Genomic DNA, 138,111 nt, shown 5'->3' on the forward strand with positions numbered 1-138,111 from the left:
AGCATCACCAACTCAATGGATATGAATTTGAGCCAACTCCGGGAGATAGTGAAGGACAGGGGAGGCTGGCATGCTGCAGTCCATGGGGTTTCAAAGTCATACCTGACTTAGGGACTGAACAACAGTAACAGCAACAGCAATATAAACTCCAGACACTTAAGCTTCGTGAGCTTCCTTGGTTGCCAATGCTCTGCATATTGTCACATACTGATGTGCCAAGACGGAGAAGGCAATGGCACCCACTCCAGTACTCTTGCCTGGAAAATCCCATGGATGGAGGAGCCTGGTAGGCTCCAGTCCATGGGGTCACGAAGAGTCGGACACGACTGAGCAACTTCACTTTCACTTTTCACTTTCATGCACTGGAGAAGGAAATGGCAACCCACTCCAGTGTTCTTGCCTGGAGAATCCCAGGGACAGCGGGGCCTGGTGGGCTGCTGTCTATGGGGTTGCACAAAGTCGGACACGACTGAAGCGACTTAGCAGCAGCACAGCAGATGTGCCAAGAGGGTAACATGTCCCTGAGGATGTCAGAAGCTTCAAGTTTGGGACCACCCCACCACCAGACCTTGCTTGAGACTGGTTCAGATTTGTATCCTTTTGCTATCATTAAACCGTAATGGCAAGCACAGCACTTTTCTGAGAGTCACTCTAGTGAATTATTAAACCTGAGGGAGTAGGGGGAACCCCCAGGTTTGTAGCAAACTGGTAAAAAGTGAGTGTGGCCTGGGGACCCTCCAGACTTGGCGGCTGGTGGCTGAGTGAAGACAGTCTTTCAGAGGACAGAGCCCTTAACCTGTGAAGTTTGGCCCAACCCTGGGTAGTTGGTGCCTCCAGAGGAAAAGGGACGGGGAGGGGTGAGAGGCAGCTTCTTCATGAAGACTTGACTGGCTTTTCTGGGAAACAGGTGGGAGTGAAGGGGGTTGGGGACACAGTGGAGTCATTGTAAAGTGGGTGGGACACCAGAGAGGAACACCTCGTCTCCCACGGGGCTGGCTACTTGGCCGTGGGCTGGTGGCTCTGTCCTGGGGCTCCTGAAGTTTGGAGAGTGTTCAGGGGAGCTGGTGTGGTGGGCAGTCAGCCAGGAGGCAAAGGACTGGGACCATCTCCACCCCCGCTCCCCTACAGCCCCAGAGCTGGATCCAGAGTACGGATGGAATTGCAGAGTCTTGGTGGTTTTTTGAGGCTTTTTAAAAAATTTACTTTTTGTTGCACTGGGTCTTCATTGCTGCATGCAGGCTTTCTCTGGCTGCAGCCATCAGGGGCTACGGTTTATTCTGGCGCTCGTGCTTGGCCTTCTCATTGCGGTGGCTTCTCCTGTTGCAGAGCCCGGGCTCTAGGCATGAGGGCTCAGTAGTTGTGGCACACGGGCTCTAGAGCGCCTGCTCAGTACTTACGATGCACAGGCTTAGTTGCTCTGTGGCATATGGGATCTTCCCAGACCAGGGATCGAACCCATGTCCCCTGCATTGGGAGGTGGATTCTTTACCCCTGGACCACCAGGGCAGTCTAGAATTGGATTCTGGGGTTAAGGGGTGGGGGAACACCTCAAAACAATATGGCATGAGGCAAGAGTCAGCAAGAATATGTAACCAGGGGAGCCCTGTGGGAGAGAGTCTCTGTTGGTAGGCCCATGGGGCACCCCCTTGGGCACACCAAGTCTAAGGAGCACTGGTTCTCAGCCAGGGCATATTGGTAATGGCTGACACATTTTTGGTTGCATAACTTGGGGAGTGGTACAAGACTTAGGGCTGAACAACTGGCGTCCAATAGAGTGAGGCCAGGGATACTGCCAAACAATGCATAGGACAGAGCCCCACAACAAAGGATAATCCAGCCCTAAACATCAGTAGTGCTGAGGATGAGAAACCCTGCTCCAGAGAATGAGCTGGGTCAGCAGTAAAGACCCAGGACACAGGACAGCCACATCATTGCCCCCAGCCGGTGACCACAGGAAACACCTCTGTTTTCCACTTCTCTCCCCAGTGCCTCAAGTAAGCAGAGAGGAGGGTGGTGTGAGAGGTATGCTTGGTTCCTGCTTCAGTGCTGAAACCTCAGGCCTGTGCTTCGGCAAGGGTAATCTGAGACAAGCTTGACTTCATTTATTTTTTTGGCCATACCATGTGGCTTTTGGGATCTTAGTTCCCTGACCAGGGATAGTGGCCCCGGAAGTGAAAGTGAAGAGTCCTAACCACTGGACGCCCGGGAATTTCCGAGTTTGACTTTTATTTTTACTCTTTAATTTTTGTTGGAGTATAGTTGCTTTACAATGTTCTGTTAGTTTCTGCAGTACAGCAAAATGCATCAGCTCTAAGTATACGTATGTGTGTGCTCAGTCATTTGGTTGTGTCCCACTCTTTGCAACTCTAAGGACCGTAGCCTTCCAGGCTGCTCTGTCCATGGGATTCTCTAGGCAGGAATACTGGAGTAAGTTGCCATTTCCTACGTCAGGGGATCTTCCCGACCCGGCAATCGAACCACATCTCCTTTGTCTCCTGCATTGGCAGCGATTCTTCACCAATGAGCCACCTGGGAAGCTCATGTGTGCTAAGTCTCTTCCGTCCTGTCTGACTCTTTGCGACCATATGGACTGTAGCCCATGAAGCTCTTCTGTCCATGGGATTCTCCAGGCAAGAGTATTGGCGTGGATTGCCATGCCCTGCTCCAGGGGATCTTCCCGACCCAGGGACTGAGCCTGTGTGTCTTTTGTCTCCTGCATTGGCAGGTGGGTTGTTTACCACTAGCACCATCTGGGAAGCCCTGGGAAGCTCATACATATACATATATTCCCTCTTTTTTTAGATTTCTTTCAGGTCACCATCATGCATTAAGCAGAGTTCCCTGTGCTGGAAAGTAGGTTCGCCTTAGTTATGTTTTATAGCTAGTGTATACATATGTTGATCCCAAGCTCCCAGTTCATCTCCCCCTCCCTCACCTTGGTATCTGTAAGTTTGTTCTCTACATCTGAGTCCCAAGTTTAACTTTTTAAATGGACAAGCCTTAAACTCCCAAGTGGGGCTGCCTTAATAGCAACAACAAAAACAAAATGACTGGAGAAGTGAAATCAGATTGAGGTGCCTTAACAGGGAGCCTTACACCCAAGTGACCAAGGGGGTTTGGACAGAACACAGCTGGTGGTGGTGATTGGAAACAAGCAAGCAAGCAACCTTTTCCTAACAGGCACTTCAACAAGACAAGTCTTCATAATGGAACGGACTAAGTGCATGCATTGCTCAGCACAGTGTCTGGCGCAAAATGAGAGCGTGATGAATGTTAGCACTTGTATTAAGAAGGAAGTGGAAAATCAGCAGCTTCCAATGGAGAGAGAGGGCTTAAGGATGAATGCTGTCTGGCTGGGTAGCTGATTCCAGTTAAAGCACAGACACCCAAGGAAGCTCTGGGGCTTTGATCAACCAGGCACTGGGGTTTCCTGAAAATACATTTCAAGAAGTCTGTTCTTAAACTGAAAAACAGTTTCCTTCAGGGTGAAGCAGTTCCCTAAATTTGTCCCAGTTCCCACTTCCTGAGATAAGTAACTGAGTCCCTAAATATGGCCTCCATAGACCCCTCCTCCCCCACCGAGGTGGAGGGGCCCTGGCTCCCTTCCCTGGAATCTGCCCTGGCCTTAGTGACTTGCTTGAGCTGTAGAATGTGACAAAAGTGACCGCCTGGAACTTCCAAAGCCAGGGCATGAGACGCCGCACAGCTTCCACTGGGCGTCTTGGAATGATGCCCGTGAGACAGTCGCTCTGGGAACCCAGGCTCCCTGTCACCTGGAGGGACCACGGAAGAGCTCTGGCTGCCGGCCCCAGCTGAACTAGCTGATAGCCCCCCTCAAGGGTCCCACAGGAGGGACCCATCTCAGATGTTCAGACCATTGACATTGCAACCACATGAGTCCTTAAGTGAGAACCACCCAACTGAGTCTAGTCATCCCGCAGTTCACTTCACTTCAGTCGCTCAGTTGTGTCCAACTCTTTGCGGCCCCATGAATTGCAGCACGCCAGGCCTCCCTGTCCATCACCAACTCCCGGAGTTCACTCAAACTCACGTCCATCAAGTCGGTGATGCCATCCAGCCATCTCATCCTCTGTTGTCCCCTTCCCCTCCTGCCCTCAATCCCTCCCAGCATCAGAGTCTTTTCCAATGAGTCAATTCTTTGCATGAGGTGGCCAAAGTACTGGAGTTTCAGCTTTAGCATCAGTCCTTCCAAAGAACACCCAGGACTGATCTCCTTTAGGATGTACTGGTTGGATCTCCTTGCAGTCCAAGGGACTCTCAAGAGTCTTCTCCAACACCACAGTTCAAAAGCATCAATTCTTCGGCACTCAGCTTTCTTCACAGTCCAACTCTCACATCCATACCGCAGCTGCTGCTGCTGCTGCTGCTAAGTCACTTCAGTCGTGTCCGACTCTATGCGACCCCATAGACAGCAGCCCACCAGGCTCTCCTGTCCTGGGGATTCTCCAGGCAAGAACACTGGAGTGGGTTGCCATTTCATTCTCCAATGCATGAAAGTGAAAAGTGAATGTGAAGTCGCTCAGTCGTATCCGACTCTTAGCAACCCCATGGACTGAAGCCCACCAGGCTCCTCCATCCATGGGATTTTCCAGGCAAGAGTACTGGAGTGGGGTGCCATTTGCCTTCTCCGCCATACCGCAGAGGACCCAGCAAATTATTGCTTCAAGCCACTACGGCTTAGGGTGATTTATCACTTGGAAACAGGTAATTAGAACACTTCCCTAGGGAGTCAAGAACTCTCAGAAACATATGGTGCTTTCTTGGACGAAAAATTAATTGTCTTTCTAGTGACTGTCCAGGAAGGGTTTGCATAAGTGGCATATCCAGGCTGGTGGAAAGATATACGCCAAACACTCTTCCAATCCCAAGTTCTAGCTTAGGCACAGTATCAGCTCATAAGATGGGTAACATGAAAGCATTCCAGCCCCCCACCCCTTGTTCTCCCCTTCCTGCCCATTTCTTCCTGCTGTCAAGCCGTTCCCATTCTTCCGTAAATTTTAAACCACTCTTCCAAACAACCACTATAGGAACACGGTCAGGTTCTTAGAAATCTGACCCATATCATGAAGGTACAGTGTGTCTAGGTGGGAGGAGCAGGAACATCAGAGGTTAACCTCCCCTCCCTCGGCCCCAGTGAGAACCCTCAGGGGTGGGGGGGTTGGAGGAGTTGGGGAGAGTTAGGCAATTTTATCTTCCTTTCAGGGAAAACAGAATCCCACCAGTAATTAAATACCAATTCAATACTAAGAAGGAGCACAGGGAAATAAGGTTTAATTGAGTTTTCTTTTTTTAAGATATTCACAGGAGTGTCTGCTCGGGCGCCACCTAGTGGGAATGACTGTAATAACAGCAGAGCCTCCCTTCCCCACCCCGCCTGCCCCCACGCCCCACTTTCCTGGAGCCTGGGTGGCGGCCAGCTTTGTCACTGTTCCCACATTCCCACGCCGGCGTCGGGGAGGATGTGGGGAGAGGCCGTAAGAGTATGCGTCACTTGTGTACTACAGCTGACTCATTTCCAGAAGTGAAGTAGCCGCGGGGACCATGACAATTCATGATGCTCTTGAAGAAGATGGATTTTTATGGTAGTTACAGAATCTCTGGGAGGCTTTTGAGTCTGCCCACCTGCTTAGAAGGCAGGCTTCACATCCTCCTTGTAAGCTAAGTCAGTGGTTCCCAAATTTGTCCGTGTATTAGAATCACTAGAGGGCTTTGAAAAATTCTGAAGCCCAGACCAGTCAAATCACCATCTCTGCAGATGGAGCCCAGGCCTCTGTAGTCCTGAAGCCCTGCTGTGGGGGGTTGCCAAAGTGCTGCCCAGTTGACCCGGGAAAGCGATGGGGCCATCAGTTGATCCCATGGCTACTGCCAGCTGCCTCCTCCTGCTTTCCCTTGGGAGCAACTTGAGGCCAAACTCACAGCTCTGTCTTTACCATGTCTAAGCCATTTGGAAGATCCTTCACAAATAAACTTCCCTGGTGGCTCAGACGGTAAAGCGTCTGCCTACAATTCGGGAGACCCAGGTTCCATCCCTAGGTTGGGAAGATCTCCTGGAGAAGGAAATAGCAACCCACTCCACTATTCTTGCCTGGAAAATCCCATGGACAGAGGAGCCTGGTAGGCTACAGTCCATGGGGTCACAAAGAGTCGGACACGACTGAGTGACTTCACTCACAAATAAAAAGTGCTGGATTAAAATTTTTTCCATCTCTAATATATTTTTGCTTCGTTTAAATTTTAAGTATTTTTTTCCCCAATATAAAAATACACTGCATGAGTAGTTATTGTGGTTGGGGTGGGGAGGAGCTGGGAGGGAGCACCAGGGGTTTCTAGGATGTGTTCTTTTATTGATGCAGTGTGTTGGTTCGTAAATTCATAGTTTATAACGTGTGCTTTTCTGTACATATTTATACCTCAATAAAAATCCCACATAGCCAAGCAATTTAGTTATACAGATGTGTACATTCTTTAGAAAAAAAAAACCCAAGGGATTTCCCTGTTGGTCCAGTAGTTAAGACTCTGTGCTTCCGCTGCAGGGGGCACAAGTTTGATCCCTAGTCAGGGATCTCGCATGCTGCACGGCAGGGGTCCAAAAAACCCTAAAAACTAAAATAAATAAAAACCCCACACATACTTCATAACTATGTAGGGAAATACAGAGAAATGGGGAAAAAAAAAAGAACCAGTGAAAACCAAGGATTGCCCTTTAGGGCCTCCACAAGGTGACACAAATTTTGAGACAAGGTAAGTCCCTCCAAATAAAGCCACCAAAGTGCTGGTGGCCACCTCTCACCCCTGTGAGGAGAGGGAAGGAGCCCCTGGGAGGTCCCATGAAGTTGACGTACTGGACTCCAAATAATTCAGTGCCAAGGAGCAAGAGTCTCTCTTTGATCTAATCCGGCTCACCTGAGCCCTCCTTTTGACCAGGTCTCAAACCCTGGGCCCTTTTGTCCTTCCATGCAAAGTCCAGTTGTAACAAGAATCCTGATAAGTCAGTTTAGCCTGAACCCCCATCCTCCAGGTCTGGTCACCTTCAAAATGTTTGGCTTCCCCATTGTCCAGCATCCTCGGGTGATGTCTGAGCCTCCTGGCCTGCCTTCAGCAAGTTTTTTTTTTTTTTTTTTTTTGGCTGGGTCTTGGTTGAGGCATGTGGATTCTTTAGTTGTGGCATGCAGACTCTCAGTTGCGGTATGTGGGATCCAGTTCCTTAAAAGGGGATCAAACCCAGTCCCCCTGCACTGGGAGTGTGGCATTCCAGCCACTGGAAGTTCTGCCAGGCCGGGTTAGTGAGAATCTCCCCTGATCCCTGACGTTTCCTTTTAGTAATCTTCACCTACTGACCCCTACCCTACTCCTTGGCTTATATTCCCGCTTGTCTTTGTATGCACAGTTGAACTCAATCTCTGCTCCTTCCCACCCATCTGCAAGACCCCAAGGTACTGGTCCCTGCCCCTATCACAGAGGTTCTGAATATAGCCCACCTTACCCTTCTTTAACAAGTGCCTGGAATAAATGTTTTTCTTTAACAGCAGTCAAATCATAATTTAAACTGAATCATTAGAAATGGACTTTTTTGTGCATCACAGAAGAATGATCCTGAAAGGGACATTGCTGGTTCAAGTCCCTCATTAAAAAAAAAATAAAAAGGGAAGAAATGCATATAACAGGAAATAAACAAGTCAATTAGCATATTCACGTTGTGCAACAATGAGCTCTGCTGCTGCTGCTAAGTCGCTTCAGTCGTGTCTGACTCTGTGCGACCCCATAGATGGCAGCCCACCAGGCTCCGCCATCCCTGGGATCCTCCAGGCAAGAACACTGGAGTGGGTTGCCATTTCCTTCTCCAATGCATGAAAGTGAAAAGTGAAAGTGAAGTCGCTCAGTTGTGTCCGACTCTTCGTGACCCCATGGACTGCAGCTTTCCAGGCTCCTCCGTCCATGGGATTTTCCAGGCAAAAGTGCTGGAGTGGGGTGCCATTGCCTTCTCCGAGCTCTATCTGGTTTCAAAATAAAACCCACAATAAAACTATCACCCAAAATAAAATCATCCCAAATAAAACCCATGTCCATTAAGCATTGTCCTCCTGGCAACCACCAACCTGCTTTCTGTCTTGGTGAATTTATTTATTCTGGAGGTTTCATTTAAATGGAATCACACAATATATGGCCTTTTTGTCTGCCTTCTCTCACTTTTTTCACATGATGTTCTTGAAGTGCACTCACAGGGTAGCACAGATCAGGACTTCATTCCTTGTTACGGACAAACACTATTCCTTAATGTGGATAAGCCATGTTTTTTTTACCCGTTCATCTGCTGATGGACACTTGGGTTGTTTCTGCCTTTTGGGTATTGTGAACAGAGCTACTATGAGCATTTGTGTACAAGGTTTTATGTGGACACATGTTCTCAGTTCTCTTGGGTAAACACCTAGGAGTGAAATTATTGGGTCACATGGTAAATCTATGTCTAATTTTTTGAGGAACCTTGAGTTTCTCTCTCTTTTTTTTTTTTTTTGGCCACACTATGTGGCATGTGGGATCTTAGTTCCCTGAAACCCTGTCCCCTGCACTGGGAGTTCAGAATGTTAACCAATGAACTGCCAGGGAAGTCCCAGATCTCTCCTTTTTAAAAGAGATTTTTTGGGACTTCCCTTGTGGTCCAGTGATTAGGACTCCAGGCTTCCACTGCTGAGGGTCTGGGATCCCATAACCCACCCGGCATGGCCAAAGGGGGGAACAAAGATATTTTTCTTGGGGCAGGGTTGTTGTTGGTCAGTCGCTAAGTTATGACTGACTCTTGTGAATCCATGCACTGTAACCCGCCAGGCTCCTCTGTCCATGGGATTTCCCAGGGCAAGAATATTGGAGTGGGTTGCCGTTTCCTTCTCCAGAGGATCTTCCCAACCCAGGGATTGAACCCACATCTCCTATATTGGTAGGTGGGTTCTTTACCACTGAGCCACCAGGGAAGCCCTGGGGGCAGGGTGGGGAGGTTAAATCAGGAGCTTGGGATTAACAGATACACACCACTAGTACTATATATACACAAAATAAAAGAATCACAAGAACCTACTGTACAGCACAGGGAAATATAGTCAATGTATTATAATAACCTATAATGGAAAAGAATCTGAAAAAGAAAATATGTATATGTATAACTGAATCGCTTTGTTATACACCTGAAACTAACACAGTATTGTAAATCAACTATACTTCAATAAAAAAAATTTTAACATATATTTTCCTCAAGGGCTGGTGGGTACTCCAGATTCGTTTTCCACATCTATTTGTAGTAGTGGTGTTAGTTGCTCAGTTCTATCTGACTCTTTGCAACCCCATGGACTGTAGCCTGCCAGGCTCCTCTGTCCATGGAATTCTCCAGACCAGAGTACTGGAGCGGGTAGCCATTCCCTTCTCCAGGGTTTCTTCTTGACCCGGGGATTGAACTCAGGTCTCCTGCATTGCAGGCAGATTCTTTACCATCTGAGCTACAGGGAAGACCCTGTTCCACATCTGTTAGGACCAGTTTTTCATGGGTGACCAGCCTGTCTTTGTTAAGTACACATAACATCCAAGTCTCAGTTTAGAATTAAAACGATGCTGCTGTTCTTTCACGTAGCTCAATGATAAAGAATCCACCTGCCAATGCAGGAGACACAGGAGGCGCAGGCTCCATTCCTTGGTCAGGAAGATCCCCAGAGGAGGAAATCGCAACCCACTCCAGTTTTCTTGCCTGGAAAATTCCATAGACAGAGGAGCCTGGCGGGCTACTGTCCATGTGGTTGAAAAGAGCCAGATACAACTGAGTACAATGAAGCCTGAAGCCTGCGCTTCCACTTAGGGTCCTGCCAGAGACCTTAGTGTCCTAGGGTTTGCCTGACTCCTGGGGGCCAGCCAGCCTTCTCCCAGTCCGTGTGGTTCCTTCACCGCTAATGGCTGCAAATCGGGGTAACAGATCCACCCCCAAGGACTCAACACGCCTCTCCCCTTAGAAATAACACTTACTCCTGCCAAGAGATGCAGGTGGCAGATCTGATTCCATGCTAATCCTATTTTGTAGTTAGATTGTCTTCCCTTCTTAAGTGCTCCAAGTCCTCAATTTGAGAACCAAGTGGTCACAGATACTTGTCACGTGGCAACTGGAATTCAGCCTAAGATGATAGGATCTTTGCGCTTGTTGGCAAATGCCAAGTTGATGCTGTGGATTTTTCTAGGTCATGCCGAGTCCGGAAGATGGATATGTCCTTTAAACTCTGCATCAGAGCCGTCTGTCTGTCCCTCCCTCCCGGGCCCCATCAGCCTGCTGCACAGAGCCAGGAGGAGGTGGGGTGTTTGTGTCCTTCCTGGGCTCTCTGCATCGCTGGAACAGCCACCTGGCGCCCAGATGGGGCTCCCTCCCCTGGATCGTCTGCTGCGGTTGGGAGGGGTCAGCCCGCAGCCCTTCTCTCGAGGACTTCTGTGTACAGAACCATGCTCACGGCAGCTCTAGGAAGGAGACGGAAACAGAAAAGAAAGGATACTTTCTTCGTATATGCTTCCCATTATATGCTCCTCCCAAGCCCATTCCATCTTTTGTATTCTTTAAAATAACTTCACTCCTTAGTCTGTAAGCTTTGACAGGTAATCACTTGGCTCCCTCTTCTGTTTTGAGACAGGGAGTTTCAGAGGAGGCTGCTAGGATCATCTGATGGTGCCTTGAAGGAGAAATGACATCTCGACTCATTTTCAAGACGCTGGTCACGTTGCTGTGGTCAGCACTTTAGGGCAAGGAGCAAAAAGGACAACGAGCCGCTTTTGGAAGTGGCTCTCCTGTCGGATCGGCACAGCATCACTCCCTTGGCAGCACAAAGCTTCGGGGGCACACGTGTGGAATGAGGTTACCGTGTCCCTTGCCCTGGGGCCCCTCTCCTCAGCCCCAGCTGTCCAGCCCATCCTGTGTAATCATTACTTAAATGACCAGGGTTCTGTCTGGAAAGAATCGAACGGTTTGACCTTCAGGAGGCCAGCCTCCAGGGAAGGGGAATTTCTATTTTCGGGATGTGGATAATGAGTGTCAGGGGCAGGCAAGCCCCACTCCAGGCGCCCATCTTTTTTTGCAGCTTGGCAAAGTAGGGCGCTGGCTCCTCTTTGGCCTCCAGTGAATTGGCTTCTGTGAAGGAGGCCTGAGAGGCGAGAGGGATGCAACCCCAGGTGCCCACCAGGGGCCAGCAGGGTGCCTTGAAAGGGTGTTCCCCATCTCTGGAGGGGGTGAGAGAGGATGTCACCTCTGCTCTGTGGAAGTGGTCCATTCCCAGGTAGGAGGAAACCACCCCAGACCATTAGTGCCAAAGCGCTGCATCCAGCCTGTTTGCTTTGGGAACAACCCAAGGATGAGGCTTAGCTTTGGAGCGACGTTAAAATGGAAAACACTGCACAACAAAAAACACCCGGAAAACTGTGTACACACCCATCCCCTTGGCCTGGACGTGGGGACCAAATAAAAGTGGCTCAGCGTTCCTGCTGCCTGGCTGCAGAGTGGCCAGGTCTCTCTTCCTGCTTTCCAGAAGCTCTCCTTTTGGGAATCACCCAAAGCAGTTTGACACGGCTGCTGGCTGCTCTTCCCTTGAAGGAGACGATCAGTCGCACAGCGTCTCTCGGAACCAATATGTGAAGTGAAGTCACTTCAGTCGTGTCCCACTCTTTGTGATTCCATGGACTGTAGCCGACCAGGCTCCTCACTCCATGGAATTTTCCAGGCAAGAGTACTGGAGTGGGTTGTCATTTCCTCCTGCAGGGGACCTTCCCGACCCAGGGATTAAACCTGGGTCTCCCTCAATGCAGGCAGATGCTTTACCGTCTGAGCCACCAGGGAAGTCGAACCAGTATAAACCAGTATAAATGAGTAAGTGATTTCAAAACACAGTTGAGGGCTTCCTGGGTGGCTCAGTGGTAAAGAGTCTGTCTGCCAATGCAGGAGTCATGGGTTCAATCCCTGATCTGGAAAGACGCCAGATGCCGCAGGGCCCCTAAGCGCATGCACCACATCTATGGCGCCTGTGCTCTGGAGCCCGGGAGCTGTAGCAACTGAACCCACACGCCCAAACTACTGAAGCTAGTGTGTTCTAGAGTCTGTGCTGCACGAGAGAAGCCACGGCAATGAGAAGCCTGCACACGACTAGGAGTGGCAACTAGAGAAAGACGTCTATGCACAGGACTAAAGATCCAGCACATTCAAAAATAAATAAAATTATTTCTTTAAAAAGAAAAACACAGTTGGGTAGGGCAGGGGCTGGCTGCAGCCTCAGAAGGGGACCTTCTCTCCCCTCACGAGTGTTCAGGATGTGGGGCTGGGTGCTGGAGACAGGCCAGAGCCCGCTGTAGAGAGCCCAAACTGGAGCTGATGTCAGCAAGAACCTATGAAATATTCCTAGCCACCGCTCTCCATGTGGCTGGCCTGGTCCAGCCTCACCACAGAGTGTAAAAGTAGCTGGACTGTCAGGCTTCATGACAGGAGCTGTGAGGACCATGTCTTTTGTGTGGTACCCAGTGGGCTGGGCCGGTGGCAAGCCCTTCCTGCAGAGTGGGAAATTCTGCCAAACTGGAAATAGATGGGCAGGTCTGTGCCCCACCCTTTCCTCAGGTGAAAAGTTATTTGTAATCCTATAATTACTATGTTTAGTAAATATGCCAATTGCTTCTTCTCAATTTCTTTTTTCCCTCCTGTGCAGTTTTTAAAAATGGAAACCGGTGTTCTTTGCGGGGGCCTCTGTCTGATGAGTCAAAGACCACAAAGTCTACAGAATCACGTGTCAATGACCTCAGCAAGAATGTTTTCGGCCCCACCATGATGAATGCGAATTGAGGGAAACCAAGTTCCTGGTTTGTGTTCAGCTGGTACCACTGAGGAGATGAGGAATGCTAGAAAGAAGGTTCTGGCGCCAAGTAAGGACAGGATTCCCAGACATTCCCTGCCCCACTGTGGTTGGCAGAATAACAGCCCCCCAAAGAAGTCTGTGTCATAGTTCCATGCAACCCATGACTATGTTACCTTATATGGCAAAAGCGATTTTGCAGTTGTGACTAAATTAAATTAAGGCTTTTGGAAGGGGAGCTCAACCTGGGTTAGCCAGGTGGGGTCAATGTCATCACAGATGGGAGAACTTACAAGAGGGAGGCAGGAAGATTGGGGGGTTTCCCTGGTAGCTCAGCTGGTAGGGAATCTGCCTGCAATGCAGGAGACTCCAGTTCGATTCCTGGGTAAGGAAGTTCCCCTGGAGCAGGGATAGGCTACCCACTCCAGTATTCTAGCCTGGAGAATTCCATGGACAGAGGAGGCTGGAAGGCTACAGTCCTTAGGGTCGCAAAGAGTCAGACACAACTGAAATGACTTAGCACAGCACAGGAAGGTCAGAGTCAGAGAAGATGTGACAACAGAAGCAAAAGTCAGATGGAGACTTGGAGATGCTAGACTGCCAGCACGGAGGTGAAAGAAGGGATCCGCGGCCAAGGAATGCAGGTGCTTCTAGACGCTAGAATAGGAAGGCAGCTCAGCCCTGCCAATCCATTCTAAACTTGTGACCTCCAGAACTGCAAGATGAGAAATCGGTGCAGCAGTGAGAACCCAGGACACTAACACAAAACCCAGCTTTGTTCTTCTAAGGACTGTGGAAGAAACCCGTCTGCTCAGAAAACCAGAGATGCCATAAGCCGAGGTGCAGGGTAAGATCTGAAAGTCGGGGGAGCGGGGGTGGTGTGCAAGCCTGGGCAAGGTCCCCCAACAGTGGGAGGCGGGCAGGGCCAGTTCCCGTCCCTTTCCTGCGACACCCACAGGAGTCTGCACTGTTGTCCTCTCTGGAGACACCTAGGACTGTTCGATTTTTTTTAGTTTAAAAAGTGATACACCCATTCACACTAGAGTCCTCATAACTAACTGGGTTTTCCTCCCAGAGTAATTTGCATTCAAAAAAGAACAGGCCCGCAGAAGATAATGCAGACCCTGAAACAACAAATTTCAGCCAGGTCTTTCACCAGGGAAGAGGATCATGTGGTGGCCAAGGCAGAGTTGCGTGATGCATGCACAGGTTATGCGTGCATGCTCAGTCTTGTCCAGTGTGTGACCCCATGGTCTGTAGCCCGCCAGGCTCCTCTGTCCATGGGATTTCCCAGGCAAGAATCCTGGAGTGGGTTGGCATGCCCTCCTCCCAGGGATCTTCCAGACCCAGGGATGGAACCCACATCTCCTGGATTGACAGGTGGATTCTTTACCGCTGAGCCCCCTGGGAAGCCTGCACATACAGGTCAAGGAACACCTGTGGCCAGTCAACCACTAGCTAGGGGAGAAGCCTGGAACAAGACACTGCCTCACAGGCCTTGAAAGGAACCGACCCTGCTGACATCTTAATCTTGGATTTCTTAAGAACCGTGACACAGTAAATTTCTAAATCACCCAGTCTGTGGTACCTTGTTATGACAACTCAAGAAAACTAACACAGACACCTTCAGATCCCAGATCAGCAGCTGAAATGAGTGGCAGGGGTGAGGCCTTTTGGGGAGGCTGTGCTAGTGAACTTTCCTGAAAGGGATGTGTCCCTCTGAGCAGGCCTGCTCAGATGTGGGGTGTGTGGGAGGCAAAGTCCAGAGACCCAGAAGAGACGCTGGCTGGCAGCCTCGGCAAGGACACCTGTGAGGAGGAGGAGGCCACCTCCGAGATAAATCTAGGCTCACCCCACCACACCTGGAGCAGCTGAACCACCACAGAGACAGAAACTTAGAACATCGCCTGCAGGTCAGGAATCTCGTGTGACCAGTCTGGTCTCCTGCATGCCCATGCAGGACACACCTCTCCACCCACAGCCTGCCACCCTCAATGCGTGTCAGGGTCACTGGGATTTCAGAATGGAAAACCACATCTGGGTCCATCCCAGGAGACCAGTCTTAAAAACAGTCAGGCCGGACACTTCCCTTTCCCTGCCCTTGCAGCCTTCCAGGCAGAAAGCCCTTGAGGTCAAGGAAGGCCGCGGGGGTCCTGTAGTTCAGCCTGGGAGCTGGAACCTCAGGAACAGGTGAGATGGCAGGAATGAACAAATGAATGTTAGTTGCTGAGTTGTGTCCAACTCTCTGCGACCCCATGGGCTGTCGCCCGCCAGGCTCCTCTGCCCATGGAATTCACTAGGCAAGAATGAATACTGGAGTGGGTAGCCAAGGAGATGGCAGGAAACCTCTCCTAATAAAAGCAAGTCATTTGCCATCTGGCAGCCTTGGCTCCAAGTTTCCAGAGAGCTGGGCCAGGCCCAGTGCATGCCTGCTTGCTTTTTTTTTTTTTTTTTTTGAAAAAGAACAAAAAAGGATCAGGTGTGTCCTGGGGAGGCTACCCTCAAGGAGGAGGGAGAGTGACTGGGGGAATTGGAACAGCAGTCTCTTTCACCTCTGAGACAGGTGTACCTGGTGGTTGGTGACTGGGACAGATCAAGCCTCATGCCAGGCCTGTGGCCACAGCAGCTAGTTGCTTAATCAGAACCTGGAGGATGAAGCCTGGAGAGGGCTTCCAGATGCTTCCTCTTTCTCAGAGCGATTGAGCAGCGGGGTGGATGAGGCAGCTCTGTGGCAAGCAACACGTGGAGCGGATGGATACTCAAACGCCAGCTAGAAGCCTGGGGTCAGCTGGGCCTCCCGGGCTGGGGGCTGGGATCTGGGTTTGCCTCTCAGCTCTGTAGGGAGCTGGTTCAGTGGCTTAGCTAGGCAAGACCCTTCACCTCTCAGGGTTTCACTTCCCCCAATTATCAAAAGGGGAAAAGCATCTTCCTCTTGCCCAATCCGGTCTCCTGGGCCATGGGTACTGACGAGGATCTCTGGAGATGAAATAACCGTCTTTAGAGAGGGGCTGGGGGCGGGGCGGGCCCGGAGGGAGGGAGGCTGGAGGAAGGAGGTAACGGACGAGAATGAAGCGGGCAGAGCAGGGACCTTGGGGGTGGGGACGGGGGTTGGGGAGAGGCGGCCGGGAGGACAGAGGAGCCTTTGTGCGGACTGGAACCGGGGCCAGAGGGCTCTGCCCTTCACCTCCCTCCCACTGGGCTCCCGGAGGCCGGATAACAACCCAGCAGGCTGCCCCGCCTCCCTCGCCGCTGGGTTTCCAGTTAACCCCGCCCCCGCGCGGCCGCACGACCTCGGGGGCTCCAGCTAGGGAGGCGGAGGGACCCTGCGGCAGGTGGGCTTTCTCACTAGGCTCGTGCACGGCCACGTCCTCGCTTCCCGGGTCTGAGTCCCACCAGACTCCGAGGTTTAAGCAGCGGCTTCTCAGGACTGATGGAAGCGCTCGTGGGGAGAAGAGGGAGGCCGCCCCTCTCCAAGATCCGAGATCCCCGGGAGCATCACGCCGCGTCCCGCGTCTTCCAGGCGCCCAAAGCCCTGACTTTGACCGTCCTGGCTGGAGGAGCAGGCAGGCGAGGGAGGAGGAGAGGATAGCCGAGGGATCCAGCCCGGGTTCCCGCAAGGAGCCCCCTCCTCCCGCCGGCGCTGGCGTCCCCGCGTCTCGTGACCGCGGCACTGCGGCTGCAGCGCGGCGCTTGGCTCCTGGCGCCGGATTCCTGGGCGGGGGGTGGGGAGCCTGGAGGTTCAAGATCAGACCTCGGTGGACTCCGGTCGCGGCGCTGCTAGAGGGTGATGACGGCCCGCCCCGCTCCCCACTCGGGTTCCTAGTTTCGCAGAGTTTCTCGACCCGTGAAATCATCGCTGAGTCACCTTCCCGGAACGCGCTCGGGACGCTCACGACCCAGCCAGGGCTGCCCCCAGAGCTGCGCAGGGCGGAGGTGGACACCACCCGGCCGCGTGCCAGGCCAACAGCCCCGGGACCCACGCGTCCCAGCCTGAGCCTCTACCCTATGCCGGGCCCCGCCCCGCCAGGTGTTGGGGAACAGGGACGCTTGGGTCCTCTCACAAAGGGGTACCTCGGAGCCGTGCCGAGACCTGCCTCTTGTCGACTTTCAGGGGCGATGGGAAGCGAGACGTGTGAATGGGTGTCGGGTGGGGGCAGGTGTGGGCGCGTGAGCACCCTGCGGCCGGGGCCTGCACCAGCTAAGCCTCCTACAGCGGTTTGGTCTTTTCTAACTTTGGTTAGAGAGTTAGAAACTTGGTAACTTGACCTTGGCAACTTCCTCCTCTGAGTCGCCGCACACTACCCCACAGGGAGCTTACTTGAGCGGGTCGTGGACACTTTCAGGTCTGACACTTACTTGCCGGGGATGTGTTTATCACACTCCATTGACACCCGAGGCCCCCGGCCAGTTTGCAGCTCCGCGCTGAGCCAGCGAGGGCGACGGAGGACACGCCCCCAAGCTTGGCTCCCCAATCCGGTTGGGGTCGCCTAGGCCTGTTTACACCGCCAAGCTTCTTTCAGGTGGGTAAAGGGCGCGGGGCCTGGAGCGCCCGCTGGTTCAGGCGAGCCTCGATGTTGTCCTCTGGGAAAAGCACCCAACTTTTGAGGTTCTTAACAAGGCCCCCTCCTCCGGACCGCGTACCCCCCGCGCTGCTGGCCCTCCCTCCCGGGATGGCTCCTCTGGCTGTCTCAGGCTCGGTGGCCGTGCGGTCCAGGAAGCTAAAAATAACTCTGGGGGAGGATGGGAGCGGCTGCAGAGACACCCCAGCACGAAGTGAGGGGTACCTGGCAGGGCCTGGACCTCGAAATCCGGGTGGGATTGGGGGGCGCGGGCAGCGGGCAGGTTCCGCCAGGAGACTATCCAGTGACAGGCAAGGGTCTAACCAGAGCCCTGAGCCACGCGCGCCCGGAGCCCCACCCGGGAGCCGCTCAGATTTTGTGCGCGGCGGCCTGTGATGCGCGTTCACCCTCGCGCGCCCGGGACGCTGCGCTCGCGGCGCGCCGCTCGTAGCCGGGCCTGGGGCTCAGCGCCTCGCCAGCAGCCTCCACGTCTCCCGCCCGGCCGCGTCGCTCGCCTTCCTACTGGGTCCGAGAGTCCCCGGACCCAGCCAAAGGGCTGAGCGCTTGGCCGAGCCGTGGGCGCGGACCGGGCTGGGGCGGAGCGGCAAGGCCAGGGCCCCGCTGGCTTGCGCTGTGCGGGGCCCGGGTTCCACCCCCGCGAACGCCTGGGCCGCGGGGCGTGGCCAGGCCGGGAGGCTAGGCACGGCGCCCTCCCCGAAGTTGAGCGAAAAGTTTGAGGCTGGAGGCAGCGAGGCCGCGCAGTCAGCGTTTACTCGGCGCTCCGGTTGCTCCGCAGATGCGAGGCTGAGCCCGGGACCGGCTGTGTTCAGCCCTTGGCCACTGTGGGGAACGGAGGTAGCGCTTCCCCCAGGAAACTGGACCGACTGGGTAGGGCTGGCCGCCTGCCCTGCTCTCTCGCCCTTCTTGGCTTCCTGGGCGGCCGGGGGAGCTGCCGTGCAGCACATGGCCTCCGCGCCCACTCGGCTTTGGCTGAGGGAGGTGGTGGCTGGCGGCCCGGCTCCGGCTCAGCCTTCGCACGACTCCGGCGCCGCTTCCACGAGCGCTGCGCGCGGCGCCGCAGAGCCCGGCCCTTGGAAACGCGCGCGGCGATCCGGGCAGCTCCAGAGCTCGGGGTAGAGGACGCGGCGACCCGGCTGTTTCGGGCCGAGGATCACTCGCCCCGAACTTCGCGCGCGGCGATGGCCACTCACCTTCTGGGATTTTTTTACACAACTGGACTCCCCTCCCCCTGGCGGCCCCCGGGGAGGGGCTTGAAGACCCGATCCCATGGAGAGAGCCGGGGCTCTGACTCATCGTCGGGCCGGAACCCGAGGTCCTAGAAAAGACAGGCTCTCAGGAAAAGACCCTTTCCCCCTGGGGGTGGTGGTGGTGGGAGCTCAGTTCCAGGACCCGAGCACCCTTGGTGGCACTGGGCCTCGGCTTTCTGGACCTCTCGGAAAACTAGGAGATGCCGGTGCGCGCGGCTCCCGGAGCGTGGTCCCAGAAACTAACGGGGCGCCCCCCACCTCAGGGGGCCGCTCCAGACTCCACCAGCGCGGTTTCCTCTCCCTCAGATCCGGCAACCACAGGGAATGACGCGGGTGCCCCCACAGCCCCGGCAACGGGCGGGGAGGGCGAGCCCCAAAGCCGTCACCGAGAGGCCCGCCTGGGCAGCACCGATAAGGGGCTGAAGTCAGGAGCCGCTGCGGCGGACAGCGTCCGGACAGCGCCGGGGACCCCTCGGCAGCGGGGCGAGGTCATGGATGCAGGTTTGTGGGGGCCTGGCGGTGAAGACCTGTAGGGGGATTCCTTCTCTCCCTGGTGAGGAAAGTTGGCCGGAGTCAACTGAACAAGAGGGGCTGGGTACCCTGGAGAGGAGCCCTTTTCCCCATGAGACCAGAAGCTGGTGGGAGTCTGAGCCCAGCCAAACTGGCTGGAGTGCCCCGCTGGAGGCCGCTGCCTCTGGCCAGGCTCAGTTGGATCAATTACCCGTGGATTTCAGGCGCCGCGTTTCCACCCGGGTGCCCGCGTTGTGATCCTCAGCCCCTAGTGGCGTTTTCCGGTTTGTGTTTACAGCGGGCGGCTCCCGGAACCTGCTCCCAAGGCCCTGCCACGTGCTGGTGTTGTTAAATCCGCGCGGGGGCAAGGGCAAAGCCCTGCAGCTCTTCTGGAGCCACGTGCAGCCGTTGCTGGCCCAGGCCGACGTCTCCTTCACGCTGATGCTCACTGGTGAGTGTCTTCCCCGGAGCGGGCGTGGGGAGCATCCCCAGCCGGGAGACCCGCGACTCCAACCTCCCACGTTGATAGCCGCGGCCTCTGCACAGAGCGGCGGAACCACGCCCGGGAGCTGGTGCGCGCGGAGGACCTGAGACGCTGGGACGCGCTGGTGGTCATGTCCGGAGACGGGCTGATCCACGAGGTGAGGCCTTCCCAGGGGAGGCTGGGCCTGGGTCTGGGATGTAGGGGCGCCGGGGCAGGTGGGGGGAGCTTCCCAGGCTGAGGCCTCCTGTGCTCCAACAGGTGGTGAACGGGCTCATGGAGCGGCCTGACTGGGAGACCGCCATCCAGAAGCCCCTGTGTAGCCTCCCGGCCGGCTCTGGCAATGCAGTGGCCGCTTCTTTGAACTATTACGCCGGGTGAGAGCCAGGGTCCAAGCGGGCTTATTTTCCCTCAGGTCCTGCCAGGCTTTCTTTTATGAGTGCCTGCGAGCTACCACTCGTCTCTGGAGCCCTGAGCCTCTGTTCCAGGGTCCTCTCTTTCTCTCTCTCAGTGACTCCCGTTGGCTGTCACCCGCTGTCAACTCCCCCAGGGGCTCAAGGTTACGTTGGCCTGCCCCAGCTCCTCATCCGACTCCCTCCCCTGCAGGTACGAGCAGGTGACTAAGGAAGACCTCCTGACCAACTGCACGCAGCTGCTGTGCCAGCGGCTGCTGGCGCCCATGGACCTGCTATCCCTGCAGACCGCCTGTGGGCAGCGCCTCTTCTCTGTGCTCAGCCTGGCGTGGGGTTTCATCGCCGATGTGGATCTGGAGAGCGAGAAGTTTCGGCGCCTGGGCGAGATGCGCTTCACTCTAGGCACCTGCCTGCGCCTGATGGCCCTGCGCACCTACCGGGGCAGCCTGGCCTACCTGCCCGCAGAAACGCTGGCTTCCGGGAGGGGCCCCTCCTTGGCTCGGGCCCCGCAGGGCCCCGCGGACACCCATGTGGTGCCCCTGGAGCAGCCAGTGCCCCCTCACTGGACGGTGGTGCCGGAGCAGGACTTTGTGCTGGTGTTGGCACTCCTGCACTCCCACCTGGCCAGTGACCTTTTCACCGCCCCCATGGGCCGCTGTTCGGCCGGCGCCATGCATCTGTTCTACGTGCGTGCTGGCGTGTCCCGGGCCACGCTGCTGCGCCTCTTCCTGGCCATGGAGAAAGGCAGGCACATGGAGTGCCACTGCCCCCACCTGGTATATGTGCCTGTGGTTGCCTTCCGTCTGGAGCCCAAGGATGGGAAGGGTGTGTTTGCTGTGGATGGGGAACTGCTGATCACCGAGGCTGTCCAGGGCCAGGTTCTCCCCAACTACTTCTGGATGGTCAGTGGCTACAGGGAGCCCCCACCCTCTCTGAAACCGCAGCCCTCACCCCGCAGGAAGTCTCAGCAGACGCCGCCCCCATCAGAGTGCCCCTGACTCCGTGGGCCTTGCCCGTGCCTTTGTCTACTTGGTTCACTCTGTGCTCAGGCCCCGCCACCCCTCTCTCCCTCCTCCCCCAGGACTGGAGGGCCTGTCCGCAGACCACGTGGTGAGTTGGGAGGAGGAGGAGGAGAAGGAAGACTGGAGAAGGGTGGGAAGGACAGGCTCTGCCCACCAAAGGCCAGATGGAGTGTTGGGGTAGGAGCAGGGAAGCCACCTTTGAATCAGATCTGAATAAAGTGACATTCCCAGCCTGCTAGTCTTATCCTAGAGGGTGCGGAGAGTGGGGTCTTAATTCTGCCGGGGCTCTAGAATTTAACGTGATGATCAACCCAGTGGTCCCTCCTGGATGGGGCAGCATGTGGTACCGGCCCCTGGGAAGTCATTTTGGTAGTGGGCACAGGACCAGAGCTGGTCCAGGCTGCTTTTGCAGGGCTTGGGGCCCTGCCCCAGTGATGATTATACCCCATCTGGTCTGGAGCCAACTGCCTCTTGGCACAGGTAGGAAGACTGAGGTTTAGAGCAAGTATGTCTTACCTAGGGCCATACAGCCAGCACATCTCAGCCAAAAGGGAGACTGTCCCGGAGTTAGGGGCACTGGGGAAAACTGGCAAGGAGCAAGAGGTCAAAATGGCAGAGAGCTGTCCAGGGTGGGCTCTGGGGCTCCCCCGGCCTCCCCTGCCCTCCTCGTCTGTCTTTGTCGGGGAGCGGTGGGCTGGGGTTTAAAAGGAAGCAGCGGTGAGGAGAGGCAGATTCCAGCCATGCAGAGTGGCTTCGAGCCCAGGCCAGCCCCCCCCCAGCATCTGGAAGGAGCTGAACTGGTGGACCTGGTCAGAGGCCCCCGGGGAACAGAGCTGCTGCTGCTGCCCTGCTGAAAGGGGGCTCCAGGACCCAGGCCCTGCTCAGAGGCAAGAGCACCCACCCACTGAGCTTCTAGACCCTCACCTCCCGGCCCCTCCGAGTCCTTGACGGGAGATGGAGAGGCTTGGGAGCGGGCTGGGTGGGGAAGGGACTGCTGCCTTGAGACGCCCCCCCACCCCTGCCCCCAGCCACAGGGATCTTTCCTTCCCCTGGGGAGGGTGTGTGAGGTGCCCCCGAGGGAAAGAAAGGCGACAGAGCCCAGATGAATGGCAGAGGCAGGTTTAATGGTGCCACCTTGTCTGTTTTGTACATTGTAATGAGCCAAACCAAAAAAAAATGCAAGTAAAAAAAAAAAAAAGTTTAATCACACAGCACTTTATACAGATATCTTAAGCAACAGGCATTCACATCTCCACGTGAACAATGCACCGGGAAGCACAGCCCCGCCAGTCACTCGGGGTGATCCTCAAACAAGACCTTGACTCCGGCCTCCAATCGCCGCAGCCGTGGTCTGGCCCCGCCCCCCACGCTGCCACCGGCCGCGTGCTCACGGAGGCCCAGGTGTGGGGCCAGCATAAGGCGGACAGGACACGTCATGCTTTGGCTTCTTATCTTGTCTCTTTTTTTTTCCTAATAAGAGTTAATATTTTTTGATTTATTCTTTCAACCTTAAATATTACATTACATACACCAAAAATTACATAGCTGCAATGTGCTCAATGGCATCCCCTTCACCTGGAGCTTCACATTATCAAACGCTTAGAAAACTTGTAAACCTCTGGGCCCAGCTCTGTGAGGGAGAACCCTGCTGGCCGCCACTCTGCCACATCGAGCCTGCGGTTTTAAGCGCAGGGCTGACAGGCTGTGTTCTTGTCTGGGGTGGGGAGAGGGCTGGCCCACTCTGAATTCCATGAGCTGCGTGCCACCCCTGCCAGCGTGAGCATTAGACACAGGAGGGCAGAGGGCCCGAGTCCACGGGAGAGGCCCTCGTCTGTGCTGCTGCTCCCGCCTCCGGGGACCTCAAAGCCAGAGCTGTGGTCCCCCTCGCCCCGAGGGGCAGGAAGGGCAAGGCACCTATAGCCGTGTCTTCCCAGCAGTAGCTCCCTGTCCTCACCCTGTGGCAGCGTGCGAGGACCACCACCTCCCGAGCGTCGCCATGCACCCGGCCTGGTGCCCACCTTTCGGAGAGAGCAAGTTCAATAGGCCAGGGCCCGGCTGGGAGTCAGTGGCGGCGGCACCGCTCTGGGGAGGGTGGCGGAGCTGGGGGGGCGAGGGAAGACCTGGCAGGTGGTGGCGACGGGCGGGCCCGGGACACCAGGAAGCGTCAGCGGGACTCGAGAGGGCAGGCGGGACCGGGGCGACCACCACGGCAACCCACACTTCATGCAAGGCACGTCCACGTGGCCTGTGTTCTCCTGTGTCAGACCCCAGAGAGAGCCCACCCCTGCCCTGAGGGCGAGACGGCGCGGGAGGAAGCGCAGGGGCACTCTGCCTGGGACTACAAGGGGAAAATCAGCTGCGCGGTTCTGATTTCCTTTGCCACAGGGCACCCGCCTGTTGGAAGATTGCTTCGGAATACAAATGGCAGCATCTCAAGAAACTTCCTGCACGTCAGCAGCAAACTCACCTTGGGAAGGAGGGGGCAAAGGGCAGGGGGCGGGGGGCCTGCACTGGGGACAGAGGAGGAGAGGGAAGGGGGGCGGCCTCTCCCTGCGGCCACGTGTCTTCCTCCGGGGCTGCTGGCTACTTGTCCCCCGCGCTCTCGGGCATGCCCGCCTCCGTCAGGGCGGCCCGGAACTGCATCAGGACTCCCCGGATGCTCTTGACAAAGCCCTTGGAGAGCGGGAAGAGGGGGAAGCCGAGGTCAGGGTAGCCGCTCTTCTCGGGCAGGAAGCTCCGGTAGCTCTTTCTCCTCTTCTTTGGCTTGACGCTGGGCGGCACCGAGGCGTCGGGCGGGGCCTCTGAGGCCTGCTCCGTGTGGTCCCTGGGGGCTGAGGCCGGGCCCTCTGAGTCTGAGCCCTGGGAGGCCTCCCCCGGGGCCAGCCCCCCATCCTCAGGTTCCTCTCGGCCGAAGTCTGAGAGCTCGGCCACAGCCGGCGGCTCCGGCGAGCTGCTGTCCTTGGGGAGCCCGTTGGGCAGCGCCTGGGCCCTCTCCAGCAGGGCGTGGGTTTCCAGCCAGGACTCGATGCGGTTCACCAGCCGCCAGCCGCCGGTGCTGAAGTGCTGCCGGATCTCCTGCTCAAAGACCTCGGGTGGCCGCCGGACCAGCTGGGTCATGGACTGCACCACACGGATGAGGGCCATCTCGTTGTAGCAGCGGCTGTTCTCGTAGCCCTCTTGCAGGCCTCGGTCGCTGTCAAAGCCTGCCTCATTGTAGTACGGTTCGTTCACCAGGATTAGACCTGCAAGAGGGAAGGGGAAGTCCCTCAGGGCTGGCCTGACCTCCACCCCTAGACGGGAGGTCAAGGGGCGCCACAGCCAGAGTGACGGTGCCCTCCAGCCGCACCCCGCCTACCTTGGATGGAGATAAGCACCTGGAGAAGGCTGGATTTGCTCGTCCACCTCTCTGTCCCCTGCAGCACACACACACACGCACACGGTGCAAACTGATGAGCTGTGTCCCAGACACCTGCCCGGACGGGCCTGCCCCCACCCTCACCGCCAGCCAGCGCTGACCCACCTTTCCAATCCAGGTGCCCAGGAGGCTGACGCACACCTTCCCATTGTCATACAGGTTGGGGTTCAGGCGGCCACTGCACTGGGAGAGGTAGCAGAAGTGGGGGGGCACGGCCGGGTAGATATTGGGGAGCTGGATGTCGAACAGGTAGAGGCCATCCTCATAGGGGGTGCGAGTGGGGCCCTTGATCAGGGCCGAGAAGAGGTCCTAGAGGGGGGTACAGGGAGAGAGTGGGGAGGTTGATGCAGGCAGTGGGCACCTGCACATGGAGCCCACTTCCAGTCTTCCAGGGTGCCATGCGGCTGCAGCGGGAGCAGGAGCGGCCCCAGGATCCACACACCCGCTGACAGCGACAGAGAAGCTGAATGCAGACAACTCGGTAAGACCCACTTGGCACCTCTAACTCCTGGCATGAAAGGAATTTTCCAAACTGGTTTTTATCTTACCAGGTTTTTTTTTTTTTTTTTAAAATAAACTACTGCTTGTAATTTGCATTCCTCAAAACACCACTGTGACCTCCCCCCTGCACCCCCCACCACCCCATGAAGGCAACAACAACGACAACCAACAAGAGGAAAGATCATTCCAGGACGGCACGGCTGCACTGGCTTCGAGGGAACTAGAGGGGTGAGAGGATCTGAACGCGAGGACAATGCTCTGTCAGTCATTAAGGAGACTCTGCACACACATCAGAGACCCAGGCTGAGGGCCGGGACAGGGGCACCATCACCAGGGCAATGCCGCCAGCTGAGAGGCTGCCAGGGCTGAGCGGACCGGCAGAGTGCCGGCAGGCCCGTTCCCACAGCATCCCTCTTTGTGGTCCCTTTCCCATGGCCCCTTTCTCCAGGGCTGGGCCGGAGGTAAGCCTCCTAAAGTCACTGCCCCTGGGGCTGGGTCAAGGACCGGTCAAAGGATAATACAGCTTTTCTTGTAACATTCTAATTTTTCAAAAAAAAGAGAGAAGTCAAGTAACGTATTACATAATTTTAAACTAAGCTTTAAAAGGACGGCCGTCTGGTCTAGACACAGCTGTGGGAGATTTGTTGGAGCCTCTCCCGCCCTGTGAGGAGGGGCTGCAGGCGGGCGGCCTTGCGGGTGTCCCCCAGGCCTGCAGGCCCAGGGCCCGAGGCTGCAGCCTCCGGAATGCCCACCCGGACGCCTGTGCCTGCCCAAGCCCGCCTACTTGCCATTCTGTCCTCGAATGTCTTGACCATGATGCCATCAGGCAGCGAGGTGGCCAGCAGCGCCATCTCCTTCCGCACTGTGCTGAAGAACTTCTTGGCTTCTGGAGGCTGGAACTCAATTTTCTTAAAAGAGTGATTCGCTAGAGGGGGAAAGAGGGTGGTCAGTCCCTCAGGAGAGGCCTGGGAACACCAGCCGGAGGGGCAGCGGCGGCCGAACGTGCTCCCCAGACAGGTGGACAAAGCCCCCGCCTCCCCCGCCGCCCTCTCCTGGCACAGGGACTGGGGCCCACTCCAGGGACACGGCGCCCTGGCCCTGCAGTGAGGCCAGGCGAACTCACAGGGTGCGAACTCCAGCACCGAGAAGACCTCGCCCTTGGCGCTGGTGAATGTGACTCCAGGCTTGCCGCCGCACTGCTGGCAGAGCACCGGGGTCTCGCTGGGCCACTCGGCCTTCACCGGCGACTGCCCCTCAGGCTTGTCCTCCTTGCGCTCCGTCTCCGGCACCGCCTCCATCTTCTCTTCCTCGGCGATGGCCACATTGTCCAGGGTCTTCTTGAGGTTCTCCTGCAGCTTCTTGATGTCATCTAAGAACTTCTTCTCCCGCGTGGGTTTCTCAGGCTCTGCCGTGGGGGAGGTGGGCGAGCCTGTCAGCAGCTGCTCCACCGTCATGTTCTTGAGGCTCTCCAGGATCTTGATGGCTTCCTTCAGCTCCCGGAAGCTCTTTGGGGGCCCGTCCTTGCCCGCCTTCTCCATCAGCCCGGCCACGGGGGCAGCCATGGCCACGGCCCCCTGGATGGCGGCCGTGGCGGCCTCCTCGCTGATCACCACGCCCTTGTCCTCCTCTGGGGCTGCTGGCTGCTCGGCGGTGGGGATGGGGGGCTCCTCTGTCTTGGGATGCTCATCCTCCACCAGCCCATTGTCTGTCTCCCAGCTGTCACTGTCGTCTTCCCACTCGTCTGAGGACGCTCCACTGGTGCTGCCTTCCACCGAGTCGTAGTCCGACTCCTCGATCTCAGACTCGATGTTGTACAGGTGCTGAGGGGAGATGCGGCGTAGGCTGGTCAGAGGCCCTCTGCCAGGGACCCCGAGCCTCAGAGCTGACAATGACCGGGCGCCCTGAGGCCTCAGCGGCCCTGCCACCTTTCTCCCTTTCCTGCTCTGGCCTCGCGGTTGGGCCTCTGCGCTAGGTGGTCCCTAGGCCTCTGGGAGGCACCCCAGCCCAGCCCATGGGTCCAGCGTCCAGCAAATGCCAGTTCCAGCCTCCTCGTCACTGACTGCACTTGGTCCGCTGGACCGTGGCAGACTCTGTGACTCTGTTCCCGTTCCTGGAATGGCCTCCTAGACGAAGGGGGAGCCACCCCCTCGTCCATCCTGTACTGGCGCAGGGAGAGGGGAGGTGGGGTGTGAGCATCAGATCAAACGAGGGGCACAGAAATGAAGCTGCGAAAGCCCATCCATTCCCGCACCCCGATCTGTGACAGTTTCCTAGAAGTGCTGGGGGAAGGCTGCTTCTTACAGGGCGCAACCTGTGCATTCTCAGTGCAGTGAAATAGGGATCCAGGTAGATCTGTGAGAATCTAGACATGCCTGGCAACCAGGAGCCTGCCAGGTGGGGCGGGACGGTTGGGCCCACTGCGGGCAGCCTCTCCGCTCTCCCGACTCTCATCTGGGGCTCTGGGTGTAACACTGCCCTTCCTTTCCCAAAGACCCTGCTCCCCAAAAGAAGATTCCTTTGCCAGGAAGGCCCTGAGCCCTTGGCCTGGCTGCCACAGTCTGGAGCTGAGCCATAGGCTCCCGGGGGTCTCACCTGGGGCAGGATGATGGTCTTTGAGTTGTCAGCCCACACCACCTCCACTTTGCTGCTGACATCCACGCGGGCTACTTGGCCCACCGATGGCTGCAGGGGAAACAGGACGCGGTCAGGGGCAGCTGTCCGAGGGTGAGGGCAGAGGCAGGGCCGTGAGAATGGAAGCGGTGTGGGCGCCGGCCAGAGACCAACATGAGTACTTGAGAGCACAGCCCTCTGGCTGAAACACCGCCAATGCTCGCTGTCCACTGAGCCTGGTCTCTCTGGATGCTCCCTGGATGAGGCTCCAGCCTTGGGGCTCTGGTACCCCTTTCTCCTCTGCCCAGAATCTGCCTGACCTCATCACATGTCCCCACTTGTTCCCTGGGGCCCAGCTCAGAGTCACCTCCCCAGGCCTCTCCTGTGCTCCTACGGCACCTGCCACCACGCTCACAGGACTGAGGACATGGCTGGGCGCCCCTAAGAAACCACCCGTGGAGCCCGGGGAGCAGCTGTGCAGACCGGCAGGCGGGCCCTACAGGGGGCGGGGCGGGGCGGGGCGCCTCCTTCGCGGGGCGGGCGCCCCCTGGCGGCACCGACAGGTACTGCAGCGGCCGTGCAGGACGCCCTACCTCGTCCTCCTTGTGCGGGGCTCCGTCCTCAGTGTTCCCGATTCGGATGACGATGTCGGTCGTGCGGAACCGGAAGTCAGGGTGATCGGCGATGTCGTAGACGCTCACGTCTTCCTCCTCTCCGATCAGCTAGGGCGGGATGGGCGGTCGTGAGCCTGGGGGCTCTACGCCCAGCTCACCAGAGCCCACCCTGAAGGAGACACGGGGGCGGCCCCTGCTCACCTCCACGTCATCACCGCTCGGCCGCAGCTTGAACCACTTCACCATGCATGTGCGGCCCACGTGGTCCCCAGACTGCACCACGCCATAGACAGCGGGGTCCGGACAGGTCTGGACTGTGGACCCAGAGCAGGCGAGGAGTGAGCTAAGGCACCCCGCTGGGGCCACCGGCCGCCCCTACAACCGGCTGCAGGTAAAGCACAGGGGCCCAGGACCCACTGCTTCCCTGGCTTGGTCAGAGAAGGCCAGAAAGGCTGCCCCGTCCATAGCGGGAACCACCTCCCAGGGGAGGCCTGATGCCAGACCTCCTGACCCTTCCTCCTGAGCCACGCCCAGCACTACCTCGCTTGTCCACCACGAAGTCTCCAGGGCAGAACTCGTTGTTGTCCAGGTGGTGCACAGGGAAGAGGTCATTGGAGCGGATGTTGCACTCCACGGAGCCATCCTGCCACATCACGTCCGCCGAGGTCATCGTGGTCACCACCTCCACAGCCACCCTGCAGGCGGGCCAGTGAGCAAAGGCCAGGGATGCTCCCTCCCCACCTGCCCTCCCTGTGGGCTTGGCAACTTGGAACTCAGCTTCAGGCAGGAGGGAGGAAACAGCGCTGCTTCCCTGCAGTCTCCATGCCCAGCATCTTCCAGAGAATCCCTCAACCCTGGTCTCGCCCTCTCCCGTTCTCAGATCCTTCCATCCCACCTGGCCGACCCCAGGCACCCCTGAGCCTGCATGGGGCTTCATATCACATGTGCACCCATGAGCCCGCCTGCGTGCAGGTACCAGGGAACGGTCTTGGGCTAGACACCCAGCTGGGAAAGAGGGTGCCCCTGAGTCTACCTGTCCCCTGGCTTGAAGTCGCGTGTGATTTTATTCTTCTTCCTCTTGTGTTTCCTCTTTAAATTCTTTATTGACAAGGGGATGCTCTTCTTGCGACTCGTGCCGCTGCCGCTCTGGGAGGAGGTGGTGGAGCTGGCGGAGGAGGTCACCGAGCTGGTGTCGTCCGTGTCGTCGGCGGCCTCATCGTCAGCGTCCTGCTCGGCTGAGTGCAGCCTGTCGTCCCCACCCTCCTTCAGCAGGAAGGGGGGCAGCTGCTCGCCCGCCTCGTGGGCCTCCTCTGGGCCCTCGTCCTGCATCTCCACTGGGCTGGAGGACCCATCGGGCGTCTCCTCGGGGCTGGCGGAACCCGTTTCGCTCTTGGCTTTGGCCACCCCCTTCTTGCCTGCATCCTCCATGGAATGGTCCCTGGAGTACTGGACGTCCGGGGAACAAGATGTGATCCTCACAAGCTGTTTCTTCAGGAGGCGCTTCACCTGCCAGCAGAGCGGGAGGGCGGGCACCATGGAGAGCTGACTCCAGGCAGCTCGGTCGAGGGGTGACGGCTGTATATACCTAACTGGCCTGCAAGGGTCATCAGGGCTGCCCCCCAAGGCCTAAAGCACAGACCTTCCTGCTGTGGAAATGGCTCAAGGCCAGTTCCTCAAACGCCCGCCAAGCCCAAACCCCGAGGACATACCTTCTTGGCCATAGAGCCCTCCCCCTGGGCGCAGTGTTTTTCTGGACATTCACAGGCAATCTTGGCCGGCTCTACCTTGGCTGGGAAGACATACAGACAGCGCTCCCCAAGCTGCCGCTGAGCATGGTCAAAGCATCCGAGACGCTTCACCCTGGGAGGCGAGAGGGAGAGGGGAAAGGCAGACGCTGGGCAAGGGGGTCCTCAGCAACCCCCCGGCATCTGTGCCTGTGGCCCAGAGACTTGCTTGGGGACCACCTCTGGGGGTGCTGGAGCAGGGGGCGTGCTGGGGCCGCTCACCTGCCTAGGTTTTCCTGGGTGATGACAGAGGGTGGGGGGCTGACGCTGTCCGTGCCCCCTGGACAGAAGCTCTTGGTAATCCAGGTGACCTTCAGCTCTACAACCTGCACCTGGGAAGGTGGGCGGGACAGGGCCCCAGTCAGCAGACTAATGCCTCTTGCTTTTCACAGCTGTCCTCCAGAGCGGGAAGCAGGTCTTCGTCGTAGTTCAGACCCTCCCAGAGGTCACGGAGGCTTCCTCCCCTCCAGAAGGGCCCAGCGGACCTGCCACTGGCCACCTCCCTCCTTCGCTCAGCCCGGGCTCCCCGTCCTCAGAGCAGCCCCCTTCCAGGCGAGGCAGGCTGGGCAGGAGTGCCCGGGCCTCACTCCCCGCCACGCCTCCTCCTTACCTCTTCGACCACCACGCGGAACTTGCTCTTGGTGCTGAGCACCGGCTTGACGCCCGACAGCCACTGGACGCTGGAGAAGATCTTGGCAGGGCCAATGAGCACCTGGCCTGGGTAGAAGCCATAGGAATCATCGAAGAAGAGACCCTGCAGGATTGGGGGCCAGAGGAGGGTCCCTGTGAGTGCTGCCTCTTAGGGGGCGGGGGGGAGCAGTGTCCACACCTGCTGTCCACCCCAGGCCTCCATGCTCCACACCACCTAAGACTGCAGAGTAGCACCTCTCAGACCTCAGATGCACACAAACCGCCAGGGGTTTTACCCACTAAAAGGCACGGCTGGCCCTTATAACAAGCTCTCGGGCCACAACAATGCTGCTGGTCTGGGGGGACAAAGCTCTAAGAGCGGGGGTCCCCAAACCTGCTTGATCACACACACTCTCCTAGTATTATTTACAAACTGTCATTTACCACTGCTCTAAAATGTCACATCACAGTAAAATACTGTGTACACTCCAAGAAAAAGGGAGATTTTAAAAGGATGAGACAAAAAGTTAACAAAACGCAAAGAAAGTTCTACTGCTTCCTGCAAACATCCAAGCTTTTACACCTTCTGATACATACCCCCTCCTTCCAGGAAAGCACTGGCTGAGACCGCTGGTCGCCCCGGGCCAGCCCCCGGCTCTCTGCCGAGAAGCCCCTAAGCTCCCTCCTGCAGAGCCCAGGGCTGAGGAACAGGAGACGCGCCCCCCACCCCCCGGCCCCCAGGCTCCTGGGGTGGAGCCAACGTACAGAGTCGCTGACGTGCGGGCAGACGTCGTAGAGCTTGGCGCCATCCTCCGTGTTCATGGAGCACCTGCAATAGGGGGCGGGGGCTTGGTGGGCACCGGACCCAGTCCCTGAGTCTCAGGGGAGGCGAGGCAGCCAGGACCCTGGAAGGAGTTGGTCAGTGTGTACAGGACTTGTGCGGAGGCGTCAGTGCCTCCGCGGGCCTTAAAATGGGTAATTCACCCTCCGCCCACACGTCAGTCCCTGCCCTGGAACAAGGAACTCTCTAAAACAAACAGGACTCAGCCAGCAGATCTCAGCGTTCACCCCCTTAAAGTGCCTAAAGGAGAGCATCAGCCCCTCTTGGGGGTCCTATGTGACGACGAGGGTCTCCCCAAGCCAGGGTAGACAGAAGACCAGGAACTGAGCCAGAGAATCCAGCCAGGCTGACAAGGAGACCAGCCCGGGGTCGGGCCCTGTGACGCAAGGCTGCAGCCCCTGGCACGGCCCTCGGGGGACCTAGGACGCACCCCTGCCCCTTCCCCAGTGGCCCCGCCCTGCGAGGGCTCCTGCGTGGTGGGGAGACCGCACCTGGCACCGTTGGACAGTTTCAGGATGATCTGGTTCTTCAGGTCGTAGACCTTGCCCAGCCAGCAGTCGTAGGCGATGTAGTCCCCGTACATGAAGGGCTGCAGACCAGGGAGACAGGCGGTGAGAGACGACGGAGGACTCTGGTGTCCGGAACCCCCGTTCCTCTTGGCCCCACAGACAGGGCAGGAAGGATCCATGTGGGTTGGACCTAGTAACTGTGCAGCAAGCTTCCCCCAAGAGTCCCCAGCTGCTCGCCCCCACAGAGGCAGAGGCTGGACGGCCTTCTGAGGACACAGGACACGTGAGTGGGAGTGAGCTGGGGTGGGTGGTTACACAGTAAAGTGATTTAAATAAACAGATTAACTATACGGAGGATATCAAGAGCCAAGTCTCCCTGCTGGGGACAGCAGCCACTAACACAGGCAGGGGAAGAGAGCGGAGCTGGACTGGGGTCAGAGGGATCAAGATGGGCTCACACATCTGAATACGTACACAAGCTGGGCACAGGCGTATTTAGATGTGTGCGCGTATCCACCTACATACACACATAGACGTGTGCGCTTATCCACCTAGATACACATACATGGATTCCCTCGTACTGCCCTGAATGGGGCCCAGGAGCAATTAGCACACCCAGCTTGCACAGAGACCATGGCTTTTGAAAGAAAGTAGGGCTCGCTGAAGAAACGGCTGATTCTAGGCTGGATCAGAAATCAAATGATATGCAAACTGAAGTGTTTTTTAAAAAAATGGTGGAGACATGTCAAAAGAGCACAGATGCCAGCTTGAAGGGGTTCCTACCGGCCAAATCTGGGTGGGATCACTGAAGCAACAGAACAAGTAACGGATTACAACCAATGAATAAAACAGGAGTCTCTGCATCTGATGTAAAAAATGAGAAAATAAATGGGACAGAAAGTACAGCTCTTCCATATGACAGAATGCCAAACTCATAATAAAGCAGGCAGTGACAGTGTCAGGAAATCACCATTTAGCAGCCATCAGGCTGCCGGCTGGGTCAGGTGGGAATTGTTAATGGAGGCTACGGCTGGTGGATGGGGGTTGAGAAGCACCAGTTTATTGACACAATCCCGGAATATCTCCCCACAAAACCACTATGATCGCTGGCCAAGGGGTGAATTCTGAGTTTGTTGGGAGGCAGCTCAGCAGAGCTCAACACGACTGGGGAGCAAAGAGAACGTCCCCACACTGCGGCCGAGGCACGTTCCGGGGCCAGGGAAGAGCTGAGCAGTATTTCTGGGGCAGTTCTGCCAAAAGCGCGGGGCCCGAGGCTGTCACGGGCACTGTCGGATGGCCCCATGCTCGGGGTCACCCGGGACAGGGAGACAAAGCAGGGCTGGGAACCGCTCCAGCCTGGGGGAGATCAAAGAGCTGACGACTGAGTGTGCGCTCCTGATGGAGTCCGGGTCAGAAGGGGAAAACAGAGATTGCTGGGACAACTGAGTGGGGTCTGTGGATGGACAGTAACGGGTCAAGGTCCCAATCTGGGGGTTTGAATGGTGGTTAAATAGCAGAGTGTTTCTGTTTTGGGAAAATACACACTTAGTACTCAGGGGGCAGATAGAATCATATCTGTAGCTTGCTTTCAGAAGTTTCAGAAAAGCAGGGACTTCCCTGGCCGTGCAGTTAACACGCGGCCAATGCAGGGAGGGGGGTACGGGATCGTTCCCTAGTCAGGGAACTAAGATCCCACATGCTGCATGGTGTGGCCGAAAAAAAAAGGTTAAAAACAAAGTTTCTGAAAAGAGGAGAAAAGAGAGAGGCGGGGGGAGAGGGTGGGCAAGAGGGAGAGCAGGCAGGGGCCAGTGCTGACGCGATACCAGGTGGGGCTCCCTACGCTGCGGCAGACACGGCACCTACAACCTTCAGCAAGCTTGGAATCGGAAACGCATAAACTACTGGAAAAAACTGTTTCAAAAACGACGACAAAAAGTCTTAGAAGAGAAAGGAAACCAGCCTTGTCTGCTGGAGACATAAAGCGCCACCTGACCTCAAGTCCGGATGGCTGACACGTGAGAAGCGCCACAGGCTGCAAGGAGAGGCTGAGCACTGGGCTTGGCCGCTCGGCCTGGAAGATGCTGCAGAGAGAAGCAGAGCCCCGTGGGGGGAGGCCGGCAGGGGGCTCACCCAGATGTGCTGCAGGTCCTTGCTGTTGACAGGGTAGACAATGCAGTTGGTGCCGATGAGTTTGACGGCGCAGTCGATGTTCACGTCGATCACGGTGCCGCACTGGCTGTCCTGCGGGCGAGAAGGCATCCAGGCCCAGGGAAGGTGCCCTGGCGGCCGCCCCAGACCTGCCCCGACCTGCCCCAGGGCCATGCCCGCCGGGTGGGACGGGGACTCACAGTGGAGCGCATGTGCCGGACCACATCGCGGGGCACCACGGAGCGGTCCTCGAGCTTCAGCTGGAACAGAGAGCGGAGAGTGAGAGCTCGGCCTCCAGTCACGTGGGGTACGGCCTCCTCCCAGCTCCCAGCTCCTTGGTGCAGCAGCGCTTCACTACGTGCAGCCAAGCGCAAAAACCCTGAGTTCCCCCGGGCTTTCCCAAATCCCACACGCCCTTCCCCGGCACCTGGATCAGGGGACAGGACCGCACTCTGATCAGGGACAGACCAGAGGCAGCCTCCCCGGTCCAAGGTGAAAGCTGGGCTCACTGGAGGGAACTGATCACACCGGAAAGGGTGGCTAAGCGGCAGACCATGGAAAGCCTCACTTAAACGAGAGCAAAACATTCTGCTATGAGTGGAGTCCTGCCTCCGCCTCTGCCTGCCCTGCGCCCCTGCCGCTGAGTGCTGGGGGAGGAGCATGACGCAGGGCCGGAGGGCACCCCGAGGCGGCTATCAGCCACACCACCTTCTAATCTGGGCTATCCTGCCCAGCCAGCTGGAGCCTGCTCCTTATCGACAGTCCCGCGGAGCACTGTAGGCTGCTGAGTAACTCAGGACGCCAACCTCTGTGCACAGCAAGCGCTGACCCCTTCCCTCCACGACTGTCCCACCTGCCCCTGGGCACAGGATCCCCACAACAGCCCGACGGTTCTCCACTGAGCCAGCCCACCTTCTGCACTGGACCCCCAAGCCTGGGGAGGCTCCTCTGGGGTTCTTCACTGCATCCTGGGAACAGGGAGGCTCTGGGACTGCCCACCTCCCTAGCGCAGAACCTCCAAGACCCCAAACGAGGAGGGGGAGGAGCTGTTCCCACAGACACCCAGCTGAAGACCCTCAGGGTTACTCTCGCCACTGCAGAACCTGGGGCCTGGAAAGGCGACCTCCATGAGGTGGCCTGAGGTACTGAAAAGGGAGACACTCAAGGTCACCGAAACCCCTGCATCCGTGCAATGTGACTTATGAAACAAGGAAAGCGGAAGCAACGGGCCTGCCACCAACAGGCGACCGAGATGCTCCCACAGGGAAGGAGCCCCGGGTTAGGCACAGCGGACCTTCACCCGAGATGAGACGGTGCGGCAGCCCTCGGGGGTGCAGAAGGTTCACAAGGTGGTAAAAGCACAGACGGCCAGCGGGCGCCTGGCTCACGGTCAGCGCTCAGCCAGCGCCCACTGTGATGTCTCCGCCCGCCTCCGCTGCCCCCAGGTGCAGGCTGATGACCCCAGGTTTAGGCTCCGAGACCCCAGGAGGCTTCGAGGGGCCATGTGGAAATCTGCCAAGAAGGTACTGGAATGACGGTGCCGTTTTGCTAACTCAACCAGCCTCCTGTGCTCTAACCCTCTGGGTGCAAATCCCCGGGTAGGACACGGTATTTTCAGTGTCCTGTCCCGCTCTACCTCAAACCTCTGCTCCCGTTTTAGACTTCAAAAAGCCAACTACAGGCCTTTCCAAGTTGCCATGGAAACCAGGAGTTGCAGCGAGGGGAAGCCCTCTAGGAGAGGGGCTGTGCTGCGAGGGGTGGGAGGCGACCCTGCGTCTGGCGTGAGGCACAGCAGCCCCACCTCACGTTGGGGTCGGTCCCCGAGAGTGTCTTGGGGAAAGGATGGCAGCGGCCCGGGGCGGACCCTGAGTCGGTACAGTCCCGGCAGGGACACGGCCCAGCCCTGCTGCCCCCGTGGGCGGAGGGGATGCTGAGGCTGCTGCTCGGAGGCCCAAGCAAGAATGCCACAGCTCATGAAAGCTGGCATCGTGGCCAGGCCAGGGGTGGGCTTTCTCCTTCCTCCTCTTGCGGAAGTGCTGCCAGGATGTGGGGCAGGCAGGTCACAGAGTTCCCGGGGGGTGGAGGGCGGGTGCTGGGGAGCCAATGTGTCCACAGGCGGGGCTCTCCCGACCTGCACTCAGCCTCCTGCCAGAGCCAGACTCCCTTCCACCGTGAAGCCGGGTCTCCAGATTCTAATGCTGCAGGACAATGGCAATGACACAGTGCGTGCCGAGTGGGAGTGACAGGGACGGCAGGGAGGAGAGCGGGGCGCCGGGGCCACGGTTCTGTCCCTGTGCCCTCCCCTGGGAATCCCAGAAGAAGAGCACAAGACGTCCGGGAGGGCAGGATGACTCGCCAGGCTCTCCTCTCTGCTCCACAGCGTTGCCTCCTGGGCGCCCACGTGCCCCCACACCAGGCACAGCTCTCTGCACGTCTGCTGGGCGCCGCCCACGGACCAGGCCTTCCCCTCGCCCTCCTCACCTCTGCCTGCCCCAGGCATGAGCTCCCGGCATCTCACAGGCTCTGGAAGAAACCCCTGCTCTGGAGGCCTCGCCTCAGCGACAGCACACCTGGAGTGTGTCACACTCCACATGCACGCGGTCTTCAAGCAGTTCACGTGTTTCAACCTGAGAAATCCTCCACAACTGCGTGGAATCAGTACACCATCCTGGCCTTACAGAGAAGGAGACTGGGACAAAGCAGGATGAAGTCCCGCGGGCAGGGGCACACAGCTCCTAAGTGATGCAGCCTGGACTTGAACTCAGGCAGTCCAGCTCGAGTCCATTCTCTTAACCACAGAAAAAGCTCCTCCCTTCCCAGAGCTGTAGAGACAAGAACGGAGCAGACCGCATTTCTGGCAGCTCCATGCACTCTGCAAGACAGCAATCCTTGTCCTGGTTGTAAAAGCAGTAACTGCTCTGTTCATTTCTGGAGCACATGGCAGGCAGCTGTCGTGGCTTCAGCTGGCGGACGTCATGAGGGCCCCCGAGCACCCGCCAAGGCCAAGGCCGCAGGTGGGAGAAGCCTCCTGGTCTCTCTCAGCAGAGCGCCCTCTGCTCCTCCCGCCCTCCAGAGATCCAGTACCCAGAACACAGGTGCTGGACACGGGGCCGACACCAGGGGGGCACTGTGCCTGCTCCAGGAAACGGCCAGGTTTGCAGGGAGACTAAGCCAGACACAGTCTCATTCTTTGTTGGGTGCACTCTGATGTAGTTTTTATCATGATCAGCTTTAGAATTCTGAACAAGCTCTGAGGTGGTCAACTATGGTTTAACATTTCTGGAGGAGAGTTGTAGCTATCAGAGGTTTCTGAACAGAAAAAAAAAGACAACACAACACACCAAAATAACACAGTGTCTGAGTGAAGAGGGGCTACCGGTGGTTTCTAAAACGAACGTGCATTACTTTGGAAAGACTGAGGGGCAGAAGGAGAAGACAGCGACAGAGGATGAGACGGCTGGACGGCACCACCGATTCAATGGACATGAACTTGGGCAAACTCCAGGAGATGGTGGGGGCCGGGGAGGCCTGGCGCGCTGCAGTCTGTGGGGTTGCAAAGGATCGGCTACCACTTGGCGACTGAACAACCGCAACGGCAGCTGGTTTACAATCCTGTGTTAGTTTCCAGTGTATAGCGTGGAGATTTGTTTCTGTGAGTTTTTTTTCTTGGTGCATTTATTACAGGTTATTATAAGATCCTGGGTATAATAATTAATTCCCTGTGCTTAGACACTTTTGGGACATGTCTGAGGGATGTGCCTGGTGGAATCCAAGAATACATGTCCTTTGCCTCCACTGCCTCCTCTGGAAACGAGTAGCAAACAACATGCCCGCCACCCATGGGGAGCGGGGAATTCTGCACCTTTGGGGGTGGGGTAGCCAGGCTTCAGGAGAACAGGCACTGCTGAGACAGGTCCTGCTCTGACTCAGCTTCCATTCAGTGAAGCACAGGAACAGTCAGTTACTCGCGTGTGTGCATGTGCACACACACTCGCAGACACACACACACACACACACACACACACACAACCAGGTTGTGCCATAGGCCATACAGAAAATCAAGGCACTACCAGGCGATGTATGCGGGAGTGACTGGAAGTGGGAGGTGAGCAGGAGTGAGTTATTTTAAGTGGGTGATCAGGAAAGGCCATTCCAAGGTGACATGTGACCAGAGGTCTGAGTGTATTAAGGGAGGGAGCTTGCCAAACAGACAAGAGAGCTGCCCCAAAGACCCGGCGGCGTGTGCCTGGAGTGTTCAATGGCCAGCAGAGGCTGTGGCAGCAGCAGTGAGCAGGAGGCGAGGCCGGGGTCTCAGGCCTCAGAGAGAGCACCGGGGAAGGGCCCGAGAGTCCACCCTGATGAGGCGGAAGCTCCTGCAGCTCTCTGTGGCGGGGCATGCTGGGAGAATCACCTGGCGATTGGGCAGAGAAGATGCTGCAGGGCAGGCAGTGGGACCAGGCAGCCCAGAGTTCTCAACTGCGCAACTGCGCCCCCAGAGGACACATGCAATGTCTGGGGACACCTGGCTGTCAAGGCTGGGGGAAGGGGCTCCTGGTGGGTGGAGGCCAGGGATGCCGTTAAAACATCCAACAAACCATAGGACAGCCCACGGTGGAGAATGATCAGCCCAAAGCATCATCGGTGTGGAGGCTGAGGAGCCCCGAGGCTGCTCCCAGGGGAGCCCGGCGGTGTGGACACCAGGGGTGGGTTAAGGGATCGCCCTCCGGCTGCTTCCTGAGGTCAGAACTGACGGGAAGCTTCAAGCCGGAAAGCAGTGTAGCAGCACACGAGGGAGTGGGGACCCCGCGGGGGGATGGCCACCTGCAGGGAGGCTGCACACGACCATCCCGCCCCTTTCTGGGCTCCCGGGGGCTCTGCCCCTTGCCCCACGGCCGCCCAAGGCACACACAGCTCCCCTGCGCTGTGGCTCTGATGCTGCCCCTTGCCCCACGGCCGCCCAAGGCACACACAGCTCCCCTGCGCTGCGGCTCTGATGCTGGGCACTGATGGTACCGCAGCTCAGGGTCTAGACCCTCAATCAAAACACTGCTCCTGGCTGACCCGGGAGAGCCTAAATCACTGAATAAAAATGTTCTAAGGAGAGGAAAAGGCAAACTAAGGCTGATCAACTGGTTCAAAACACAAGGAAGCTGAAACAAGATGCTCCTTTCCAGTGGATCTGAACATCACATCCTGTAGGACTGGGCGGCCCTACGGGCTAGCATGCTCCGTGGGGGCCAAGCACATGCCCGAGGGATACAAGGGGCCTTTGTGCCTGGTCCCTAAGATCAGCACCCACTAACAGGGCCCCTAGCATGCGCGGGGAAGCAGTAGGAAGTTGGACAACAGGCAGAGGACGGCCCTGAAAGGAGCCTGAACGTCTGTGTTGAGGCTGGAAGCCACCCACCCACCACTGTCCTGTCAAACTCTGGAGGTCAAAACATGGGGGAGGAGAGGCCTGTGTCCTTCAGACGCAGAGCAAGAGAACCACGTGGGCTTCTCTGGGGGTTAGTGACGTGGACCGCACCAGATCCTCAACTGATAATGGGAGTAGCTTCCAACTCGGGGCTCAAGGACCAGCTGTCTGCCAGCCCCACAAGGCACCCTTGGCGAGTGAGTGAAGACGTGGAAGATGGTGTGTGTGTTGGGGGGGGGATGGGCCCTCTGTGACCCCGGTTGGGGTAGGGTGGTGTGGGGAAGTGGCAGGTCCAGCAGACACACTCAGGCGATGAGGCTGTTTACCTAGGCCAGGACTCAAAGAACGATTCCTCAAAGAAATATGATGAGGTCAGACCAGTGCTGGAAATTTCTAAAGGCCTGCTATTCCCAAGGGGTACAAACAATCGGAGAAACAGGATCCCTCCTGCCCCTCGAGCCAGCACAGTGATCACTGTGGGGTGGGGTGGGGTCGGGTGGGGGGACTTCGGGTCCCCTAACCAGCTCCCCTCGCTCCCTCAGCCGAGGTCACAGAGGCTGCAGTAGGTCCGTTCTGCTGCCCTTGAGTCCACTTGGCTGTGAGAACCCGGGCGCACTGCGGAGGCCACCCTGTGCACTGCAGAGCGAGACGGGGGCGGGGGCATGCGGGCCACTGGCTGAGAAGCCCAGCTCAGTTTGGGGGGTGAGACTAGAGGAAAACTATTCAATAGGAACTTTGCTAAAACCTAGGACTGAGGTAAGTGAAACTCTTTTTAGTGTTCCTACAGATTCAAGGCTTGATAAGATTACAAAATGCGAAACAAGGAATGTACACGGTCTTTTAAGGATGTAGAAGGATCTGGTGCAGAGATGGGTGGGGAAAGAAGAAGGGCAGGCCCAGGGATACTGACTACCTCCTTCCGATACAAATGCAATCTGGGGGCCAGAGAAGCTGTGCTGGCAGACTGGCAAGTTTACCCCTTGGTGCAGAATTCCGAAAAAGCCTTGGGAATCCTAGAATGGATGCTCCCTAGAGCAGAGACTTTTTTTTCTTTTGCCATGCAGTTTCGCCTGTGCGATCCCCATTCCTGAACCAGGCCCTCGGCAGTGAAAGTGGGGAGTCCTAACCACTGGACCGCCAGGGAATTCCTGAGCAACACTGTTTCCAACCGAGGGCTTGGACCTGTTAGTGGGTTATGAAATCAATTTAGTGGGTCATGGCCAACACTGGGCTTATCACATACAGGAAGGGTGAGTACTATCTCGAGAAAGCTTTTCCAGTTGCATAAGTAACATACATGAGTTCTGGGTCACGATGTAAAAGGTGTAGTCAATGGTGGGTCACTTTCAAGGTGTCTGAGAGCCTCCACCCCACCCAGCTGCTCCGCGGATCCTCTCTGGCTGGTCCTTTCTGGCTTGGGTTTCAGCCGGTTACATCAAGTGCAGGGAGACATCTCTTCTAGTCAGAAGCTCGTCTAGAGCCAGCACCAAGCAAACGATCAAAAATCCTAGGATCCAAACGTTTACACGTAGACACTGTGGGTGGGGTTGGGGAAACTCTTAACTCTTTCTGACCTTACTTAAAATGTCAGTATGCTGGCTTTCAGAACAGTCCCACTGGGCGAGGCAGGAAACGGTACTAACTATGGGCTGGAGCCGGGCTCCTCTGCCAGCTTTCAGTTCTGAATGGATCTGGGGACCTGACTGGCCAGTGAGCCTAGTGAATGCCAGAGTAATGACTTTCTCACAGCAGTTGACCATCATGTGACTGAAAGTCTCTAAAAATCCAGCCATCAGCAAGCTGCCCACCTGAGGACAGAAGGTTTCAGTAGCAAACACAAATGGCTGGAGGGCCTCACGTGCCTGCGGGAGAAGAGCTGGAAACGGCTGGGCAGTGGGAGAACAGACCAATGCTGGTGCCCCTCACTGGAAAATTCTGTCAATCCCATGCTACAGAAACCACTCAACAGAAGCTCCGCTGAATTCGAAGACTGAGGTCAATCAATTCAATAGTTTTTTAGTGTTTTCTATAGATTTCAGAACGAGATAAGAGTACAAATACGAAGGTATGTGTCCCGGCTTTACAAAACTTACATTTAGTTGGGGGGAGACAAAATGAAAATACCTGAAAACACTTACACGAGTAAATAACACAAAAACTTCTGTTGCCAAAGGGCAGGTGGGAAGGGCCAGGCTGCAGAGGAAACGTCCATCAAAGATGTAGGCAAGGGTTACCCCCCCCCTCCACACCCTTTCAGATGTAGGCAAGGGTTACCCACCCCCCACACACACACTTTCAGATGAAAGCTGTGCTGGCCAGGCGTCTACACCCTCACCCCCCAGGGTGGTGGCCCTGTCCCCAGGGCCCCCTTGCTCTGATGGCATGCCGCAGACCAGAAGCCTGCAATCAGGGCCAGGCAATACAGCATGACCGCATCACTGCCTGGAAACTGCAGCTGCGGCCTGCCAGCTTGCGGAGACGGCCCAAGGCTCAGCATGCCCAAGGGGACAGAAAGGGGACTGAGTCCAACCGCCTACTAAGTGGGAGGGAAGGACCGGGGAGCTGTGCCTGGCAGTGGACCAGCGGAAACCCAGGCGGCAGAGCTGGGTCTCTGCAGATGCTACAGCGTTCGGGGGGAGGGCAGTGCCCGCCTTCAAGAACTCAGCACTGCACCCAGTGTCTTGGCCCCAGCCTGATCAGCCTGGCTCCAAAAAGGACAAAAGAGCCCAGGATTCCTGGATTCGGAAGGAGGGTACGAGACGGGAAGCTTCAGAGTGAGAAGAACTCCCTCCTCAAGAGATAAAGGAGAAGTCAACAGCATGGTTTCAGGCCTGTCCTCATGGCTGGGCTGCTGGGCATCCCTGAGTAGGCAGAGAGCAGGCCCACAGAGGGCTCAGCGCTGCTCTCCAGACCCCTCCCTCACCCCCACGTGTCTGATGTCAGCTTAGCTCACAGAACGATGACCCAGGCTGGGAACCCCGCAGGCAGACCTTCACGGAGCTCACACTGTGCGGGAACAAGCCCTGCGTGGAGAGGTCGGAGGTACTGCTGTGGTCTCTCTCGCCCTGCAGAGCAGGCTGGAGGCTCAGAGAGGTGAGGGGCCTGCCCCAGACCACCGGCACCAGGACTCCAGGGCCCTGGATCTGCTATCTCCTTCCTCCTTTGGCGGGAGTGGCCCTCGTCATGGCCTGAGGCATCTTCCTGGATCTCACTGGAAATGCAGGCTCGGAGGCCCCCGCCAGCCAGGCCACCTTAGAGCCCACTGGGTAACAAGGTCTCCGGGTGACACATGGGCACGTCACCGTGTTCTCACTCAACAGCGGCTCAACAGAGGGGCCTCGGGGTGGAAGGAGGGACCCAGCCCAGGCTCCCTGCCCAGTCGGTCCCCCGGATGGTAATCTGAAAGCAGGCATTCTGAAGAGGCTCCTAATGCGATTGTGATATGTAGCCGCAAATCCTGGCTCTTCTGACTGGCATTTTAAAGGCAGCAGAGAGGAGGAGAAACAGCTAAAGGGGTCTGTGTCTGAGTCCAGTGGGGCGGCCAAGCCCACCCTCAAGCGTCAGGACCCCACGTGGAGGAAGCACAGCCTCCCGGGATGTACACCAACCTCCGTCTGTGCCTCAGATACCTGTCGTCACTATTTCAAGGCGTGGAAGGGATACCCACCCTAGGGCACTGGATGTCACTCAGGCACCAAGTGGCCTGATGACCCTGGCAGAGACTGAATGGCTCCTGGGGGCTGCTGTTAACCTCTTGGTTTGATTTTTAAGTCCTAAAACCCTGACTGACCTCAAAAGAGCAGACTCCCTGTAGCGGGGAGGAAGTGTCCCTCCAGCCTCGTTGGCACAGGGAGGCGAGGTTGCGGTTGGCCACGCTGAGAGCCAGGGCCGCAGAGGCCACAGCACCGCCACGCCCAGGCTGCGGGGCTGACTAAGTTCCGACACCCCCCTGGGCTGTCCCGGGACGGGCAGCCCCTTCCAGCTCCAGAGGTCGTCCCCTCAGCGCCTCCTGGAGCCCTGGGGTCTACCTGCCCAGCGCCTGCCCTTGCTGAGGGGCCAGGTGGGGAGTCCATTGGGAATGTACACCCCCAAAGCCCGCCCCCATCCCCCCGCCCCCGCCGGCCTGAGAAGCCTTGTGATGGGAGCGCCAGGGCAGAGCGTGGACTGCACCCCTGAAGGTTTCTCCCCAGGAACTCAACCTCAGCTGGAGGAAACAAATACATGAAACTAACATCTACAAAGACAGAAACAGAAGCAAAAATTAACATACAGGTGCATCTTGATTTAGAGGGCATTTCTAAAAAGTCTTGTATAAACTGAAAGGATCTCAGTATCAAGGAGCTCTTTCAAAGAAAATCCCAGGAAATCTTGGAGTCTGCCAGTCACCACCTTCTTGTTTATACGGTCACAATTCTCCTCCCCTTTTAATGAGAGCAGACACACCCACTTCCATGACCAAGAGTGAGGCGTATCATGAGACTCGGCCAAGAATGAATCAGAGCGCGCGGGAGATGGAGCGCTCAGCTGGTGGCACGGCGGCACTGAGGTGCCTACCCTGGGAGAGGTGTGATCCAGGGACCCAGTGAGGAGAAGACAGGACCAGGCCAGGGGTCAGCACGGGTGCTCTCAGGTCCAGGGGAGCGAGGTTGGGGGTGGGGGGAAAGGAGTCCTCACGGCCCACTCAGCAGCAAGGGCCTGGAGACGGCGTGCAGGGGGTGGTCCCAGAGTTGGCACTCATGGAGCGAGCCTCGCCCCCGGCCCCCACCAGGACCAGGAGCCTCGGAGCCTCACGGAGCCCTTGTGCTGTCGGAGGAGAAGGGGTGACCAGTGAGCAGACTCCAGCACACGAGACCCTGGCCTGATTTTCTTTTCTGTCTGACTAAGCACGAAACTTCTTTCCTCTGAGCTCCTCTAGGTCTCACACAGGAAGAAGGACGTCTCAGCCAGAATTCATATTATCACAGGTCTGAAGGAGGACATGATTCTGAGTGAGGGATTCAAAATGCATCTCAACCACTGGACACCCACCTGCAGACGCCAAGCCCTAAAATCAGCAACAGCAAGGCAGTGTTTTGGCTGAACACCCACCACTGTGTTTGATCTCTGAAGGGCAACTGGTGGAAACGAACCAATGGCCCCATAAAAACAGAGTGGAGAAGTCTAGATATATTTAACCTAGCCGTGCTGAAATAGCAAAAGATTATGAAGAAAAACGGACGACCCCTCAGCAGGTCCCTTGGGAGGAGGACTAAGGTTTAAAGCAACTATCAGAATCCTCAGGGCGCTTTCAAAAACACAGATTCTTATATATATATATATAAAATCCCAAACCTACTGAATGAATCTCTAGGTGAAACCAGCAATCTATTTCTTAATGTTCCCTGGGTGAGTCCGATTACCAGCCTGGTTAAAATAGCTCTACTTTCTTCTAAAACAAAAGAGGGCCCTGACTACTCAGGGACATTTGCTTTTAATTTTTTTTTTTTGGCCGCACACCATGGCCTGAGCAGGATCAAACCCTTGTCCCCTGTAGTTAACCCCTGGACCATCAGGGAGGTCCCTGTTATTAATTTAAAAAAATTTTTTAAAGATGAAAAACCTGGGGATCAAGATGCAAAAGTGAGGTGGATTACAATAACTAGCAAAGCAAGGCTGGGCTCACACCCGCCCCCCCCCCAAGTATACCTGACACACTCCAGCAGCTCAGCCCTTGAGCACACACAGGGACCAGGTTCTCTAAACGATGTGGCCCCAACTCTGACCTCTGTTCAGGTGGTCCAGACTCTGGCCTCCATCAGCTTCCAGAGAGACGCCAAGAACAAAGCCCCAGACCCTGGGGGCCAAGAGTCCTGGGACCTGACCCAGGCGGGCTGCTGCCTAGGTGGCAAAGAGCGGAACTTGCCAGCACGCGTCCCTGGACACCCGGGGGACTCGGTTTTCCCACGGTGGAGACCTCCAGGCAGGAAGGCAGCTCCGGGCCCCACACTGCGGCCACAAGAACCGCAGGGATTTTAGAGCTGGGTGGCCGGACGGGCAGGAGCTGGTGCATCGAACGCGGCTCTCCTTACGGGAAAGAACCCCAAGTCTGAGAAAGAACCACCCTGGCAGGAAGCCCAGTCTCTGCCTGGTCCAGTTCTCAGGGACGACCACCGGGACCTCAGCTCCCAAACGCTCCTGCTCCCTCCTCTTCACCTCCCCTCTTTCAAACCCGCAGAAAAGTGACATCACCTTCAAGATGACGTCATCGCTGGCCGGCAGAGCTGGGCCTGTTCCCGCAGTGGCAGGCTGGGGACGCCTCTCCCCAGGAGAGCCCACAGCTCCTGCGGTCCACACTCCCAAACGCTGAGAATTGCTGCTGATCAACAGCCACACTCCCTGCGAAATGCATCCTACCTTCCACAGCAGACTCAGACTGACAGGGATTCACTCAGCATTGCTATTTTTAAAAATGCAGATATGGGAGGAAAAGGCAGTAAAAATGCACACCAGAGCCCTGGTCCAAGGCCAAGTCTTTCCTCCAGGGCCAGGCTCTCACTGAGGTGGGTGGGGCGGGGGGGGCTGACCTCCTGGGCAGTTCTGTCTTCACCATCCGTGAGGGCTCTGTGCCCCCATCCCACCCACCCCGAGCTGCCCCGTGGGCCGGTAAGGGGGATCCACACCAGGGGGGCAGGAGCTTCCAGGACTCACCCCGGAATAACTGTGATCCTCTGCTTTCCTCAATTACAAAACTCCATCTTTCTAACACAAACTGGGTGGGGGGCTGCAAACATGTCCTCTCCCCACCCCCTGCCCAGGAAGCAAGAGCTTTGGCCAAGGCACAGACAGGAGAGGAGGAAGCGAGGTGAGCACCCCCGGGATGGAAAGCGAGCCAGGGCCTCACATCCCTGAGCAACGGTCCCACAGCCAGCTGCTCCCAAAGTGCTGATGGCCTTCTGAACCGGCCTGATGCCCTCGGTCCACGGCACAGTCACCTGGAGCCCCACAGACAGGCTGGCCCCGCGGGGAGCAGCTGACTGGCCTCACCGCTCACCAGCACCCACCTCGACAGTCACGTCTTCCTTTCTCAGCCACCCCATGTCACCAGAATTAGACCAGGGGAGGATCGGGTAGCTTGCCCTCTGAGCAAAGATTTCTAACAGAACGAAGCACAAATGCTTACTGAGCAGCTGGCTTCTAGGCTGAGTGTGTGGTAACTGGAGTGGCTGGGAACAAGGAACGGACTCGCCACCACCTACTGGAGAGAGGTGAGGAGAAAACACCTATAGGTACCAGAGACCCAGCTCGGTCCTGCAAGCTCACAACTCCTCCAAAGACAGAAAGGCCAGAGTCATCGTCATCTGAGCCCTCAAGGCACAGAAGGTGACTATTTTCTGTTCTCTAAAGGACCGTAGCAATCAGCATCGATGAAAATGCATTAACACATTTTGACGGACGCCCTGGAGCATCAGCACTCCTGCCTGAGAAGAGCTGGAGACGTACCAGGAACATGGTATATACCTTTTACGAGAAACATTTCAGCCTTGCTATCTCTCCAACCTGCACGCATGCTAAGTCGCTCAGGTGTGTCCAACTCTTTGCCCTCCCATGGACTGTACCCTGCCAGGCTCCTCTGTTCCATGGGATTTCCCAGGCAAGAATACCGGAGGAGGTTGCCATTTCCATCTCCAGAGGATCTTGCTGACCCAGGGATCGAACCCGCCATCTCCTGCATTGGCAGGATTCTTCATCACTGTGCCACCAGGAAAGCCCATCCCTCCGACCGGGGCTGGCCTTATTTCTCTTAATCCCTGGGCCCTCAGCACTGGCCAACAGGCTGCGGGACCGGAAGTGTGAAGAAGAACCAGAAGATGACCCCAGGCTGGCGTCTGAAGAATCCTCCCCACCTCCCGCAGGCGGCATCCAGGAGCCCCCATCAATCTAAGTGGAAGAAGATGGGACAAGCGCTCTGCCACGATCCTTTCAAGGTCCAACTGAGTCACATGAGGGTGATGGCAGGTGGCAGGTCTGTGATGGTTCTGAGATGGAAGTCCCCAGGACATGAGTGGCATGTGGCGAGTAATAGAAATGGAATTCTCTTGCCCACCCCTGCTTATGCTCTGCCAACGACTGGAGGGCTTACTTCACTGGTCAGTTTGAACTGCCCTGAAACGGGAGGTGAAGCACAGAGCTGTGCAGTGAACCACACAGGGAGAGGGTGCGACGGGGCACCCAGCATGAACCCCGCTTCCCTCGGGCCTGGGCTCCAGATCCGCCTCTCCTCTCCCAGCGGCCAGGTAGGGACAGAGCCTGCCCTGCAGAAGCCTGGGTTGGCTTCCCTTGACATCTGTCACAGGCTGCTCACGTGACCGTGGACCATCCATCCATCTACCAACACACTCACACGACAATCTGCACACCCACGAGGATGCCAGACGCTGCGTGTGCCTGGAGTTAATGAAACATCAGGCCGGGAGGAGCCGGGAGGAGGCGGGGGCACGGAAGTGCAATGAGCAGTCACACACCAGGCGCCACCACGGTGACAATCACGGCTTTTACATGTGCCCAGACAGCTGACTCCAGTCTTTGCTTGGGCGTCATCCCATCAGGAAGGCCTTCTCCGACCGCCCCGCTTCCTTCTCCCGCAGTACCTGCCCTGCCTGGAAGCAGATGGCTTTGGGGGAACCCGTGGGAACTGGGCTGGGGACAGAGGCAGTGGTCAGCAGAACCCCCACCAGAGAGCCACTGGCCCCCCCAGGAAGCAGGCAGTGGAGGGTGGCAGCTCCTTCAGGAACTAGGCTGGAAGGAGGGACCAGGGAGGGGACATCGGCTGGGGAAGGGCCTCTCTTTAAAGACTTCGAAGACAGGTCTGATGGGAGCTGCCCAGGGAGGCTCTCAAGAGTGCGGCCTGTAAGGTAACCAGGGCGGCGCCTCTGGTCTGGCCCCCTCTACGAGGCTGGCGTTCCACAGGCCAGCCGAGCCTTGTGCCGGCTCGGGCAGGCTGCAGGGCTTGGCTTCAGCCTCATAAATGTCATGCGTGGCCAGTGAGAGACCCTCTGATGGCTGCCACCTCTGAACATGTGAGTTGCTCCTCCAACTAGAACAGCCGCTGCTCAAGGGCAGGGTCCCGTCACATGTGGACTGCGGTCGTCGGCCCGGCCCAGGGGTCAGCCCTCCACCCCGCCCCCGGGGGGCCCTGTCTAACAGGACGGCTCTGGTCTTGTCCCTCTCTCTCCTGCAGATTCCAGCCCCTCTCCAATGCCTGCCTGGGTGGGATCTCATGGCCTGGATCCCAGGACACCCCCTGGTCTAGGTGCAGCACACCTCCCACCAGCTTCTGGAGGAAGGTCCACGGGAGCACGTGCCTCCAGTCCTCGCGGGCCGGGCAGAAACGCTTGCCAGGCGACTGGCTGGTTGTGATGCTCTCATAGAGCGTCGAGGGCTCTGCTCGTCCAAACTGAGGGCCTCTGGTGTTACTTGGCACTGCTGCTCCGATTATATTCACTGTGATCCGTGTGGATTTCCTTCCGTTACCTGTCTTTCTGTCTACCACACTTTTTCTTTCCTCTTTTTTTCCAGTGAAATGACCTAGTTTTTATAATTCTGAACATTCTCCCTCTATTGGCTTGAAGGCTTTCAATCCCGTTTCTACCGTGAACGTTTTAACGTGTCCGACTGACTCAGAAAGTCTAGAGGAAACCAGCTGCCCTCCCACTCTTCCCTAACAGTTCAAAGATCTTCATGTTCACTCCCATGACCCTCGCCCTCATCTCCACTGACGGCTTGTCAGCATTTTAGTTTCTAACCCTCCTCAAGTCACTAACGACCCCAGTTTTACACGCTGGCCACGATTCAGCTCGACCACAAGTTTCTGCTGTCTCTGACCTGGGTTTAGTTTCCTTTTTCCTGAAGTCCGTGAGAGTCTGTGAGTGAATGAACTTGGGTTTCTATTTCTGTGAAAATGCTTATATATTTTAAAAGTTAATTTATTTTTAACTGGAGGATAGCTGCTTTACAATGTTGTGTTGGTTTCTGCTGTACACCAGCACACATCGGCCGCAGGCATACACACGTCCCCTCTCTCCTGAACCTCGCTCGCACCCAATGCCTGTGCTCTGTTCTCGCGATACAATGATATGCTGGTCTTATCGTCCTGGTGAAGATTTTCTTCCACTGTGGTCTGACCTCCCTACTACTATGTAGACACTTGCTGGGCTTCACTGTTGAGCCTTGGGAGCGATCTCTGTTTTCCTCTCAAGCTGCTTTTAAGATGCGCCCAAGCCCTCTGGGAACTCCACCAGAGCCGGCCTGGGTCCTCCTCGCGCCCTCCCCTCTGCACCACCTCTCTGGATCTCTGTGCTAAGTCTACTTAACTTCTTCAGATCTCTTTTCTGGCTCATGCATAATTCTCTCCTGGGGTGTGTCTATTTTGCCGGTTAACATCTCTGTTGGGTTTTATATGCAACGGCTAGAATTTTTATTGTAGAGATTGTATGTGGTCCTTAAAAAAAAAAACAGCTTCTTTAAAATGTACTGTATCCTATTCTGTTCTTGATTTCTAATCTTTCTTTAACCCTCTGATCACCTTAAACATTATATTAAGATCTCTATCATCTGAAGTTGTAAAATGTTGGAAATCCTCCTGTTTTGTTGTGACACCTGACTCTTGCTTATGATTTCTATATGTTTAATAATTTATTGGCACGGGCTCGTAATTTGTAGAAATTGTAGGATTCCAGGTGGCCTGAGCTGTGCAAGGGTCGTTCTACAAACTTTTTGCTTTTCTTTCTGCAAGTGGCTCCAGGAGTATCACCAGCCTGGTGCTGGCTTGGGGATTCCTAAAACACATAGGGATTATAACACAGACCTCAAACTCAAGATGTTTTGATCGCTCACAGGAGACTTCCCCCAGCACCTGAGTGCAGGACAGTGATAAACCTCTTCATCATTTCTCTGGCTCCATGGGGGAGATTTTCTCATGTCTGTTTTTTCCCCTTTTACCAGTTAATAGCCCTTTAATGGGGATTTCTATTTCAATTCTATATGTTTTTAAAAGAATCCAAAGTTATAGTATTGTTGGGCCTGTATCAGAGCCCAGTAAACATCCCCGGGGCTTTCCTGATGGCTCAGTGGGTAAAGAATCTGCCTGCAATGCAGGACACACAGGAGATGAGGGTTCAATCTCTGGGTAAGGAAGGTCCCCTAGAGTAGGAATTGCCAATGAAGGTCCCTACAGTCAAAGCTATGGCTTTTCCAGTAGTCATGTACACATGTGAAAGTTGGATCATAAAGAAATCTCAGCACTGAAGATACTGATGCTTTTGAACTGTGGTACTGGAGAAGACTCTTGAGAGTCCCTTGGACAGGAAGGCAATCAAACAAGTCAATCCAGAAGGAAATCAACACTGAATATTCATTGGAAGGCCTGATGCTGAAGCTCCAATATTTTGGCCACCTGATGTGAAGAACTGAGTCACTGGAAAAGACCCTGATGCTGGGAAAGACTGAAAGCAGAAGGGGATGACAGAGGATGAGATGGTTGGATGGTGTCACCAATTTGATGGACATGAGTTTGAGCAAGTTGGGAGTTGGTGATGGACAGGGAAGCCTGGTGTGCTGCAGTCCATGGGGTCACAAAGAGTCAGTCAGACACTACTAAGCAACTGAACTGAACTGACTGAGGAAATGGCAACCCAACGCCAGTATCCTTGCCTGGAAAATTCCATGGACAGAGTAACCTGGCAGGCTATGGTCCATGGGGTCTCAAAGAGTCGGATGCGACTGAGCAACTAACACACACACCCCCCCCCAGAGCTGCCAGGACACTAGCAGCCTCCTCTGGTTTTAGGTTCCCTCTTTGATTCTGTGTCTTGTTATTTCATTTCTTTGTCATATGTTCAGTTATATTTAACATCTTTGTTATTTTTACACAGCACTTCTAAATGATTGCACTTAAGAGTGTTCTATTGTGCACTAGCTTAATCTACCACATCAGACTGGAAATCTACTCCATTGCCTTCTGGCTTCCCATGAAGTTGAGAATCCGATGCATCTTCATTCCCAGACTTGTTTAGTGACTGTTTGGTCGCTTTGGAAGCTTTATCCCCAGTGTTCTGGAATTATACAAATGTGCCAGTTAGGACTTTTCCCATTCACCACCCTGGAACCTTGTGATCATCAATTCTGGAAACATTTCTCGTTTCTTTGATACATTTCTGCCCTTTGTTTTCCCTCTCTTTACAGATTGCCTAGATGTCAGATAATCTATTTCCTGGGAGTCTTTGTCAACGCTTTTTTTCCTTCTAATGTTGTGTTTTTAATTTCTAAGAATTACTTCCTCTTCTGACTTTTAGAGCATCCTGTTTTATTTCATTGACAAAATACTGACTCTTATTTCTCTGAGGCTATTCGCTATGTGTTTTGAGGGTTTTTCTGTTTGCAGTTATCAGCTGTTTCCTCTGATATATCTTTGTCTTTGCTTGTTCTGGCCTCTACCCTTCATGTTGGGAACCTTTTGAAAACAGGTAGTGATCCTTGCTGTCCATCCCTATTTTTAAGTGAGTCATCAGGGAATTCTCTGTGATGACGGAACAGGCCTGTACTTTGACTGCTGTGGTGGTTACGTGAAGCTACGTACACAAGCACCTGGGACGTGTCAATTTCCTGGTTTTGTCCGTGGTTACATCGGTGTAACCGCTGGGGCAAACTGCGTGAAGGTGCAGGGGCCCTCTCTGGGCCATTTTTTGCAACTTCTTAGGAATCTACATTTATTTCAAAATAAAAAAACTGGAAAGCCGAGGCAATAAAATGATGATGGAAGCTTTGTGCACACAAGCAAGCCTCTGGACTCACACTGATCGTATTAGCTGAAGCATCCAGCTTCTGCTTTGAGGGCCTGCCAAACGCTAGCAACCACAGGTCTGTCTCTGACACCATTTCTTCTTCCAGAGGGGAGTCCTCCAACCCCGGGCCCTGCCTGGACTCAGGCTTTGGGATTTCCCCTCAACTGGACAGACTTCCCTGAATCCCCTCTCAGGGTTTGGCTGCCCACTTTGCTCCACCTGAGGTGCCCCATCCAGAGTGTCTGGTTTGAGGATTTCTCCAGAGCATCAGCCTCTGCTCTTGTGGGCAGAGGAGATAAGTATTCTCTGGTTGGTACAAGCAGACAGGTAACTCAGGGAATTTCATTTCCTCCCACAGAGAGTCTCAGCGAATCGCCCCATCTTCAGGCCCAGACGGAGTCCCGGCACTGAGGGACCCCAGGCTTCCATACCGCTCCCCCGGGCAGGTCACTGCGGCACCAACATTTCAGCTCCTGCTCTGCCGACTTCCACTGACCATGTTCCACAGCTTAAAGCCTCCTGTCTATTGTCTTCTCTCCTATTCTTGGTCCTCGTGGGTTTAGACATTTTAAAAATTCCTTTACTGTCATTTTAGAAGGGTTTCTGGAGGAAGTGGAAATAAATGAATGTGTTCAATCACCCGTGTTAACCCAAGCATACCATGTCAACCAGAGCTCCTTAACTTGAATTCTGCTAAGTATGTACACACAACCATAGCCCTAAAGGGCTTCCCTGGTGGTTCAGATGGGGGGAGATGCCTGCAATGGGGGAGACCCAGGGTTGATCCCTGGGCTGAGAAGATCTCCTGGAGAAGGGAATGGCTACTCACTCCAGTATTATTGCCTGGAGATTTTCATGGACAGAAGAGCCTGGCAAGCTACAGTCCATGGGGTCTCAAAGAGTCAGACACAACTGAGTGACTAACCCTTTCACTTTTACAGTCCTAAAGAAATGAACCCTGAATATTCACTGGAAGGACTGATGCTGAAGTTGAAGCTCCAATACTTTGGCCACCTGATGCAAAGAACTGACTCATTGGAAAGGAACCTGATGCTAGAAAAGATTGAGGGCAGGAGGAGAAGAGGGTGACAGAGGATGAGATGGTCAGATGGCATCACCGACTCAACGGACACGAGGTTGAGCAAACTCTGGGAGAGAGTGAAGGACAGGGAGACCCGGCGTGCTGCAGTTCATGGGGTCACAGGGTCGGGCACGCCTTAGCGACTGAACGACGACAACGGGACGTGTGTGCAGATGGAGAGATGCTAACGTGTCAGCAAAAACAAGAAACCACCAACTCAAGTGAGAAACCTTCGGTTTCGACACTCACCTACAAGTGCGTGCACACTACCTGCTAGACACCAGGCGTCTGATGGGCTCTTCCAGGAATGGCAGCTCCAAGATTCGAGATGGGGGACAGGAAGAGAAGCACAACTCCACTCCAAACCCCCTCGATGCTCTGAAAGGGCCACCTGTCTGCGCCTACAAATGGCTTTTGTTTCAAAGGTCAAAGAAACTTTAAATTCCATAGATGGCTGTGATTTCCAATCAGGACTGATCCAGGACAAAGCTGGGCTCTGGGAGGGAGGGACTTGCAGTCACTGTTAGGCAACAGGCACGGGGAAAAAACACTTCACACACTTACAAAATGAGACCAGACTCTTACATGCTAACCTCAAAACAACCACTGAGAAAGTCGCAGGGCATGAATAGCAGCACATGTGCCCCTCGGCAGCTGGCCATGCTGCTCGAGGAGGGTGGATCTGTGAAGTGGCGGCAGCCAAGACACACTCGGAAAGCCCAGGGCCTCCGCAGACAAAGCCCCGCGTCACACACAGGCATCCTCGCACTGTCTCAGCACGGCCACCTGCCAAACGGCTCCAGAAACGACGGTGACCAAAGCACATTCATGTCAAGCAACAAGCATTTCATCCCCACTGTTGTTATTGTTTATTCGCTCAGTTGTGTCCGACTCTTTGTGACCCCATGGACTGTAGCCCGCCAGGCTCCTCTGTCCATGGAATTCTCCAGGCAAGAAGACTGGAGTGAGCTGCCATTTCCTTCTCCAGGAGATCTTCCCAATGCAGGGATTAAACCTGCGTCTCCTGAATTGGCAGATGGATTCTTTACCCAGAGAACCCCATCTCAACACCTACCGCATAAAAAATATTACAATCTGTACTATGAGAGAGTCAAGGGGGAAAAAAGATGATACAGTCTATGCCTTTGAAAACCTTCAATTGTAAATGGCATACCATGCATATTTTAAGCAACTGGAACATATGTGCAAGGTTGCCCCGCTGTCCAAGAAGCCCCATTCAACAACCTCATTCTCATTCTAGAGTGACTGCAGCGTCAGAGGTACAACAATCAGAGCTTTGTTCTTAGAAAGATGTAGAACCTAAAAGATGTAGAACCTAAAGGTCTTTGAGACCCTTTAATAAGGGTCTCAAATCCCCTAAAGCTATTTAAACAGGAAAGGGACTTAGATCCCAGTGTAAAGCAAGACACCTCGCACAGACCCCAGGGACACAGACAGGGCACCTACCACAGGAGGGGGCCCACCTGCCAGGGTCTAAAGGATAGACAAGACTCAAATGCAGGGTCTCAGAGGCAAGTCAACACATCACCCGATCTAAAAAACGGGCAAAGGATGTATCTCAATAGACATGTCTCCCAAGAAAATACATATATGGCGATCAAGGAGATGAAAAGACACTCAGCATCATTAGTCATAATGCACATGGCATCATAATGTGATACCACTGCACACCCACCAGGATGGCTATCATCCAAAGACTGATAACAACAAGCCACCACAGAAGCCCACAGTGGATGACTACCTGGTTGTAAGTAGGAATGAAGCACTGCTCTGTGCTGTTTCCGGTGGCTCAGTGCTAAGGAATCCGCCTGCCAGTGCAGGAGACGTGGGTTTGATCCCTACGTCAGGAGACCCCCTGGAGAAGGAAATGGCAACCCACTCTTAGTATTCCTGCCTGGAGAATCCCACGGACAGAGAAGCCTGGCGGGCTGCAGCCCATGGGGTTGTCAAGAGTCAGACGTGACTGAGCACGCACACACTGTCATATGCTACAACACGAAGGGAATTCGGAAACAGGCTAAGGGAGAGAAGTCAGACACAGAGGGCCACACAGACATAGGAGGCTGACTCTTTATGTTCCCAACTATAGGAAATGTGCAGAACAAGCAAACCCATGATGACAGAAAGTGGTTATTCCCAGCGGTTGATAGGAGTGAGGGATGTGGTGTAACTGCTGATGGCTATAGGGTTTCTTTCTTGGGGGGTAATGAAAGTGTTTTAAATTTAGACCGTAATGGTGGGTGTACAAACCTCTGAATACACTAACAACCATTTGAACTGTCTTCCTTAAAAGAGTGAATTTTATGGTATGTGAGCTAAGCCGCTTGCTTCATCATATCCAACTCCCTGCAACCCCATGGACTGCAGCCCGCCAGGCTCCTCTGTCCATGGGATTCTCCAGGCAAGGATACTAGAGTGGGTTGCCATGCGCTCCTCCAGGGGATCTTCCCAACCCAGAGATCAAACCCACATCTCTTATGTCTCCTGCATTGGCAGGCGGGTTCTTTACCACTAGTGCCCCCTGGGCATATGAGTTATATTTCAATAAAGCTGGTGGCTGTTGCTGTTTTTTCCCCCCCAAGCTCAGGTTAAGCTGCCTGGTTGTATGTTCTTGAGTAGAAAGTTTTCTTGGAATATATCTCGAGTCATGGTGTAAATCCCCTAAATCCTCTGTACTATAGATTTTATTTTCCAAGTCAAAAACAAGAAACTGTCTCCACTACAATTAAAATCACCAGAAAACTAAAATGAACGCCACTGACCCCCTCGACTTCTACTCAGAATTAGACGGGCGCCTCCCGTGGACTCCTCTGTCCTAAGGCTTAGTGTCGGGGTTCATTTGTAGCTTCCATCAACCTTAATCTCAACCACTTAGCCCCTCGGGGTCTTAGTTCCCCGATTACAAAATTAAGGAGTCAAACCAAATCTAATCACCCCCTCCAGTCCCTTCCCTGCTGCCATGGACCTCAACACCCTAAAACCTGGGATGCAGCCAATATCAACCATCTCCGGGCCTCAGCCGAAGACCCACCTGCACTGATCACGCCCTTATGGTCCAGGGTCACCAACACAGAAGAGGGGAACCTAAGGTGTGAGTGTCCATGGGAGGCGGGGAAGCTGGAAGCCCCTCTATGGAGGAAACACACGCCAACCTTGGGAACTACTGCCAAGGACACAGTCCCAGTGCTTCTGTGAGCTGCGCCACCTGGGAAGTGTCTTACTGGAGCCACAGGGAAGAGAGTCCGAGCGCTAGGTTCACGCCTGCCCTGGAGAAAGCAAACAGCCCACTGCCCGTGGCACGGTCTGCTCTGGGGCTGTGGAGGGTCCCCTCAAGAGTTTAGTTAGCCTTGGCTTCTGGAAGGATTTCTGGGGTGGCCCCAGCCTGAACCTTCACGCCTCGTGAGCAAAATGCCAAGAGTGGACACAAAAGGCACTAGGAAGTTTCTGGGAATGCTTTTTCATTTAAACTTGAAAACAAACAAACAAACCAAACCACAACTGCCATTCCCCTTCCCCCTCTGCACCCCACCCATCCTGGGCTCCACCACGGGTCTTTTGATTCAAGGACCGCCAATAGCCCCCACTCACATCAGTGGCACCTCTGGCTACTGAGAAGACCCTAGACAGAGGGCTTGGGGGCAGATGCCAAGAGAAAATAAACGCTGGTCCTGCTGCCCCCAACAGCACAGTGGTCTCTCCCTATGTGGTACCCAACTCAACATGGTACACTGCCCGCGCAGAGAAGAGAAAGTGGGGAAGGACAGGCCAGGGACGGGACACTCTAAGTCCATCACTCAACATTGCAAAGCTAACAAAGAGAGAGGGCAAACCCCACCCAGGCCGGCCTGGAGTACGACCTGGCGAGTGCAGACAGCTGTCCAGAAAGCCATGGTATTTAAGAAAAGAAGGGGGGGGGGGGGGGGCGGAGGACAATATATACACATGCATGTCAGAACAGGCGGAGAACAGTGGAGACCACTTTGAAATGTACAAAAATACTGAAGCAGTACATTGTGCACCAGGAACAGCACTACAGGTCAAATACACCTCAAAAACAAACTCACACAAACACAGGTCAGATCTGTGGGTACCAGGGGCAATCCGGAGGGGGAACTGGAGGAAAGTGGTCAAAGGTACAAACTTTCAGTTAAAAGTAAGTGCTGTGGACGTGATGTACACCATGACAAATGTGATTAACACGCCGTACTTTATATATGAGAGTTGAGAGTGAATCCTAAGGGTTCTCACCACGAGGAAGGAAAAGAATTTTCTCATTTTATTTTGTATCTATGAGACTATGGATATTCAGTAAACTTATTCTGGTCATCATGTCATGATATATTTAACTCAAACCATTATGCTGTATACCTTCAACTTATACAAAGCTGCACATCAATCGCATCTCAATAAAATGCAGGAGCAGGGAGAAAAAAGTAGCAAATAGTTTAAAAAATCTAATTAAGGACCTCCCTGGTGGTCCAGTGGCTAAGATTCCATGCTCCCAATGTAGGGGGCCTGGGTTCAATCCCTGGTCAGGGAACCTTTTTATCCAAATGCCGCAACTAAGACCCCACTAAGACCCCACATAGCCAAATAAATACATATTGAAAAAAGAAAAAAAAATCTAATTAATTCAGTCTTGCTGCAGAACCATCACCGAGACATTCTCAGCAGGGTGTTAATATATGCCTAGTCTTGTTAAATATATATGCTTAGAACAGACTAAGTCTGGTCATAGTGATGGTCTCTGGGGAGAAGAAATGTTAGAAAGGAAACAAACATTTCATGACATCCTCTTTAAGCCTTTTGAATGTTGTTCCATCTGCATATATTATCTATTTAAACACACACACAGGAGCATTAAGATTTCAATTTAAAGGGCAGACAAGCTAATTAGCAATATCCCCCCTTGGACCTGCAATCATATTTACTGTGTGGGCTCCCAAACATGACCAGGAAACTGAAGCAGAGCTAAACGACTCCCCGGCAGCGGCAGCTGCCAGCCAGCGCTATGCTGAGTGGTGCTCAGGGTGATCTCGTCCAGTCCCAGAAACCGTCCAAGATTCTGTCTACGGGGCGAGCTGTGGACACGGAGCCATCACAGGTCTCCATGCCGACTCCAAGCCCCAGGGAGCACTTCCTGCACCCTCGTTTTACTCACGGCCCCCTCGTCCAGCCCTCTGCCTGCGGAAAATGCTCGCCGTGAGCTGAAGGCACGACAGACTGGCCCGCCCGGCCTGCAGAGCTCAGGGCCAACCACTGGCACAAGAAGGGCTTATTTCTTGGCAACCGGGGCACAGTCAGCTGACTTGCGCTCTAGTCTCCTAGATGCTGCCAACTAGCCGGGTGCTCCTGCCTCAGTCACAAAAGGCTTCAGCATCGTGCTGGGAAACAGGCGTTCTAAGATGAAGTGTAAGTGGAGACCACTTGGGGGGAGGGCAGTGTAGTAAAGTGAATCAAGTCTTAAATGTATTCCTACCCCTTGACCAGTAATTTCATTTAGGAATTTAACCTAAGAAACTTACAGAAGTAGACAAAAATAGAGAAAAAATACAAGATGTCAGTCCCATCATTTAAAACTGAAAACCTGGCAACAATTTAGCTGGTTGAAAGAGATGGATCAAAGAAACAGGTTCATCCATCGGATGGAATTACGGACATTAAGACTCATGCTATCAAAAATTTTTTGTGAAATGAAAATGTTACCAAAAAGAAACATATCTGCCTCTGAACCCAACTTGCAGAATATGAAGGCCCCAAGGCATGGGTGATAATTCTAATAAAAAGAATGCAGAAAAAGCAGGGGGACTGCATTTGAATGTGGTTAATGGGATGAGCCGATCAACAGAGGAGAGGACCCTGAAGGGCTGAACAAGCCCCTGTGAGGCGCCCACAGCGCACCAGCGCGACCGTGGGTTCCGCAGAAGGTTCGGAACTGAGGCCCCAAGGCTGAAGCAAGGTAAAAGTGACCCAAGTTTCTGTCACTGGTGGTGTTTCTAAAATACAATCTGGGGACTGTCTTGGTGGCTCAGTGGATAGGAATCCGGCCTGCCAATGCTGGGGACATGGGTTTGGTCTCTGATGCAGGAAGATCCCACATGCCGTGAGGCAACGAAGCCCGTGAGCCACAAGTACCGAGTCCACGCACCTAGAGCCCCGCGCTCTGCAGCAAGAAGCCCCGCAGAGCCACTAGAGAGTAGCCCCCCTTGCCGCAACTGGAGGAAAGCCCACGTACAGCGAAAAGACCCAGGGCAGCGAAACATAAAATATCTAAATAAATTTTTAAAATTCACTTCATAGAATACAACCTGGGATAAGTCTTTAGGTTTGAGCCCAAGAGAATCAGTGCACATCAAACAAAGCAGGTGGGGTCGCCCGCCCAGCAACAAGTGTGACCGGGCTTCCACGCAGACGACACTGCCTGTCATGGGAACGGTGTGTTCCAGAACACGAACCAGCAAAGAGAAGACGATGCTCTGGGTTTAAAGCTTCCACTGTTCTGTGGAAATACACAAGTACTGCAAATTTGAACTCCCCTGGACATGTGCAAACGTCCACTTACACGGTCCATTTTAAGTTTGTTAAGTGGTGTGGGGGCAGGATTAAGCACGGTATGTACTTTTGTAAACAAATATTGATATGCTCATAATAGACTGGAATAACCATCCACTGCAGTGATAAGCAGTAGTTATACCTGAGTGGTGGAATTATAGGTGACTTTTTTTAAACCAATTTTTGTTATGTTCTTGCAACTGTGTACTAAGTGTGTATAAGTAACTCAAAATAACTTGAGCAATCAGAAAAAAGCAAAAAACAAACTACCATCTAAGACAAATAAGAGAATAATCCCACCAATTTTCTTCAGGGATGATCACAGAGACTGACAAGAGGCCACTGAGCCTGCGCCTTCCCCGCACACCTGACCTAGATGCTGCACTCCCACGCCCTCACATTCACCTGTCCACCCGCTGCTGCCCTCTGCTCTCCTCCGGCGCCCTCCACGATTCGTGTGGCTCCCAAGTGTCTCTTTCTAGAGAGCTTGACCCCTTCTCTCCAGCATCAAAAGCTGTTGAGCAAAATTCTTCAGTACAGTGACTCTTAGGGCAAAGGATGGAGTGTGGATTAGATAAAGAGCAAGAGCAATTAGAATGGTTTTTCCAACATTCAAAAGGCAATTATGCTAAGTGCACTGTGGAGTCATAGATTTGGATCCTGGAACAAAAGGAGGACATGAGTGGAAAACCAATCCAAACACAAGTGTGTGTTTCAGTTAATGGTGTGGAACCAGGACTAAGTTCTTGCTTTTGACAAATGTACCATATTACATAAGATGTCAACCTTGGGGGAAGCTGGGAGAAGGGTATACCGTGGTCCTTACAACTTTCCTATAAACCTCAAGAGAGTTTATAATGCAGACATGAAATAGGACAATGATAAGAATAAAAGATGGGGGACAGACTGAATACGCATTTCCACGGCGGGTATCTCTCTTCACGTGGCTGCTTCCAGGCACCCAAGACACAGCACAACCAAGACTGAATGTCCTCACCCTCTGTCCCTGGTGCTATTACGGGAGGGGCATCACCTGCTTGAGCCCTTGGGAAACCCAGGTCTCTGCCACTTTAGGGAAAGAGAAAGATGACACGTTCAAAGCAACCATGATGCTGCCTGGCACAGAGCCGGCGATCCATGGATACGGGCTGGACACAAGACAGCCATTTCAGCCCTTTTCCTCCTAGACTGGCTGCGTTCTATTCATAACAACTGTCATATATTTTCACCCTTAAAAGAAATTAAGTCCAACGACACGTCTTGGAGACAGCTGTGTATAAATACCGGTCAGTAGGCAAAAGGGAGTGTGTCTGTGCTTAGTCACTCAGTCGGGTCTGACTCTTTGAGACCCAGGGACTGCAGCCCGCCAGGCTCTTCTGTCCATCTGATTCTCCAGGCAAGAATACTGGAGTGGGTTGCCATTCCCTTCTCCAGGGGATCTTCCCGAATGCAGGGATCAAACCCAGGTCTCCTGAGTTGGCTGGCAGATTCTTTACCATCTGAGCTACCAGGGAAGCCCAGGCAAAAGGGTAAAGGGGAAGAAAACAGGTTTTTCTGCTATTAGGACCTTTAAGCACTGCCTGCTTATCGAGGGCAACTCAATGTCCCTTCCCTCCTGTGGCCCATCTTTAGCCAATCTCTGGCATTAACACTTACTAGAAGACTAAGCAGAAGGGAGACAAGAACCCTAAATCAGATATATATATACACATATATACTTAAAACTTGGGGTGCGGGGTAGATTAAAAACCTGAATCTACAATAACAGGGTTTTAAGCACCTATATATACGTCAGTCCAACTCAAAGGGTAGTTAGTTCCAACCAGCAGACTCTGCATCACAGGGAGGACACTCCCCTCCAGGTCCTCGGGCCTGCCCACCCCAGTTTGACTGTGTCAGAAGAACCTGCGTTAACAGCAGCCAGCTGATTCCATGCCATTGGCTTTTGTAGGTGTGACTGGGGATCATTTACCATGCTCTCCCCGCTCCCCCTAGCCCCACAGGTAAACAGGGTGGTTAGATCCATTTTTAATTGAAGGAGTTACTCCTCCATGTGAGTCATTTGGAACGTAAGCTTTCACAGAAAGCCCTGTTTCTCAAGAAGCACCCCATCCGGGGAGAGAACACGGGGTGTGAGATGCAAGGAACAGCACAGGTGACCTGGGTTCAAATGAAGGGGCAGAGAGTAGGTGAGGATCCCCGAAGACACAGGAAGGCAGGACCGGAGGCTGGGGGTGGAGCGCTCACCCGGGAGCTCAGCCTACCTGCTGGGCTGAAAAGGGGTCCGGAGGCCAGGAGGCAGTCCGGGCTGGGGCAGTCAGAGCCGGAACCAATGCAGGAGCGAGGACATGCAGGGCAAGCAAGGGGCGTTTCCAACAAAGATCTGACGACAGACAAGACGGGGCCTGGCACCAAAAGCACAGGCAACAAAAGCAAACAAAACAGACAGTTCGGGCTTCAGGAAAATTAAAACAAGTTTTATGCATCAAAAGACTGCCAAGAGAGTAAAATGCAACACCCACGAAGGAGAAAATACCTGCAATCAGGTATCTGACAAAGGATTAACATCCAGAACATAGAGTGGTGGTTTAGTCGCTAAGTCATGTCTGACCCTTTGCGACTCCGTGGACTGTAGCCCACCAGGCTCCCTCTGTCCATGGGATTTCCCAGGCAAGAATACTGGAGTGGGTTGCCACTTCCTTCTCCAGGGGATCTTCCTGACTCAGGGATTGAACCCAGGTCTCCCAAATTGCAGACAGATTCTTCACTGACTGAGCTACCAGGGAATATAGAGAGAACTCCTAAAACTCAGCAACAATAGAGAACAATTCAAGTCAAAGACGGGCAGATGACCTGAATAAATGTTTCTTCAAAGAAGACACGCGAGTGATCAATAAGCACATGAAAAGATGCCCAACACCGCTAATCTAATCGTTAGGGAAATGCAAATCATAACTACAATGAGGTATCATCTCACACTCAGCACGATGGCTACTATCGAAAAATAAATAAAAATTACAAATGTAGGGTGTGGAGAAACTGGAACCCTTGTGCCCTGTTGGTGGGAATGTAAAATGGTATCGCTGCAATGGAAAAACAGTTCGGCAGCTCCTCAAGAAAGTAAAAATAGAATTACCATATGATCCAGCAATCCCACTTCTGGGTATATACCCAAAAGAACTGAAAACCAGGATCTCAAAGAGATATCTGTACACCCATTTTCCTAGCAGCATTATTTATAACAGGGAAAAAGGGTCAGAATGGGAGCCCCAAAAGGAGAATTTTAAATGATCCCAAACGTTCTGATGTTTAGAAGATGTACACTTGAGTACTTGGAGGTGAGCGTCAAGTCTGCTCCTGACTCACCAGGGGCTCTGGAGGAAGCGTATTTACATACTCTTACAGATACAGATAAAGCAAACTTGGCACGAAGACGAGGTTAACTACTGACTCATGGTGGCTGGTAATTAGTAATCACTGGCCTAGTCGTTCAACTTCTCTCTGTTTAAAACTGTCTCATAATAAAAAGTTGGGAAAGGAAATGTTTACAACTCCACAGACTTGCGGGTGGAGAGGGCAGTTAACACTCGCAAAGTCGGAGGTTCTAGATGACAGGATGGAGCCATCGAGGAAGCAGCTGGGAATGTGCGAGTAAGGACGAACAAGCAGGTACCAGCAGCCCTTCCCTGGTGGCTCAGACGGTAAAGATAAAGAATCCGTCTGCACTGTGGGAGACCTGGGTTCGATCCCTGGTTCGGGATGATCCACTAGAGGAGGGCATGGCAACCCACTCCAGTATTCTTGCCTGGAGAATCCCCATGGACAGAGGAGCCTGATGGGCTGCAGTCCAAGGGGTACCAGAGTCGAACACGACAGAGCAACTAAGCACCGCACACAGCATAGCAGGCTGAAGAAAAGCCCAGAGGAGAGGGGAATCTTCAAAATTTCCTAAGAGGAAAGAAGGTAAAAGAGAGAAAAATTCACTACAGCCAGAAGAGTGTAACTCAATGGAATAGAGTTTCCATTAAGAGGGTGATTGATGGACCATACTGACAAGGCTGGAGGGTCAACAGGGCAGGGACTGAGAAAAAGTTCTAAGTACCATGACCAGGAATTCCCTAGGCCTTTGTGACCTTCGGAAGAGCTGTTCACACCCTTCAGTGGGAGGCCAGAAGGAGAAAGGCTTTGGGGTGCTCCGGTCACGGGGAAATGGAGGCAAACACCCCTTCTCACCCGGGGGTGGTGGGTGCCCCCAAAGCACGCTGGGGGAGGGTGAGATGCTTTTTCTCCCTTGTCCTGAAGATGACATCATCAGCCTTCAGGGCCCTCAAACTCCCTCAAGTAATTAAACAGTCAGAGCTGCTTTCAGCCCAGAGTATGTCAGGTCCTGATGCTCCTGGAAGCCACACAAGAGACACACATGTATGTGTCTGTCTTCCTTCCCACCTGCGCTTAGGGGGCCAGTAAGTATAGTCCTGTGGACATGCCTGTCAAGGCAGCTCCGCCAGCCCTCATCACAGCAGCATCTCCCACAAAAAAGGATTAAAATTAAAGCTAGGAGGAAGAACCTCATCAGAGCTGCTGAGTGTGAACGACCAGCTCTCACTTGCAGGATGCAAATGAAGAACGCTCTTCAGACTGCAGGAAATCTCTCCAGGAGCTGGGGGTTTTCATTTTATTGTTGAATAGGATTGACTGCAGTTTGTTTTTTTGTTTTTTTAAAGCACTACTCAGTATCTTGAATTTTTTTAATTGCTCAGATTGTCATAGTCAGAATGAATTTTTACCAGATATAGCTATGCTATCAACTTAAACCATAAGTGATCTGGTGTCTAGTTCCTTTCATCTTGCTGCAGAAAATAAGATGTTTCAGTCTTTCAAAATATGCAAACACACCAAAAACCCCTAAACCAGTCAACTAGATTTAACCCCAAAGGACATGCATCCCAGGACTTACTGCCGAGCTGAACCCCTCTGAACAGCAGGGGTTTGCCTCAATGTTTAAATCGTAAGACCTTTTTCACAATCCTGCTTCAGAAGAACACAGTGGACCTGCGGACCCGATGGACCAAGAGATCCATTCAAAGCAGTCAGCCTGGGTCGAAGGACATGAAACCCTCAACCGCAGGGTGTAGCTGAAGAGCAAAACACGGGCAAATAACCTTGGAGAAGATACATTTAGAGGGTCATCCACTAACATGATTCAGTTCTATTCTAAACTACAAAAAATTCCAGTAAGCGTTTTGCTCTTCACTGTTGGCAACCACACGTGTCAGGTGGCTCCTAACAGAGCCCCCTGAGGCTGGCAGAAATGTCAGCGAGAGAAGCAATTCTGAACGTGTGTTCCAGCTCAGTCAGAGTTGCCACTGTGAGCTCAGGAGCATGAAAACCTCGTCCTTCTCAGGGCTTGGCATCCAGCCGCTGGGCCGCTGGAGCCTCAGGGAGGAGCTACGGTTAAAAACACCAAACTGCTAGTCAATGTGAGTGACAGCATCGTGTAAAGCGAAAAGCACTCTGGAAACGTCCTGCTGGCCATTTCCCCCCCCTTGAGCATCTTCCCACTCCGATCTGGGCAGCAAACTCCGAAAAGCTTTCAATCAGAACAAGAGCACGGATTGTGTCTTCCAAGGGTTAAGGCTCTTTAAAAGAGAACCCGCTCATCACTGAAATCACCGTAAATTCAACTCAGAGGGGACCACAGGGGCAGCTGCACTGGTCACGGGCCCAGCGCTGTGGCGATGGCAGTGCGCATCGCCCACTGCACCCGCAGCCCTTTTGTAAAGCGCGGGCCCCATGGATGTTCCACCGGAGTCCAGGAGGCCCGTGGGTAAAGTTATAAAAAAGGAAAAGTTCCTCTTGATAGAACAGGAAAATGACAAACAGAAAGGCAGGACTGCCGGGGACACGGGGTGGGGAAAGCACCGGAGGACCTCAGTGTCCTAAAGCAAAAACAGGTGGGGAGCGGAGGCAGCCTGCCGGGAGGGGCTGGGCCCGGGAGAGGGGACTGAAGGAGCCCACCTGAACCCGGCTCGGGGCTCAGCATTCCCAGCGGGAGGGTGACGACGGCAGCAAGACGGGGCAGGAGGTCACGCTGGACTTCCTGACATCACCCTCGTCTAAGAAGGCCGGTTACCTGCGGGCAGGGAATCAGACTTGCACAGGTTTCTTTCACTCAACATCTAGGGGTATTCACAGGTTCTCTAGAAATAAAGTGTCTTCTGACAGTTGTTTGGATAATGACCAAGGGGCTAGGGAATGAATGACAAAAGTAGGCGGGAAGCAGCCTGCAGCGCTTTTAAACAGGGTGTTTCCCCCACACTCCTTCTGCTCTTGTCCAAGACGGCCTCCCTTGTGGCCACTGGTCCACCTTCCACCCATCCCAACACCCTGCCCTTTCTCCTCACCTGTGGTTCCCTCCCAGTCCACTGGGACATCCAAGTGTGAAAAGACTGGATGATTAATGCCAACCACAGGGCTAGTGACTCATGTTTGATGGGGGTACTCAATTCTAGTTAACGACGTATGAAACCTCAGGTGACGGCAAACTATATTTACTTCCACTTTATTTGGGTTCCTCCACTATTATCAGTGTGACTGGATAAGTTACACAACTACTCTGTTCCTCGGGTTCCTTCTCTAAAACAGTAATGATAGTACCTAATTCCCAGGGGTGTTGTACACATAAGTGAGCCAAACGCATAAAGCACCTATCGAGTGCCCAGCACATAGTAACACAGTAAGAAGAAAAACAAGCATTATGTAATCTTTAAATACAAAAGCAATACTCTGCCATCCTTGTAATTCACAATCTCATTTTCTGTCTTTTGGGAATTTCAAAAGATGCCCCTAGATTCTGGAAGATATATATACCTACATACACACATTCATTCTGTCCCCTCCTGGAGGCTGGTAGACTTTGCCAGGTGTTACTTTAAATGTCCATTACTGTTTTCTTATAAAGTAACAGGAGTGAAGATCATGAGTATTTATAGACGAGGCTTAAAGAAGAAGTCAAAGGTATAATCCACCAGGTCGTAAGCGGCAACATCATCAAATAGGAATTCCTACATCACTGAAACAAACTGCACCTTCTGGCTTCTCTGTGGAGGAGCATCACCCTGTGACACATGGATGTGATCTGAAGGGGCGGGGCTGGCCTTGTCTGATGGACATCAGGATAGTGTCTGCCGACAGCCAAGAGGCTGCTCTGGGCACCACCCAGCTGAGCTTCTGGTTATTCCACCTGTGCAGGCTGAGTTCAGTGGCTAGAAAGACAGACCTCGTATTTTATTGCAGACAGAGAAAAGGAGGCAGTGACGAGGCCAAGGTCATTCAGAGCAGGTGACAGCCAGCAAGAGCACCCAAGGGTTTTTACTTCCAATCACAGGATGCAAACACATGTCCCTCATTGGGTGAAAGTGCCCTTGAGTTAGGCAGTGGGCCAGACAGAGAAGCCAGGAAGACACTGAGGCCTACGAGTTAGAAACCAGATGCCAAGGGACAAAGATTAAAATCACAGAATAGTGGTGAGATGCCACAGCGCTGTGATCCTACCTGAATAAAATGCAATTGGATGCGCTCAGTCCTGCACCCTGGTTAACCTTATGTAACTTCTTCCTATTACATCACTGAGAACAATTGCTTTTAATGGGTCCAGCACTGGACCAGAGAGGCAAGCAAACCTCATATGCTATGATGCTACACCTAAATAGCTTTCCCCATGGAAATGCTGGCCTGAGTAGGAGCCAAAAATAAACCCAAAAGCCAATTCCAGAGGGACCTGTCACCAGGAATGCCACACACACACACAAAAACACACACCACCTCACAAAAGGAGGGTGATCGTGAGACAGACCGTGAAAACTGTGGCAACTGAGAGCAAGAGACAACGCACAAGAGACGGGAAAGCAAACGAGTGTAAACACGAAAGCCCCAAAGCTGCTCAGACAAACAGCAGCTGGCGCTCTTCCTTACAGGGGCTGCTCTGCCCAACCATGACAGGTGGAGATCAGGATGACCCACCATGTTTAGCCAACGCTCAAGAAGGGCAAGAGGCTGTCAGCACTCGGCTTCATTCCAAAAATCTACTCAAAGGATGACCATTGATGGGAAGGCCGAAGTCTCCACACAGGAGATCCATGGCCAAATGGGACAAGTCTCAAGTGGATAAATCAGCTATCACACTGAAGGGGTCAGGAGCTCAAGGAAAGGAAGGAGCACAGATTGAGTGCCTCTTTTTAAGTCCTAAAGAAGCTTATAACTTTGGCTGCTTGAAGCCTCAGGAGTCAGACCATAAATCCTGCAGTTTCCAGAAGAACGACTTATTTTTCTGTTGATAACTTTCACGGTAGTGGCCAGGAGGGGATAGGACTTGCTGACTGTCCTCTTCATCTCTCTTTCTCAATTTGCTCATTAAAAACTTAAAAGAAATTAAGAAACTAAGAGTACTCAATGTCTGCCATATTAACATGAAAACTACAAAAAACACTCCACAGCCTACCAAACAATTCACATTAAAAGGACACTATTTATAAAATGGCAATAGGTGGCAGCTTTAAAAAGAAAAGTTTCCCAAGACTGGCACTGCTTTATCCTATCAGTAACTGGGTTCTCAAGTCTCATAACCAGATTAGTGATGGAGTAGGAATCACTCTCCGTCTACTGGTCTTTACAGCACACTGTCCCCTCAATGGGTATATAAGGAGTGGGAAGTGAGACGGAAAGTCTTCCTAAACCATAATGTCACACAGTCCCAGGCCCCACCCCACCACCCCAGTGGGTGCTCAGGAGCAAAACCTCAGGAGCAGAACTGGTCAGGGTCATCTGTGCCTGTGGTTCGCGGTAATAGAGAGCTACCTACCAGGTATAAACGCCCCTCTTTCCCGCCAATAAACCCATTCTCAAGTCCTGACGGAAGCACTAGCTCCTGCCATCTACTCATGGGCACTACGTGTCACCCCATCCCAGGATCCCTATGTCCATGAGGTTTTGCCAAGCTCAGAAGCAACAGAAACTACAATAGCAAAGAAAACATCACCGCTGGAGCCACGATGGACTTCACCGAATTCAAAGCAAGTCACAAGAGGGCAGCTTCAAAATATATCCAACCTGGGGCCTTAAACTTCTTTTCTATTTAATTCCAAAATAGATTATTTTAAGTCAAACTTCATAGAATTACACATTGTGGGAGGAGACAGACTGAGCATAACTGTAAACAAAGTTAACCACCAAAGTCGAGACGAACAGGAACAACAACTGAGAAACACTGCAGCTCCCGGCAGTGAGCCGGGCCTGCCTCTCTGAGTCCCCGGGCAGCAGGCCCTGGCAGAGGCCAGCGAGCTCCATCCCAGAAGTCACAAACCTCTAGAGGAGATGGTTAGGGAAAACGTTTTTTAAGAACCAGTGGAAAGATGCTGGCAACCCTTCACCAGTGAGACAACCTTCGCTAGTGTTGACAACACACAAAGCAGTGCATAGGGCAAAAAATCCTGTCTTCCCAACAATACTGGCAGTAATTTTAACCAGCATTCTGCAGCAAAAGGTCATCTATTCCACATACTTTTGCGTGAACTTATCATTTTCTCTCCGACTCAGAGAAGCTACCGCCTGATCTGTATTTTTCTGAGGGGAAGCCAGGGGTCCTGTGCACGGATTTCTGTGCCCGTGGATGCACATGCACTGGCTGGGAAAAAGACTCTGCTGGTATCAGTGGTGACTTCTGCCACTAGGAAATGGATCACAGGCTCTTCCGGAGAGTGGGGACTTCTTCCCAGCCAGACCAGTCATCACAGAACCCTTGTGCAGGTCGCCTTCGTCTCCCATTGGGTCAGAAACCCAGATTAACTTCTAAAGTGCCCTCCCCTGAAATCAGACCACTCAACACCCCGGGCAGCTAAAACAGTCCAGGCCTGATTCTTGCCAAGAAATGTTTTCTTGAAGGAGAGGAGGAGGAGGAGATGAAATAGGGGTGAAAGATACAAGAGGCGTGTGTGTCTGTGAATTACTGATAGGAGTTCACACTGGGGGAAAACAAGATGTGAAAAGCCACCAAACCAACCCTGGTTCACGGTTTAAGTTTTATGATGATGAACGGGGGAGTCTGCTATTTGCTTAATGGCCTCAGGTAAGACAAATCCTTCAGGTTTCCAAATGGGTGGCTCCTCTCCATCCAGGATTCTATAGGATTTTTTTTTCCCCCCAAGGAGTCCAACTGTACTTAAGAGAGTCATCAATTCCAGTCAGTAGCTGCCACATCCCTCCCTGCACCCCCAGGGCTATTAATATCAGGGCTCCGATTGTTAATGATTTTACTCAAAGTTCCCTGCAGCAGTTAAAACCAGGCAACAAGCTAAAACACAAAGGGGCTGCTTTTCTTCACCCATAATAACGCATTCTGCAATCCAGTGAACTTCCTGGGGTTTCATGTCTGCCGAGATTTTCACCTCTATCTTTTGTTTTGGAATGCCCACAAGCCCTCCCTTCACGGACCGGCACGGCCTTCCTTTCTGGATGCATAATGCAGTAGGTAGCTGCTCTGGGGGTCAGAAGAACGCCGCACTGGTGTAAAGCCGAGAGCGTGCCTGCCCCAGGAGTTCCCCCTGGGTTCACACACAGGATCTTGAGGCCGACACCGCAGCAGCCTGGCACGGGCTTGCCAGTTTGCCAGTCTTTAGCGTGGGGGAAGCCCGGGGCCCGGTGGCCCAGGGCTGGTGCAATGACTTTGCACCGGAGCGTCCCCGCCGCGGAGGCTTGTCCTCCCATCTCGGCCCCACTGCAGTGTGGCACCACTACCGGGCAGCGCCCTGCACGCCTTCCCTCTCGGCCCAGGGCTCGAGCGGCCGACTCGGTCCCCCGCCGGCCCCCCGGCCCGGCCCCCGCCCGCCGGCCCGCCGCACCTTGGTCTCCTTCACGTGCTGCTTGACGCCCTCCGGGTACCACTGGACGCGCACGTAGCCGCGGCGCAGCGGGCTGGCCCGGCCCTCCTCGTGGCCCGCGCCCCCAGCCTCCGAGCAGCCTGAGCTCCCACGGCCCTCCTCCTCGCCCTCCGAGTCCGAGTCCTCGCCGTGGATGAGGCGCACCAGCCCGAAGTGCACCGAGCCGCGGTAACGGCCCGACACCAGGTCGTGGGAGAAGAGCAACCGCTGCGAGCCGGCTTCGGGGCCAGAGTCCGAGGATGGCCCGGAGCCCGAGTCCGCCGCGGACGCCGGCGCCGGGGCCGAGGCGGGGGCTGCGTCCGGGCTCGGGGGCACGTCCGGGACCTGGGCGGGAGCCGGGGCTTCGGGCGCGGACGCTGCGGGATCCGCCATAACTGCGCTGCGCGAGTCTCGGGCGGCGGCGGCGGCGGCGGTGGCGGCGGCGGCGGCAGCAGCGGCGGCGAAAAAGGCACGGGGAGGCGGGGCCTGCCGGCGCCGGGGGGCGGGGCCACGGCGCGCTGACGTGGCTGCGTGCCGCCGTCGTCAGGGAACCGAGATGCGGTTGCTAGGGGCTACTGCCTGGTCGCTAGGGGACGCTGGAGATTCTGCCGCGGGCGAGGGGCGGGGTGGGAAGGGGTGGGAAGGGGTGGACTGCACGAGGGCGGGGCGGGGCCAGAGGGAGTGAAAGGACGGAGAGAGGAGGCAGGGGTGGAGACCCGGAGGCGGGAAGTGAAGTGCTCACCGATGAAAGAGGGGAGGGGTCGAGGTAGGATGGAGGATGGTCCGGAGACCGTCCACAACACTTAATGAGCTCCCTGGACGTCTCCAGTCTAGTTCTAGGCACTGGGAGGGATACAGAAGGAACAAGATACAGCCTCTGTCCTCTAGGTGTTTACAATCTAGTTGGAAAGACGAAACATACACACATTAAATAGCTTAAAGGCAACTCCAAGGCAGCTTGTAAGCAAGGCTAAATATAGAGTATCTACAGTGTACTGCATTAGGGAATTCCTTGCAAAGCCTGGAAGGTCATGACCCCTTAGGGACTGGTCAAGGAATTGGTGAAGGAGTCCCAGAGAAAGATTGAAAACGTAAGCAAGTGTTAGTGGCCCTTATGGTTTGGCTTTAAACTCTTGCCTGGAAAATCACATGGACAGAGGAGCCTGGTAGGCTGCAGTCCATGGGGTCGCAGAGAGCGACCTAATGACTAAGCGACTTCACTTTCACTTTTCACTTTCATGCCTTGGAGAAGGAAATGGCAACCCACTCCAGTGTTCTTGCCTGGAGAATCCCAGGGACGGCGGAGCCTGGTGGGCTGCCTTCTATGGGGTCACAGAGTCGGACACGACTGAAGTGACAGCAGCAGCAGATAACTTCAAAGCTCCCTGAGGCTTATGCGTTGCAAGAGGGAGGAGAGAGGGGTAATTAAGAATGTAAGCCGTCGATTCCAATTTTGGGCATAGACACTTACTAACCTTATGAAGTTGGCAAGCTGATAAACTTCTTTTCACCTTAATTTTCTCATCTGTAAAATTGGGGAGGTAATAGCAGTACCTCTGTCATCTGGCAGTTGAGAGGATTAAGTGAAATAGAACAGTGCCTGGCATATAGTTCCCCAATAAAGGAATTTTTTATATATTTCATTATTATAATATTTCAAACCCCCTGCCTAGACTAACATTCTAGACTGGCAGAATTCTTAGACTTACAATCTGCTCCAGATTGCCATTTTAAAATATTAAAAGTAATTATAAAACAGAAGTAATTATACTGATGTGTCTCTCCTAAGTAACTTCCAAAAGATTTAGATACATTCTCAGAGGACAGATTCATACTGGGTTGTTGAAAGGAAATTAGGAATACTCAAGATATGGCCCTCCTCACCTTTCTCAGTTAAAATCATTTTTTTTTCACAATTATCTGCAAGACCATGAGTAGTAAATTAGCAACATAAGTCAATATTTCAGTATTTAGGTTCTTCAAAAAAGGCATTGGGTAGTTTATAGGCTACCAAGGACATAGAACTATACTCGTGGAAAAGTTATGAGCATTCATGAAAGGAAAAACATTTTTTTTTAATTAAAAAAAAACACACATGGAGTGCAGATGGCAACCTGAGTACTTGAGATGCCCTGAGTTAAGTACTTACAGAGTGTTGATATATTACTGGGCGTGGGGTAGTTGTCAGTGGACTTGTATCTTGGAAAATTCACATACTAAGGTGTAGGAAAAAAAGACTTAAGGGGAGATGAGGATGTGATGGAGAGACAAAGCTTGATTCCCAAATCATGGCCTTCCTATCCCAGACCACAGTGCAGAATGTCCATCTGGAATTATTGCTGTAAAGACACAGTACCCTACTCCTTTCCCCATAAAGACTTGGGAGGCTTAGTAGCAGTGACATAGTAGCTTCTGTTCCAGCTACCATGTCCCTTTAGCTCTGTCTCCTTGGCCCCTGATCACCTAACATTTATCCATAACTTATTATTGACCCACACAGTGGCAGACACATTCACATGATCTTATTTGTTATCACAATTCTGGATACAGGTGTAATTAACTTTATTTTACCAGTGAGAAACAGGGCCCAAGGAATTCAGTGCCTTAAGGGCATAAGGTAGTAACTGGTAGAGTCAGGTTGGAACCCAGGTTTCCTGACTCAAGTTAAGGGTCTTGTCTTTTTTTTGGCCAGGCCTCAGGCTGCCGTCCATGGGGTCGCTAAGAGTCGGACAGGACTAAGCGACTTCACTTTTACTTTTCACTTTCCTGCATTGGAGAAGGAAATGGCAACCCACTCCAGTGTTCTTGCCTGGAGAATCCCAGGGACGGAGGAGCCTGGTGGGCTGCCATCTATGGGGTCACACAGAGTCAGACACGACTGAAGTGACTTAGCAGCAGCAGCAGCCAGGCTTGTGGAATGTTAGTTTCCCAGCCAGGGATTGGACATTGGCCCTCGGCAGTGAAAGCTCAGAGTCCTAACTGCTGGACTGCCAGGGAATTCCTTCAGGTATCCATCAAGGGATGGGGGGTGAGCAAGACCTTAGAAGGGGCAGGGCAGATCTTTGTTTGATGTCAAAAATCTAAGTGAGTTTTGCATTCTTCTCCAGCTTATGCCAGTGTTTGTTTTAATATAATAAGAATGTCCTTTCCTCCCTAATCTTGAGTAAAATTAGCACTCCAGGAAGATGTGCCATGTTTATTCTGCAGCTTCTTATAATAATGGCTAATAATAGCTACCCTGTATTGAGCTGTAACTTAATGCCAGGTACTATGATAAGTGTTTTACATAGATTACCCATCTTTACATAGATTTAACCTGTGCGGGAGGAAGTATCAGCCCCACTTCGTGAAGCACCGCCCCAGAGGGTGCTGTCCCCCCTCCCCCACCACTACCAGGAACATGCTAGGTTGTAGGCAAGAGCCCTTGATTTCAAATGCTGATCCCTCCCTTGCTCAACCTGTTTCAAGCTGGTGGATCCTTGCACTAATATGTGTAACCTGGTGCCTAGTAAGCACTGGCACTCAGTAATGGTACCATCTTGGTGGGTACATCAAAGGTCTGAGGTTCCAAACTTCCATCGGGCCAGTTTCCCATTGTCTCCTCCATATACCCGAGGAGAAGAAGCTGGGATGGGGAGAGCAGCCCTCTCTGGCCCCTGCCTGCCCGTGCTATCTCAAAGCCCTGTCTATCGCCCCCAGTTTGAACTGCAACTGAGCCCTTTTCCAAAGAGAAGCTCAGTACATTCCTTCCTACCTCCTAGTGACCTTCAGTGACCTCACTCAGCCCTGAGATGCTCCAGGTGAAGTGTGAGACTTAACTACTTCCCAAACCCCAAGCCCCCAGCCACAGTCTCTTGCACTTCCAGTCTGGCTAGTGGGGGTGACCCTGGATGGAAGTGACTGCCTGATTTTTATTTTCATAACTGTTGAATGGGAAAAAAAAAAAAAATAAAACAGACCTGTATTCCCCAGCGGAAAATCACCGTTCTCTCATGGGCTCAACACTTAGCTCTTCGTGGAGAATAGAGATGCTTCTCGGGAGAATTTTGCTTATTTACAAATGTGCCTGCCGGAAACTGAGCCAGCCTGGCCACTCCCCTTGCTAAGGGGCTGGCTGGGTGCAGGAGGCAGCAGACCTGGCAGCCAAGTGAACAGATCCCCGTGAAGCAGGCTGTCTTTCCCTGCCTTAACTGGCCACAGCCGCCTCTCCAGAACCTTCAAGTGAGCATGAGCCCCACGCTGCCCCCTACTGGAACCCTACCCTGCTTGGCCTCTCCAAACCTCTGAGTAGGAGGAAATCCAGATGGGCCCAGAGAGGTCCCTTTCGCCTTGCAGTGAATGTTTGGGAGCTCTAGGCTGCCTGCAGCACTGGGGTCCTTGGTTGGGAAAGGGAGACAGGAAGGGTGTGGTCCTGGGGAGCCCTCCCATACCCTCAGTGGCTGGCTGGAGAAATGCCTTTGAGGTCCACCAGTGGCTTGCTCTAGAAGCATGGGTTCTTGGGATTTCCCTGGTGGCCCAGTGGTTAAGAATTTGCCTTGCAATGCAAGGGACATGGGTTCAATCCCTGTTCAGGGAACTAAGATCCCACACACTGTAGGGCAACTAAGCTTTCATGCTGCAACAAAGACCCAGCTCAGTCAAAAAAATTTTTTTTTAATTTATTTTTAATTGAAGGATAATTGCTTTGAAATATTGTGTTGGTTTCTGCCATGCATCAACATGCATCAGCCATAAGTATTCATATGTCCCCTCCCTCTTGAGTCTCCTTCCCACCTCCCACCCCATCCCACCCCTCTAGGTTGTCACCAAACCCATTTGAGTTCCCTGCGTCATACAGCAAATTCCCACTGGCTATCTATTTTGCATTTGGTAGTGTTAATGTTTCCTGTTACTCTCTCCATCCGTCCCACCCTCTCCTTCCCCTGCTGTGTCCACAAGTCTGTTGTCTATGTCTGCGTCTCCACTGCTGCCCTGCAAACAGGTTCATCAGTGTGCACGCGCGAGTGTGTGTTAGTCGCTCAGTTGTGTCCGACTCTGTAGCCCGTCAGGCTCCTCTGTCCATGGAATTCTCCAGGCAAGAACCTTGGAGTGGGTTGCCATTTCCTCCTCCAGAGGTTCATCAGTACCATCATTTAAAAAAGTTTTTAAAGGATCTTCTTGTTCCTGGAGCCTCACTCCTCCTTGCTTTGATGCCCTGGGTGAACTAACTGCGGGACGTGCCCAAGGTCACCCTGCAGTACAATCAGAATGAAGACCCGGAGCAGCTGGTCTTTGGCTGGCCACTCACTCCTGACCATGAGGATGGGTTGCAGTCCACAGGGTGAAACCCTTTGTGCTGGGGGTGACAGTGGAAAGGGTGAGCTGTGAGTGAGAGCCCAGGATTGGCAGGCTCATCCTGCTTCCCTCCTTCCTGAGGATTCAGGGCCCAAGGACAGCAAATCTGCCAGACCAGCTTGCAGAACAGGAACAGGGCTGCTGTGGCTTAACCATGCCATACTCTTCACCACCACTGCCCCACCACCAAAGTATGGGCGCTTCCTGGATGACCAGCCATGGGAGCAAAATGGCATCTTCTCCCTAAAACCCCTGCCTTCTCCCAGAGTCTTCATCCAGGTTGATGGCAGGGACACTTACCTGGGTACCAAGTTGGCCACCTGAGGGTCAGCCTTTGATATGGAGCTCTGTAAGTCAGCTAAGCCCAGAACCTGGTCCCTCCACCTCCCTTTTCACAGCAAATAGCCCCTGGCTGCTTCACTGGAAGGGTCTGATGGGGCTGGGGTAATGGGATGGTGCAGTGGTTAAGGCTGAGTTTCTGGAGTTAAATGAACTTGGGTTTGAAGCTTGTGTTGCCACTGACTCACTAGGTGACCTTGGACAACTTATTTTACTTCTCTGAGCTTTGGTTTCCTTTGGGAATGATAGCAATACCTACTAGGTAAGGCTGTTAGAATTTAATTGACATGAAGGATCGGAGATGCTTTGCCGGTGCCTGGACACTGCAGGAGCCTGATCAACGTTAGCTGCTGCTATTAGTTCATCTCCGCCCCTCACCACCTTGTTCCTGGAAGACTGACGTATAAACACCACCATCCGACTTCTCAGCTTAGTGTCTTTCCGTGGTTCTCCATGGTCCATCAGAGCATGGTGCTCGGGGCCCTTCAGGAATTCCTTCGTTAATCCCTCCCAGCTGCATCCCGTTCACACCCTCCCTGCTGCAGCCTCAGCTGCTCATGCCAGGATCCTGACTCTCCAGTGCCTCTCTGCTTTTGCTTGGCATTTTTCATTCCTCTACTTCAACCCATGGTTTTGCGTAAAGGACTCCTTTTCATCTTATGACGTCTTCCAAGAGCCCCATTGTGCCCACTGATTCCTCCACTTGCCTAGTCATACCTGCCTGATTGCATTTATTTCACTCTATTAGGACCATTTGTTGGCATGCCTGTCTCTCCTGTGGGACTGTGTCTTCTTTGTACCTTTGTATTCCCGAATCTAGCACAGGTCTGATTCATAGTAGGTGCTCAAAAGAGTTTTGTTACCAAACAGACTCACAGACATAGAGAATGAATAGACTTGAGGTTGCTGAGGGGCAGGAGGATGGATTGGGAGTTTGGGGTCAGCAGATACAAACTCTTACATGTAGAATGGATAAAAAACAGGGTCCTACTGTAGAGCCTAGGGAACTATATTTGATACCCTGTAATAAGCCATAATGGAAAAGAATATGAAAAAGAATGTATATCTACATATAACTGAATCAGTTTGCTGTACAGTGGAAGTGGACACAATATTATAAATCAACTATACTTCAATTTAAAAAAATTATTTACGTTAAATGATTGTGCAAAACAAGCCAGCCTCTCTCAAAGGTCCCGAATATGCCAACAGGTCACTGGACACCTCTGTCTTTGCTCAGGTCCCCAGTTCTCCATTTTTCCTAGACACACACCCCACTCAGGCACACTCACAGTACACACACATACATACATATGCACATGTGTACACATGCACACACATACATATGTGCTGCCCCTTCCCCAAGATTTTGCTGTCTCATTAAACTTTAGTCTCTAGATCGGGGCTGCCCTCTGCAGGAGCCCCTAAGCACATGTGGCTCTTGAGCACTTGAAATGTGGCTGATCTTGGGCTTCCCTGGTGGTCCAGTGGCTAAGACTCGGTGCCCCCAATTCAGGTGACCTGGGTTCAGTCCCTGGTCAGGGAACTAGATCCCACATGCCACAACTAAGAGTCCCCATGCTGCAGCTAAAACTTGGTGAAGCCAAATAAATAAATATGTTATAAATAAATAAAGTTATTTAGGCATCATTTAAAAATGTGGCTGGTCTGAACTGACATGTGCTGTAAATGTAAAATACACACGACTTTTTTGTCATCCTTCATCTGTATTTTGTATTTATTCTATAATAAATATATAATTATATACGATAGAAATGATAATTTTTTAAAACAAAAGGGTCCTCAAGTATAGATTCACATATAATTGGCACCACACCATACCATAAATTTGTACTATGTACCCTTTTTTTTAAGATTCAAGACAGTTTTATTACATCAAGCTACGGACTCAGTATAAAAAGAAAAAAAACAGAATGTGAAATATGTGTAATAATTTTATATCAGTTATTTGTTGAAATGACAATACTCCTTATCTACTGGGTTAAATACAAGATCTTATTAAAATCGAGTTAGCCTGTTTCTTTTGGCATCTTCTCATGTGGTTACTAGAAAACTGAATATCATGTGTGGGGCTCCCAGGATCTTTCTGTTGCACAGCTGGGCTCCAGATCCTTAGGGAGCTGTAGGTCCCTTCTTTCTCCAGGAGGTGGCAATCTCTCCCTGCTTTTGACACCTCCGTTCCAGAAAGGTCTGGAAGGTTCCTGAGGAACCTGTGTACCATGGCAGATACTGAAAACCCTAAATAAGGACGAGACCATATTCAGCCTATCTATCCAAAGGAGGCTTCAATGGAAATCCGCAGGAAGTCAAGGAGCTAAGTGTCATCCTCACCAGCAGAAGAATCAATACCTAGCTGATAGAATCCTTGTCTATGTATCTAGCTCGCTGCCACACATTCAATGCAATCTCTGTTTTCCAGGGGTTTATAAGCTGCTGGGAGCTTGCCGGGTGAACCTCCTGCACACAATTCTCCATCTCGGTCTCCAGCCCCTGGAGAATCTGCTAGTGACAGATTAGGGTTGGAAAGGTCAATTTTTGCTCAGTCCCTCAGTTGTGCCCGACCCTTTACAACCCCATGGACTGTAGCCCGCCAGGCTTCTCTGTTCATGGGATTCTCCAGGCAAGAAGACTGGAGCGGGTAGCCATTTCCTCTTCCAGGGGATCTTCCTGACCCAGGGATCGAACCTGCCTCTCCTGCATCGGCAGGCGGATTCTTTACCACAGTGCCACCTGGGAAGGCTGGAAAGGTAAATATGATTAGGCAAACTGCCCTCTGTGCACTCTGTGCAGGGCAGATCTTAAGTGCAGGGGAAGAATGAGAGAATGATGCTGCCCTCAAAACCACCAAAAAACGCAACTCTTACAGTTTCACGAGTGCCTGAACTGAGCGCTGTCTTCCTTGCCTGTCTGGGCCGTTCAGTTGCTCTGTTGGGAAAATTGGGGTCTTGGAGGCATCACTGGAGTTTTTCGTGGGGTCCACCTTTCAGTTTCCCCCAGGTGGATTCCCTGGGGGCCTGCAGCGGGAACCCGGCAGCAGTCACGTGGTGGCAGCCCCACCCTGTGCCAGGCCCTCCAGGTGCAGCTGAGCTGTGGCAGGCTCTGTGCTGCGGGTGGGGTGGACCGGGTGAGGGGAGCTTGGCCCTGGCCGTGCCGGCGGGTCATATACCTTTCGTCAGTGCCCTCTGCCCTGCTGCGGCCTCTGCTTTGTCACCATAAAGTGGCTCTTCTGCATCTATCCCCTACCCTCCCCCACCCTTCTCTCCTGGAAGGACTCGTAAAGTCCATCGGGGGTGTCCTTGTTAGGAGAATCTGAGCTCCTGTCTCCACGCTTGGCTGCAGGAGATGCTGCTGATTGTCCAGTACTTGGGTTCTGGGATGTGTCCTGATCCAGGGCCTGCTCGTCTCCTCACCTTTCTTCCTGTTAATGGCTCATCCTGCCCGCGGCTCCACCCAGAGAGAACATCCCCCAGCTCAGCCCCAGCATCCCTGTGGGGACACACAGCCCCTAGAATGTCCTTTCTATATTGAGACTCTGATGTCCACTCCGTCATGGGAAAGCCAAATCTGTTCTGGTCATCTCACCGCTACAGAGCATTAGTAGGGTGGGGGCTCAGCCGGGTCAGAGGGAGGCTCTGCTGGGCAGGTGGGCAGTCAGGTCCCATGGCCCTCTGGGGTTCTCCGTGTGGCCTGGACAACCTGGCTCCACTGTCATAGAATGTCCTGGAGCAGGAGCCCACCATCGCCCAGGATCTGCCTGGGACCACAGAGCCTGTGGGAGGGACCCGGTGGGCAGCCACAGCTGGCACCCAGATGTGTGTAGCCCTGAGGGGGGCCCAGAGGAGATCTGTGGACGAGGTGACAATGGGACCCCTGAAGGGGAGCAACTGGGGAGAAGAAGCAAGAGGTGAGCTGAGTCAGAGCCGGGGGAGCCATGGTCTTGGGACCCTCTCAAGGGGGCTGGTGCTGGAGGGAGTCTGTGGCATAGAGAGTGGAACTCCATCATCAGGGGTCTGGGATGCAGCCCCCGAGCCAGAGTCCCCACATGGAGACATCAAATGACATTGACTTTGCATCCCATACCCAGCCTTGGCCTCTTGCCTCTGGTTCTGCAGTTCTGATTAGCCACTGAGCAAGTCCTCTAAATGATGACACGCTCGGGCTGCCAGAGCTGGGAGGACCCTCAGAAGCGGGCTTGCCTAGGGGACAGAGCGTGAACACCTGTGCCAGTCAGTTGGCGCCAGGACATGGATTAGACTGGACCCACGAGGCTTAGCCCCGTGCTCATCCCCCCAAACCCTGGGGCCTCAGCCAGCCACTGTAATCCTCCACATCCACGTGCCATCTGAGGTTTCAGCCTCAGCCAGCAGGGACAGGGCTCGGCGTGGGGGGTAGGGGAGCAGAGCCCTGCTGGCTGCATCTGCCTGTAACGTGGGGGTGGGGCAGGCAGGGGATTAGAAATCTCTGAGATCAACATCACAAGTGTCCGGACTTTTCTGGTCCTGAGGCTGTGGACAGCCTCCAGAGTGGTGGCTCTGTTGGGGGAACATTAGAGCTCCTGCAACACAGGAGTCCTGGTAAGTGGAACCCTGGACCCTGGGCTCCTAGAATTTGAGAGCAGGAGTCCCCTGCCTAGGGCTTGGGGACGGGGGAGAGAAGGAGGCAGAGGGCGGGAAGGGGAATGTGCAGCTCATGGGCTTTGTAAGGGAGGGACGGCCGCCCCTAAGAACTTCACATCAACAGGGGGTCAGCGAGTGAGAAAGGGGCCCAGGGAGCCAGTGAGCAGGCACAGGGCAGGAGGAATCGATGCTCTAGCCCCTAGATTCCCCGCTCCAGGTCCCCTACAAGAGAGGCAAGAGGCGCCATCACCCTGGGTGGCCCCCTGGGAGATGAGGACCAGCCCTCTGACCATCGCCCCTCTCCAACAGGTGAGGAGGGACCCTCCTTGTCACACAGGCCCCTTCTGAAGCTGGGGACCCCCTGGGTGGCAGCCGCACCCAGGATGTCCACGCTGAGCATCCACTGCCTGAAACCCTCGCCTCTGCACCTGCCGTCTGGGATCCCAGGGTCCCCAGGCCGCCAGCGGCGCCACACGCTCCCCGCCAACGAGTTCCGCTGCCTCACCCCAGAGGATGCTGCCGGCGTGTTTGAGATTGAGCGAGAGGGTGAGCAGCTCCCTGGCCCCCCAGGGTCCGGGACTCTGCTGAACTCTGCCACTGTTGCCCTTGGGGGAGAAGACCCTGGAGTCCCCTGTCCTTGGTACACGGGCCCCCAGAGTGTCTGACGGTGTGTTTTGTGCGTGTACAGGAGCACACGTGTGTTTCAGGAGAGTGGGGGGAAGAGCAGCCCTGAATCCCATGCTTTCCCAGGGGAGGCCTGGGGACCCGGGGAGCCCACCCAGCATCCGAGCAGATGCTCAGTGGACTGGGGGTCACCCACTCGTGCTTCCTGACGCAGCCTTCATCTCTGTCTCCGGCAACTGCCCCCTGAATCTGGACGAGGTCCAGCAGTTCCTGACCCTGTGTCCCAAGCTGTCCCTGGGCTGGTTCGTGGAGGGCCGTCTCGTGGCCTTCATCATTGGCTCCCTGTGGGACGAGGAGAGACTTACTCAGGTGAGGATGGGGATGACCTGCCCAGTCCCGGGAAGGCCTCAGGAAAGGAGGGCACCACCTCCCGTGGAGGCAGAATGTGGGGGAGGAGCAGGAGGCTGGGATCCAACACAGGAGCTCACGGTGGGTCCTCTCCCGGCAAGAGAGCCCAGTCCTTTGGGGCTCAAGGCTCTGATGAAGAGGACCACAAAGGGGCAGGGTCATAGCTCCTAACTTGGGTAGAAGGGGGCTGACTGGGGACTCTCGGGGCAGCTGCTCTCGGCCCAGCGGGGGTGGTTTTGGGGTGCACAGAGGCGACCCTGACTCGTGTCCGTGTCTCGCCCCAGGAGTCGCTGACGCTGCACAGGCCCGGGGGCCGCACCGCCCACCTGCACGTGCTGGCCGTGCAGCGCACCTTCCGGCAGCAGGGCAAGGGCTCCGCCCTGCTGTGGCGCTACCTGCACCACGTGGGCGGCCAGCCGGCCGTGCGCCGGGCCGTGCTCATGTGCGAGCACGCGCTGGTGCCCTTCTACCAGAGGTTCGGCTTCCGTCCCGCGGGCCCATGTGCCATCGTCGTGGGCTCACTGACCTTCACAGAGATGCACTGCTCCCTGCGGGGCCACGCTGCCCTGCGCCGGAACAGTGACCGCTGACCCCCCGGGGAGCCCATGGTCGGGAGCTCCTACTCAATCCCCGGTTGGTCCCCTTCTCTGTCCTGCCGTGCCCCCTGCTCTGCTTGGTCTGAAGGGAGACGGTGATTCCCAGGGGATGGATGGTGGAACGGAGAGAATGGGTGAAATAAAGAGAGAGCAGGGCAGCTGCTCCCAACCCAGGTGCCCTCCTGGGGTACAAGTACTGTGTACTTCTCTCTGTCCATGCCAGGCCCTCTGGACCCCCTGCATCCAAACTGTGCCCAAACGTGCTGGGTTTGTGAACTGGGGACAGTGGGAGGCATCCTGCAGCCTTGCTTCTGCGTCTCACCAAAGGAGCCCCTATGCCCCCAGACCCAGGGCTGCCCCTTCTGGTCCTCATCCCTGGAGTGGGGGCAGCCGGTGGGAGGGAAGGGCAGGGGCCACCTCCCTGCTTCCTCACGACCCCAGGTGCCCTGGATCCTCTGCCCACAGTAACTTCCATCCCATCGGGTGGGGGGTGAAGGACTGAGGGGAGGTGCCGCGTCCTGCACAGTGGGTGAGATAGACCTGAAACAGGGGTGAGCACGTAATGAAAAGATAGACACATATAATTTGGCCAGCGGGGAGTCAGGGAGCCCTCCTGCTCTCCATGGCAGGAAAACAAAATGGCTCCTTCCAGCCCGCACTTTTATTGGCAGAAGTCACGTGAGATCATTAGGGAATAGCTATACGGGGGAGCTGGATTAGCTCACTGTAAAGAGGGAGTAAAGTTAAGGCTCTGCTGTTGATCAGGAATATCTTGTTTGTTTCCGTGGGGAAGGACGCTGGGGTAGGCAGTGAAGTGGGGCAGAGAGCACGTGCCGCCCCAAGAATGTCCGCTGGGCATGCTTCCTGGGACAATCATGGGGGCGCAGTATACCGCACCCTTGAGTCCCAGGGCAGGTTCTGGTCTCTGCTCCCCCAGGCTGCAACAGGGAGGCATTGTGAGTGACTGAGTGCTGTATCCCCACCCCAGCATTGCTTCGGCCCGGCCGGCCCTCCCCTCCGCCCAGCAGACCCTGATTCTGCTATGGGGAGAGGCAAGAAGCAGAGGGCCATGGCCAGGCAGGGCTGAGAACGCGGCGGGAACCCCAGCCTCGTCCCCAGGAGGGGCACACTCACAGTAACGGGGAGGGGTCCATACCAGCAGAGCAAGAGGTAGGGGCTGAGTAGCAGCCCAGGACCCTGGAAGAAAGGAACCCACCCCCAGGAGGGCTCCCGATGGCAGGGCAGCACAGGGGCTGTCAGGGCCTCAGCCCCGAGCTGCAGAGACGCACAGGCTCTGAGTGTCCCCCGACCTGGCCCTGAGGAAGGGGGGCCTCGGTCTCCCAAGGAGCCCCCTTTCAGGAGCATCTCCCCTCAGATTCAGCCTCTCCTAGGGGAGGGAGCTCCTGGGAGCAGGGCCGGCCCCATGGGGTCTCTGGGATGTGTTGGGGGGGGTGTTGTGCAGGCCGACAACCCGGTCCAGACAGTCCCTGCGTCCTCCAAGCTGGGTGGGAGCAGCCGTGCTGGCCCCGCCAGGCAGGTGGTCAGTGTAGCTCCTGACTGGTAGCTGCTGGTGAAGGGTAGGCCGGTGAGGCCAGGGGTAGACCTATAGCCGGATGATGAGCAGGGTGGGTGGGTGGGTGGGGAGGGCACAGGGTCACTTCCAGGTGCCAGCTGGAAGCCTGCGGGGAGGACCGGGCATATCCAGGCATGAACTCTGGGACCTGGGTCACCCTATGTGTCGTCCCCTCCCAGGGTGGGGACCCTAAAGCTGAGAGCCTCGGGGCACGGGGAGGTGCCCCTGGAGCTGCCAGAACACGGCTGGACTCCTCCCTCCCCCCTTCCTGCAAACACTGAGCACCGACTGTGTGCACGCCCAGGGCAGCAAGCAGGACAGGCAGACTGCTCCAGGTGGCGCGTGTGGGAAGGACAGACACTGAGCAAGCCCACAGCCTGAGGAGGAACTGATCAACAAACAGCTGACTCTTAGGGTCAAGAAGGGTCACAAGAGGCTGACTTCATTTGGCCTAATTCGTAGCTGTGGGATGTGCTGGCAGGCGGTGGTCAAGGTCACGGAGCAAAAGCAGAGAAGAGGCGGAGTGAAGGGCGGGGTCCCAGCACGGAGGTGACCTCGGAGCATGAATCAGGGGTTCGGCTGTTCCCTCTCATCCAGGGATTAAGGAATCAGCAGTGGGAACCTCGCAGCTGTCACGCGGAAGAGGAGAGGGAGCAGGTGGGGCCCCGTTTGAGAAGCTCCCTGGGACCCTGACGCTGACGCGGCCCTTGCTCGCCTGGCCCAGATCAGTGGTCAGTGCCACCCTGTGCCAGGCCACCTCGGTGCCTCTGAGCTACCGCCGGCTCTGTGCTGGAGGCAAGGTGGGGTGGGGAGACTTCTCCAGGCCTTGGCCACGCTGGTTGATCAGTATACCTTTCACCGATGTCCTCTGCCTGTTGCTACCTCTGCTTTGTCACCCGGAGGAGCCCTGGTGCCTCTGGCCCCTAGCCACCCCCACCCCTCTCTCCTGGAAGTACGCCCAGCGGCCATCAGGGTGAAGCTGAGCTCTTCTCTACACTCTTGGCTGCAGGAGATGCTACTGGCCACTCCTCCTTGGGTTCTGTGATGCTCCTGATTCTGGGTCTGCTCATCTCCTCGCCTTTCTTCTGGTTATTGGCTCATCTTGCCCACCCTCGGCCCCAAGAGAACATCCCCCAGCTCAGCCCCCACTTTCCCTGTGGGGACATGCAGCCCCTCAGAACGTCCTTCCCATACTGAAACTTCAATGTCCTCTCCTCCGTGAGGACAGCCAAGTCTGTCTGGTCATCTCACCACTACAGAGCATTAGTGGGGTGGGGGCTTAGCCAGGTCAGAGGGAGGCTCTGCTGAGCAGGTGGGCAGTCAGGTCCCATGGCCCTCTGGGGTTCTCTGTGTGGCCTGGACAACCCGGCTCCACTGTCATAGAATGTCCTGGAGCAGGAGCCCACCATCGCCCAGGATCTGCCTGGGACCACAGAGCCTGTGGGAGGGACCCGGTGGGCAGCCACAGCTGGCACCCAGATGTGTGTAGCCCTGTCTTGTAGGCTGGGGGGCCCCAGAGGAGATCTGGTGGACGAGGTGACAATGGGACCCCTAAAGGGGAGCAACTGGGGAGAAGAAGCGGGAGGTGAGCTGAGTCAGAGCAGGGGGAGCTGTGGTCTTGGGACCCTCTCAAGGGGGCTGGTGCTGGAGGGAGTCCGTGGCATAGAGAGTAGAACTCCATCATCAGGGGCCTGGGACGCAGCCCCCGAGCCAGAGTCCCCACTCAGACACATCTGTTGGCGTTGACCTTGCATCCCACACCCAGCCTTGTCCTCTCACCTCTACACTGGAGTGACAGTGGTATCACCTGTGACTGCCTCGCAGGTAGGTGGCATTTTCCTCCTGCCCCCTCAGCCCCCAGCCTGGGCAGAGCCTCAGAAGGCCTCTGAACAGCTAAGGGCAGTGGAGTGGGCACAAGAGATAAATATCATGACCAGGAAGGGAAAGCGTGCAGGGTGGGGTTTCCAAGGGCCCAGGGGGCTGAACTGTGGGTCTAGGCCTCTGCGGGAATTCCATTTCACTCCAGGATCCCTGTGGGGGCCCTCATCATGCCCCCCATTATTCTAGCAGGGTCCTCTGGGGAACCTTACATATTCCCAGCAGTTCTGTGGAGTCTTGCCCCAAGGCCACAGAAGCAGAGTCCAGAACCATGGACTCACCTCCAAAGCAGACTGAACCCTTTTGTAACCGTTGCCAAAATTCCCCTGATCATCACCAGCCAGCTTCCTGACCGCAGATGAGTCAAGAAAGCCAGTGCTTACCCTATAGCGCTCTAACCGATCATTAATGTCAGCTCTCCAGCAGGAACTTTCTTTGTCTTGAGGCTTTAAAAATTGTCTACTAACCCACAAGAGACCCTGATGCTGGGAAAGATTGAAGGCAAAAGAAGGGGACGACAGAGGAGGAGATGGTCAGATAGCATCATCGACTCAATGAACATCAGTGTGAGCAAACTCCTGGAGATAGTGAAGGACAGGGGAGCCTGGCATGTTGCAGTCCAGGGGGTCCCAGAGAGTCGGACACGACTTAGTGACTGCATGACAACAGCAACCCAGGAAAAACGTCGTCCCTCCCTTGAGCATGCCTGCTGTCCTAACTATCTCCCAGTAATAAACTCTATTCTCCCTTCCGTCCGCTCTCCCTGGCCTGTCAGGAGGTGTCTGCCTGCTGCGCTCTCAGTGCCCACATTATCTCTGCTCTTTGTTCTTAATAAACTCACTCCTTTCTGCAATCCTCTAGGTCTGGAAATTCTCTTTCAGCTCCATAAGTTCCAGCCAGGAAACCCTTGGTCCGACTATACTCTCGCCCACTGCCACAGACTCCACTGGAAGTGATGGCTGGGGCTAGAGAGGTTTGAAACTCCCAGGCTCTGTGCACATGGCGGGCTGGGTACCTCTGTTGGGTGACCCACATTCTTTCCCCACAGGAAGACAAGCAGGTTGCAAAGTCATGACTAAAAGGCTGTTGGGAGAACATGTGCTTTGAGCAGTGGTTTTGAGGCCAGGCTGCACAGGAGAATGCCCTGGGGAAGGTACACAGGCCTGGAGTCCCATCCCAGGACATCAATATCACAATCTCGGAGGATGAGACAGCTATTGGAATATTTTTAAAGCTCCCGTGGGATTCCAATGGGCAGCCAGGCATGAGGACCACGGTTCTGAAGCAGGGAAAGCTGGACAGGTGCCAGTCACGGCCGGGGGCATCAAACCAAGGTGTACGTTACAGGTTTCCCCCACTGTCGGGAAGTAGGGAGTTCTCATGGAAACTTTCGTAAGCTGAAAGGGCGTGAAGTAAAGAAGCAATTACCATTAAGTTATATGGAAACACTTTTGAGTGTTCCCAGACCCCCCAAATAACCTTCCAAATCATACCAAATAACACATAAAACCTAAAATAACACTAACATATAGGGAAGGCAGGAATAATAAGATAATCACACAGCGTTTATCAAATAGAAATAACGTACGACAGTTAGACTCACTCACCAGAATGGGGAAGATAGCACACACTGGGAGGCCGAGAGGTGGTCATGACGGTGGGTTGGGGTCGGTCTTGGTGGCGGCGGGGGAGGAAGACTGAGACTGGGGTGCAGGACCGAGAGGAAGCGGTTCATCTAATAACATCTCACCACGTCTGAATCCATCAGGGCAGGCAGGTCACTGACAGCTGTGTCTTCTAGGTCTGCTTGCCTCGAAGTCAAAGGTCAGGGTTGCTGTCTGCTGTACCTGATGTCGCTGATGTGGCTGGCGTGGCTGGTGAGGAAGGCTGGGAATAGGACAGTAAGCTTGACTGCTTAGACTCACACGTTGTTCTATCATAGAGCCCTCAGTAGGCAGTCAACGTGCAAAGCTGCCCTAAACCTACATGCTGTTTCAAAATTAGTCCTGTTTTCCGGTAATCATTGCAGCCCTGGCAATCACAGTGAAAACCTCAGTCAACGGCTTCTCCGGTTCCTGGACGTCTTCCCTCGGGCTTTTTGCTATTGCATTCAGTTTGTTTGCTGCCAAACGATCCCCCAATGCTGTTTTCGATTTTCACCTCTTTTCATGGAATAGCGAAAATCCTCTTCAGATTTCTTTTGGTTAGTGAAAACAGGTATTAATGTAAGCCTTTCATAAAAGCGAAATGGCAGAATGTGGACTTTTGAAAAGAAGGTGATAACTGTATGAGGTTTGGTAGCCAAAGGGTCCAGCCAGCCCAAGGCTCAGATAGGCACTGCCCTGTGCCTGCTGCAGACCTGCGATTCTCCCCGGCTCCCTCACGGCCCTTTACCGGCCCAGGCTGACCACTTCCCTTCTCATACCTCACAAACAGGGTTGCCAGACAAAATTCAAGACCTCTGGTGAAACTGAAATTTGAGATAAACTCCTTTTTTAGTATAAAAATGTTCTACATATCACATGTATGCGTGCGTGCTAACTCACTTCAGTTGTGTCCGACTTTTTGTGACCCTGTGGACTGTAGCCCTCCAGGCTCCTCTGTCCATGGGGATTCTCCAGGCAAGAACACTGGAGTGGGTTGCCATGCCCTCCTCCAAGGGATCTTCCCCACCCAGGAATCGAACTCACATCTTTTAGTTTACTTGCACTGGGAGGCGGGTTCTTTATCACTAGGCGCCACCTCGGAATCATTCATTCTTTAAAAAGTATTTGTTGTATACCTGGTTCAAATTTCACCAGGTGTCCTGCATTTTTATTTGCTAAATTGGACAGACTTAACTGACATCACCTGAAGCTACTCCCTTGGTTGACGAATTCAATTACAGCCCAGGGGAGGAGGAGGACACATCACTAGCGAGTCTGCTGCTGCTGTTGCTGCTAAGTCACTTCAGTTGTGTCCAACTCTGTGCGACCCCATAGACGGCAGCCCACCAGGCTCCCTGGTCCCTGGGATTCTCCAGGCAAGAACACTGGAGTGGGTTGCCATTTCCTTCTCCAATGCATGAAAGTGAAAAGTGAAAGTGAAGTTGCTCAGCCGTGTCCGACTCTTAGGGACCCCATGGACTGTAGCCCACCAGGCTCCTCCATCCATGGGATTTTCCAGGCAAGAGTACTGGAGTGGGGTGCCATCGCCTTCTATGACTAGCGAGTCTAGTGGTCTGAAATGCCTCGGTAGGGAATTTCCTGGCAGCCCAGTGGTTAAGACTCTGCGTTTCCACTTCAGGGGACTTGGGTTCAATACCTGGCCAGGGAATTAAGGACCTGCATGCTTTGGGGCTAAGCAAAAAAAAACCTCAGCAGATTTTTACTCTGGCTGGTACCAGGCACTATGGCTGTCACTCTTGATGTTGATTTCACTACAGAGGGCACCCTTATCTTTGTTCCCATCACTCTCTCCCTGTAATGGGGTATTGTCATTTTCTTCCTGTTGACTGGGAGAGAGGCCTTGTGATCAGCCTTCCCTGCCCTTTCCTGCCCACCATGGGAGCCATGCCCCAGTTTAGCTGTGTTTTGTATCCTGCTGGTCTTGTTCTCTGAGGATCCATGTGCCTAGACGGGTTTTCCAGAAAGCATAGGCCATATGGTGTCCAAACAAAAGAAGTGCATTCAACAGCGGGCATTTCTTCACGGCTCCAGGTTGTTGGGATCAGCCACCAGGGGGCGAGGTGGAGCCACAGGATCTAAGAAGAGCTTTGTTGTTCAGTGGCTAAGAGGTTTCTGACTCTGCAACCCCATGGGCAGTATCCCGTGAGGCTTCTCTGTCCCTGGAATTCTCCAGGCAAGAATACTGGAGTGGGTTGCCATTTCCTTCTCCAGGGGATTTTCCCAACCCAGGGACAGAACGCACGTCTTCTTGCTTGGCAGGCAGATTCTTTAGCCACTGAGCCACCTGGGAAGCCCCTATCAGAGGAGGCCTTTTCTGGGACCCCAGGTTGGAGGTGGGGGTGCCCAGCCCAGGTCCTGGACATGTTCCTCCCAGCAGGTGTGAAGGCCAAACCTGAGGAAGTCTTCTGGTCAGTCCTGAAAAGTCAGTCGTGGGTTCCCAGAAGGGGAAAGACAGGAAGTTGCTCAGTGGCAGGTGGGGTGAGCAGGGGTCATGTGAGCTCTGGAGCTTCTGCTGGGCCTCAGACAGCAGAGGGGCCCTGGGTGAAAGGGTGTGGGGGCACCTGGGCTGATCTGAGGTTACTCCAGCGTCAGGGCCAGGTGGGCCCAGCAGCACCTGGCCAGGCCAGCACTGGAGTGCCTCCCGGATCCTGGTGAGAGCAGGGCACCTTCCATGGTGTGTGGACAGGGGTCAGCTCTGCTGTGCCGGAGTAGAAGCCAAGGGCCGATAGGGCAGGCGGTGTGTGTCAATGAAAAACAGGGCTGGGTGCTGGCTAGGGAGGGGCTGAGAGCTGCAGGAGGGGTGTGAGTTGGGGGTGGAAAGGGAAGCCAGGGGCCATCTGCTGGCCTGAAGAGGGGCTGGGGTAGCGGCATAGGAGAAGGGAGCAGGAGGCAGTTTGCTGAGACTCTAGATTCAGGAGGGAAAGGTCACATCAGATACTAAGACCAGAGGGCAGCCCTAGGCATGGGATGAAGCCAAGGTAGACCAGGAGCCCATGGGGTGAAGCCAAGGTAGACCAGGAGCCCATGGGGTGATGCCAAGGTGGACCAGGAGCCCATGGGGTGAAGCTAAGGTAGACCAAGAGCCCATGGGGTGAAGCCAAGGTGGACCAGGGGCCCATGGGGTGAAGCCAAGATAGACCAGGAACTCTGGAGTGGACCTGATAGGCAAAGCAGTCTTCCAGATATTTAAGTAAACAAGTAGAACAAATATGCACGAAATCACACAAGCTAAATTTAAGAATGTATTGTTACATTTCCAGCACCTCCCCAAAAGCTCCCTTTGAGGGGACTTCCCTGGTGGTCCAGTGGTTAATACTCTGAACTTCCACTGCAGGGGGGCGTAGGTTCCATCCCTGATCAGGGAACTAAGATCCTGCATGCAGCTGGGATTTTTAAAAAGCCCCGCCCCCCGACAGGCACTGATCCTCTGAGGTGGCAAAAGAACACACCTGCCAATGCAGGAGACCCAAGAGACCTGGGCTCCATCCCTGGGTCGGAAAGATCCCCTGGAGGAGGGCATGGCCACCCACTCCAATATTCTTGCCTGGAGAATCCCATGGACAGAGGAGCCTGGTGGGCTACAGTCCACAGGGTCACACAGAGTCGGACACGACTGAAATGACTTAGCACACACACCCTGCCTTTGGAGATCTTCCCCAGAGCGCTCAGAAAGAGGTGTACGTGCAGAACCAGACTTTGGTTACCTACACCACGGAGGAGGTAATGTATGCGGACAGGGCCTCCAGGGTCAGTCAGTGATGGAGCCCCTTCAGAGGCTTGTCCCTGTGGACCCAGCAAGGTCTGAATTGCACAGTTGCAGCCATGTGTGTCTCCAGGCTCACTGGTCCCACCTGCCCATCTGGGAACCAGATTTGGGCTGACAGGTGGCTCACTAGCTCCCTTTGCTTGGTAGACCCTGACTGGAGGACACTGGTGACCGCAAGGAGAGATGCGAAGATGTGAACTGGTCATTTGGAAAACCGATGGGGCCTAGCAGCCCTGGGGGTAACATACAGCTCACCTCACCTCTCTGAGTTTCAGTTTCCCTCTCTCTGACGTGGGGTTCATACTCACTGGGCGGAGCTGTCATGTGGATTAAAGGAGACTCTGATCCAGGGTTCAGCAGGTATCAAGTGCTATAAATGCAGCAATCTTGGGCTGCCAGGGCTGGAAGGACCCTCAGAGGAGGGTGCGCCCAGGTCCCCAGGGGACAGAGGGTGATGCCCCAGCCAACCAGTGAACACCAGAGCAGAGGTTAGAGCCTGACCCCTGAGGCTTAACACTGTTTAGAAATCAATGACAAGCCCAAAATGGAGTCCCTAGTGCTAAGCAGCACCAAACTGAGGTTTTAATACCTAACCTCTTGGCAGCTTCTGCCTCTCTCAGGTCTGGAATGCTAAACCAGTCAATCTGGAATTTCCTGGGCAGCATTAGTGACGAACTCTTCCTGATAGACCTCATCTGCTCTTTCATTATAAAAAAAAAAATCATTTTTATTTTTGGGGCTGCACCATTTGGTTTGCTGGATCTTAGTTCCTCGACCAGGGATTGAAGCTGAGGCCCCAGCAGTGAAAGAGCCGAGTCTCAACCGCTGGACCATCAAGGAATTCCTCATCAGTTCTCTCCTTGTTCCTGGCCCCTTCAGCCTTTGAAGGCATTCAATTTTGTACAACTCTTTGGAACGCCTTTCTAAATATTTATTTGCTTCTTCATGACCGTGCTTGGTCTTCGTTGGTGCACGCGGGCTCTCTCTAGTTGTGGTGCACGAGCCTCTCTTTGCGGGGGCTTCTCTTGTTGCACAACAGGGGCTCTAGGCTGCCTGGGCTCAGCGGTTACAATTCCTGGGCTCTAGAGCACAGGCTCAACAGTTGTGATGCAGGGGCTTAGTTGCTCCATGGCAAGTGGGATCTTCCCAGACAGGGGTCGAACCTGTGTCTGCTGCCTTGGCAGGCGGACTCTACCACTGAGCCACCAGGGAAGCCCTGGGACTCCTTTCTATTTGCCAGGTGGGATGGTGCTTGACTCATGTTCAGTTCAGTTCAGTTGCTCAGTCGTGTCCGACTCTTTGCGACCACATGAATCGCAGCACACCAGGCCTCCCTGTCCATCACCAACTCCCAGAGTTTACTCAAACTCATGTCCATCGAGTCAGTGATGCCATCCAGCCATCTCATCCTCTGTCGTCCCCTTCTCCTCCTGCCCCCAATCCCTCCCAGCATCAGAGTCTTTTCCAATGAGTCAACTCTTCGCATGAGGTGGCCAAAGTATTGGAGGTTCAGCTTTAGCATCAGGCCTTCCAATGAACACCCAGGACTGGTCTCCTTTAGGATGGACTGGTTGGATCTCCTTGCAGTCCAAGGGACTCTCAAGAGTCTTCTCCAACACCACAGTTCAAAAGCATCAATTCTTTGGCGCTCAGCTTTCTTCACAGTCCAACTCTCACATCCATACCTGACCACTGGAAAAACCATAGCCTTGACTAGACGGACCTTTGTTGGCAAAGTAATGTCTCTGCTTTTTTAATATGCTATCTAGGTTGGTCATAACTTTCCTTCCAAGGAGTAAGCGTCTTTTAATTTCATGGCTGCAATCACCATCTGCAGTGATTTTGGAGCCCCCAAAATAAAGTCTGACACTGTTTCCACCGTTTCCCCCTCTATTTCCCATGAAGTGATGGGACCAGATGCCATGATCTTAGTTTTCTGACTCATGAATCCCTGAATAAAGCCAATTTGATCTTAGAATGGACTCAGTTGACTTTTGTTTTTGAGCGGTCCCAAGTGATCTTTTTCCCAACCCCTGGGGCCTCATCAGCTGCTGTAATCCCCTCTGTGTCCTGCATGCCAGCCTAAGGTTTTGCCCTCAGAGGTTGGGGACAGGGCACAGCCCTGCTGGATTCGTCTTGCCTGGGGTGACATGGAGGTGGGGCATTACCTTAGAAATCTCTGGGGGCACTGTCATGTGCTGCCCGGCCACACCTGCTACAAAAGCAGGTCCTGGGCTTCCCTGGCTCCTGAGCCCAAGGACGGCCTCTGGGGTAACTGGCCCTGTGGTCCTGGTAAGTGGGATCCTCTCACAGGCTCCCAGGAACAGGAATCCCCTGCTTGGGGCTTGGAGACAAGGGGAGAGAAGGCAGAGGAGGGTGGGAAGGGCAACTCGCAGATTACTGGCTTCGTAACAGAGGTACGGCTGGATCTGCACATAGACGGGGGTCAGGGAGATAGACAGAAAGGGGCCCAGGGAGCCAGAGGAGGCACAAGGCAGGAGGAATCGATGCCCTACATGCCCACTCCACCCTAGCCCCTAGACTCCCCACTCCAGGTCTCCTGAAACAGAGGCAAGAGGTGCCATCGCCCTGGATGGCCCCCTGGGAGATGAGGACCAGCCACCTGACCATCGCCCCTCTCCAACAGGTGCGGAGGGACCCTCCTCGTCACACAGGCTCCTTCTGAAGCTGGGGACCCCTTGGGTGGCAGCCGCACCCAGGAAGTCCACGTTGAGCATCCACTGCCTGAAACCCTTGCCTCTGCACCTGCCGTCTGGGATCCCAGGGTCCCCAGGCCGCCAGCGGCGCCACACACTCCCCGCCAACGAGTTCCGCTGCCTCACCCCAGAGGACGCTGCCGGCGTGTTTGAGATTGAGCAAGAGGGTGAGCAGCACCCCCGGCCCCCCAGGGTCCGGGACTCTGCTGAACTCTGCTGCTGTTGCCTTTGGGGGAAGACCCTGGAGTCCCCTGTCCTTGGCAGACGGGCCCCCAGAGTGTCTGATGGTGTGTTTTGTGCATGTACAGGAGCACATGTGTGTTTCAGGAGAGTGGGGGGAAGAGCAGCCCTGAATCCCATGCTTTCCCAGGGGACCCGGGGAGCCCACCCAGCATCCGAGCAGATGCTCAGTGGACAGGGGGTCACCCACTCGTGCTTCCTCACACAGCCTTCATCTCTGTCTCCGGCAACTATCCCCTGAATCTGGACGAGGTCTGGCACTTCTTGACCCTGTGTCCCAAGCTGTCCCTGGGCTGGTTCATGGAGGGCGGCCTCGTGGCCTTCATCATTGGCTCCCTGTGGGACGAGGAGAGACTTACTCAGGTGAGATGGGGGTGACCTGCCCAGTCCCGGGAAGGCCTCAGGAAAGGAGGAGACCATTTCCCATGGAGGCAGAAGATGGGGGAGGAGCGGGAGCCTGGGATGTCTTCCTCCAGATCCAACACAGGAGCTCACGGTGGGTCCTCTCCCGGCAAGAGAGCCGAGTCCTTAGGGGCTCAAGGCTCTGATGAAGGGGACCACAAAGGGGCGGGGTCATAGCTCCTAACTTGGGTAGAAGGGGGCTGACTGGGGACTCTCAGGGCAGCTGCTCTCGGCCCAGCGGGGGTGGTTTTGGGGTGCACAGAGGCGACCCTGACTCGTGTCCGTGTCTCGCCCCAGGAGTCGCTGACGCTGCACAGGCCCGGGGGCCGCACCGCGCACCTGCACGTGCTGGCCGTGCACCGCACCTTCCGGCAGCAGGGCAAGGGCTCCGCCCTGCTGTGGCGCTACCTGCACCACGTGGGCGGCCAGCCGGCCGTGCGCCGGGCCGTGCTCATGTGCGAGCACGCGCTGGTGCCCTTCTACCAGAGGTTCGGCTTCCGTCCCGCGGGCCCATGTGCCATCGTCGTGGGCTCACTGACCTTCACGGAGATGCACTGCTCCCTGCGGGGCCACGCCGCCCTGCGCCGGAACAGTGACCGCTGACCCCCGGGGGAGCCCATGGTCGGGAGCTCCTACCCTGTCCCCAGTTGGTCCCCTTCTCTGTCCTGCCGTGCCCCCTGCTCTGCTTGGTCTGAAGGGAGACAGTGATTCCCAGGGGATGGCGGAACGGGGAGAATGGGTGAAATAAAGAGAAGGTGGGGCGGCTGCTCCCAGCCCAGGTGCCCTCCTGGGACGCAAGTACTGTGTGCTCCTCTGTGTCCACACCAGGCCCTCCGGACCCCCTGCATCCAAACTGCGCCTACACGTGCTGGGTCCATGAACTGGGGACAGTGGGAGGCATCCTGCAACCTTGCTTCTGCGTCTCACCAAAGGAGCCCCTATGCCCCCAGACCCAGGGCTGCCCCTTCTGGTCCTCATCCCTGGAGTGGGAGCAGCCAGCGGGAGGGAAGGCCAGGGGCCACCTCCCAGCTGTCCCACCACCCCAGCGCCCCAGGTTCCCTGCCCACAGTAACCGTGCTTGTGCCCCGTCGGGTGTGGCATGAAGGGCTGGGGGATGTGCAGTGAATGACCAAGAGCGGCACCCCCAGCTCCAGCACTGCTTCTGCCAGGCTGGCCCTCCCCTCTGCCCAGCCAGACCCCTGACTATCTCTACAAGCAGCTGGGGCTGGAGCAGCGCGGGAGTCCAAGGATTTACCAGCATCGTCTCAGCGCACCTCCTGAAACCCTCCAGGTGACCCCAACCTGGTTTCTGCCCCTAACAAATCCCTCGAAAGTCCCACAGGCTTTCACGGTTCCTTTGGGTCACGCCCCTGACCCCTGCTCCTCATGGCTGACCCCCGCCACCCCACCCCTAAAGTAAAGTTCCTGCTTTTATTTCATTGAGGTCTCAGGTCAAAAGCTAGTCCTATCTTAAAGAATATCATTTAATTCATTTCAGATTTATAACATTGTCCATACAAAGTTAGCGTTACTTTAAAAAATTAGGACCATGATATAAATTGGTAAAAAAAAAGTCCTGATTGACCTTGGGCAACCCCTGGGCACAGGTCCACAGGGTGGCCCTGCCCCTTTCTTGGCATAAGTGAGGCAGAGGGTGGTGAACTGGTTGGCATCAGTCCAGCCCCAGGAGGCTGAACACTAACTCGAGGGGAAGGGCTGGCTGGGAGGGCCTGGGGGCCCTGGGGTGGGTTGGTGGGTTCAGCTTCTGTTGGGTAACAGCCCAGGCTCTCAGCTTCCCAGTCCAGCTGTGTCTCTTTGCTCCTTCTCTGTCCCAGACCATGGCCAAAGCCTCTCCCACGAGGTCTGGTCCAGGAGCGTAATGGGGAGGCTCACCAGGCCAGTGATGGAAGCCGGGCGTGGACTCACAGGGCAGAGAGGGGAGGGACAACAGGCAGGGGGCCGTGGCCAGGCAGGGCTGGGAGCCCGGCGGGAACCCCAGCCTCGTCCCCGGGAGGAGCTAGCTCACAGTAATGGGGAGGGGTGGGGACCGTACCAGCAGAGCCGGAGGTAGGGGCTGAGCAGCATCCCAGGACCGGGAGGGGTCCTGACGGCCGGGCAGTGGAGGTCTGTCAGGGCCTGGGCCCCGAGCTGCAGCGATGCACAGGCTCCGAGTGTCCCCCAGCCCAGGCCTGAGGAAGGGGGGCCTGGGCCCCCCAAGAAGCCCACCTTTAGGAGCGTCTCCCCTCGGACTTGGCCTCTCCTGGGGGAGGGCTCCTGGGAGCAGGGCCGGTCCCATGGGGTCTCTGGGGTGTGGGCAGGGTGCTGTGCAGGCAGACAGCTCGGTCCAGACACAGTCCCCGCATCCTCCGAGCTGGGTGGGAGCAGCCGTGCCGGCCCCACCGGGCAGGTGGTCAGTGTAGCACCTGGTCCAGCTCGTACTTCTCGCAGAAGCGGCTGGTGAAGGGGAAGCAGGTGAGGTACTCGACCCAGGGCCAGTGGATGGGGTAGACGTACAGCCAGATGACCAGCGAGGCGAAGAGGCCGGCGAAGACCACCAGCGACACCAGGATGAGGGCGCGCTTGCGGTACTTGTCGCTTGTGCCGAAGGTGATGTAGGGCAGGAAGGCGAAGGCCAGCAGCAGCCCGCTGAGGAAGCCGAAGATGTGGGCGATGTTGTCGATCCAGGGCAGGAGGCCGCAGATGAAGAGGAACAGCACGATGGCCGACAGGTTCAGGAAGGCCTTCCAGGGCCGCTCCAGCAGCTGCCAGCTCTGAAAGAGCTCCACGAAGAGGCAGGCCAGGAGGCCGAACTGTGACCCTGCAGGGCCCACCTGGGGCAGGTGGGCGGGGCGCGGACACGGTCACTTCCAGGCGCCGGGCGGGAGCCCGCGGGGAGCCCTGGGCACAGCCAGGCTGGAGCCCTGGGACCCGGGTCATCCTGTCCCTGAGCCCCTCCCAGGGTGGGGACCCCGAAGCTGAGGGCTGAGGTGCAGCCAGCGCCGCCGGAACCCAGCCGGAATTGTTCCGCCCACCCTCTCCGCAGACACGGAGCACCTGCTACGTGCACAGTGGGCACAGCAAGCGGGACAGACAGCCTGCTCCGGGCAGCGCACGTGGCGGGGACAGACACTGAACCAGCCCGGAGCGCGAGGTGGAGCTGACCCACAAACCCTGCTTTCTTAGCAAGAACGGCCACACGAGGACGACTTCATACGGCCCAGCCTGTAGCTAAAGGGCGTGCTGGCCGGCGGTGGTCGTGGTCACTGAGAAATGAAGTGGGGGTTGGGGTAGGGGGGTCCAGGAAGGTCTTTCTGGAGGTGACCCTACACGTGACCTGGGGGCATCGCTGCTCCCTTGTGCCCAGGGACAGACTAAGGAACTGGCCAGGAAGCCCCCAGCTTATCTGTCCATCGACTGTTGAGCCTGACACGGCAGGGGGCTGTGAGTCCCTCGGGGTAGTGGTGGGGGTGGGGTGGGGAGGGGAAGGAAGTGGCAGGGCTAGCCCCACCCCACCCAGTCCCCAGAGTGCCCTGAGTCCCCACCTCTGCCCGGTACGGAAGGAAGAGGGCGCTGGCGAGGTTGCCGGTGATGCCGCTGAGAATGAAGATAATGGAGATGCGGTGCCAGCCAGCCAGCTTCTCCAGGTCACGCAGGATGGTCATTTGGAAGATCACAGACACGAGGCAGTGGACCACGCTGGGCAGGGACACACGGGCAACGGCTTCCACCTGTGGCCACCAGCCAGGCACTTGGGGGGCACCGGGGCCCGGCAGGTTGTGCCCTGGCTCAGGGGCCCTTCCTCCGTGGGGGCCTGGGGGGTGGGCAGTGAGGGGCCTCTTACCCAGCATGGAGGAACAGAGACAGCCAGAGCCTATAGAACTGATCAGGGACCTCGGGGTTGAGGAAGGGCAGCAGTCCACACACCTTGTCCAAGCAGTGCACCTGGGTCGAGCACACGGCAGTCAGTCCCCGCGACCCAGCCGGGTGGGAGGCCCTGATGTGCGGGGTTGGGACCAGACACCCGCCGTGGGAGGGCGCGAAGGCTGCTCACCGTGCCCAGGGCCCCGCCTCACCTGGGAGCAGAGTGTGGCCTTCTCGTGGAAATAGCCGTGCATGAACTCACAGTATTCGCGCGTGGTGATCTCACAGCTGGGGACGGGGAGGCAAGGGCGGACGTCAGGGGACTGAGTCCCGATCCCTCACCCGGTGTCCAGCGCCTGGCCGCAGCACGCATCGCTGGCAGGATGGGTGCCCCTCTTCAGGGACCCTCACAGCATGGACGGAGGGGGCAGGGGGGACAGCGGCAGAGGAGGAGCACAGGGGCTCGGGCCCGCGGCCCAGGCCGGCTCACCTGCCCTTGGTGCCGATGCAGCAGGGACGGCCCCGGATCTGGCAGTCCATGTGCGGGAAGCCCGAGCGGTTACTCTTGGCCTGCTCCGTGCAGATCTGCCGGGAGGAGCACGGAGCGGAGATGGGGCTGTGCGGCCGCCAGGTGCCTCCCTGCCCTTCCTGGACCGCTCTCCTCTCCGCACACTCACCGGCCACTTGGTGATGTCGTCGGGCCAGATGTGGGCACCACTAGAGGCCGGCTCCTCGCAGGTTCTGGAGGTAGAAGTTGGAGGGGGCAAAATGTGGGGCCTTGGCACCCCCAGCTTGCCACGCCCCCTGGCCCGCACCCAGCCGGCCACACCCACCAGCAGCACCCCCACGGGTGGCACCAATGACATGACACTCAGCCTCATCTCAGAGAGCTCAGCCGTGGGTACCTGGGGTCCTGGTTGCACACGGCCCCAGAAGTCCGCTTCTGGCCCAGATCAGACTTGTCCATGGGGGGCCCCGTATCATCCTGCCACTTGACGAAAGTGGCCAGAGTCTCCTGGAGGATGGGGAAGGGCTGGTCATGGCAGGCTGGACAAGGTCATGCCCATCAGAGTGGGCAGGGGCCCCTCTAGGGCAGAGGCTCATTCCCTGCTATCCAGGTCTCTGGCTCATCTCCCAGACCCCCACCCCTTGCTGACACTCCCAGGACTTAGCTTTCACTTCTCTGGGGCTGGGGAGGTTGATACTCTCCCTGTGCCAGGCTGCCTACATTGGGTGTGAGGCCAGGGAGTGTGGTGTGAGGCCAGGGAAGGGCTGTGAAGCCAGGGAAGGGGGCTGTGAGGCCAGGGAGTGGGGTGTGAGGCCAGGCAGTGGGGTGTGAGGCCAGGGAAGGGGGCTGTGAGGCCAGGGAGTGGGGTGTGAAGCCAGGGAAGGGCTGTGAAGCCAGGGAAGGGGGCTGTGAGGCCAGGGAGGGGGGGAGGGGGGGTGGGGGGGTGGGACGGGTCGCGAGCCCAAGGAGGCGGGTGTGTAGCCAGGGAGCAGGGTGCAAGTCCAGGGAGGGGTGCGCGAGCCCAGCGAGGGCTTGTGAAGCCAGGGAGGGGAGCGCGAGCCCGGGGAGGGGGGTTTTGAGCCCAGGGAGCGGGCGCGAGGCCAAGCAGGGGCGTGTAAAGCCAAGGAGTGGGGTGTGAAGCCAGGGAGATGGGCGTGAGCCCGGGGAGGGGCGTGTGAAACCAGGGAGGGGGATGTGAAGCCAGGGAGGGGCGCGAGCCCAGGGAGGTGGGGTTTGAGCCCGGGGAGAGGGGCGGAGCCCGGGGAGGGCAGACAAGGATGGGTGCAGTGTGCTGACACCGCCCCTGCCGGGCCCTCCCCCAGGCTGGGCCAGTGGAGCCAGCGCAGACAAGCGGGGCCGGGCGGGGCTGCAGGGCCCAGGCCCCCACCGAGCAGTCCTTCCTCTGTGTCTGGATGCAGCCTGAACGGTCGTTTTGGACACAGCAGCCCGAGTCCCGCTCCAGGTCTCGCTCCCGCAGCACGAGCTGCTCGATCTGTTGGTCCTTCCGGATGCAAGGCGAGAACTTGGCTCCCAGGTGGATCAAGTCGATCTGGGGAGGGGGCCGCCGGGGAGAGGGTGGTGAGCTCAGGCCCAGACCTGGCCGGGAGCGTTCCTCCCGAGGGTGCTCCTGCTGAGGGGGGCTTCCAGGTTAGACACAACCCCCCTCTCTGCCCAGCTGGGGGTGACAAGGGCAGGGGGCTCCCTGTTGAGATGCCTCTGCGCCTGGGCGCCTCACCGAGCTGGGTCCGATCCAGAAGTTCTCCTGCTGGATGTACTTCACGCTCTCATACACACCTTTGTTCCTGAGCACCTGGCGCAGGGGTGGAAGGAGGCGGGGTCAGGGCTTTCTCGGTCCCAGGGAAGGGCTTCCAGGAAGGGGCTAAGAGCCAAAGCAGAGGACAGCCCAGAGCCCCCTCCTGCCTGGGCCAGGTCTGTGCCCCGGAGGGACCAGATGGCCCAAGACAAGGATGCCTCTTGTGGGGGAGGCTAGGATTCCCAGGATGGAGACCCCCTTCCCGAGCCCCACGCACCAGCTGGGTGGTGATGTGCTGGGCAAAGCCCACAGGCGCGATGCCATACGTGCCGATCACCAGCAACGTGATGATGATGTGGACAAAGGTCAGCCAGTAGGTGAAGTAGGGCCTGCGGGCAGGGCCTTGGGTCAGCAGAGCTGGACTCACGCCCCGACCCTCAGGCCTGTGACACCCAGCTGCTGACAGCTTTTACCTGCTCCCAACCCTCCACTGCTCTGCTCAGACTTGTCCTTCACCACCGCAATTCTTAACATGCACCTCTATGCCTTTCTCTCCCAACTGAAACCCTCCCCGTGGCTTCTCGCTGCTCTGGGAATCAAATCTAATGCTGCCCACTCCCACTGGTGGCCAGGCCTTGCTGTGCCTGCCCACCTTCCTGGCCTCCTTCCTCTCCTCTTGCAGTTCTGGGAACGCACCCCGTGCCCTGCAGCCCCGGGGCCTTTGCACATGATGCTTCCTTTGCCTGAGATGCTCTGCCCTTCTCTTTTCACCCAGCTAACCGCTGCTTTTCCTGACCACATGCCTCCCCAGCCTCTGTTCACTCCCTCTCTGTCCTCCTTCTCGGGGACACACTCCACACCTGCTATCACTTAATTTTTTGTGATCTGGGGTTCAAAGTCTAGCAGGTTGCTGCTAACTGTACACAGAATGGCCTGTTCCCAGTCCTCTGGCTTCCCCAAGATCTTGTACACAGTCCCTCTCCACAGGCTCCTCACTCGGGGTCACCGCTTCTAACCACACCTCTGATCCACCACACTTGCCCTGCTCTGCTGTCCCAGGGCCCGTGTGGCACTCAGTGAATGCTTGTTATCTGGGACCCAGGGAGAAAGCGGGCCCAGAAGCAAGGAGAGGCAGCAACACCAGACGACTCTTCCCGGGTGACGTGTGCATTCGCAGGGTGACCCCGGGGACTGTCCCTGCTCCCCCGACACACAAGAGGTGCTCATCAAAGGCTCGCTGAACAAGGAGGGATGCTCCGGGAGAGGGCCCAGGGGGATCTGGAAGCCCCCCGGTCCCTCCTGGATGGCTCCCAGCCCCTCTGCCTGGGCCTTCTCCTGGGAGCAGCCCTCCGGGACAGTGAGCACCCCCAGGTCTCGGAACGGGCGGGCCGGCCGGCGGCTCACCGGTGGCTGTCGAAGCTCTCCAGCTGCCGCTGCACCGTGCTGCTGATGCTGCGGCGGTAAGTGCGGTTCAGCCAGTTGCCCACCACGCCCAGGCCGTAGTGCCGCTTCTTCCGGTCGAAGGCAAAGTGCTTCACCTTGGAGGCGATGCGCTTGCCGCGTTTGGTGGGGGGCACCGGGGCTCGGCTGGACTCCTTCCTGGTGAGGACGGTGGTCTCAGCCGGGTACCCTCACCCCCTCCTTCCCACGAGGAGGGGACCAGGAGGGACCTGCAATCTGGGGAACCCCTCCACCCTGCCCCCCACACCCGGGAGGACTGCCCGGAACTCACAGGGGGATCTGGTCGGGGGAGACTGGGGAGGCTGAGTGTGGGATCCCCCGGAAGTAGCTGGCGGAGAGTGGGGGCGACTCAAACACGTCATCGGGCATGGAGCTCATTTCTTCCTGGGGTAGGGGTGGAGTCAGGGACACAGAAAGAGACAGTGTGAGGAGTCACTGTCCCCCAGCCTGCCCCCCCAACAGCTCAATTCAAGGGCAGGACAACGTTGGACAGGCCCCCAGGGAGAGAGGGAGGGGAGGCACGTGTCTGCGGGCCCTGATGGTGACTCTCCCGGCTGGCACCTGCCCCACCCCAGGCCCTCGCTCTGCCAATGAAAAATGGGGGGCCCGGGAGCTCCGAGAGGCGGCACCCCCATCCCACGGACAGGCCTCTGGACATCTGAGGGGCTCCCGGCACAGCGCGAAGGGAGGTCGGGTCTCTTCCCACAGCTCTTGCCCACCCCAGCCCCCTGACCCCGAGGGCCCACACACCCCGTGCTTGCCTTACTAAAAAACGAGGAGTCGAACGTCTCCGCCCCATCGACCACGTCCTCCTCCAGGGAGCTGGGGTAGGCAAAGCTGCACTTGACCACCCGGCTCCGCTGTCCCGTGGCCTCTAGCACTGAGCGCCCCTGTGTGGGGCAGAGGCACGGGCGTCAGGCCCAGGGGAGGTGGTCCTGCCCCGACACCAAAGGGGTGTCAAGGCCATCCTCCCAGGGAGGTGGGACCCCGCGCAGAGCAGGAGTGTCTGCGGAGGCCGGGACTGGGCTCCAGCTCCTCTCCCGGCCTGCACACAGTACTCTCTCTGCAGTTGGCTGCCAACTTCTCCTGGCAACCTCCCGCCTTTGGGCTTGGGTACCTGGCACCCCACCACTCACCCTGCACCCTTACTCCCGAGGTTCAGGCTTCCTGGCACAGCACACAGGGCCCCTGCTGACCTTTCTGATTCCACCTCCCATGATTCCTCTTGTGACCACCCTTCACTAAATCTACCTGCTACTGCCTCTTACCCCCAGGCCTTTGCATAGGCTGTTCCCTCTGCTGAGAATGCTGTTCCCTTCCTGGTGAAACTTTCTTTATACCTCCCAAGTGCCCTCTCTGACATCAGCCCCTCTCCTGGGCAAGACGGGGCAGCCCTTCCTCTGGGCGGGCCCTAGCACCTGTCACACCGCATGATGACATCCTCCCCTCACCCGAGCTGAGTGCTCCTCTAGGGCAGGGACACTGGCTCAATTCTCTTTGCGGTGCCCCTGTGCCCAGCATGTAACAGGGGCTCCACAAACATGCGTCAGGGAGCGGTGACTGCACATTTCACTTCCTATTTCTCCTGTGTATGTGTCGGTGCAGAAACCAGCTGCCCGCACTAGGGAGAAGCGGGGCTAGAAGGATGTGGGTGCGTCTGCCTGCTGGGCTGTAGCCCCCTTCTCCGCCCAGGGATCCCGGAGCAGCCACTGCCCTGGCACAGACGCAGGTGCCTGGAATGGGGGAGAGAGGGAGCAGGCTGGGCAGAGGTATCCTTACCTTAAGCAACGCTGCAGCAGCTTGAAAGCTCATGTGGGCCACAGAGATCCTCTTGCGGCGGGGCAGGTGGGAATAGCCGGAGCGGACGCTGGTGAAGGAGGTGAGGGAAAGGACCCCGGGGGTCAGCGGTGGGTGCGGGGCGTGGGGCCGGTCCACCTCATCCGGGTGGCGGAATGCCCGTCCTCGGGCCAGGGGGTCCACGATCTGGATGGGAGGGAGGCAGTGAGCAGAGGCCGCCGGGCGCTGGGCCGAGTCCCCTGATGGCCCCGTCCCTGGCTGGAGCCCACCTTGGGCATCTTGCAGGGCTTTGGAGACTCGGTGTCCTGGAAGGAGGGCACCTCTTGGCTGGGGAGCTCCAGGTCCCGCTGGCACGAGGCCTTCAGCCGGCCGTAGCGCACGCTGCAGTGGTGAAGGCTCCGGCGTTGCCAGTGCTGCCGCTTCAGCTCCCAGTCTCCACTGACCCCGAACCACTGGGCCGCGCCCCTGCGGGGGCGGACAGGGCTCAGGGCGCATGTCACCATGGCGGCGGGAGCAAGACAGGCCACGTGTGTGGGGAGCTGACAGGGTGCGTGTGTGTGCAGTGGGAGGGGACAGGACATGTGTGGGTGCAGTGGGGGGTGGGGGGCAGACTGACCCCCCGACTCAGTGTCCAGGGACTGGATGGGCAGAGGCAGGGGAATAAAGTCCAGGGCCTGAGGGCTGAGCCTGGGGCCGGGGGGAGAGAGGGGGACCCTCCTCTGCAGTGCAGGGTCCACCCCCAGCTCCTTGACCCCCTGCAGCCTCCTTGCCGGGTCTACCTGCCAGGCACAGAGCCACCCGGGCCTCAGTTTCCCCAGCCTGGAACATGGGCTGCTTGTCCACGCTTCCCAGAAAGGGGCTTGGGGACCCGGAGTGTCAGAGTCTGTCGGGTGGGGAAGGGGGGTCTGCTGTGTGGGGGAGCATGTAGGCAGGGGTGGAACGTGTGCTCACTTGCGGATGCTCTGGGACAGCGAGGCCTGGCGGCGGAAGCCAGGACGCTTCTCTGGGCTGCCCTCCTGCCATCGCCCTCGTGGCTCCTGGAGGCTGACGCTCTTCAGGAGGGCCGGGTTCCTGGGCCTCTGCCCTCCGGATTCCTGGAGGTGGGAGAGGGAGACGGGCTGTGACTCCGTAGAGCTCTGAGCCTCCCCGGCTGCCTCTGCTCTGGCTTCCGATGTGAAAACTCAGACAGGACAAACCTCGACCCCAGCTGACCCCGAGCCACTTTCTCATTCTGAGGGTCAGATGGGCCCTTTTCTAGTGTGTCTTGGAGCCTGGCACTCATTTCCCCAGGGCTCCCTCTCTAGGTCCTGGCCATGACTAAGCTGCAGATTGGCCCAGCTTTGCATGTTTGAAAGCGCCCTTGGCTGCGTGGGTGGCACGAGACCACCACCCCGGGGCCCCGGACTGCACGGGAGCCCACGCTGTGAGCAGCGGATTCTCAATGGACTCTTTATGGAGTGCTGGTTGGGATGCTAGCAACAGATTCATCCCCGTTCTCCTGCATGAGCAAAGCACTTCATCCCCGTTCTCCTGCATGAGCAAAGCGCTTCATCCCTGTTCTCCTGCATGAGCAAAGCGCTGAGAGTCAGGGTGCCCCTTCCCCTGAGTCACAGTCTACCGCCCGCAGAACAGCCGGGGCCAGAGGGCTTCCCTGGTGGTCCAGTGGCTAAGACTCCGTGCTCCCAATGGAGGGGACCCAAGTTCAATCCCTGGCCAGGAAACTAGATCCTGCAACTAAGACCTGGCATAGCCAAATAAAAATAAATAAAAGAAGGGACTAGGGCCGGAAACAGCCGATTCCCAGGTGGGACTGACAGGAGTTTCCTATTTTCCCTGGCCAGCCACGAGACTGAGTTCCTGAGTTCAGAAGTCACTCCCAGTGACATTGGAGGCCAGGAAGCAGTGCGTGAAGCCTGCGGCAGGGGCTCCAACAGGCTCCGGAAGGGCCCCCTTCCAGGAAGTGAAACTGCCCTAGAGGTGCCAGGGGCACAGAGGGGGCCCCTCTTACCTGGGGCAGCAAGCTGGCCTGCTCGCTGGGGGCCGAGGTCTCGGGCGGAGGGATGGTGATGGACAGGTTGGGCGGCTTCCGGCTCTGTAGGCGGCTGCTGGACACCGAGGGGACCCTCTCGCCGTTCTTGTCATCGGACGCCATGGTGGGTAAGGGGGCAGGGCAACTGGAAGGGCAACGGAGGGGGCACAGGTGTATCGTCGAGAGGCAGCAGGACGCGGGGGGGCACGGGGACAGTGCAGGGTGTCAGGGCGTGCCACGGTGGGCAGCCCAGATTGAGAACAACCCATGGACAGTTGGTTCAAAACTGACTCCGGATACTAAAACCCGCAGCAGCACACTGATCGGACTGGGTGGGGTATGGTGAGAAGGTCTATTTTCATCCCTTCATTTGCATTCTAGGCCAGCAGGAGCCTGGGAGGTCCCCAACTTGTCACCTCGTTCTGTTTCTGGTCTCTCTGCTTCAGGCGAGGACCACACCCAGAAAGGAATGTGAGGACCAGGGATGCAGAAAGGATGTGATCTTGGCCTGCCCATCAGTCTGGCTAGAGCAGGCCAGGGGCCCGGAAGGCAGATTCCTTGGACAAAGGGCCCTGCCTTCGTCCCTGGGGCAGGGCTTGGGGAGGATAGGGAGAAGGCTCCAGGCGGCTCACAAACAAGGGACCCACAGCTGTGCAGGGAGCGGGTGGTTCTCAGAGAAGGAATCCCTGGGCTGCGAGCGAGGAAGGGAAGGTCCAACCTAACTCCTGGGAGCATGAGAAAGCCACCGTGCTAGCCCCTGTCCCCCTGGACTGCCAAGTTCCTCTTTCAAAGGTAAGTGAAACTGCCATCTGTCACTTTTTTCTTTTCACAAAGGAAGAATATTACATCTTAGTGATAAAAATGATACACGAGCATTGCAAAAGAAAAGGACTCAGACGACTAAAGGAGAAAGTTAACTGCTGGCCCGCCCGTCACCCCGTGTTCCAGGAAAGAGCTTGGTGAGCACATGCTTCTCTGCACCTGAAAAAGGACACAATACTTAACATTTCCTTGTTGTTGTTTAATTGCTAAGTTGTGTCCAACTCTGAGACCCCATGGACTGTAGCCCACCAGGCTCCTCTGTCCATGGGATTTTTCCAGTCAAGAATATTGGCGTGGATTTGCCATTTCCTTCTTCAGGGGATCTTCCCGACCCAGGGATCAAAGCTGCGTCTCCTGCGCTGGCAGGCAGATTCTTTATCCCTGAGATGCCAGGGAAGGCCACTTAACACTTTTATCATTTCTCTACAGCATGGACATCCTCCTCTGTCAATGCAGACAGACAGATCTACCTGATCTGTCTTGAAGACTGGGAAGGTTTCTAAGAATGGAATGTACCAAGATTTACTTAACTCCAGACTGATGGTTGCTTAGAGTTGTGTCCAGTGTGAAGGACACCCTTGCCTACATCACATGTGTTGTGCTATGCTACATCGCTTCAGTCGTGTCCGATTCTTTGCGGCCCCATGGACTGTAGCCCACCAGGCTCCTCTGTCCATGGGGATTCTCCAGGCAAGAATACTAGAGTGGGCTGTCATGCCCTCCTCCAGGGGATCTTCCTGACTCAAGGATTGAACCCCTGTCTCCTTATGAATCTGCGTTGGCAGGTTCTTTACCACTAGCGCCACCTCCAAGTTTTATAACAGACAAACAGTGGAAGGGGAACGACTGGACTGAAGAATAAGTGTGTCTTGAGTTTCAGTGGAACTTTCCAAATGGCCCAGCCAGGAGGAAGTAGCAATTTACCCACATCTGGGGCTTTTTCATCCTCACAGGTGCCACTGACTCCCACACCCGCTTTGACCCAACAGAACGAGCACCCTCTGACTTGACTAGTCTCTCCATTTCACCTCTCACTCTGCTCTGTGACCTCTGTCTTGCTAAAATCCTTTGCTGTTTCCTCTCCCTGCATCCCAGGGCTGCTGGGGCAGGTCTGATTTCTCTTCCCTCACATCCATCTTCTGATCGGGGTGGGGCCACATGAGGCCAAGGTGCCGGATGTCAGGGCAACACAGTGGCCACCTTTGTTTGGAGCCTGCCTGCTTCCCCAACCCTCACCTCTCACCTGAAGGGTCCCAGCAGCCCCCTGACTCCTCCTGATCTGCTGCCCCCTCGAGCCCCCACCCCAGGACCATTTCCACCCAGTGGCAGAGTTTGCCTTTTAAAACACAAATCATACCATGCTCAACACTAGGCCGGGATCTCCAGTTCTCACTTAAAACCATGTCCAAACTTCTCACTGGGGCTGCTGGTGAGTCTCCTCGTCCCTTCATCTCCTCCTTGGTCCCACCCTCACCCCAATCAGGCCACCTGGGGTCCCTCACTGCCCTACACCTGCCAAGCTCTATTAGGAGGTGCTGGGGGGTCATGGTCAAAAGTACAGACAGGAGCTGGGTGGCCTGGGGCTTGACCTGCATCTGATCACGGGTCACCTAGGTCCTCACCTTATGGGGGGGAATAACCCCCTCCCCTAAAGAGACATCTGGGCATCACATGACTGCACGCATGACAGGCACTTAGGCGGCACGTCCATGGACACTCGTGCAGGAATGTTCATAGCTCCACGTTCACCGGAACTCAAAGGTGGAAACAAGCCAAATGCTCATCAAAATACAAGTGGAAAGGGGGAGAGATAAAGTAGGAGCTTGGGATTAACATATACACACTACTATATCTAGGGCTCCCAGTGGCATAGAGATAAAGAATGAGCCTGCCAATGCAGGAGACGCATGTGACGAGGGTTCGATCCCTGGGTTGGGACAATCCCCTGGAGAACGGAATGGCAACCCACTCCAGCATTGCTGCCTGAGAAATCCCATGGACAGAGGAGCCTCCACAGTCCACGGGGTCACAAAGGGTGGGATATGACTCAGCACACACCCCTTCCTTCCTTCCTCCTCACCACTACATACAAAATAGACAATCAACAAGGACCTACTATATAGATCAGGGAGCTCTGCTCAGTATTCTGCGGTGGGTCTTCCCTGGTGTCACAGTGGATAAGAATCCATCTGCCAATGCAGGGGACACGGGTTTGAACCCTGGTCCTGGAAGATCCCACATATCGCGGAGCAACTAAGCCTGCGCATCCTAACTTCTGAACTTGCACTCTGGAGCCTCTGAGTCACAACCTGGAGCCAGTGTGCCTGAGCCTGTGCTCCACAACGAGAGGAGCCACCGCAAAGAGACGCCCACACACCACAATGGGGAAGAGCCACTTCTCTCCACAACTAGAGGAAGCCCGTGAACAGCCAGGAAAACCCAGTGCAATTAAAAAAAAAATTCTGCAGTTTGGGAAAAGAGTCTGAAAAAGGATAGATATATGTGCACGTATAACTGAATCACTCTGCCATACACCTGTGACTACACCCCAATGCAAAATAAAAGTTACAAAAAGGTACTATAATCTATGGGGAAAACAAACATGCAAATGAGTAAACAAAATGTGCTAAATCCACACAAGGGGCTATTACTCAGCCATGAAGAGGAATGACTCACTGAGACAGGCTAAACACAGGTGAACCTGGAGCACGTTATGCTAAATGAAAGGCAGACACAAATAGACCGCGTACGCCAGGGGTCCCACTGCAGGTCCCGAAGAGGCAAATCTACAGAGACAGAAGCATGAGTCACGGCTCAGGGCTGGGGGTGACAGATGAAGGACGGGGTTTCCCTCTGAGATGATGAAAATGTCCTAAAGTAGATGAGTTTTACATGAATTGTATAGATTAAACATGAACTATATCTCAATAAAGACGGTTAAAAAAAAAAGTTACAAGTACGTGCTCCATAAATGTTGGGCCTCTGGTTGGGACCCTGCTGGCTCTCCCCAGATCAGATGAGCACTTGTGCACAGAAGGTGGCTCCTTCTCATCACTCTGGTCCCAGCTTGAGCGCCACCTCCTCCAAGGAGCCCTCCCGGACTGCCTGAGGCAGCACCCCTCCCACCCCATGTGTCTCTCCATCGCTTCACCCTGCTCATCTCCCTCTTTCTGCCTTATTCACAGCTGCATCTCTACTGTCAGCAGAGTGCTGGCCCACGGGTACCATCAGTACATATTTGTTGCAAGTCAGATAAGCAAGCAAAGTAGCTGGTACCCGGGGTCCACGCCACTCGGCTACCCAGTTACCTACCTTCAGGCTGTGGGCTGAGCTTGCAGTTCCCTGAGTCTTGTTGCTGAGGACTTTAGAGCATGTTCTAGTCCTTTCCTCACTCTGCAGAGATGCTCTGGGGTCAAGTTTCAGCTCTGTGGAGAGGTGGCTGGATGCAGAGACAGATGGAAAGACAGACAGATGACTCCGGGTCAGGCAGGGCTGCTTCCTTGGTGCTCACAGCCTATAACGAAGGGGAGGCAGGCTCAAGGGGGTATGTCAGGACCAATGTATCTTTCCATCTTCTTGACCTCAGTCTCCTCATCTATAAAATGGGGATAATTCCACCAGCTTCAAAGGTAGGAGATTAAGAAATAACCCCTCTTCTTCTCCCCTTGTGGTGATGAGCTAGGTTCTTTAGAGAGCCCGGAGGCCAGGGGCCTCTGGGCATGTACCTAACAAAACCACATAAAGACCCGGGCTCTGGGCTGGGAACCATAATCAATACGCTCCCTACTTTCTTGTTTCTAGAGAACTTCATTAGAAACACTAAACTTTTAAAAATGCAGACATTATTGGCTATCTTCTGATCAAGATTTCTTTTCAATTAGACAAAGGCAGATATTCAAGGCAGTGTTTAAAGGATTCAGGCGTGTTTTGCTGTCGTTTCAGCTTTTTAACAATTAGTTTAGGTGAAATCTATGCCTGCAATGCAGGAGACCCGGGTTCAGTCCCTAGGTTGGGAAGATCTCATGGAGAAGGGAATGACTACCCATTCCAGTATTTTTATCTGGAGGATTCCATGGACAGAGGAGCCTGGTGGGCTACAGTCTGTGGGGTCACAGAGAGATACAACGAACACACACACACACACCATAAAAGGATTAAAAAGTGAACAACTCGTGGGACTTCCCTGGTGGTCCAGGGGTTAAGACTCTGTGCTTCTGCTGCAGGGGGTGAGAGTTTGATCCCTACTTGGGGAACTAAGATCCCACATGCTGTGTGCTGCGGCCAAAAGAAAGAAAAAAAAGTGAACAACTTGAGGGCATGCCTTTGTTTCTGAGAAGTCCTGCACAGGGGACATGCTGGTGTAGCAGAGTAGGGGCCCCTTGATGGAGCCCCTGAGGGCCGCTGGGGGCAGGACGGGGTCAGGGCCCCAGGTGGGCCACGCCTTGACTGACCCTTTATGTACATTATCCTACTCTGCCCTCAAAACTTGCTTTGAGGTAGATATTATCAACTACCTTTTTGTGGATAAGAATGGAGGCTCAAAAGGGGTTGAGTAACTTGCCCAAGCTCACACAGCCAGGATGGGGAGCAGCTGGGACTTAGGCTGCTCTGGCTACAGGGCCTGAAGCCTCTTTGGGAACAGGCGCCCCTTCTCCCTAAATCAGGAATACACTTGCCGCCAGAGAGCCTCCTATCAGGGAGACAGAGCAGAGTCCAGCCTGGAGAGAAACTTGGTCGAACATCTCAGCATTTTGCAAACTGTGCTTCTCAGCGGTCTGGGGTCACCAGAAGTATCCAAGGGGCCGCCATGGGGTAAACTGGAGGTGGGGGGAGGGCCCGGGACCCCCCTGATTCCACAGGGCAGCAGTCCTCTGGCTTTGGGCAGGGCCTCTCACCTCCAGTCCTACAACTGCAGATGAGAGCTCTGGGTAGAGAGGGGGTGCCAGAGAGCTATCTGAGGCCCAGCTGGGGGCCCGGAATGCTTCCTGCTTAAGGCTTGGCCAAGACTTGGGCATCCTTCCTTCTTTCCCACATGTGGGGAGTTCTGACCTGCACCCCAGGGCAGATGGGCTGTCGGCAGGCCCCTCAGACGCCACTTAGCACCACTCAGGGGACCGCTCCATGACAACAGCCTCACCTGGGGCCCCAGCACGGAAACTTTTCCCGCTGGGCCGCCCCTGCGACCAGGGCGCAGTGAGAGGGCACCAGGCGGGCACCGCCCCGGGAAACTGGCACCAAGGACGAGTGGAGGCAGCGGGGGAAGGCTGGGGGCGAGTCTGGGGCTGCCACGCCTGAGCTCAGTAAGGTCACCAAACAGTTGGATCCCTGGGTGACTCGGAGCTCCTGATGAGAAGAAGGGCAGACTCAATCCAAGGCTGGGGGAGGGGGGACTGGACCCACCCCGGGGAAATCTTAGCAGTCCCGAAGAGAAGTGGCCAGTCCCAGAGAGCAGAGGCAGGGCAGGAGTGCCTTTTCATGTGGAGCCATTTAACCATCCTCATAGCGTGGTGCCCAGAGCCTTGGCCTGTAAGCAGCGTGACCTCCACAGCCTCAGTTTCCTTCTCTGTTATGCAAGGGGGTTGGACAAAATGATGACCCGCCATGACATCCTCGAGCCCACATATTGGGCATAAAAACACCACTTTGCCCCTGTCACTCTTCCCCAGTAGAGTGGGTATGCCCCCAGCTGATGCAGACACAGGGGGTGGGGGCACCAGAAGCCCAGCCCCTGCCTCTGGACTCAGGGAGGGAGGAGCTGGGGGTGGCAGGTGCCTGGGGTAGATTCAGGGGTTGTGGACAGACTCTGGGTGCCTGCCATAACCCAGTCTAGGGTGGGGAGGAGCCCAGATGGCAGAAAAAGTGCTGGAGCGCTGGGAGCGCCTGCCCCGCCCAACGCTTATCTCCCGCGCCCCAAAAGTGCTTGCTCATTGCAGAGGAAATTGTGACATCCTGGGACTAGGCTTCCTCCTGACCCAGTCACATCCGCTGCTCTCTGAGATCCCCCTGCCAGGCCTGCGGCAGCATCCAGCCCATGGGTCAGGGGTGGGGAGGTTTGAGGGCAGGACCCACCTGGCTGGACCACTGCCATGCGCCCATAAAAATTCTGACCTTGTTGGGGGCCTGTCCCAGAAAAAGGCCTTCAGTCCCAGGGTACCCAGGAGACCCCAAAGGGGCCTGGGGAGAGGAAGGGGTTCCATCCTGGAGTGGGGGGTACATAGCCAGAGCAAGTGCAGTACAAAGTTCAAGTCACCCCAAGGTACACCCAGGGTCTAAAACCCCACCGCCTCCACGCCCAGAGGCATAGCCTAGGATCAGACGCACATGGCAGAAACGCAGACTCAGACACTGCACGCTGGTTTCGCCAGGGAATCCGGTTTCCCCACAGGGCGGGGCCGGGCACCGCCAGCTGAGCCCTGTCCTGGCAGCCACAGCCAGGGCAAGCCAGGCCTCCCCGCAGTGGGTCCCCCGCTGGAGCCCTACCAGGGCAAGGTGCCCCATCCCCAGGCTGCATGGGCCCACCATCCCCGCCCCACCTGCCCCCAGGTGTGGTTCCATCCCTGGGAATCTGACTCTGGTGTCCTGTTTCTCTCTCCACCTGCCCACCCCCCCGACACACCAGCAGGTTTCTGAAGCCACCCCAGGTCTTGCTCACGCTGGATGGATTTTCCACACCCCCTGGGGCTCTGAGGACCTCCTGAGCCAGAAGCAGGCAGGGCAACTTGACACAGGACTCAGCCTGCGTGTGGCCAGACGTGGGGACACAGGAGAGGAAGCGGGTCCCTGGGAGGAGGGATGAGCAGCCCCTCCTGAGAGGGGCTTTCTGAACCATAAGGTCAGGAAGGTTAGGGGATCCCCCAAAGCGAGGGCCTCAGGCCCCCCGAACAGAGGAAGAAGAAACCACCATCTGGCCCAGAGGCTCCCCCCAGCTGGCGGCAGGCGGACAGTCTGGAGGGAAGGGAGGTGGCCAGGCGGCTGGGTCCTGCCTGTCCCCCCACTGAATCACAGGATGTCGGGGTGAGGGAGGAGGGCAAGGAAGTGGCCTCTCCCCCCCACTTGCTTCCCTGTCACAGAAACCGAAACCTGCTTTTTTCCTCCCCACAGCTGTTCTGGGAACCGGGTCAGTTTTAGAAAGCAGCAAGGAGGAAGCAGGCCCTTGGGCAGTGTGCAATCGCCCAGCGAAAGCCCTGGTTCTGCTGAGCTGGGGTGGGGGCCAGGGGGAAGTGGGGGGCTGCTCTGGCTGCCGCAAGGCCTGGCAAGGGCAGCTTATGTAAAAGGTGCCACCTGGCCGGGCTCCCAACCTGCGGCCCCACGCTGGCCCGAGCAGCCAGTGACTCACCCTGAATGTCTCCCTGCCCTGGCAAGAGTGAGTGTGGATAGGAGAGCCTGGCAGGGAAGAGCCAAGAAGGCCAGCTGAGGGTCGGACAGGATCAGGAAGACCAAAAATGGACAGATGAAAAGGGAGGGAGGCAAGTCTCCCAGGTGGAGGCCGCAAATTCCACCATCAGAGTTAGAGGAAGGAGAGTGGGGAGGGGATGCCCAGCTGTCTCCAGAGGCCAGCGGGAGCCCTCCCCGGGACCCCCTGCCTCCTGGCAAGCACCCACTTCCCCAGGGGAGCCAGCCGGCAGACTTATTTCACAGGCCGCCCGGCCTTCAGCCCAGCTCCCCCCAACGGAGAGGAAAAATGAAACCACTGTGGGTTGGCGCCCCAACCACAGGGAGAGGCCCCACTCACAGAGGGCCCTGGCCCAGGGAGGCCCGGATTGATCCTGCTTTCTGCTCAGCCTCGAGAAGATAAAGAACCTGAGCACAGGGTCAAGGACCTGGTAACCTTCCCCATCCGAAACCAGGCTCGGGCTCCCCGGCTGGGGTGGCTTGGGACTCACGGCCGACCACAGACCCGGGACGTGGGCGCCGGGCTCCAGGCCGCTGCCAAGAGTGTGCAGGGGCGAGGAGGACAGGTTGCCGTGTTCCCAGCCCCCACCCCGTACTACCCAGAGGTTTGCTCAGGACCACACACCAGTGAGGGGGCGAGGCTGGCTGGCAGAGATGTGGATGCCCCATCCCTGTGGGGATCCCAATTCCAAAACCCAGCTAGAACTGCCCAAGCCACACAGCCCCCCATCCTAAGGTGTGGGCCGCTGCTGGTAACATACGGGGACAGGCATTATTGGGAGGGAAATGCCACCAGATGGCCCCAACCAACCACGATGCTGTGCCCTGTCCACCACGGTGCCCTCCCCGAGGCCCCACTGGAATCCCTGGCCTCCAGGAGCTGCTGATGGAAGCAGACCAGGGACACAGCTGGGCAGAGACCTTCCAGAACTCAGAAAAGTAGCAGCCTCTAGCAGCTGGGGGCCAAAGGCTGCTCAAGGACAACAGCGGGAAGGGATGGAGTGGCTGGGTCCTGAGATGCTCTGCCCGGCAGCCTGGCCTCCTCTGGGAAGGTGGTCTATTCCCTCCTGGTTCTACTGCTCCTGGAGCATAGCCAGAAGGCTCTGGTCCATCCAGGCTGGATACCAGGGCACAGGAGGGAGCCTGGGGGGGTGGGAGTACATGCACCGCTGGGCACCACACTGACCCAGACCTTTCAGGAACCAGGCTTTGCTCCAGACACTCCTGAGGAGTTTGCCTCTCTCGGGATCTTCAGGTACTGGGAGCTGGGTTTCCACTGGTCCTCGGAACCGGTAGGACCTAGCACATGCTCAGTGGTGGCAGGGGATGAGTGCCACACGGGTCGGGGAGGAGGAGAGGCCCACATCCCTCCCGCCAGGGGCTCCAGACCCCGAGGCGTTTGCAGACACGACCAACCCCGGCACACAGAGCAGGCCTCTGTGTTGTGCTCGCGAGGGCGGAGGCCACCCAGTTTCCATCCACGCCTTGTGGCCTGGCTCCAGACAATGAGAACGCTGTCCCACTCGGGGAGACGGGGTCAGAGGCCCGGCCCTGAGCGCTGTGTGATATTAAGCAAGCCACTTGGCGTCTCTGAGCTTTGGTGTGTTATGGGGTCGCCCTGGGAGGCTGGGGAGCCGAGGGACAAAGCCTGATAGTCCACAGAGAGGTTAAACACTTCGCCCGCTGTCACTCAGCCACTGTCGGGCCCTGGGCTGCCCGGGGTTGCTCACCTCAACACGCTCAGGACAGGGCGCCGGGTGCCCCTCACTCCTGGAGGCTGGGGTCGGCCGTTAGCACAGAGTGAAGATGCCAGGCAAACACTTTTCAGCTTGTAAACAGTCATTAAGGAGCTAATAAACCAGACTTCCCAGAATCCTGCCCTGGGGTTGCTCCGTCCCTGGAAGAAGCTGGCCCCAGTCCCGATGTCTGCTGCGAGGGCTCTGGGACACGTAGACGTGGGCCAGCCAGGCCCCTCAGACCAGAGGGGCTCTCCACACGCATTACCAGCTCTATCTCTCCACCTTGCTTTGGAGCCACTGAGGTCCTCTTATCGAGAAATGGGAGGTGAGGGGGCTCACTCTCTAGCTTGGCCACCTATCCACTGGAAGAATGAGCAAGTTATGACTTCTCAGCCTCAGTGTTCTCTGCTGTGAAATGGGGTGATGCAGCAGAGATGACATGAGATCGTGAATGCCCAGCGCCTGGGAAAATTGGTGGAGGGTAATGTGTAGCTTCTTTTATTCCTGGCTGGCCTCCACCACCACGGCTGACTTGGTTTCTACATCTGAGCCAAGTACCCCAGAGGCAGCAGATCTCTGACAGGTGGGAAAACTGAGGCTCGGAGAGGTAAAGGCAACTGTCCGAGGTCACACGGTTAGGTCGTGGGGCTGTGGCCTCCTGCCATCTGGGAACTGGTGAGGCGAAGTGGCAGAAGAGCAGGCAGGGGGTGGTGACTCAGGAGCTGGGGCAAGTTTGGGGTGCACAGGCCTTTGACTCATGAGCCCCTCCCCTCCCCCCACCAAGTAGAAATGACATCATCTAACGCTTGGTGGCACTTCCCAGCTTATCTAGGGCTTTCACAAACATTCTCTCATCCTTGTCCTTATCTCACAATTGTCATTGGCTGATAAAGCCATCAGCTAATGAGCCAGGGCTCAGGCCAGACTGCAGTTCCAAGGCTGGCTTCTACCCAGTCCTGCGCAGGTCCCCCTTCTCTTCCAGGCCTTCTGGGGTCTGCACCAGGGGCAGGACCTTGGGAGAGCCACCAGGAGAGGGCACGACCACCCGAGGATCCTTGTGGCACAAGCTCTGGGTCCACACGTGGGAGGCAGAGAAAGCCAAGCTGGCCTGGCTCCCAGCTCCAGGCAGCCCGGCCAGCGGGGAGCAGGGCTGAGGGTCACAGCCTCCACAACCTCCCCCACCCCACCCAGCAACATGACGCACACGCTGGCGGGTGGGGGCCGGCAGTTCACAGCCTGGTCCTCCCTTCCCTCCCTCCAAAACCCATCTTCCATTCCCGGGGCCTCCATGATGCTGAGGTCCCCCACCCCGGACCCGGCCACTTCTAGAGGATGACACAGCCACGATGCCATTCCACAGCCTGTTCTCAGCTTGTCCCCCCAACAGGCCATGGTAAGACCTCTGGCCTCACCACGAGTCCATCCCAACGGCACACGGACATGTACCTGTTACTGTGATGTTTCTGTTACTCCCTCACCACGCTCCTCGTGCAGCCAGACACCTGCCCAAGCTTCACATGAACCACCACTGGAATCCTCCCAGGCAGACCACTGTGACCCCGCCGGGGAAACTGAGGCACAGACTATTTAAGTGACCCTCCGCCCCATCCTACTGACCACACTCTCATAGCCCAGGCACCTGCCAGAATCTGGGCCTTGCTTTTTGGCTGCCCCAGCTGGGAATCACCCCCTCCCACTGCCACCCCCACCCTCCCGGCCAGCATCCCTGATGGGCCCACCTTGTCTGCGCTGCCCACTTAGCGCCAGCCACTTTCCTAGATGGTCAGATGGCATCACCGACTCAATGGACATGAGTTTGAGCAAGCTCCGGGAGATGGTGAAGGACAGGGAAGCCTGGCGTGTTGCAGTCCACGGGGTCGCAAAGAGTCGGACACGACTGAGCGACTGAACAACAACTTTCCTGGAAGGTTCAGAATGTGCCTTCCCAAGGCTCTGAAACCACAAGCCTTGCATCTGGGTCCCTAGATAAACTTACTGAATGAGGGAACGTGGACACGGTGGCTATCTGTACTGCTCTGATGCGGAGAAGAAAATGCTTTCTTTATGCTGGTCCCAAGAGCAGCCCTTGCTTTGCAGCCTCCCCACCGTGGTCACCACTCCTCCCCCAGGCTGGCCCAGCTGGATGGGAAACCGGGAGCAGAGGCGTGAGCTCACCCTGGAAATCCCCAAGGGTGGCCAGGGCATCACTAAGGTCTGTTCCAAAGTGGGCGTCATGGAGACCCGAGAGGACCTGCAGTCTGGAGTGTACATCCCCTTTGATGCTGCACAAGGGGGCAGGCAGGTGGCGGGGCCACCCTAATCCTGCCACCCCTCATCCCAACCCACAGGGAAGTGCCAGATGGCTCATTCAAGTCACAGGCACAAACATACCATCCCTTGACTTCCTGCTCCCATCTGAGGCCTCACCTGGGGAAGAGTTTACACAGCAAGTCACACACCCTGCAGAGAAGTCTGGCCACTACCACTGACCCGGAGCTGGGCTTGGACCCCAGCGGCCCCCAGTGCATTTATGCGTGATTCATTCCTCCTCTTAGAGGACCAGGAGTCCCCACCTTGGGCAGTGAGCGTGTGCCTGTGTGTGTGTGTCCATGTGTGTCACACCAGGTACTCAGAAATGAGTAAGTGAGGTAGAAGTCACCTGGCACTCTGTTGCCAGCTGGTGGCACAGGGTTTTAGGGCTGGACCTGGGAAGGGGTGGCCCAGGTTCAACGTGAGGCCCTGCTGATTACTTCCCGAACAGCTTTGTGCAAGTCTGACTGCTGCTTTATGCTTCAGAGGCACACAGAAGATGGGAGGTCGCTATTACAGGTTGCTTTTTTTTGTTTTTGTTTTAGCTGAAAAGGTGAAAGCCTCACTCCAGCCTTTTAAAGTTAAAAGATTAAAGAGAAGCCCCCCAAAGCAAAAGTCAAACCAGAAACTGCCACTTGCCCTCTGACCCCACCAGGGTTCCCAGGTCAGGAGGCCAGGGACCACAAGTAAACGGGATGGAGGGTGGGCGTGGGAATGGAGATTGTCAAGAAGTGGGCAGGGAGGGCAGTGAGGGGACCTGGGCTCCTGGGCGTGGATGGCTGCTTCATCCCATCTGCCCTTTCTATGACAGCCCCCGCTGCAATTCCCTGCACAGCGGGGAGCCCAACGCAAATAATTAATTCAAAGTTGTCCCTACCGGGGAACCCCCTGGCCTGTGGCTCTGATGATCCCCATCGCTCACTGGGGCTCTGCTAACACCATGAGCAGGGGGCGCCTCGCTGTCTAGCATGAGGGCCCACCCTGGGTCTCTCATCTCACCCAGAGTTCCCACAGCCACCGTGGAACGTTTTACTGCTGGCAGGAAGCAGACTGTGAAGCGGCAAGGAATGTGTCCTGTTATTCCTCGGGTGTTATTTTCCTGGTATAAGTGACTGAGGAGTTAGGAGTAGGTTCAGAAGGGAAAATGACAGCCGGTCACATGGTGTCAGGCATCCAGGCCCACCCAGCAATCAAGGGTTGGGCGGTCTCTGAGCACAGAGCTCGCCCCCTTCCCACCCTCCACACTGTGCTGATGTCTGACCCCCAGGGCTGCCCTGGCTCACCCGGCGTGGGAGGTGCCCTGGGGGTGAAGCACTCCAGGACCCAGCTGTGAGAGAGCCCCTGTTTCCAGCCCCTCCCCCATGGCACTCAGAACTGCTTAATGCAGGGCCTGGGGTTTAAGTAGGGAAGAGGCTGGTGGCACCAAGGGCGGCCTGCTGTTAGGACAGGACTGCCCTCACGCCTTCTTACTGCTTATCTCATTTGGGTTTATTTCTCCTCTAACCTGGTGAAACTGAGGCAGGGAGGGGCAGTCAGTGAGAAGTAACCTGATGGACCGGGTACCATGCCAAGCTCAGCACAGCACTCCTGACACTTCCCGCTGGATAACTCTTAATGGTAGGGGGCTGTCCTGCACACCTCAGGATGTTTAGCATCATCCCCAACCTCTACACGCTAGATGCTGGGAGCCACAACACTCTCCCTCCCCACCCCACCCCCAGGTGTGACAACCAAAACGTCTCCAGACACTGCTGAATGTTCCCTGGCAGGCAAATCACTCCCCCAGGCCCGGTTGAGGGTCACTGCTCTGAAAGAAGCTTCACTTTCCACTCTGCTCTGCCTCACCTACAGTGAGTGACAGTAACACAAGACAGACGCTGGGCCCATCACATTTCAGCAAATACCACCCACACAGGCCTAAGGCTAGCCATTGGGAAAGAGCAGCCAGTCCACGTGGGGGGTCAGTCCGCAAGCCCTCCCCTCCTCAGACACTCCCTTCTCAGCTCCAACTCCAGGCCTTCTCCCTTGGCCTTTCACCCCGGGCTCCTAGGGACATACTCCTCTCTAACCCAACGCAGTACCCTGGGGGAACGGGGGGGGGGGGTCACCTTCCCAAGCCACTCTGTCCAGAAGTCAGGACTCCTGGGTCCAACTTCTGAGCTCCGGTCCGGCCTGGCTGCGGCACCTGTTTCCACCCCGGGGAGGCCGAACAAACTCCGCCCCGGCCGCTGCAGCTCACCCAGGAGAAAGTGGAGGGGCGGGGAAGGTCTGAATTCCGGGCGCTTCTGGGGCAAGGCGGGACTGCGCGGTCCTGCCCTGGGGCTTTCCCCCCGCTCTTCCTCCTGGGACTTTAAACTGCGGCCCAATCATCCTGTCCCCGCCTCTGGTGACTCGTGGCCCAGGGACCCGGGAGGTGTCTTATCCGAGCTGAGCCTAGGGGCCGGCAGACCCGGTCCAGGGGCCCCGTCCCAGTCCAGCCCCCGCCTCCGGTATCGGCCCACGTGGAGCCAGCGCCGGACCCTTCGTCGGTCACGCACCGCCGCCCCGGGCGCGACCCCGCGGCCCCTCTGGTGCCCGGCGCCCAGCTGCCGCGAACCGGCCCCTCCCGGTGCCCCGCGCTCACCTCCCGGCGGCCCCAAGTCCCCGGGACTCAGCTCCAAGCTGCGCCGGCCGGCCGCTGGGTAGTGGCTCCCGGGGGCGGGGCCCCAGCGCCCCGCCTCTTCCCTACCTGCGCGCGGTCGGCGGAGGCGGGGCCGGGGGCGGGGCCGGACGCCTGGGCGGGTCCGGGTCCTGGAGGCGGGCCCGAGCTCTGGGGGCGGGGCCTCTGTCGGTCCCCCTAGGCCAGCATCCTCTGTAGCTCCAGGGTCGTACTGTCCCCGCCCGGGCAAACCCTATTTTCCGCCGGAGCTACTCTCTTCCGGGCGCTGTCCACTCCTCCCCCGATAAAACGTATAATCTAGGTCTGAAGTGCCATCATCCCGTCAACTTCCAAGAAAAGCCTCTCCAATAACAGCCCCCTTCCAGAGCCTTCATCCCTGGATCAAATGAGCCTGTTCCCTCGGGCCTTTTAGCCCTCAGGCGTTCCTTCAAACTCATTTGGAGAGTCTCGCCTGCAAGTCCTGCTGCGGTTGCCGCCTCCGGGACGCCTCCTCTGATTTCCATCGCTGCTCTAGACTCTAGTCCACCGCGAACGCGCCCTCCCCCGCATCCTGCTGCAGCTAAGGCTCCCTGCCGGGCTGAGACCGGCTCTTACTCAACTTCCCCCGCCCACTCGCCCCCGGCACTGCGTCCAGGCCTGGCGCCGAGGACAGAAGGGGACCTGGGGTTTGCTACTGGGAGAAGCCCTCACTGAGTGCCTGTGTGGCGGCGGGGTCTCTGGTAAAGTTCCAGGAATCTCCTTTAGGGGAGACCCAGTTAAAAAAAACCACAAACCCGTGTGGCCTCTGGCCCAGTGACACGGAACCTTCCTAATGGGGCAGGACCTTGGTTCTCACGGGTGCCTGCGTCCGAGGAAAGCACTCAAGATCTGGAGACTGGACTGCGGGGTCAGCCTTCCGGCCGCAGAGCCTGTCTGAGCCTGTTCTCAACATAGTAGCCACCCTGTCCCACCTTCCGACCCGTGAAACCACTGGTGGCGGCATCTCTACCGCCACAGGAGCCTCAGATCCTTCAACCTCCCTGGGCCTGCGGCTGCCTTCTCTTTAAAATGGGGGTAAGGGACTCCCCGGTGGTCCAGTGGCTAAGACTCTGCTGTCAAGGCTGGGGGCCCAGGTTCAATCCCTGGTCAGGGAACTAGATCCCCACAAGCCACAGCTAAGACCTGGTGCAAGCAAATAATTGAATTAAATAAATAATTCATTAAAAATAAATAAATAAATAAAATAGGAGTAAAAGGAATTTCCCAGCAGTCCAGTGGTTAGGACTGTGTGCTTCCACTGCTAGGAGCCTAAGTTCGATCCCTGGTCAGGGAGCTAAGATCTTGCATAAATAAACAAATAAAAATGGAGGTAAAAATAGGCCCTGATAAAAAAATAGGACCGATGCTGAAGCTGAAGCTCCAATACTTTGGGGACTTGATGCAAAGAACTGACTCACTGGAAAAGACCCTGATGCTGGGGAAGATTGAAGACAGGAGAAGGGGAGGACAGAGGATGAGATGGTTGGATGGCATCGCCAACGCAACGGACATGAGTTTGGGCAAGCTCTGGGAGCTGGTGATGGACAGAGAACCCTGGCGTGCTGCAGTCCGTGGGGTCACAAAGAGTCAGACACGACTGAGTGGCTGAACTGAGCTGAAAAATAGGCCCTGTGTCTTACAAGAAGCCCCTTGAGGGCAGGAGGCAGTGCTCATAACTGAGCAGCTGCCATCGTTGACCGCTAATGCTGTTACTGTTGCCACAGGAGGACCTCAATGTCTCCTCAACTTTGAGCCAGTCTCTCCACTTGCTCTCAGCCCAGAGGAGCTCAGCTTTGATTCCTAGCCTCCCTCCTCTGCCGCAGCCTCGCCCCTGGCCCTGTAGCTCCACTGGGGTGGGGGCAGGCAGAGTCCCCTCCGCCCCAGGTGCCCACTCCTGCAGGACGGCTCAAGCATGTGCCCTGCAGCCGGGCCCAAACCCCTGCACCTTCCTTTCCCAGAGGCATCTATCCTCAGGACCCAGCTAACTGGTCCCCCGGGTGTGTGTGGGCCCGACTGACGCCCTGCTGGTGCCCAGTCACTCCATCCTGGCCTTCCCACCCCTTGGTTGGGGTCTGGCTGCCCAGGTGCCCCTGTTCCCTCCTCTGGATGTTGATGTTCTGGCCTAGCCTCCTGCGGTAGACTAGACAAATAAAATCATTGGTGGGGGCGCAGGGGCGGTGGTGAGATCTCGGGTGAGCTCCAGTGTCCAAATGCCCCTTTCTCAGCCCTGAGCAGGCTCTTATTCCCCCCAAACCCACCCCTGGGAGAGACGTAGCTGGCCCAGAGGAGCCAAGTTTGAAGTGAGACACCGGCCAGGGGTGGGGGAGGCAGATGGTGTCTGGTCCCTGTGGGGACCAGAATCAGACAGTGATGTTGGTCCCAGGGTGGGCCAGGGCCTTGGCTTTTTATGAAGCTCCTGACCCCCACCTTCCTGCTATTTATCACTGACCCGGATGGGGGTGGATGGTAAGGAAAGAGGGGGAGGGACTTGGGGGTGCTGTGGACCATCCAGAGAAAGGCACCTCTACTCCTCCCCATCCCCCAGGCCTAGCGGAGTGGGGGTCAGGCCAAAGCTGGAGGATTGCACCTCACGGCACACGCACGGGCCATTTATTTATTGTGCACCCACCACATCCACATCCGGGGAAGCTGCGGCGTGCAGACTAGACTAGACCAGGGCCCACGTGCAAAGCTTGGCACTCCATAGGGTAGATAGGATATCAGAGGGGGAAGGAGAGGGCAGCGAGCCATCCTGAGTCCTTCCCCTGATCCAGGGGCTATAACACGTTATTGCATGTAATACTCAAGACAACTCTGGAAGTGGTACCATGATTATCATCTCCTTTGTAGGGATGAGAACACTGACGCAGGGAGAGATGTTGATGGAGCAACTGGTATTTGAACCTAGTCACCATCTGACTCTAGCTTCTGGCAAATGCTCAGCCCAGGAACTTCAAGGAAAGTTCTGCAGGAGGCCCCAGGAGGGGAGGGATTGCAGTGGAGGTTGACGTCATGGATGCGTCCCATGGGAACGTATCCCTGCCCGGCCACATGGGGCGGGGATACTCATCACAGCACTGGCTGAACAGCAAGCACCTGTTGGAGAGAAGGCTGTTAAATAGAACAGGGGGGGATTTGTGCTAATGTCACCCAGTTATTTTTTTTTTTTCTGATCTTTTTCAATTGTTTGCTTTTCTTGCCCCCCAGTCACACCACATAACATGTAGGATGTTAGTCCCCAAGCAGGGATGGAGCCAGTGACCCCTGCATTGCAAGCACAGTGTCTTAACCACTGGACTGCCAGGCAAGTCCCTCACCCAGCTGTTAAAAGCAGGGAGCCCACCTCTCTCTGTGTTGATTTGGAATACATCCAAGTTACATGTTAATATATAAGTATAGCTATACTTACATATTTAATATGTAAGTATAATTCCATTTGTTGTTGTATAGTCACTAAGTCATATCCAACTCTTTTGCAATCCCACGGACTGTAGCCTGCCAGGTTCCTCTGTCCATGGTAGGTTCCCAGGCAAGAATACAAGAGTAGGTTGCCATTTCCTTCTCCAGGAGATCTTCCCGACCCAGGGATCAATCAAACTCAAGTCTCTTGCATCTCTTGCATTGGCAGGTGGATTCTTTACCACTGAACCACCAGGGAAGCGATAATTCCATTTACCTACATTTAAAGAGAATGTACATATATATGCTGGTAGATCCACATAAACTTCTGGAAGTGTGTTTGTGGAGTGACCTTGCATTTGAGGGAGGGGAATTAAGAGGAGAGAAACAGAGACTTGTTTTTCATTTCATACCATATGCATGCATTACTTTTCTAACTAACCAAAAAGCACAGTCTAAGCTTTTCTTTTAATAGGCCTAAAAATATAGCAATGATCTTGATAGGGAGGAATGAGGAAAGGACAGTCCAGGTGGAATGAACAAGCAGGAAGACACAGGGGTGATTCTGGGGGAAAACTTCTGGTTTCTGGGGTGGGCTGCATCACAGGACATGTTGGGAGGATGATGGACAGCAGCAAGACTGGGCAGGCAGGTGGGCATGTGCTGGAGACTCTGAGGGATCAGGATAAAGTGTTTTTATTTTATCTTGTAAGTAATGGAGGTTGGTTTATTTTTTATTTTTTGGCTGTGCTGTGAAGCATGTGGGATCTTAGTTCTCCCACCAAGGATCAAACCCATGCCCCCTGCACTGGAAGCATGGAGTCTTAACCACTGGACTTCCAAGGAAGTCCCAATGGAGGGTTTTTTTTTAATTGAGAAATTGCATTCTACTAGTTTATACTCACATAGCTATCTGTGAAAGGGGGCTTCGTCAGACATGTTTACATTTTTCAATCTTGACAGCGATCCTGCAAGGTAGGTCAGGGCGAGTTTTACAATGAGGAAACAGGCTTTGTGAGTAAAGACCACACACTCAGTTTTCAAATGAGAAGCTTTGCCCTTTGCACCGCTTTGCAGGAAGGCAGCAGAGAGGAGAAACCACCGACCGGTTTCCCAACCCAGCAGAATGACAGGCTTCCTTTCACTTCTGAGCAATCCCAAGGCTCCCTCGTGACATTCAGATCAAGGAGATGAGACATCGTGACCGTTGGGAGAGAAGGGCAAAGGACCTTGAAGTCATCAGTTCGCAAACTCAAAAAAGCTCTGATGACATACCTTTCCTGGGGAGTAAAATATTAGTGGTTTCTTTGTTAGTCATAGCTAGGATTTAAACTAAATTTTTTTCTTCCTACAGGCTCATTTATTTTTATTTTAGTGGAGTATAATTACTTCCCTGGTGACTCAGGTGGTAAAGAATCTGCCTGCAGTACCGGAGACCCAGGTTCGATCCCTGGGTCAGGAAGAGCCCCTGGAGAAGGGAATGGCAACCCACTCCAGTATTCTTGTCTGGAGAATTCCACAGACAGAGAGAGGAGCCTGGCGGGCTACAGACCATGGGGTCTCAGAGTGTCAGACACAACTGATCGACTGACACACGTAATTACTTTACAGAGCTGTGTTAATCTGCTGTACAAGGAAATGAATCAGCAATATGTATACATATATCCCCTCCCTCTAATTTTTTTTAGAACACAATGAAGTTCTATTGAATGAAGGGGTATGTCCACTTTCTTGTTGAGGTTCAGAGAGGTTTAGGGCTGTGCCTAAGGCCACACGGCTGGTGGAGCCCAGAGGAGAGTGCTGGACCCAAGTCCTACACTCTTTCCAGCTCTTTCCATGGACCACACAGTAACAGACTGGTTTGGATGAAGATGGGGAGGCCAGTGAAGAGGCTGCTAAGAGTCTAGGGACTGGAGTGGGGTGGGACCTGGAGACCCAAATGGTGGGGTGTGTTGAGAAAGTCATCCTCTCTCTTCAGAATTTAGCCAACACAAGACCCTAGAGTTCCTTTCCATTTATGCTCTAGGTTTACCTCCCCTCACCCACGGGCTCCACAGGACAAAGTCAGGAAAGAATGGACTTGGGTGGGTGAAACTGAGGGGTTTTCCAGAGAAGGGAACCAGCATCTGCCTCCGCTTGCTACTGGCATTGATGGTGCAGGGCCGCCACCTAGTGTCGCTAAGCGGTACTGCACTAAGGGATGCCCCCTGTGGTCAAAGGGACGCAGGGGGATTTCCTTTCCTCTGTATACACTTGGCAGTTAAAGGTTACAGGCAGAAGGCCTCGGGCGCGCCTCTTAAGAGGGCTTGTGAGTGTCGGTAAGATGCTAAAGCCTATGTAACTCTTCTCCCTGCCATCCTGAATGTCTTTCAGGTTGTCCTGTGACCCTCTACAGGGGTGCTTGAGGATTACAAGACCCCGGGCACCCCGAGAACTGCCTGCTGTAAGGCGAGTGCAGAGAAAAAGAGGGTGAGGTGGGCAGTCAGGTAAGAAAAGGAAATTTATTAGAGGGAAAACGAGAGGGTGACTGGCCCTTGGGAAGAACCAGTGTCCTCCCTTTCTGACGGGGTCTTTCTTACACCCCGCCAATGAAGAATTCTCTCAAGGGATGGTTAATTTTTAGCCTGTAGCTGAGTCCTGTGGTCATGTAGCCAAAGGTCTGGAATCTGGTGGTCTTGTACCTTTCAGAAGGTAGACACCAGTGAGAAAACAGAAAGTCATTTGGGCAATTTGGTCAGTCTCAAGGGTCATTGTGATTTTATTCTTTGTTTGCGAGGTCAACATAATGAGCCATCTTAACAATGAACCCCCATGTAGACCCTATCATTCCAGCCTTTTTGATTTAGGATAAGGGCCAAAGGTCAGTCTTCTGTAACTGCTTCCTTCGGGACAGGGGCATCATGGGGATGAGATAAGAAAAGGCTGGAATGTGGGTCAAGGGGATCTGTGTGGGGTCGAAGATTTTGATAATTTGAGTTAGTTAGAAGTAGCTTGTGGATAGTTCGGCTGGTGGAGCCTTGTAAGCAGCCCTGAAGAAATTTTGAAAAAAGACACATTAAACGTGGGCTGAAAGTTAGAATAAGGGTAAGTAGAGGGAGAGGGCCTAGAAAGTGTAGAACCCAGGGCATCCAAGTCCAATTGTTCAGCCAGTTTTCCCATGAATTCCTGAGGTGTTGGCGTGTTCTTGAGGCCTGTTTGTCAGATTTCTTGCTGATTTCAACGCCTGATTTGCTGGTGTAGAAGCAGCAAGTTTCCTCCAAAAATAGACATAGGCCCCCTTTTTCTGACGTTAGAAGGTCTAACCCCCTTCTGTTTTGGAGGACCACGGCTGCCGGGGAATCTGGCTGGTTTTGGATAGTTATAAGGCTGGTAGCCATTTCTTCTAGGCTCTCAGTGAGGTCTTTAGAAAGGCTTTGGTAGTAATTTAAAGAGGTTGTGAGTCCTGTGGTTTCTGTCCCAACCCCAGCCGCTGTTCCTAAACTGATCGATAGAGAAATGAATTGAATTGCCCGTCTGGGGTCAGTTATGAGTTAGTGGGATATGGAGGGTCTGATTGTTAGGGGCAATTGAAGTATCTGGGGTCAGATATACAAGGGTGTATATTCCTGTCCAGTTAGCTGGAAGACATAAATGGGAAGATATAAATAGGCGGTGGCTCCACATGAGAAAAACATTCCAGCAGTAAGAAGACAACAGCTGAAATCGATAGCAAATAGGAGTCTTTCTGGGAACTTGTTAGTAGTCTCTGAAACTGACAGTGACCTCGCCAGCGTAGCCTCTACAAGAGGAGTAGAAGGGAGTCTCCCTGAGAAAGCGAAAGAATGTCCTGCAGTTCCCGAGACGTGGTAGACCGATCGGCCTGAACGGAAGGAGAGATGTGAAGTGTAATTACAGGGGTGCAGTGCTACAGTTCCTAGTTGAGGCTGAGAATTGTTTACAGAGTTTTGTCTAGGAAAACAGAAAGGAGCCTGTTGTTGCAGAGGTGGTGGGTGTTAAGGAGCAGCAACCAGGCTAGATTGGAAGGTGGGTTGGGATAGTAATAGAAGCTTTGAACTTTGTGAGAAGGTCTCTTCCAAGAATAGGAGTGGGGCATTTGGGGAGTATGAGAAAAGAATGCAAAAATGGGGTATCTTGAAGTGTGCAAGGTAGAGGCTCGGTTATTCGAAAATCCCCATAACAGAGACCTGGGAGACCTTGGTTTTTCCGGAGTAGGCAGGCATAGCAGAGTAAGTGGCCCCTGTGTCGGTGAGAAAAGAGATCGGCTTACCTGACGCTGTGAGAGTTACCCTGGGCTCCTTAGAGGTGGCGAGAGTCGGGGCCTGGAGCCCTGGGCACCTCTAATCCTCAACAGCGGGTCCAAGGAGGCTGGGCAGAGCTGGGTCAGAGGACTGCTGCTCGGGACCAGGAGGGGATGTCCGGATCCCTAAGGGGGATTTGGGCAGTTAACCTTCCAATGTCCCTTTGTGCCACAGCTGGGACACGGGTCTGGAGGGGGCCTTGGCTTTAGACATGAGTGGGCCCGGTGGCCTTCTTTGCCGCATTTGAAGCAGGGCCCACATGGCTTCCTGCCTTTGTTGGTTGATAGAAATTTGGAGCCATGTAGGGCAGTGGCTAAAAGGTGGTATTTGGCCTGATCTCGTTGGACCTTCTCTAGCTTTGCCTGTGTTTCCCGATTACTGAAAATCTTAAAGGCTAAATTTAAAAGGTCTTGTTGAGGGGGTTGAGGGCCTTCTGCCTTTTTTAGTTTCTTTCAGATGTCTGGGGACAATTGGGAGATAAAGTGGGTGTTAAGGACAATGGTGCCCTCTGCTGAAATGGGATCAAATCTTGTATATTTTTGTAGGGCTTCCATTAGCCTGGCTAGAAATTGTGCCGGATTTTCGTCTAGCCCTTGAATTATTAGCCAAAGCTTATCAAAGATGATAGCTTTATGTTCTGCCTTTTGAAGGCCCACAATGAGGCAAGCCACTATGTGATGACAGGCTGCTGGCCCAGGTCTCCCTGCCTGATAATCCCAGGATCATCTCTGGCGGGGGACAGCCGTGACCCCTACAGGCTTCGTGTCGTCAGCCCTGTGTATCTCATCAGCTTGCACCCGGGAGGTTTGCCATACTTGTTCCTTCTCTTCTGGGAGGAGAGTGGAGGAAAGGATGATGTAAATATCATGCCAGGTTAAGTCGTAGGACTGGGTAAGATACCTGAATTCTTCTAGATAATTATCCGGGTCTGAGGAGAAGGAACCAAGATGCTGCTTTTTGATTTGCGATAGATAGATCGGTGAGGGAGGCTGGGACAGGAACCCAAACAAAGCCTTCTGCTCCAGCTGCTTCCTGGAAAAGAGGAGTCAGGCAGGGGAAGGAGCGGGGTCCTGAGGGGAAGTTTCCTGTTTTAATGTTGTTCAGGACCGGCTACGGGGAGGGGATCTACGGAGGTTGGGGTAGAGCCTTGGGACCCTCGGGATAGAGGGTGGGGCTGGGGTCTCAGAGCTTGCCTTTGGAACAGGCAGGGGAGGGGGTTTGATGGAGAAGGGACCATAAAGTGGAGGTTGTGGAACTGGATCTGGAGTGGCTACAAGGCGATTGGGAGTGACAGGGGGTGGGCTGTGGTCGGAAAGGTTGAAGGAAGAAGGAAAGTCTGAACAGGGATGGGAGACACTATATGCGGAGGATGTGGCCCAGAGTAGGCTGAGTATTTGAGAAGTAGAACAGGATTCGCAGAGGGAGGGTCCAGAGCGGAGAGAGCGAAGAAAGCCTGAACAGAAGGGATCTCTGACCACTTGCAGAGGTTTTCGAGGTCCCATAGGGTATTATAATCAGGAGTTCTGTTTTCTGGCCATTGGGACCTGTTATCAAGTCTGTATTGTGGCCAGTGTTAGAACAGTAAATAAGGCTTTTTGGTCTTATCTCCCATTGGAAGCCCAAGGCTTTTAGGTTTCAGAGAAGGCATCCTAGAAGAGTAATCCTTGAGGGCTGGGATTGAGAATTTCCCGTTGTGGCCAAATAGGGAGGTTAGACGAGGGCGAGAGAAAACGAGGAGAAAGGGCCCAGGCAAAAGGTGTCTCTGTTCTCAGGACCTTCTCAGAGAAGAATAATAGTCTGCTTTGAAATGGGTGTCCCCTATTTCAAAGTGAGGTCAATGGGTATCCTCCCGCCTAGCTCTAGGACTTGGAAACGAGAGGAGGGTGGAGGAGAGAGAGAGAGAACTCGAGGTAATGGGATTTCACTCACCCTTGCAACTGAGGGATGAAATGTGGGCCGGTGTGTGGATGTCAGTCCAGCAAGGCAAGTGGAGAGTCCTGTCCTGGAGCTCGTCTCGGTGTCTCGGCAAGGTCCAAGGGAGGGGGCCGCCAGAGGTGGGCTCGTGAGAGGAGCCCACCCTGTTGAGGTGGATATTCCCTCCCAGAATGGAAGGCAAGGGTGAAAAAAAAACAGAGTGAACTGGGAAGTCAGGCAAGAAAAGGAAATTTATTACAGGGAAAATGAGAGGGTGACTGGCCCTTAAAGAGAACCAGTGTCCTCCCTTTCTGACGGGGTCTTTCTTATACCCCGCCAATGAAGAATGCTCTGAAGGGATGGTTAATTTTTAGCCTGTAGCTGAGTCCTGCAGTCACGTAGCCGGAGGTCTGGAATCCAGTGGCCTTGTAGCCTTGAGAAGGTATCCTTTGTAATTAATCAGCAACAGTTTGTAAACTCTTTTCCTGGGTTCTGTGACCCTCCAGCAAATTATCAAACCCAAAGAGGGGGTCCTTGGAGCCTCTGATTGGTAGCCGAGTCAGACGGAAGTTGTAGGTAACCTAAGGACCCATGGCTTATGGGGCTGGGACTTTGAACCTATGGGGTCTCCGCTAACCTAGGCCGTTAGGGTCAGAATTGCCTGGTGTGAAAACCCACACATCTGGCGTCAGAACTGTTGCAAGCGTAAGCAGAAGGAAACAGTGAGTGAGTGAGTTTTTCCTAAAACACATCCACACAGGGAAGTACCAAACGGCGCGCATGAAGAATGTGGCAGGGTCCCACCCACTGAGACGGAAAGACCTCTGCTATAGATAATTGTTTGCGCATCCCCCCTTTCATATATCGAAACCTAACTCCTAAGGAGAGGCTTTGGAGGTGGGGCTTTTTAAAAATAATTAGGTCATGAAAGCAGAGCTCCCCTGCATGGGATTGTTGTTGTGTTTAGTTGCTAAGTCCTGTCTGACTCTTCTGCGACCCCCGGGACTGTTCACCGCCAGGCTTCTCCGTCCATGGGATTCTCCAGGCAAGAATATTCCTTCTCCAGGGGATCTTCCTGACCCAGGGATCAAACTGATGTCTCCTGCACTGGCAGGCAAGTTCTTTACCACTGAGCCACCAGGAAAGCCCCATGCATGGGGTTAGTGCCCTTGTATTAAGAGGGCTTCCCTGTGGTCCAGTGATTAAGAGTCGGTTTTCCAATGCAGAGAATGTGGGTTCGACCCGTGGTTGGAGAGCTAGGATCCCACATGACATGGGCCAACTAAGTTCGTGTGCCTGCTTGCGGCAACGAAAGATCCTATGGGCTGGAACTAAGACCTGACACCACCAGATACATACATACATATGAAAACAGCCCCCACCCCGAGTTCCCGTGCCCCTTCTGCCACAAGAGGATACAGTGAGAAGTTTGCCAACTTCTCACCCCAGAAGAGGGCTCTTTCCAGAACCTGGCACCTGATCTAAGACCATCTGCAACACATATTAAGATATTCAAAAAAAAAAAAAAAAAAAAAAGATATTCAAAGTGAAAAAGCAAGTCGCAAAATAATGCCGCAAGTATGATTTTGTTTAGCTAAGATGTGAGTGTGTGTGTGTGTGTGTGTGTGTGTGTGTGTGTGTGTGTAGACACCTGGATCCCCTCACTATCAGCCCAGATCTCAGTTTGGGAATAAGAAATTGAGCACATGGGGACTTCCCTGGGGATCCAGTGGCTAAGACTCCATGCTGTCAATTCATGGTTTCCAGGTTCGATCCCTGGTCATGGCACTAGATCCCGCATGCTGCAACTGAGAGCCGGTGTGGCCAAATAAATACATAAATAGTAAAAGAAGAAGAAGCACAAGAAGTGATGCTGAAAGCTCCACTTCTCTGTACACTGGTTCCAAATTGAATCTTGGAGACAGAGTTTTGGGTGATATAAAAAAGGATAGCTTTATTGCTTTGCCAGGCGAAGGGGGACACAATGGACTCATGTGTCCCCATGTATCCCAACTTGGACACACTGAGAAGCTTTATATTAATTGCCCCAAAGGGGCATGATCAGCTTGTGGACATTCTTCTGATGGGGTGGTGGTGAGGGAAGTAGGAGTCAGCATTGCCAACCTTTGGGTCCAACTGGTTGGGGGGCTCCATACTTGTGGGCAGCACATGACTTCTTTCATCATGGACTTCTCCCACCTGGAGGGGGGTTTAGTATCTGCAAAACAGCTCAAAGACATTGTTGTGTGTGTCCCTTAATGAAGAAACAGGATCTTGCCCCAAGGCTGCTCTTGACTGTTTCTCCTTGGTCTCCCATCCTCTCCCCTTATCAACAACTGCTTGAATCTGCCCATTGGAACAGGAAAGATCATGGAGGCTGAATAAAGGCAGTTTCCTGGAATCAAGGAAGTGGGGGAACACAGAAAGGCCTTGTGCCCAGAAGCCCACAGGTTCCTGCACGCTATCAGAAGCTGAGCACATGACGTCTACAAACACTCGCTGTCTCCCACCAGCTCCCCTCACTCTCAGATCCAGGGTCCCTAATCCACTTCACTAACCAACTCCCCTCCCTCCCCGGCCATCAGCTGCTTCTTCTGTGAGATCTCAGGACTCATCTGGGTCTGAACTGGGGCCACATGATTCAGAAAGTGTTGCTGGGCGGAGACAGGCTGCAGCACGTGGCAGGGCAGAGGGACAAGGGAGCTTCTGGCATCCCTCTGATAAGGACACTAGTCTCATCACAATGGCTCCACTCTCGTGACCAATCACCTCCCAAAGGCCCCACCTCCGAGTACCAGCACCTGAGGGGTCAGGTTTCAACATATGGATTTTTGGAGGGAACCCTATATCCTGGCTTCAAAATCACTACAGATGGTGACTGCAGCCATGAAATCAAAAGGCAATTGCTTCCTGGCAGAAAAGCCATGACAAACCTAGACAATGAGTTGTAAAGCAGAGACATTCCTCTGCCGACAAAGGTTTGTAAAGTCAACGCTGTGGTCTTCCCAGTGGCCACATACGGTTGTGACAGCTGGACTGTAAAGAAGGCAGAGCACCAAAGAACTGATGCCTTCGAACTGTGGTGCTAGAGAAGACTCCTGAAAGTCCCTTGGACAGCAAGGAGATCAAACCAGTCAATCTTAAAGGAGATAACCCTGAATATTCACTGGAAGGACTGATGCTGAAGCTGAAGCACCAGTATTTTGGTCCTCTGATGAGAACAGGCGACTCACTGGAAAAGTCCCTGATGCTGGGAAAGATCGAGGGCGGAAAGAGAAGAGAGCGTCAGAGGATGAGATGGCTGGACAGGATCACTGATGCAATGGAAATGAACTTGGGCAAACTCCAGGAGATGGTGAGGGACAGGGAGGCCTGGCATGCTGCAGTCCATGGGGTCGCAAAGAGTCGGTCACGCCTGGCTAACTGAACAGCAACAGCAATAACCTGGATTCTCCCCTGAGCCGTCAGAGTGAGGGCAGCCCTGCCCACACCTTCCTTTTGGACTTCTGGCCTCTAGACTGTGAGAGAAGCAGAAAAGTTTCTGCTTTTTTAAGTCGCCCAGTTTGTGGTCATTTGTTCTAGAAGCCCAGGAAACCAACATATTGAGTTATTCAAGTTCTACAACAACCACCACCAAAACCACACCACCAGCTCTAGCTCTGACTCTCCTTGTCAGAGCTTCTTGCACTCCTTTAAGAAGCCCAGCTTATTAGTAGATAGGGTAGGGGGTCCCCGGAACCAGGCATGGCTTTCTTGACAGAAGAGATACTATTTTTGGCTGAAAAGTCATTTTGTGATCTAAGCCTGGCCACAGTGCTTGCTGAACAGGTTTCAGTAACTAGTGATTTTAAGAGAACAAAAGGATGCTGGCAAGGGACTTCCCTTGTGGTTCAGAGGTTGAGACTCTGCACACCCAATGCAAGGGGCCCAGGTTTGATTCCTGGTCTGGGAGCTATATCCTGCCTGCCACAACTAGGACCCAATGCAGCCAAAAAAAAAAAAAAAAAATGTTATCAGGCAAGAGAAGTAATAATAGCAAAGATAATAAATCAGTTGTAAAGACTTTGGGTTTTGTTTCAATGGTAAAGATTAGCTTGGAGCCCTTTCTTGAGATGTCTGGCAGAATTTAAACCCCTCAGCCACAAGGTCAACCAGAACCTCAAGAATGATGCTGGTGACCTTTTCTGACCCTCATAACTTCAATCAGCTAAAGTTTGGTCTCTGTTGACCTTTGCCCCAATTCGATGCTTTATTTTCCTCTGCTCCACCCCACTTCATGAATATATATAACCACTCAACCCCACCCCTTCATGAATATACATACTTCACTCAACCCCCCCACCCCCCTCATGAATATACATACTTCACTCAACCCCCCCACCCCCTCATGAATATACATACACCACTCAACCCCACCCCACCCCCTCATGAATATACATGCGCCCCAACCCCCCAACCCCCTTCATGAATATACGCATACCCTTAGCTTAAAAAATGTCCCTATTTTTGCTGCTTTGGGAAAGATTCCCCAGTGTTTCTCCTTACTTCCTGCAAGTAATAAATGCTTCCTTCTCCTGCTGTTTGGCTTGACTGTGTCTCTTGGCTCAACGTCCACCGAGTCCAGCCCAGTTTTCGAGTAACAAATTCCCTGCCTCTCATCCCTGCCCGATTCTCAGGACTCCACCTAGCCTCTTTCCCCAGCTGCATTCCCGGCAGGGGGCTCCTCCGGACTCCCGGCCTGGCCCCTCTGGGGGCAACCCCTCCTCTCTGTCCTTCCTCCCTCTGTCCACCTGCCGCTGGTCTTTCCCCTCCACCCGACTCCGCTTTCTCCCCGGCTGTTCTTAATTCATTCAGGAATGTTTCCCAGCGTCAGCTGTGGCTGGACGGCTCTAAACAGGACAGAAGGGCGGGGAAAATGGATCCTGACTTCATTAAAAATGTTGATTTTTTTCCATCACGGATTTTGTGGGCATTAACTTCTATCTAACAAAAAAAAAAATATTGCAGGGGGTACTTTCCTGGTGGTCCAGGGGACTTTGTGCTTTCTCTGCTGAGGACAAGGGTTCAGTCCCTGGTCAGACAACAAGATCCCACAAATCGAGGGGCATGGCCGGAAAAAAAAAAAAAAAAAAGAAGAAGAAATGCATTAAAATATGATTTCTCTTGGGATTTCGCTGGTGGTCCATTGGTTAAGACTCTGCACTTTCAATGCAGGTTCGTTTCCTGACTGGAGGACTAATATCCCACATGCCTCTGAGTGTGGACAGAAAAAAAGATTTCTCTTGATTTTTGGGCTTTGAGATGCCCTGTGAGTTTTGCCCCTGAGGCGAGTGCCTCACTCACCTCATCCTAGTCCAGCTCTGACACGTGAGGTTCATGCCCCCATGGCAGGCTGTGCCAATGAGGGAAGCAGACAAGCCAAAGTGTAATATCAGGTCATGGTCAGAGCCCCAGGAAAGCTCGACCGGGGCGCAGAGAGATGGATGGGATGGGCCCACTGTGTTGGAGAGGTGGTGAGGGAAGGCTTCTCTGAGGAGATGAGCTTTGAGCAGAGACCTGAGTGAAGGGAAGGACAGAGCCATGAGATGAGGCAGAGGGAAAGCACTGTGGGACAGGGAGCAGCAGGTGCAAAGGTTCTGGGGCAGGAATAGGCATGTGTGTCTCTCAGGAGCATCAGGGAGGTGAGTGGGGCTGGAGCACGGAGACGGAAATGAGGCTGGAGAGATGGGCCCTGGGGTAAACGGTGCCATCCAGCGGGCCGGGCCAGGACTCTGCGTTCTGAGTGTGACTGTGTGAAGCTGTGGGGGTGGGGGTGGGGTTGATGGGAGTGAGTGGAGGGCTGATACAGTCTTATTCATCCTCTGGGTGCTGAGTGGAGAAGAAGACACCGGGGTGGGAGTGGAAACTGCAGGCTGGGGACAGGGCTTTGTGGTTGGTTGCCTGGGAGGAGACGGTGGCCTCCTTCCCTGGCTCAGTTCAAACTGAGGACCCAGGGACTTCTCTGATGGGCCACTGGATGAGACTCCATGCTCCCAGTGCAGGGGGCTTGGATTCCATCCCTGGTTGGGAAACTAAGATCCCACAAGCCCCAACTAGGCTCTCGTGCTGTAACTACTGAGGCCCATGTGATCTAGAGACTGAGTGCCCCAACTAGAGAAGCCTGCGCGCAGCAACGAAGACCCAGTGCAGCCAAGATACATTTAAAACAAAATAAAACAAGCAAACAAAAGAAACCAAACACACAAACTAAGGGCCAGACAGAATCTCCCAGGAAACATGTCTGGCACACGTGCCGCTGTGGAGTCAGCTGTCATCGTCACCATGTGACCCAGACGTAAACCATTGATTTGCACAAACTCCAAGAGGCTCCATTTAGCAAAGAGATCTCGGTGAAATCAACGCGAACCATAGGATCCCAACTTAACGTAAAACGCAATACGTACATGGCAGGTGTGAGGTATGTCAGCCCAGGGAAGAGGCTGCAAGGATTTAGACCAAAACGCTAACAGTAATGAATTGCCTCTGCTTGAAGGGATCACAGGTGACTTTTTTCTTTTGTGTTTTCCTTTCATCCCCAAATTCCCTGCAATGATCATGTATTGCTTTCGTAATCATACAACACCCCCTCCCCGCTCCGCGAATGCTATTTTTAAAGCTACGTATAAAAATTTCAAGCATTATAAAATTTTTAATGTGTACAAAAGACATCTGGAAGATTGGGCAAGGGTGATGGATTCTGGGTGAGGCTACATTTTCTGAAGTGCACTTAAATTTTTTGGTTTTTGCATAATAAAACTGTTGCTTTTAACAAGGAATGGTGTTGCACGTTCTGTCTTTGGACTTACATGAGGTCAAGGGCTCACTTTCCCACCTGCCCCTGGAGGCTCCTCCCCTCCCCCTCTGCCCACCTCTCTGCCTCCTTCCTCCCCTCCCCCACCCCTCCTCACTCCCTTCTCCCCACGTCCACACTGGAGGGATGGGTGAGACAGGAGGGG

The 138,111-nt window shown here is 55.1% G+C and overlaps 5 protein-coding genes and 1 long non-coding RNA gene across 13 annotated transcripts; 3 read left to right on the top strand and 3 right to left on the bottom strand.

The window, feature by feature from the left end:
* Positions 1–15,534: 15,534 nt before the first annotated feature.
* Positions 15,535–21,355, top strand: SPHK1 (sphingosine kinase 1). 4 transcript variants are annotated; one of them, XM_055575206.1, is made up of 6 exons: positions 15,535–15,652; positions 19,003–19,197; positions 19,505–19,657; positions 19,753–19,847; positions 19,949–20,064; positions 20,294–21,355. In XM_055575206.1, the coding sequence occupies exons 2-6, from the start codon at positions 19,188–19,190 to the stop codon at positions 21,096–21,098; spliced, it is 1,179 nt and encodes a 392-aa protein (XP_055431181.1). In that variant the 5' UTR covers positions 15,535–15,652; positions 19,003–19,187; the 3' UTR covers positions 21,099–21,355. The 4 variants fall into 4 exon arrangements, with proteins under 4 accessions (XP_055431181.1, XP_055431183.1, XP_055431182.1 ...); XM_055575208.1 differs by lacking the exon at positions 15,535–15,652 and adding an exon at positions 16,116–16,201; XM_055575207.1 differs by lacking the exon at positions 15,535–15,652 and adding an exon at positions 16,216–17,389.
* An 870-nt stretch (positions 21,356–22,225) lies between these two features.
* UBE2O (ubiquitin conjugating enzyme E2 O) lies at positions 22,226–71,423 on the bottom strand. 3 transcript variants are annotated; one of them, XM_055575203.1, is made up of 19 exons: positions 70,958–71,423; positions 34,375–34,434; positions 34,157–34,267; positions 32,810–32,890; positions 32,009–32,106; positions 31,442–31,505; positions 30,657–30,800; positions 30,269–30,378; positions 30,047–30,122; positions 29,296–29,768; positions 28,803–28,957; positions 28,464–28,576; positions 28,242–28,370; positions 27,631–27,720; positions 26,162–26,858; positions 25,827–25,963; positions 24,643–24,846; positions 24,478–24,535; positions 22,226–24,364 (listed from the first exon to the last, which is right to left on the bottom strand). In XM_055575203.1, exons 1-19 carry the CDS (start codon positions 71,366–71,368, stop codon positions 23,706–23,708), a joined length of 3,870 nt encoding a protein of 1,289 aa, XP_055431178.1. In that variant the 5' UTR covers positions 71,369–71,423; the 3' UTR covers positions 22,226–23,705. The 3 variants fall into 3 exon arrangements, with proteins under 3 accessions (XP_055431178.1, XP_055431176.1, XP_055431179.1); XM_055575201.1 differs by having other exon boundaries at positions 29,972–30,122; XM_055575204.1 differs by lacking the exon at positions 32,810–32,890 and having other exon boundaries at positions 29,972–30,122.
* A 10,245-nt stretch (positions 71,424–81,668) lies between these two features.
* LOC129651122 (serotonin N-acetyltransferase) lies at positions 81,669–83,061 on the top strand. Its single transcript, XM_055579821.1, has 3 exons — positions 81,669–81,831; positions 82,124–82,278; positions 82,602–83,061. Exons 1-3 carry the CDS (start codon positions 81,669–81,671, stop codon positions 82,905–82,907), a joined length of 624 nt encoding a protein of 207 aa, XP_055435796.1. The 3' UTR covers positions 82,908–83,061.
* A 10,886-nt stretch (positions 83,062–93,947) lies between these two features.
* On the top strand, positions 93,948–95,759 carry LOC129650779 (serotonin N-acetyltransferase-like). Its single transcript, XM_055579585.1, has 4 exons — positions 93,948–94,089; positions 94,445–94,681; positions 94,963–95,117; positions 95,454–95,759. The coding sequence occupies exons 1-4, from the start codon at positions 93,948–93,950 to the stop codon at positions 95,757–95,759; spliced, it is 840 nt and encodes a 279-aa protein (XP_055435560.1).
* An 860-nt stretch (positions 95,760–96,619) lies between these two features.
* RHBDF2 (rhomboid 5 homolog 2) lies at positions 96,620–121,556 on the bottom strand. Of its 3 annotated transcripts, XM_055575210.1 has the most exons (20): positions 121,452–121,554; positions 110,700–110,901; positions 110,064–110,173; positions 106,545–106,710; positions 105,488–105,630; positions 104,806–105,001; positions 104,519–104,722; positions 103,501–103,629; positions 103,011–103,123; positions 102,683–102,877; positions 101,556–101,667; positions 101,261–101,335; positions 100,913–101,074; positions 99,923–100,032; positions 99,695–99,758; positions 99,508–99,602; positions 99,230–99,305; positions 98,998–99,098; positions 98,699–98,852; positions 96,620–97,987 (listed from the first exon to the last, which is right to left on the bottom strand). In XM_055575210.1, the coding sequence occupies exons 4-20, from the start codon at positions 106,686–106,688 to the stop codon at positions 97,568–97,570; spliced, it is 2,493 nt and encodes an 830-aa protein (XP_055431185.1). In that variant the 5' UTR covers positions 106,689–106,710; positions 110,064–110,173; positions 110,700–110,901; positions 121,452–121,554; the 3' UTR covers positions 96,620–97,567. The 3 variants fall into 3 exon arrangements, with proteins under 3 accessions (XP_055431185.1, XP_055431186.1, XP_055431184.1); XM_055575211.1 differs by lacking the exon at positions 110,064–110,173 and having other exon boundaries at positions 110,700–110,826; positions 121,452–121,556; XM_055575209.1 differs by lacking the exon at positions 110,064–110,173.
* Positions 121,557–123,947: 2,391 nt separating this feature from the next.
* Positions 123,948–130,235, bottom strand: LOC129651123 (uncharacterized). Its single transcript, XR_008714014.1, has 3 exons — positions 130,103–130,235; positions 129,172–129,327; positions 123,948–124,601 (listed from the first exon to the last, which is right to left on the bottom strand). It is a non-coding gene; the product is annotated as an uncharacterized LOC129651123 (long non-coding RNA).
* Between the last annotated feature and the right edge of the window lie 7,876 nt (positions 130,236–138,111).

Source organism: Bubalus kerabau, chromosome 4, assembly GCF_029407905.1.
Source record: "Bubalus kerabau isolate K-KA32 ecotype Philippines breed swamp buffalo chromosome 4, PCC_UOA_SB_1v2, whole genome shotgun sequence".
NCBI classification, from domain to species: Eukaryota; Metazoa; Chordata; class Mammalia; order Artiodactyla; family Bovidae; genus Bubalus; species Bubalus kerabau.

Bases quoted from the DNA above. Each gene is read 5' to 3' on its own strand.
- LOC129650779 (XM_055579585.1), top strand. From the start codon at position 93,948: ATGGAGGTGGGGCATTACCTTAGAAATCTCTGGGGGCACTGTCATGTG. The intron at 94,090-94,444 runs GTAAGTGGGATC...CCTCTCCAACAG, and splicing joins TAACTGGCCCTGTGGTCCTG to GTGCGGAGGGACCCTCCTCG. The intron at 94,682-94,962 runs GTGAGCAGCACC...TTCCTCACACAG, and splicing joins GTTTGAGATTGAGCAAGAGG to CCTTCATCTCTGTCTCCGGC.
- LOC129651122 (XM_055579821.1), top strand. From the start codon at position 81,669: ATGTCCACGCTGAGCATCCACTGCCTGAAACCCTCGCCTCTGCACCTG. The intron at 81,832-82,123 runs GTGAGCAGCTCC...TTCCTGACGCAG, and splicing joins GTTTGAGATTGAGCGAGAGG to CCTTCATCTCTGTCTCCGGC. The intron at 82,279-82,601 runs GTGAGGATGGGG...GTCTCGCCCCAG, and splicing joins ACGAGGAGAGACTTACTCAG to GAGTCGCTGACGCTGCACAG.
- SPHK1 (XM_055575206.1), top strand. The intron at 19,848-19,948 runs GTGAGGCCTTCC...GTGCTCCAACAG, and splicing joins GAGACGGGCTGATCCACGAG to GTGGTGAACGGGCTCATGGA. The intron at 20,065-20,293 runs GTGAGAGCCAGG...CCTCCCCTGCAG, and splicing joins TCTTTGAACTATTACGCCGG to GTACGAGCAGGTGACTAAGG.
- RHBDF2 (XM_055575211.1), bottom strand. From the start codon at position 106,688: ATGGCGTCCGATGACAAGAACGGCGAGAGGGTCCCCTCGGTGTCCAGC. The intron at 104,723-104,805 runs GTGGGCTCCAGC...CCTCCCATCCAG, and splicing joins AGCCCTGCAAGATGCCCAAG to ATCGTGGACCCCCTGGCCCG. The intron at 99,603-99,694 runs GTGAGTGTGCGG...TCCTCCCGGCAG, and splicing joins ACGACATCACCAAGTGGCCG to ATCTGCACGGAGCAGGCCAA.
- UBE2O (XM_055575201.1), bottom strand. From the start codon at position 71,368: ATGGCGGATCCCGCAGCGTCCGCGCCCGAAGCCCCGGCTCCCGCCCAG. The intron at 28,371-28,463 runs GTGAGCAGGGGC...ATCCCGCCCTAG, and splicing joins CGAGCGGTGATGACGTGGAG to CTGATCGGAGAGGAGGAAGA. The intron at 27,721-28,241 runs GTAGGGCGTCCT...TTTCCCCTGCAG, and splicing joins CCCCGCACAAGGAGGACGAG to CCATCGGTGGGCCAAGTAGC.